Source organism: Odocoileus virginianus, chromosome 1 (genome assembly GCF_023699985.2).
Source record: "Odocoileus virginianus isolate 20LAN1187 ecotype Illinois chromosome 1, Ovbor_1.2, whole genome shotgun sequence".
Classification (NCBI taxonomy): Eukaryota; Metazoa; Chordata; class Mammalia; order Artiodactyla; family Cervidae; genus Odocoileus; species Odocoileus virginianus.
Window position 1 is genome coordinate 10,736,725 of NC_069674.1, and position 144,179 is coordinate 10,880,903.

At 38.6% G+C, this 144,179-nt stretch overlaps 1 long non-coding RNA gene across 7 annotated transcripts; it reads left to right on the forward strand.

Moving 5' to 3' along the window:
• Nucleotides 1-10,982: 10,982 nt before the first annotated feature.
• Nucleotides 10,983-118,890, forward strand: LOC139032842 (uncharacterized). 7 transcript variants are annotated; one of them, XR_011485477.1, is made up of 4 exons: nt 10,983-11,058; nt 11,345-11,974; nt 16,120-16,241; nt 33,029-38,124. It is a non-coding gene; the product is annotated as an uncharacterized lncRNA (long non-coding RNA). The 7 variants fall into 7 exon arrangements; XR_011485498.1 differs by lacking the exon at nt 10,983-11,058 and adding an exon at nt 118,794-118,890 and having other exon boundaries at nt 11,070-11,974; nt 33,029-33,128; XR_011485506.1 differs by lacking the exon at nt 10,983-11,058 and adding an exon at nt 109,686-110,073 and having other exon boundaries at nt 11,070-11,974; nt 33,029-33,128.
• The last annotated feature ends 25,289 nt before the right edge of the window (nt 118,891-144,179 follow it).

The window sequence follows — 144,179 nt, forward strand, 5'->3', positions numbered from 1 at the left end:
GAAATTAAAGTATAAGATTTTTTACCTAAGTTTATTAATCAAACAAATTCATTTTATTTTTTTATATACAAAGTTGATGATATATGATTGCTAAGATTCTTGTTTTGCAAAGTTTATTTTGGTATACAAGCATAAAAAATGGACCAATTGTAAATTTTGCATTGTTTTTAACACTTATAAATTAACAGTAATTCTTAAATTTATACTTTGTTATATATAAATTATAAGAAATCATCACCATCTCCTATATGCACTATTGAAATTATATCTACCATTCAACCTTCAGTCAAAAGAAAATTTTCTTTGAAGATTTTACATAGCACCTCTATATTGTATCATCACAATCTTTATGTCTCTTGTATTTGAACTTCTTTATCAATGTCTGGAAGGGAATTAAAACTTCTCAGATTTCTGTGTTCCTATAAAAGTCACACCTTCTCTAGACTCTTCACATGCTGTGAGAATTAGGTCTGCATCCATTTGTTCAGTGTTCAGAGATCAGAAAGAATAAAACTTCTCTTTAACAGCCTGGAGTAGGTCCCTAAATTAAGCTTCCAAGGTGTTGGGACATCTCAGGAACTATCTCCCGAGGCATTTATATTTCAAAAAGTCTGAAACCTAGACCCTGGAGACATGCTAGGCCATAAAAGTCTTAGGTACCCATGGTTTATCTGGGAAAGATATATTTACCTTAAAAGTGGTTAGGGTGAGAACCCAGGATTCTTTCCCTCTCTTCTCTAAAGAACAAGAGAGTTTTTTCACCTTCCAGGAGGGAAGGAGGGTGCCTATCTAAGAGTCCACTGTTAACCCTTTGTTCTCTGTTCCTCACCCCTCTCCGCCTGCCCCAGTGCCTGATCAAGCGGCAGGGCGTGGAGCAGGGGCAGAGGCTTTTGTTTCCTCATTGCTCAGTGGCGCAGTCGTGTCTGAGTTTTGCGACCCCAAGGACTATAACCCACCAGGCTCCTCTGGCCATGGGGTTTCCCAGGCAAGAATACTGGAGTGTGTTGCCATTTCCTTCTCCAGGGGATCTTCCTGACCCAGGGATGGATCGAACCCACATTTCCTGCATGGCAGGCGGATTCTTTACAATGAGCCACCTAGGAAGCCCCACTTTTTGTTTACCATGTGTAATTAATAAGGAATCTGTCTTTGATTGTGTATGCATTCAGGATAAAATTAATAAAGGCAAATCTTAAGTATATTAAAACAATTTTTTTCATTTTTGGATTCAGACATCTTCTGATCTGGTAACTAAATGTGGACATATATTTGTTTTCTAATCACCATTTCTTTATAACATATAGTGTATTGGACATAGAAGAATGCAAATGTTTGTCACAGGTAAGTATTTGTTCAGTGAATAAGAAGAAGAAATGAACCTCTCTTATCCAAGTTGGATGTGAGGAGATGCTCCAAAGAGTGTTGAGACTGAACCTTGAACTTTGTGAGTGTGATGTTATATGATCCTAGATGATATTTTGCTGTGTAATGTATGGATATGGGCTTCCCTTGTAGCTCAGTTGGTAAAGAATCTGCCTGCAGTGCAGGAGACCCGGGTTCAATTCCTGGGTTGGGGAGAGTCCCTGGAGAAGGAAATGGCAGCCCACTCCAGTATCCTTGCCTGGAGAATCCCATGGACAGAGGAGCCTGGCGGGCTGCAGTCCATGGGGTTGCAAGAGTCGGACACGACTGAGCGACTAAACCATCACCACCACCAATGTATGGATGTGATGGGTGAGTGAACATGAGGTTGCGATGTTGTATGCAGTGTAATGTAGCATCACCTGACCCTGTTCTCCTGAGTGTGTGTGTGGCTAGAATAGCCCTGAGGAGGTACTTTCAGAGAAAGCCATTCTGCCCAAGTGTGAGCCTAGCATTTTCCAGTCTCGTTCTAAAGAAAATAATATTCTCCTAACATCACCCCTTTCTCCTTACTATTAAAGGTAAGGTTTTACAACAAACATTCTATACAGAAAATGCAAGCCTTTAACTGGGAAAACATCTGTTCCTTATATGAGTTGTTTACTCCTCAGTCAAGTATTTAAGTGTTTTTAAATGCACTGAAATTTTATTTCGTCTTTTAAAGCATTATAGTTTTTGGCTTTGTGCTTCCCTGGGGGTCAGACGGTAAAGAATCTTCCTGCAACGCAGAAGACCCGGGCTCAAGATCCCCTGAAGAGGGGAACAGCAACCCACTCCAGTATTTTTGCCTGAAGAATTCTATGGACTGAGGAGCCTGGAAGGCTATATTGGGTGGCAAAGAGTCGGACATGACTGAGCCACTAATACTTTTCATAGATAATGGTTGAAAGGGTTTTGTTGTATTCTTTTCTGCTTTATCTTTCTTTGGTATTGGTGATTTCAAACAAGAAGGGACAAAGAGTGACCAGGCAGGGAGACCCACCTGTGTGAAAGCTCTGAGCAAGAGGAGTGGTTTGGCCATACTCAGAAAGAGGGAGGGTGAAGCAGATATTACAAGGCTCAAAAGCTAATTGGAGTCACAGAGCTGGTGGGCTTTGTCACTCAGTCGTGTCCGACTCTTTGTGACCCCATGGGCTGTAGCCCACCAGGCTCCTCTGTCCATGGGGATTATCCAGGCAAGAATACCAAAGTGGGTTGCCATGCCCTCCTCCGGGGGAATCTTCCCAACCCAGGGACAGAACCCAGGTCTCCCACATTGCAGGCAGATTCTTTATCATCTAAGCCATCAGCGAAGCCCAGAGAGCTGATAGGTCATGTTAATTAAGGCCGATATAGGAGGAAAGCAGATGATATCACTTAGTACTCAAAAAAAAAGGAAAAAAACCTTTTTATTTGGAAATAATTTCAAACTTAAAAATCGCAAGAAACATACAAGAATGGTACCCTTTACTCAGATTTCACCATTCATTAACATTTTGTCACACTGGTGACACCATTTGACTGTAAACTGCAATATATATTCCTATCCCCCTAAATTCCTCATGGAATTTCCCAAGAACAAAAGGACTCTCTTGTGCAATTATAGTATAGTATCAAATTCTGGGAATAGTGAGGGTTACAACACCAGAGACCGTATTTTAATTTTTAGCCAATTAACACATTGTAGGCTAATTTATTTTCTATTCCTTCTATAATAAGTCACCACAAATTGAGTGGCTTAAAACAATACACACACTTTTTTTTTTTTTAATAATTCTGTAGGTCACAAATTTGTTACAGGTTTCACTGGAGCACAGAGAGCCACAGAGCACTGGCAGACAGAGCTCCTTCCCAGAGACTCCAGGAGAAAATTCTTACCTTGCTCGCTTGGGTTTTGCAGAATCCTTGGTGTTGCAGGGCCAAGGTCCCTGTTTCCTGGCTGATTGAAGGATGACAGTCATTCCCAGGTTCCAGAGACCACTGCCATTTTTTGGCTTGTGACCCTCTTCCTCCATCTTCAAGACCAGCAGCAGTGGGTCAGGAACTGCTGTATCTCCCTCTTTAACCACTGGGAGGTTCTTCACTTTTCAGGACTCATGTAATGCAGCTGAACCCATGCTGACAACCCAGTACAAACTCTCCTGAAGATCTGTAACCTTAATCCCAGCTGGGAAGTCTCTTAGCCTTGTAAAGTGACATAGTCACAGGTCTGGGAGTGGGGTGAAGACATTAAAGGGGTGAGAGGGGAGCACTAGTCTGCCTGCAACACAGGGCAGTTGTTCTGCCATGCGGCAACCCTGCCTGTCCTCACGCAGTCCTATATTATGGCAAGGCTTGACCACTGTCTCACCTGAGTCCTGGTGACATCCTAGACTCCTCCTGGAGCAAGGGGAGGTACTCAGGCTTGAGAGGAGCTGCCGCGGAGCTGTGTCTCGTCTCTCTCCGTAGTTTCATTTGAGCCCAAGACTTTCTTCTCCCCCACCTCCTATGACACAGCTGCAGGCCTCTGAGGAATCTGCTTAACTCCTCAGTCTACCTAACAACTGGCCACCTCTTACTGGGCCCTCCAGTCAGCATCATCTTGTGAGATGAGAGACAGGGTCTGACCCCACGATGACCTCATGTATGCAGTGTCAGGAATGAACTGCCTGGATCCATTTGGGCTTGTTGTCTCCTGACTGGCCGCATCCTGGCAGCATTGCAGGTCACCCTGACAGGGTCAGGGGTGAACCTCTTGACCTCAGTAGACACTGTGCTGCTGTGTTGGGTCTACTTGGCCACCGGACATCCAAAAATATCCTGCATAGTATTGTTTTTTTCCTATCTAGGGCCCAATCCAGGATCAAGCATTGTATCAATTTTATTTATCATGTCTCCTTGATCTCATTTAATCTGAAATATTTCCTCCATATTTCCTCTCTTCTTTCCCCTTAACATTGACATTTTTGGACAGTATTTCTTTCCTTTGAGTTTAATGTTTCCTCATGATTAAGCCAGTTTATGCATGTATGGCTTGAGCTCTGAATAACTGATGTGTCTCCTCATTGTATCACATCAGGATACAAATAATGTCAATGTAAGCTTTATCAGGGGCTTCCCTGGTGGCTCAGCAGTGAAGAATCCAGCTTCAATGCAGGATATGCAGGTTTGATCCCAGAAAAAAACTCTGGAGAAGGAAACGGTGACCCACTCCAATAATCTTGCCTGGAGAATCCCGTGGATGGAGGAGTCTGACGGGCTACAGTCCATTGGGGTTGCAAAAATCAGACACAATTTAGCAACTAAACCAAAACAACCTTTATTAGAGATGCTAACTGTGATCACTAGGTTCAAGTAGTAACCGTTAGTCTCCTCCACTGAGTTACTGTTTTTCTTTATGTAATAATAAGTTTCTTGATTCTATGCAAATATGCTGCTTCTCTTCAAAATTTCCACCCACTAGTTTTAAAACCTGTTGAAAAGTCTTGTCCCAGTTATAACTGTGACAGTTGCAAAAACAGCAATTTTCTAGCTTCATCATTGTTATTTAGCATTCTACTACAAGGAAGAGTTGTTCCTTCCTAATTAGTTAGGTTCTTAGTTACATTCAGGTATAGCAGAAATCATGAAATGCTTGTCTGAGACTGTTTCATTCAGTTTAGAGTAGTGCATTATCATTTTATTCTACTTTGTGCTTGAGATTTGTGGGGGAAATTTCAACAGCTTTAGTGTTTAGGTTTTCATTTTCTCTTCTTACTGCAACTCTGTATGGATGCGATAGGCTTTTTCTTGTTCCACTTTATTTTCTAGACAAAATTTCCTGATCAAAAGTATTGCCTTTTACTAAGGGGAAAGGCAACTTCATTCTTGGGCAACATGATGAGCAATAGAGGCAAGTTGGTTTTTCATGTGGTTCTCTAGTGTTTCGTCGGTATCCCTGATATTCTCTTTGAACTTCTCTTTCCCACATGTTTATAAAGAATGTCTCCACCCTCTTTTATTTTTTTTTTGCCACACTTCAGAGCATGCGGGATCTTAGTTCTCTGACCAGGGGTGGAACACGTCCTTCCTACAGTGGAAACGTGGATCCTTAACCACTGTACCGCCAGGGAAGGGCTCCCACCCTTCCTATTTACCTTCTCCTGAGGCTCCATGGTGGGCTTCCCTGGTGGCTCAGAGGGTAAAGCATCTGCCTGTAACATGGGAGACCTGGGTTCTGATCCCTGGGTCAGGAAGATCCCTTGGAGAAGGAAATGGCAACCCACTCCAGCATGAGGCTCTGTGGTAAAGCATCTGCCTGCCAATGCAGGATACTTAGGTTCCATCCCTGAGCCAGGAAGATCCCCTGGAGAAGGAAATAACAACGCACTCTAGTATTCTTTGGCTGGGAAATCCCATGGCCAGAGGAGCCTGGCGGGCTACAGTCCATGGGGTCACAAAGAGCTGGACACAACTGAGTGACTAAACAAAGAAACTTGGAAATACTGCTTTTCTGAAGCAGCCCACTCAGGTCCACACACTCTCGAGACCCTTGCTTGTAACCAGTGCGGTGCCTAGTATTTGAACACCCAGCGTGGGGCTTTTCAGGGCTGACTTTGACTGTGCTTGGTCCCCGTCCTTAGCTTCTCAGTCTTCTATTTGCAGCCATTCACCTCATCCTCTCATATTCCCCATGCCTGCAGGCTGGTCATGGCGTCAGGGGCTCCAATGATACTTCTGCTGTTATTTATACAATGGATTTTTTTGTCTGTACCTTCATGTTACTGAATGGCTTTTAGGTGATGCTGGGCTGCACTCCATAAGCCCTGAACTTGCCCAGCTTCAGGACTAAAGAATGAGCTCAGAGTCAGCAACAGAGACATCAGTGGTTAATGGTTGAGGGGATTTACAGGTCTGAAGAAGATCCTGGAGCAACTTCCCATCCTATGCGACTGGCGGTGGGAGATGGCAGGGCAGGACATGACAGCGATCTTCGCTCCTGGGGAGGAGGGGAAATAACTAGTTATAGGGGAGTTAATATCAGGTGGGCCCATTAATTATCAGGGAAACCAGCAGAGGGACACCTGCTCACCGCCCCTTTGCTAAGAAAATCACTATTGGGGCAAGTATGCAGGAAGGTCAGTCTTGTGAGTTGGGTGGAGCTGAAGCAGGCACTGGTCTGACGAGATATAGAGAGAGCAAGAAAACAACCATACTGAATGGCCTGCATACCAGAGACTGTGCAGAAAATTTGGATGTGGATGGCCAGTTAACTTAGGGACAACCATAAATTCACATAAGAACTTTAAGTAGGCAGTTGACATGACTCAATTTGCATTTTGAAAAGATCTTCTCTGAAGAGAATAGATTTATAAGAGTCAAGAATGGATTCAAGAGATGGTTATGTTAGTCCACATTGTTATGTTTTGATCAGAGGTTCTGGAAGTGAATATGGAGAGAAATATACAGAATCAAGAAATGATTAGAAGTTTTCATTGAAAACATTTGATGATTAGATGTAAGACACTAGCTTCCTAGCAAAGGCCCCATGCATGCTCTTACCTCAAAGCTTTATCATGTTACCCTCCCACTGCCCAGAATGAACATTAGTGTATACAGTAGATAGAATAACCGCACACACAACCCCCCCCACACACACACACAAAGATAATCACATCCTAGATTGCAAAAGCTGTGAATACCTGATATAGAAAAAGGTATTTTGCAAATATAATTAAGTGTCTTCAACTGGAGAGATTACTGTGACTTACTCAGGTGGACCCAATATAGTCAGGCATCCTGGTAAGAGAGGCAGGAAGTGTTATGCTAGAAAAAGAGAAGAAAGCATGAACTGAGGAACGTGGCTAATGTCTAAAAGTGGAAAAGGCAAGGAGCAAAGTGTCCCTCAGCCTCCAGAGGGAATAAACTTCAAACCTACATCTTGATTTTAGCCCAAGAAGAGCCAGTTTGGACTTCCAACTCTAGAACTATAAGATATTTCTATTGCTTTGAGCTACTAGTGAAAGTGAAAGTGAAGTCGCTCAGTCGTGTCCTACTCCTTGTGACCCCACAGACTGTAGCCTACCAGGCTCCTCCATCCATGGGATTTTCCAGGCAAGAGTACTGGAGTGGGTTGCCATAGCTACTAAGGTTTTGGTAATTTGTCACAGCAGCCATACGAATCTATTAATCAATTCAGTTCAGTCACTCAGTCGCGTCTGACTCTGCAACCCCACAGACTGCGGCACAGCAGGCTTCCCTGTCCATCACCAACTCCCGGAGCTTGCTCAAACTCATGTGCATTAAGTCAGTGATGCCATGCAATCATCTCATCCTCTGTTGTCCCTTTCTCCTCTTGCCTTCAATCTTTCCCAGGATCAGGGTCTTTTCCAATGAGTCAGTCAGGTATTAATTAGGTATTAATACCTAATATCAAGTATTAATATTAGTGTACAAACAGTATTAATAGTACAATTAGTATTTATTAATATTATTTTAACAATTAATATTAATATTAGTACAAATAGTATTAATAATAGTGTACAAATCTTACAAGCAAACCACTTCACTTTCTCTAGAACTCTGCTCAACTCTTACTTCATGAGAGAAATTTTTCCTAACCCTAGCATCTAAAATACTCCTCTCACCCTCCAGCCCCTAAGCTGGCTTTCTGTTAATGCCTATTATTCATCTGTAGGTTTAGGGGTTCGATTCGGTTTGCTTTTGGGGTTTTACTCTTTTGCATATAAGAACACATTTGCTTTCGATCATCACTGCTTTTTTTTTCAGCCTCCTAAAACAGTGCCCGGCATGTGTTAGTACATATTTCTTGAATAAACATGAAATTCTTAAACTGTTGAAGGGTAATGCTATTTTCTAATATAAGTAAATGCCATTTTCTAATACAAATAACACTGGATAAAGAGAGTATTTAGGGGAATGTGGCTTCCCTGGTGGCTCAGACGGTAAAGTGTCTGCCTACAATGTGGGAGACCCGGGTTCAATCCCTGGCTTGGGAAAATCCCCTGGAGAAGGAAATGGCAACCCACTCCAGTACTCTTGCCTGGAAAACTCCATGGACTGAGGAGCCTGGTAGGCCACAGTCCGTGAGGTCACAAAGAGTCGGACACGACTGAGCAACTTCACTTTAGGGGAAAATAGGTTTTGTTTAGGATATGATGAGTCTGAGATGCTTGTGAGACACTGTAATTCCAAAGGGCTGTTTGTCCTGGACATATAAACACGGTGACTTTAATCATACATCTGGTAACTGAGATCACAAAGGTAGAGGAGCTCTTCTAGAAACTGCGTGTGGTTCCTTACTGGCATCATCACTGGGTTGCCCCATTTACACGTGAAACTTCTCAAAAATAGCTCATTTTTTCCCATCACCTCCACGTACGGATTTTCCCTTGATATCTCAATCTTAGTTAATGGTACTACCTATCAGTCATCCAAATGGAAACTTTGACTCTTCCATACTTTAATATAGAATTATTGAGATTGGGACAAGAGCCCTTATGAAACAGAGTCAAGAGAATCAATCAATTAAGCAAGTTCTATTGATTCTATTTCATATGTATCTTAGAACTCCATCTATTATTTTGTATTCTTACTGTCCCTGCCCTGGTTCATATGTCTTCTCTTTTTTGACTTATTTTAACAATTTTCTAACCAGTCTCCTAGCTTCAACCCTCTTCTCCAATTTATCTTCCTCTCTATCACAAAGCCAAAATTTAAATCTGTCATTTCCTGACAATAAAAGAACTCCCTAATATTACTATACAAGATTTGTCACAATCCACTTCTAACCTCCCATGCAATATTTATTTTAAATCTCTTATTTCTGCCCTCACCTGACACCAACCCCAAAATATTGCTTCAATTCCCACCTTGTGAGCATGGCACACTTCTTGATGATTCTGTGCTTTTGCAAATGTCCTTGTTACTTCTCCATCCATCCAGGTCCAACTTATCCTTCAAAATCCACCTCAAAATTTAACTCTTTATTGAAACTTTCTTTCTCCCTTTTTAACCAATATAGGTTTCTCTTTCCTCTCTAATCCCACAGCCTAGTGCATATTTATCTACTAAGAATTCTCACACTCTTCTGAAATAGTTTATTTGGGTGCTTGCTGTTGTTCAGTTGTTAAGTTGTATCTGACTCTTTGCGACCCTGTGGCCTACAGCATGCCAGGTTTCCCTGTCCTTCACTATTTAGGTGCTTACATGCATGCTTTACTATAGTTTCACCACTGCAAACTTTTTGTTTCTTATTATATTTTTCTTTGGACTCATGTGTCTGGCATAGTGCCTGGCCTATATTATGTACTAAAAACGTGATGAATGAATAAAGTCAAGCTCACTAAATAATAGCCTGGGAAATAATAACATAAGGGAGCTCTGAAAGTGTTTCCTAAAGAGCTCCCAATACCAATGGATATATATTAATTTTTTAAATTTTTATTTTGTATTGGAGTATAGCTGATTTATAACTTGTGTTATTTCAGGTGTACAGCAAAGGGAATTGGTTACACGTCTACATATAACCCTTCTTTTTCAGATTCTGTTCCCATATAGGTCATTACAGAATATTGAGTAGAATTCTCTGTGCTATACATTAGGTCCGTCTTGATTATTTTGTATATATGTTAATCCGAAGCTCCTAATTTATCCCCCCTCTGATCTTTCCCCTTTGGGAACCCTGTTTGTTTTTGTGGTTTTATTTACTGTTTTATTACCTCTTTTATGTTATTGAGAGGCATAATACTGTGAATACTGGTTAAAGATCCTTGGCAATATTTGCAATAATTCAAAATGGGAGCTAAGTATTTCAGGGTAAGGCAATTACAGGTGAAGTCAATGTCCAGATCATGGCCATGGTCACGAGAGACAGAAAGAGAATAAAACGGGGAAAAACAAGAAAAACCCTAAAGATCATTAAAGTCTTTGTTGAACACCCATTGTGCCTCACCTCCCATCTTATGCTTCCACCATGTGCACCAGCCATCAATAGTGCCATCCTTCTTAGGGTGGGTTATCAAATAGCACTTTGTTCTCAATTGCACTGCACTCTTACTCTGCTCCGGAGTCTAGAGTCTGCTGCTTGGGAAGCCTGCATGAATGACTCCAAGAGCAAGTTCGATTCCATGGAGTCGGGGTGGCTGTGCCAACCATTCTGTGTGCTGATTTGCCAGTAGATAACCTTGAGACTTATTATACAAGGACGGTCTAGCCTCAACTGCCCACAGTAGGAACACGGACAAAACGCACCCTATACTGGCTTTCCCACCTTCTCTGGCTACTCTTCCCAGTCCCCCACTCTGTTCCCTGAAAAGACTCTCCCTGAATAAACTACCTGCCTTGTCATAGTTTAAGCTTTCTGACAGAAACTGTGATGAAGGAAACGCATCTCAGAATCGACCCTAAAAAGCAGACTCTTGAGAGGAAATTCTTGACCTGGTCAGACGGTAGACCACCAGGCAGCGGTTACCGCCGTTACAGTGAGACCACCCGGGGGTTGCTGGGTGCTGGGATGGGCCCCTCCCACTAGTGAGCAACCGTTAGAGGTCCTGCTCAGCCATTGGTTAGTGCTGCAGTGGGCCCCTCCCCCAAGCAAGCAACTGTCACTGAGCAACCGTTAGGGCGGCATTCCACTACAGCCCGAAGCAGAGTGGTGGTCCTTAGGAGGAGACTGAGGTAAGAAGGCCCACCTGGCCTTCTGGGAGGTGGCGGCCTTTAGCTCACCTGACTGGGGTCACTGAGGGGGGACTGGGGGGCCACGGGGAACAGCTCGCGGCAGTGTCCTGCCAGGCTCCACAGTCCTCGCCAGGGCCACCCACTGGCCCAGCCCAGACCTGAAGGCAGCAAAGAACCCCTCCCCCATCCCTGCCTCTGCGACCTGATGGCAGCGGCAGTCTGCATAGAAGCACTGTGGGGACCCAGCCCTGAGAGAGCTGCCAGCTGAAATCTGCCTTCCCTTCAGCCAGGGTTTGGACCTCAGAGGGTGAAAGTTGTGCCTGGAGACCCTGCCCTTTCCTGTCAGAACAAAGGATAACATTTGTTAGACAGGGATTTACAGAAACATTGTTATCTGACCATGACTTGACCTCAAGAACACAGGATCTGACAGCAAGACTTTGCAACAACTCACCATGCTCCTCCGTCACCTAGAGGGCTGTGCCCAGAGCTTTTGTGGAGTTTGAAGTTTTTAAGGCATGAGTCACTCATCTCCTTGCAGAGCCCTCAATAAACCTTTCTCTGTTCCAAACTCCGACATTTTGGCATTGTTTGGCTTCACTGTGCATCGGGCCCATAGGCTTGTGTTTTGGCAGCAGTCATGAGGAAGACTCCCTCAGGATTCACCAAGGACATTGAGTGCCAGTCCAACTATGTTTCTAAGATGACTCCTTAAAGTCAGGACACAACACTAACCTATAGCAAATGTTGTAGAGATGTCAGAACTGCCTTAAGAAAGTTACTGATGGAAAGCCCCGGAGTATAAGAACGTTAAAATGAATTTATTACAATAAGATTGGAGAACCTGCCATCTGACCACACTTTGCAGGAGGGCCCAGAGAACAAACACTTAACCAACACAGTGAAGGATGCTCAGGTACAGATGGCTTGTTCGTTTTGTTGGTTTGATGATCGCTGTCCTAGAACTAAGATATGTAGAATCAGCAGGAATGATGGGATTCTGGAATGGCAGAAACTAGGTGGAAATCCCTAACCTGACACATGTGGTTACTGTAATGGATAGCAAGATTTATGTTGACAGCCAAGGTGCCTTGATCCACAAAGATTTATGACCAAGGATAATAGACCATGGTGTTCCTAGGGATTAAAAATGTGGGAAACCAATTATTTGTCTTATTTAAGAAAAAAAATGAGAATTGTTAATGTAAGTTACTACACTGGTAAGTTTTGATCTCTCGTTACTAAATCTGAGTGAGTTCACAGATCCAGAACCCATTAATAAACAAGAAGACAATGTTCCTTTAAGGAAGGAACTTGTAATATTCTTACAGGTATATAAAGTATACACATCAATCTTGCCCTAATCTTCCCCTAAAGTGGCCTTCAGCTATCTCCAGGATAACTGAGAAGGGGGATACCCAAACATTTTTGTGACTTATTGGATACAATGCCTAATCTGACAGTGATACCTGGGAATCCCAAAGGCCATCATGTTGCCTGTTAGGGTTAGGACTTATGGAAGCCAGAAGATAAATTAAACCCTGGCCCAAGAAGATATCACAGTGGGTTAAAGGGTCCCCATTTTTTAATGTGTAATTAGAATGGATATACTTAGGATCTGGCCAAACTCAGACCATACAGTAAAGAACCATTAACGGAGAAAGAACTAAAGAAAAGACCCTGAGGTATACCATATGTTTGGTATTCAACCTGTTGAAATGTGTTATTTTCATGGAAGTATTTAAAGAAAATCCTGCTTTACACAGATATATAATTGGAAAAGGCAGAAATATTTTTATATACTTTTCAAATAATTGTGGTGCCTGTCCTTTGATACTACACCAAAATTCAATAGTTAGTGGCTATTTAAACATTAGTTGCAATTTGGATTCTGAAATCATCTCAACAAACTTTTCATACTTAGACACTTAAAAGTCCATTTGTCTCTATTGCACTTCAAATGGATCTTTTTATCCATCCTTGATTTTATAACATCTTCCAATTACCGACACATTTCATTAGGCAATATTAAAAAATCGCATTCATTACTCTTACCACCCATCTCCCAAGAAAGTTCTTTCAGCATTGAGAAGCTGTCACAGGGCAGTTTAACATTTTCCAGAATTCTAATTGCTGATAGAGACATGAATTTTTTCATTGGCAAAAAATTCTGTCAGTTATTTTTCTTAGAGTTGCAGGCTCCCTTCATTCTTTTTTGAGACGATGATTGCCAGATCTCCATGTCTGAAAAACCACAGTTGTTCTTTCAAGCAAAAGTGATATTCTGTGGAAAAGAGAGTAGAGTAACTCAGTCCCACAGTACTTTTCCTAGACACAATCTTCATACTTTGATATGCAGCAGAAGTACTTCATGCATACATCCCATTTCATCACACAGAATATGGAAAATACTCATTAAATATTAAAACAAATAACACCTTATAGAAAATAACCATATTTTCAAAACAGTGAGAAGAATGACACTGCTTGCAAGATCAAAAATGGGTATGTTTTCTATTTCATCAGGACATTTAAAATTCTGAGTGTCTGGTGGTAGGGAAGACTATCATGTAGAAGAGTGAATACAGGATGGGTCCACTGCTTTCGTCTGTGCTAAAGCACTAGAAGAATTACCAGCCATTGATTTCTGCATCACTGGTATAAATATCAACAGAATGAAAGGGAAAATAACACTTTATATTATTATGAAAATTTGTATCGGGGGACCAAGAGTCCAAGAGACCAGCAGGAATCTATAAACCATACTTGGAGAACCACCATCTTAAATCCAGTGAAGGCTGAGGCTCCAGGTAGAAATAGAGTTAATGAGAGCCAAAATGTGGTCTAGTTATAACACTTGTCAAGAATCCCACATGTGCAAGCAAAGGAGATTTCGGTTCAGTTCAATTCAGTTCAGTCACTCAGTCGTGTCCAACTCTTTGCGACCCCATGAATCGCAGCACGCCAGGCCTCCCTGTCTATCACCAACTCCCGAAGTTTACTCAAACTCATGTGCATCGAGTCGGTGATGCCATCCAGCCATCTCATCCTCTGTCGTCCCCTTCTCCTCCTGCCCCCAATCCCTCCCAGCATCAGAGTCTTTTCCAATGAGTCAACTCTTCACATGAGGTGGCTAAAGTATAAGGAGATTTAGTCTCCAGCATTTCTTTCCACTATAATAGAAAGAGCCCCAGGTCCTAGGAGGCAAAGAGGGCAAAATTACCTTTGAGAAGAATCCAATCACAGCTCTTTCTTTAGTCTTCAACTCAGATTATCAGAGCCTATGGAAATTCACAGTACAGTCCTTCATATCTGCTGAGAGTTGATTCCACACTCCCCACAAATATTAAACTTCACAAATGCTCACGTCCTTTAAATAAAATGGCATGGTATTTGCATATAACCTATGCACCTTGTCTCGTGTACTTAAAACAATCTCTAGATTATTCAAAATACCTAATATAATGTAAATGCTATGTAAGTGGTTGTTAAAATGGTATAAATGCTATGTAAATAGTCTCAGGAGCAGGATGAATTCAAATTTTGCTTTTGGGAATTTTCTGAAATCTTTTTGTGAATACTTTTTATCTGCGGTTGGTTAAATCCAAAGATGAGAAACCTGCAGATACAGAGGGTGACTGTGTACATTTTCCCCAGCCTCTTCCTATCCTTCTTAAGGCAAGGAACAATTATGTAAATAGACAGTCAAGAGCAACTCAACTGTCAGAGTTCCCAACAGTTGATATTCAAGATAAGATATAACAGGAGTCTGGGTAATGGCTCTTTCTTCCCCCAACAGGCTTGCAATTTCCTTGGCAAGGAAATGGATCATTTGAGTTTCTAAAACACCTCCACAGTCCCTAACACACTGCTGGCTCTGTAATAAGCCTTAACTAAAAACCTGAATTCACTGATTTATCAATATAATAAGAAGCTGAGTTAATGTGTGGGAGGGGAGGGTGATGGAGGGGAGAGTAATTGAACAAAGATGCCCCAGGAAGAGATGCTTCATGTGAACTCCCACACAACAAAGATAGGCCCTAATGATAAAATTCTCCTCGTGGCTTTTCCTTAATCGTTTACTTGAAGAGTGAATATTTTTAATGTAGTTTCATAGGCACCCCATACAGTTTGTCCTGTTCCGTAAACAGCACTCTGGCTGCTCTTTTTTAGCTTGGCCTCACTCTGAGCCTTACAACCAACTGATGCTCCAACACAGTGCAGAGAGGAGGGGGATGACAGCACCTCCCAGGCACCTGGGCAAGGGCAGAGAGTTGGGAAGCTGTTGGAAGGACTGTGGTGAAGGATTCGAAGAAAGAGTCTAGTGCTTCTCATGTTGTATATACAGCAAGGCCTGGAAATCTGTTTCTTAAACATTAAGTGCTTCTGTAGTGCCTCTCTCAAAGCACCGTTTTGTAACTGTGACATTTAAGACACATTTCAAACTTGAGAATATACTCAGCAGTTTGATGCAGGGGAGTGTATGCTGGCATTGAACACGTTGCTCCAAACCTGGTGCCAAATACAAGTCAGACATTCTTCAGCTGAGCCTCTTGCCTCTGCAGACCACCGTGATAGATTCTACAGCCCCAAGAAACTAAATAACTTGTTCAACATAACCCTCTGCGTAGGCTACCTAGAAGAACACCAGCTTGTCATCATACATGTGTATATGTGTACATATATCTGCATACACAAATGTTCACACATGTGTGTGTATATATATATAGACCTCCACACGTATATATTTACACATACACATACATGTTTGGGGCTTCCCCAATGGCTTATTGGTAAAGAATTTGCCTGCCAATGTATGAGACGTGGGTTCCATCCCGAGGTCGGGAAGATCCCCTGAAACAGGAAATGGCAACCCATTCCACTATTCTTGCTTGAAAAATCACATGGACAGAGGCGCCTGGAAGGCTGCAGTCCAAAGAGTCACAATATGACTGAGCAACTGAGCATGTACACACATATATAATATATACACTGTATACATTTTCCAGATATTTATTTATATAAAATCCTCTGATATTTTCTTGTTTGTTTTCTTTTCAGAAAGTAGAAATCCCATTGCCAGGCTTCATCACTGACAAAACAAACTCTTGTTGAAATAAAGTTTTAGGTATAATGAAAATGCTCTCAGCTTTCTGAAATTCCCTCTGCTCAACTGCTCATAGGTGAGTAAAAGTTCTTTGACAGCAGCAAATGTTTTATTTACAAATGTACATGTCTAAAAATATAGAGTTGAGACTTATTTTTAATTCCTTTGTACAAAAGAAGTATGGTTGCTGAAAATGATTATTCTGTGTTGGGGGAGAGCAGAACTGAGAAGGATTTGGAACTTTTTTTTTCCCCTTGATTTCTGTTTTTATTTATGTATTTAGGCTGCACTAAGCTGCACACAGGATCTAAGTTCCCCGACCAGGGATTGAACCCACCCATGCCCCCTGCAGTGGAAGCGTGGAGTCTTAACCACTGGACTACCAGGGAATTCCCAGTACTGGGATCTTGAGGGCACGGGGTGGCATAAAAACAGTGTAAAGCAGAATAGACTATCCCCAAGGGGACAGAGGAGTTTAACAAAAAGGAGAGGTCAGAACTGCTGAAGAACAGCTGCATGCATTTCACAATTTTGTTGGGCTAATTTAGAAAATGTAGGCTCTCTGAAATAGACAGCACTATACAATACAGCCTTATTAAATAACTTTCCTGATGTGTATTTGCCTTCTGCAAATTGCTTGTTGTTCAGAACTGTCCTAAAGACATAGTTATATAGTTTTTTCTCTTTGTTCAGTATTTTCAGAAAAAAATATACTTTTAGTTATTGACAGTTTGATTTCTTTACACACACTAAATATTTAGATTTTGGTCACTCTTCTACAACAAATTCTGCAAATGAACTGAAAAATCCTAATTCCCTGGTCGTGCCGCCAGAAAGGGCATCTGTTTGTTTGTTTGTGTTGAAAAACCATCATTTCTTCCCTCCCTCCTTCTCCCCCATCTTTCCATCAAATCTCAGTCCCTATCTTTATAAGTAACTGCTGCTAAAGACCAGGAGCCATTAAGAAAAAAACACAGAATAAGAAAGCAGTCATAAAACTGCTATAGGGCGTGTTCTCTCTCTGCCTCAACAAACATCTCAGTGTGTATATGGAGATGCACCCAGGGAATTCAGTTATAAAATCTTGGCCCAACTCTGTTTCCAGGGATTTTACTATTCTACCTTCTCTTCTGTCTTCATCTCTTCTCCTCACTTTTCCCTCTTTCCACATCGCAGATGACTTGTGTCTCTGTCTGGCTCTTTGTGGTTCTCTTAATCTCTCATCAAAAGCTCCACTTGTTCAGCTGGAAACTTTTCTTTTTAAAACTTTTTATTTTATATTGGAGTATTTAAAAGCAGAGACATCCCTTTGTCGACAAAGGTCCATATAGTCAAAGCTATGGTTTTCCAGTAGCCATGTACAGATGTGAGAGTTGGACCATAAAGAAGGCTGATCGCTGAAGAACTGATGATTTTGAACTGTTGTGCTGGAGAAGACTGCCGAGAGTCCCTTGGACTGCCGGGAGATCAAATCAGTCAATCCTAAAGGAAATCAAACCTGAATATTCATTAGAAGAACTAATGCAAAAGCTGAAGCTCCAATACTTTGGCCACCTGATGCGAAGAACTGACTCATTGGAAAAGACCCTGATGCTGGGGAAGATTGAAAGCAGGAGGAGAAGGGGATGACAGAGGAGGAGATGGTTGGACGACATCACTAACTCAGTGGACATGAGTGTGAGCAAACCCCAGGAGATAATGAGGAACCAAGAAAGCCTGGCGTGCTACTGTCCAGGGGGTCACAGAGTCAGACATGACTGAGCGACTAAACAACAACAAATAGCTGATTAACAACAAATAGCTGATAGTTTCAGGTGAACGGCGAAGGGACTCATCCATACATACACATGTATCCATTCTCCCCCAAACTCCCCTTCCATCCAGGCTGCCACGTAACACTGAGGAGAGTTCCGTGTGCTAAACAGTAGGTCCATGTGCTATACAGTTATCCATTTTAAATATAGCAGTGTGCACACATCCATCCGAAATTCAGCTGCAAACTTTTAACCCACATGTCTGGAACTGAATTCTATCTTAAGGATACTGCTGGAGTTTTGAGATCAACTCCAAAATGGTACAATACTAGAAAAAGAGACATGAGTGAGCACAAACACATTCTAGGAGTGTTCTTTGTGTTATTTTAATTTTTTTTCCCATGGCATGAACTAAGAAATAGAATGCATATAGAGAATATTAAAAATGGATCATTTCTTTGCATTAAAATTGGTACTTAATGACCCATTAAATATAAAATCCATCAATAGTTATTACAAATTCAGCCTTTCTGAGTCTGGCAAGACTCCAGGAGGTCCCACGTCTCTTCTGGGTGACACCACCCAGAGCCTGCCACCCTGTCTGCCTGGGTTGGGTTGGGGGCCTTGCCATCTGTGATCTGACATTCACAGCCCAATGGCTCACAGCATATGTGTGCAAATCACCCTTCTGTTACTATACACTGAAACTTTTAAAGGTTGGTAACTTTATAAACCCTTGTACAGTTACTCCATTTTGAAGAATCATTCTGGTGGTAATATGTCCAAGTGATTTATTTTCTACTTCATTTAAAATACTCTCACATTTTTTCTCCCTTAACTTTTTGTTTTTCCACTTTCATATTTTTAGCTCTTAATTCTTCTTTATCTTCAATCCCATCTCAAATAACAGTTAAGCTTTCCATCTCATTGCTTTTTATCATTTTGCTTAAATTTTTTTGCTACTTCTGGACTAATGTTTTTAGGATTTGGTTTTAGCCTTTTTTTTTTAATTGAATCTATTTTGTCTGAAATCTAAAAGTTTAGCTTTCATGCTGAACTTTCTTATTCTCAATTCTGCTGTGTTTAAGAGAAAATGAGTTAATATCATACTCGCCTGTGTTTAACTTTTCTTCTGTTAACATTTTACGTTCTTATAGATTTTTATAACTTAGTTTCCCAACTGCTCCTCTCCTCTCATTTTTTTCTTTATCTTTTCATAATATATGGTAAGAACCTTGATCCACTTGTGTGTAAATTACATAATGAGTCTAAATCATCAAAAAATAGGGGAAGGTGAAGGTTTTACTTTGATAGTTGTCCTTATCCTTACTTCTCTGGCTTTTCCAAACACAGTTCCTAGAATCCACAGTGAGTGAGTGTGTGTGTGTGTGTGTGTGCTTAGTTGTGTCCAACTCTGTGCAACCACATGGACTGGAGCCTGCCAGACCCCTCTGTCCTTGGGATTCTCCAGGCAAGAATACTGTGGGTTGCCATTTCTTCCTCCAAGGAATCTTCCCGACCCAGGGATCAAACTCACATCTCTTGCATCTACTGCATTGCAGGCAGATTGTTTACCACTGTGCCACCTGTGGAACTTCAGACTCCATACCTCGTAATAATAAAAGTTAAAAAACAGACTTAAGACATACACTCTAACCTATATGTTAACCCTTAAAATTTTTTAGTTCTTACCAGGTAGGCTTTTCTTCATAAAAATCTCTAACTGTCCAAGCCTTATGCAGAAAAAGGGGTGTCTTGACATTTTCATCTCTGCATGTCCTATACACATGTACCAAGAGACTGGGGATTCTGCCAACTCAAAATTCAAGCAAGACTCTCAAGTCATTCCCCCTGCCCTGAAACCTAAAGAGACCAGGTAATAATAAACCTGGAGGTTACTTATGATTAGTTATACAGCAGCAGAGGAACCAGAGACAAATTCTAGTTACACTTGTAAGCTCAATAAATGTTTTTGATTGTGTCAATTCCCTTCTCACCACAGTTTTCCCTGAGTCAAAACCCAGTGATTTTTTTCACTCCTTAGGTGAGTAAAGGTGAAGCTTCCAAAGAAAATTTTATCTGTATTCTGGGAGATGAGTCTCATTTTTGTTGTGAATTATATTAGACAGTCCCAGGATGGAAAACATATCAGAACCTAGAGAGCAGAGAGAAACATTTTACTTTAGGCCTTGCTTTTTGGCTCTTTCTAGGAAAATTCTGAGATCAAAACTGGGTGGGTGAAGGTGTTCATTCTAAAGGACCATTGGATATTCTTCTGGGAAGAATAGAATTCCTGAAAGACAAATAATGTACCAGAATCTGGACAATAATCAAATTATTGCTGATTTTCTGCACTTTGTCTCTCTGTTTTGAACCTACTCTGGAGTCTTGCTTTACCACTGAATTGATTTGAATTTCTATAATGACCAATGGCATGAAACATCTTTGCATGTGCTTCTTGGCCGTTTGTGTATCTTCTTTAATGAAGTCTGTTCAGATATTTTGTATGTTTTTAATTGGGTTTTTGTTATTACTGGTACTAAGTCACTTCAGTCATGTCTGACTCTTTGCAACCCTGTGGACTGTAGCCTGCCAGACTCCTACTGACTTATAAGAGTTTTTAATACATTCTTAACACAAGTGATTTGCTAGATAAATATTTTGAAATTATATTTTCCAATCTGTGGCTTTTCAGTTTCTTAAAAATCCAGAAAGGCTATATAATTTGGCCAGGATCGCACAACAACCCAGCCTGATTGGAATTTCACCATTATTTCTAATAAGCAGTAATAGAGGCAGCGTTACCTCTGCAGGAACTTCACTGAATACTTAGGAAACACCGCAGATAGAGAGTTTGCTGTAGGGGACAGGAATCTGTAATCACTGTGTTGCCTCTTAAGAAGAAACCCCTTGGCAATTTTCCTTGTGGGAAGACTACCAAGTTCAAGTATTAATAGTTATCTCTTTGTTTTTTAAATAGTTTATAATGTAATGAATAAATCTTAATCTTGCTCTTTTTTAAAAAAAAAATCCCTCAATGTGCTGAAATACTCTGTTTTGTAAATAAAGGTAAGCTTTAATGGGATGCAAAAAAATAGCTTTACAAAAATTTCAGCGACTAGTTTCTATGAATAGTAGTAAACATAAGCACAAAATTTTGCTGAATTAACAGAACCTGTCATTCAAAACTATAACAATGACCTCAAAGTTATTCTCATTTCCACAGGAATATACATTCTAATAGAACATTCCCAATCCATGAAGAATATTGATGTATTTGTGCTGACCCATTTATATTGCTCCACTTCATTTCCCCCAAAGTAACTGTCAGGGCATAGAAGGGGATACAAAGTGACCTACACATGGATTCAATCTACACCTTTGGCCTAATGCTTCTAACCAACTTACTGGATTTTTTTTCCCTCTAAAAACAAAACTTGTTCAAATGTTTCCTGATGATCTGAAAAAACTTCTACTTATATTCACAGTAACTAATTTATTTAACACAATTCCAAAATCCCTAAGAAGAATCATATTTCCTAAATAATTCAGTTTAAAGGACTTTGGATCCTATTATTTATCAAGAAGTTGTCACATTACAAAAAGAGATTTTTATGATACATGCATAGTTTCTCAACTGAGACAAATGCATAGTCTCTCAATTTTACAGATACAAGTTGCTCTCTAAGTTCCTTCAATACTTTCCAATTTTATAAAGCTTTATTTAAAAATCTTTTAAAAAAATCATGTGGGGGTAGGTTTCCTAACCCAAGAACTGATCAAGGAATTCTCTGAACTGTGAGCATTGATGGTTGGCTGGTCATTTCTTTTTATTCACAATATCTGCTTGGTTCCAGCAGCTTACATGCAAAGGACAGGACACTGCAAATTTTAAAAGGGCAACTCACTACTTCCTTCTGCCAAATTTGCAGACTTATGAAATTTGTTATACAATCTATCTAAACTGCATGCTACTGTTCTCCTTGATAAGTAGCATACTTCTCAAGCATATGGGTCATTAGGACTACATGTAGACTTTGGACACAGCTATTACTCAAATGACCCCAATTCTACCTTTTAATTATAAGTATTCATTTTTCTCAAAAATATATATGCCTGTATTTTAAGTATTTTCATAATGTTGTTATATAAAACAATAATTTCCCTCATCAATTCCATTTCCCCATTTCCTTTTCTACATAAGCAGCCACAATTTTTTTTTTTTGTATTCATGTTTTGTTTTTTAATCTTGGTATTGGGAACATAGTTTGCTACATTATTTTTATATGTTATTCTTTATACTATGTCTTTCGGTGAAATATTTCATAACAGATTTTTTAAACAAACATACTAAAAGGTATACATGGAAGGATAATATTTGACAGTTCTATCATGACTATCTTCTACCTGCCTGATAAACAGAGGCCGTTACATTGATGAACATTAAGGCAGACTCTTGGTGAGAGAATGTGAAATGGAGAATCTAATCGTTCATCTTCCCTAGGGTATCATGTACCACTATCTTCATGGACCTGGCTTCCTTTACTTTTAGTAGCTATACTTTCTCACAAAGTGCTATAAGATACCTGTGGCTTTGAAGCCATTTGAAATTGTAACAATCTGATACTCTCATCTTGTAGATAAATAGTTTGAGACCCACAGATGTGAGTTTATTAGCTCAAGTCACAATACTAGATGAGGTACAGCTGGAATCCAAACCCAGGCCTTTCTGCTATACTGTAGTAACTTCTATACATTTGCCCTCCAAAATTTAGCTCCCCTCATCCATCTAGCATCTTCATTCATTTTCTTACCACTCTTCTTTTTTTTTTTTATTGAAGTTTACTTGATTTGGGGCTTCCCAAGTGGCACTTGTGGTAAAGAACCTGCCTGCCAGTGCAGGAGACATAAGAGACACTGGCTCCTTCCTAGGATGAGGAAGAGCCCCTGGAGGAGGGCATGGCAACCCACTCCAGTGTTCTTGCCTGGTGAATCCCATGGACAGAGGACCCTGACAGGCCACAGTCCATAGGGTCGCACAGAGTCACAGGTGACTAAGGCAATTTAGCATGCATGCGTCCTGATTTACAATATTATATTTGTTTCAGGTGTACAAAGTAATGATTCAGTATTTTACAAGCTTGTATTTCATTAGATGTGTTATTATTAGATATTCAGTAATTTTACAGGTTTATATTCCATACCCTCTGCTATATAATGTATTCTTGTTGCTTATTTATTTTGTACCTTGAAATTTGTATCTCTTAATCCCATATCCCGAACCTCCCTCTGTCCCTTCCCTCTCCCCACTGGGAACCACTGGTTTGTTTTCCGTGTCTGCAAGTCTGTTTATTTCGCTACACAGTTTGGTCATATTAAGAAGTGTTTGTCTTTCTCTACGACTTATTTCACTAAGCATACTATTCTCTAGGTCCATCCGCATTGCTGTACGTGAAAGAATTTCATTCTCTTTTTTAACGGCTGAGGAATATTGTAGGGTCAGGGCTGAGCTGGTTCCGTTCCCTTTAAGGCTGTGTTTGCCCGTCTCCCTGCACCAGGCCCTTTGCCCCAGAGGGCAGGCGTGCTGGAGCAAGTGTTGCCCGCGGGCTCTCAGCTCGTGCCGGCCACAGACGGAGGCTCTGGGGCACGGCCTGGGTGGGCACCGCAGCTCCACTCAGACGCAGCCTCAGGCGCAAGCCGCCTTCTCCCTCATCACCAGTAGCTGCTGCAGCCTCACCTATCTCTGCCCAGGACCCAGGGCCTCTGATTCTTTTCCCTGATCATGCCCCCCCCAGATCCGGGCCGTGCTGTGATGGGGAGCGGGTGGGCTGGAGCATTCGCTTGGCTCCCGGGCACAGCAAGGTGATCACCAAGAGTCCAGCAGGTCCTGGAGCAGACCTGTCTCTGCGCTGCCTCGTCTCAAGAGTGGAGTCCAGGCTTCCCACAGCCCTTCTGTGAGTTTCAGGGGTCCTCCAACCAGCCAAGGTGGCTGGTCTCCCGCCCATAGTTTCCCAGGACCGGGTGCCCAATCAGCGGGGCATACTGGTCACTCCCCAGGCCAGGTGTCTACCCACATAACCCCCCTTTTCCTCTGAGACCTCTCCCAGGGACCCAGACCCCGCTCCAATCACTTTTCTTCCTCCTGCCTGATGGTGTGTCTTTCTCTCAGCCTTGGTGGTACAGGAGTACTTCTGCCAGCTTCCAGTTCGCTTTCAATGAGAATTGTTCCACATATAGATGTATTTTTGATGGGTTTGTGGGATGAGATGAGCTCCACCTCCTCTTAGTCCAGCTATCTTGATCTGAACGTCCTCACATTCGATTATTTTCAAACTGTCATTTAAAAAAACAAAAACCACTTTAACATCATTAAATAACATGCTTACTAATCTTGAGTCAGTTTTAGTTTTTGCAAAAGAATACCCATTACAAAAGATGAAGCTTCATTTCCTCCCTACCCCTCTGCACTTGCCTCTTCCTCAACTTCCTGCTGCTGCTGCGTTGCTTCAGTAGTGTCCAACTCTGTGCAGCTCCATAGACGGCAGCCTACCAGGCTCCGCTGTCCCTGGGATTCTCCAGGCAAGAGCACTGAAGTGGGTTGCCATTTCCTCCAGCAATGAATGAAAGTGAAAAGTGAAAGTGAAGTTGCTTAGTTGTGTTCGACTCTTTTCCACCACATGGACTGTAGCCCACCAGGCTCCTCCGTCCATGGGATTCTCCAGGCAAGAGTACTGGAGTGGGTTGCCATTGCCTTCTGCATCCTCATCTTCCTAGCTTCCCAGTATAGTTATAATTTAAAATAGATCATTATTCAACATTTACATTTATAGGACTGTGTGAACACTGTTCTCCACTGAGCTATGCCATAAACCATGATTGCTTGAGTTTACTACACAACTCTTTGTTTTTCCTGGAGTTAATTGTACAATTGCTCAATTTTCTAGGTAATTATCTATCACTAATTTACCCCTTAACTTTCTGCCAATCCTGTATCTCCCCTTGAATATATGAATATAGTAGTCTGTCCATTTCATCTTCTTTAACAAGTGTATCCTAGAGTTATCTGAGGTGTTTTCATATGGATGCTTGCAAAACCTTCATCCCCTCCTGGAGATTTCTTTGTCTCCCATCTATATTGGCTTTCCTATTTTTTTCAAACCTCTATACTGTCTTCATTCTTGGGTTACTTCCTTATTTTGGGAGAGGACATTTTTTGTGTCTTCCAAGATAGTATGGATTGAAAGTATATTTTTGAAAACTTAAATTTTACTTTTTCATACTCAACTGATAATTTGACAGAATACAGAATTATGTGTGTGCTCAGTCCGTCTGTCCTGTCCAACTCTTTGTGAGCCTTTGGACTGCAGCCCACCAGGCTCCTTGGTCCATGGGATTTTCCCAACAAGAATACTGGAATAGGTTGTCATTTCTTTCTCTAGGGGATCTTCCTGACCCAGGGATCAAACCTGACCCAGGTCTCCTGCATTGCAGGCAGATTCTTTTCTGCTGAGCCACCAGGGAATTATAGATTAGAAATCATTATAATTATATATTAGAAATCATTTCTCTAAGAATTTTGTTTTCCGATTTCCAGTGTCATAGAGAACCCATAAGCTTCCTGATCCTATGTTTGTGATTTTCATTTTTAACTTTTCTTGGGCAGCATTATTACCCAATAGGAATTTCTGGTGATGCATAAATATTAACCACATATGTAATTTTAAAAGTTTTAGTAGCCCCATTAAAACATTTTTTAAAAACAGATGAAATTTAATATTTTATTTAATCAAATATATCCAGAACATTACCATCTTAACAAATAATAATATAAAAACATAATGTATTTCACAGACTTTTTTTTTAGTTTTCTAAATCTGCAAAATCTGCACTGGTAACATATCTCAGTTTGGACTAGTCAGGCACTCAATTGCCACATGTGGGTAGTGACTACTTACTAGACAGTGGAATGCAAGAAGCATTTAGGATATTTTCTTTGCTTCTGCTATTCCAATACATCTTACTGATTTGCCTTGGTAAGGGCCAAACTGTGCCCATTTTTCTAGGCACTCATTGGGCCTCTTTCTTGGCAACTCGTGTGTATCAATTCTGGAAAAATTCTTTTAATTATTGCCTTCATAATTCTTCTTTCCTTCCATTTCCTGTGTTGTCTCTTTCTAAAATTTCTGTTATTCAGATAATGTATCTATGGCCCTGGTCCTCTAACTTATTTCCATTTCTTAGTTCTGCTTTCTGGGAAATTTATTTTTCAACACTTTCTGTTGCGTTACTATTCTTTTCTGCTAGCACACATTTAATTTTGAGAAGCTCTTTGTTTCCTGCATGACCATTTTTAACTGTATCTGTTCTTATCTTGTGATATGATGATAGTTCTCTAAGAATGTTCATGATGATATTTTTTAAATCATCTCCTTTCTGTATAATCTGTTGCCTCAAAAATTTCTTTTTTCCCTCCTTCCCTTGTTTAGTCTCTATTTTTTGTTTATGTAAGAGGCTTACCTCAGTTATTCAGCAGTGCTCAATGGTCTGTTCTTACTTAAGAGTAAGAAATGAAGAGTTGGTTCACTTAGTATATAGGTTAAGTCGCTCAAGCATTAACTTTATTGTTGGGAGGGCAGACAGAACCATTTTATTGAAGAACTAGGGATGTTGATAACTTTAGAACTTTCTACTTGAAATGGTAAGGCTCTCCAAAGAAGGTTCTTCTCTTCTCCTGTTCAAAGAATAAAAGACTGACTATTCAATCCTAGGAGGCAAGTAAGCAACTGGGACTAGAGATTATCCGCTTCATATTGCCTATATTCACTTAATCAATGTTCAATATATCCATTTTATATATATTATATATATATGGATAATATATCCATTTTCAGTTGCAGCTGGTGTTCCCCGTTTAAAAAACCCTGTATTTCACCTCACTAAAGAAAAATAAATCTTTAAAAAAAAAAGAAAAAGAATATACATCTTCAGTATTCTGAGGGAGTAAGGGAAGCTGTGTTATTTTTGCACTCTTTAGAAAAGTTCTTTTATTGTGTTATAGTTTGGCATGGTTCCATAAACATATTGGGAAATGCTAAATAAAAGAACAATGTTGTTAGTTCCAACAATGTTGTTACTTTTCCACCACTGTGTAAAAGTTTGGAATTTGGAAAAATAATGGGGACCAGAATTGTTTTCAAAAATTTTTCTCCATGAAAGTACACTGTCTCCAGCTTCCTTCGTCTAATCAGGTAGGAACAACCTAGCCAACCACAACTAGCTTGTGTGTGTGAAGTGTGTACTGCCTCTGAACTTTAAGTCTGGCAGGTTTAAACCTCACAAAACTGACTCTCTCCTACCCCACTCTTAATGCCCACCTACATGAAGGATGTGGCCTAGGAAATACTGCCACCAGGCGGTAAGTCTTGGTATCACTTCTGATGTCTCTGCATATTGCATGTTGCGAAGGAGATACAATGTTTATCCATTCATGTTTCTATTCATGTTATTTATGAAAAGAAATGTTTTATTGAAGAGTCTAAATATTTAAATATGTCATAGTAAGGGGTACAACTCCCATTTAAGTGAGCATTTTTTTTGAAAAGTAATTTCTAAGAGGAACATGACATCGTTCTTACTAATCTTTGTTATCAAAAACTGCTTAACATAACCCTATTTTTTATTCTTGCATTATATAGAATAATTTTTCTAACAGTTTTTAAATTCTAAGTTTCGAAGCAAAATTGGTTTTAAATATTTACATATGACTTTTTATTTTTCAAGTACTTTGGCCTCACAAACCTGAACGATTCTTTGAACATATCTCAACTTCCCTTGGTATTTTCTTTCTTCTGGCTACTGTGCTCCTCTCATGAGGTAGTGATATCCAGGTAATTTTCCTATGCCTCATTAGAACAAGAGAGACCATGCCTGGAACCAAAATCTGTTATCAGTCAAAAGCCATTGTGAGAATGAATGAATCTCTACTCAGCAATTTACGTGAGCAACCTATTAATACACACCGCTTAGATGGATTTAGATGGATCAAAAGGACATCATGCTGAGTGCAAAATGCTGCACCCCAAAGGTTATATCCTGTATGATTCCATTTATATGACATTCCCCAAAGATGGATGATGAGGAAGGAGAGATGGGTGTGACTAAGCGGTAGGTCTTCTGTAGTGATGGAGCAGTTTTATATCTTGATTGCAGTGGTACTTACATGCGTCTAAATATATGACAAAATGATATAAAACTATATACATACAGTGTACCACTTTCAGTTTCCTGGTTTTAATATTGTACTATAACTACGTAAGAGGGAACCATTGGGGAACTGACTAAAGGTACCAGAAACACTTTGTACTGTTCTTGTAATATAAAGATGAATTTATAGCAATTTCAAAATAAAAACATAGCTGAAAGAATAAAGAAATAAAATTTTAGTAATTAAAACTTAAATTCTAGACATGAAAGATTCCTTTGAAATGTGCCATCAGTTTTGGGAAAATTACATTCTATTGTATCTAGAAATGATGAGAAGCAATAAAACTGTAAGATTCCAGGTAGGAACAAATAGTTTTTATTTCACTCCATCATATTCCCCATTACCATAGTGCAATTTATTTATACAATTTGAGAACCTATGTTCCAGAATATCTATATTTAATTTGGTTTCATGAGTTCTAATTTCTAAATTTGTGCTTCTCTTTGGTTTATTTTCTTCCTGCTAAAATGGTGAGGTTTTTCAATGATTTAAACTTGAATGCTTGTACTCAATAATATGGCATCTTAGAATTTTTCATTTTTTTATTTATTACTCATCATACAGTTTTATTACTTCTTGAAAGATTGTTTTCTTTCTTATATTGTTTTGGGATAAAGACTGCTCAAAAATGGCAGCAAGAAGTCATTCAGAATAATAACAACATGTTATGGAGAAGTTTGGAAACTATTTCATGAAGGAAAGTCATTCTGAAGTTTTAATGATGCCCCATCAATCATTATAATTATGTTATTGTTTGAACCTGTACCACCAGAAAACAATGCATGATATTTTCCCAAATCATATTTTAATGAATAACAGCTTGATATTTATTGCATTGTTATTCTGGTAGCTTTTATTTAAACTTGAACCACATCAATTGTATGTCTAATTGATAACTAAAAGCATCCCCCAGCCTAAAACTTTGACTGTATTCTATTTATAAACTGATTTTTAAACATGAAACTTTCCTCATAGTAACACTATTACTTCTACTGTGAGTTCACTCACATCATAAGCCACAAAGTCAGATTTAAGCACATAGGTTGTTGTTTTACAACCAGAACTGTCATGGACCTAGCCACTATCATTAAGGTCGTCTGTTGATGTTTCAAAAATCAAAGAAACGTACATTTCTTTCGCTAAGATGCATTCAAACCAGCAAATTCTCTCTCATATTTTCTCATGTTCTGTCCTCAGACTTTCAAATAGGTTCCAGTCTTGCTCACATTTTGCCCAATGCTGGCCTGTGCTGACCTCTAAGGAAGGTGAGGCTTGCAGTCAGAAGCCCTGGATCTGTGCAAGGTCACAAGGCAAGGCCAGAGGTTGACCTGCACCCAGTTCTTCCTTGCCAGTTATCAAATCAGTGGTTCAGTTCAAAATGCAAATGTCAGTAGCTGTTCTGTAATAAATGATGGAATCCCTTGGAACATTTCTCCTTTAGATTTAGCAGTGTTTCCAGGAGCTGGGAGGGACATTGTCAAGGGAAGGGGCCCTTCTGCAATCTCTGGCTGCAGCTTGGCATTGCCATGGTGTAGATGTCAGGACGTGGGACAGAGCTATGCCTGAGATGCCATTCCAGAGCCTGGACCACCTTGCAACCTCCACCTAGTATGAGCTTACCATAGAAACCTGTACCCCTCAAAAGCTTCCCACCAGCAAGAGCACTCCAGAAGTCTCACACTGGAGCATCCCTCTGGAGCACCTCCATCTCATGCACTTTTTGTACCTGGGAGGTCCTACCGAGCCTCTGGAATCCCACCTCTCTGCGTCCAGGCTGCCACCACTTGCTTATCACCTGCTCCCTGCCAGCACTCTAGAGGTTGGCACTTTCTAAGCTCATGCTGGGAAGCTGTGAACTTCCCTACTATCCTAGGATGGAGAAGGGGACAAACAATGGGGAAAATGAAGAAGACTCTAAGCCTAAAGAAGAGGTTAATTCCAAAAGTAGGGTGGTGCTGACGTATATGTACATAAGTTATTCCATACTTTCTGCTCAAGAACAAAGGAATTGCTTTTAACTAGGAGAAGGAGACCCAAACAGGGAGACAGAATGGCTGAGATGCGAGAGCTCCACTGGACTGCCTGGTTGGCCTCTAGATGGCTTGTCCAGCAGCCAGTGAAGAGGCAGTAGTTACTGTGTCTAGGGGAGGGAAGATGGAAAGTCTTCCAGGAAGCAGTGATGCCTCTCTGGTCTCCGGAGAGTGTTCTTGAACTGACTAGAGCAATATTTATCTGTAAATTATAGACATCTGGAGTGCATGTATATTTGAGGGAAAAGAAGCTGTATTTGATCAAACCTGTTAGATTCCTTTAGCATTATTTATACAGTAATTCTTCAGGAATACATGAACTGTGAACTTCCAGATGTTCAAGCTGGAAGGCAGAGGAACCAGAGATCAAATTGCCAACATCTGTTGGATCATCAAAAAAGCAAGAGAGTTCCAGAAAAGACACCTATTTCTGTTTCATTGACTATGCCAAAGCCTTTGACTGTGTGGATCACAAAAAACTGGAAAATTCTTCAAGAGATGGGAATACCAGACCACCTAACCTGCCTCTTGAGAAATCTGTATGCAGATCAGGAAGCAACAATTAGAACAGGACATGGAACAACAGACTGGTTCCAAATAGGGAAAGGAGTAATCAAGGCTGTATATTGTCACCCTGCTTATTTAACTTATATGCAGAGTACATCATGAGAAACACTGGGTTGGAGGAAGCACAAGCTGGAATCAAGATTGCCAGGAGAAATATCAATAACCTCAGATATGCAGATGACACCACCCTTATGGCAGAAAGTGAAAAAGAACTAAAGAGCCTCTTGATGAAAGTGAAAGAGGAGAATGAAAAAGTTGGTTTAAAGCTCAACATTCAGAAAACTAAGATCATGGCATCCAGTCCCATCACTTCATGGAAAATAGATGAGGAAAAAGTGGCTGACTTTATTTTTGGGGGCTCCAAAATCACTGCAGATGGTGATTGCAACCATGAAATGAAAAGATGCTTACTCCTTGGAAGGAAAGTTATGACCAACCTAGATAGCATATTGAAAAGCAGAAACATTACTTTGCCAACAAAGTTCCATCTAGTCAAGGCTATGGTTTTTCCAGTAGTCATATATGGATGTTAAAGTTGGACTATAAAGAAAGCTGAGCATTGAAGAATTGATGCTTTTGAACTGTGGTGTTGGAAGACTCTTGAGAGTCCCTTGGACTGCAAGGAGATCCAACCAGTCCATCCTAAAGGACATCAGTCCTGGGTGTTCATTGGAAGGACTGATGCTGAAGCTGAAACTTGATACTTCAGCCACCTGATGTGAAGAACTGACTCCTTAGAAAAGACCCTGATGCTGGGAAAGATTGAGGGCAGGAGGAGAAAGGGATGACAGAAGATGAGATGGTTGAATGACATCACCGACTTAATGGACGTGAGTTTGAGTAAATTCTGGGAGTTGGTGATGGACAGGGAGGCCTGGTGTGCTGCAGTCCATGGGGTCACAAAGAGTTAGACATGACTGAGTAACTGAACTGAACTGAACTGATACAGTAATTCCAATCCCTAGGTAAATCCAAAATTTTCTTTTTGTAGTATCTCTTTCAGCCTCAGTGAAGAAAAAGAACCTCTGATATATTTCAGAGATTAAACAAAATCCCAATTAGACCACTATTTAGTCAATGATTCCTTTTTTAAAGAAATATCCAAAATACCAATTGTGTGAAGAACAAAGGGCCTGTTTAAGAACTCCTCAGTTTCCCACTACTAAGGGTGTCCACATAGAAGCTAGACAACAACTAATCTGAAATTTATAGAAAGGATGCAAACCCCAGAGTTCTTGTCAGCCCATGTGGCCCATGATTCTAAAAGTTGGGGGGAATTTAGACATTAAAAAAACAAAATGACAGATGTACAGAACAGACTTTTGGACTCTGAGGGAGAAGGCGAAGGTGGGATGTTTCGAAAGAACAGCATCGAAACATGTATACTATCAAGGGTGAAACAGATCACCAGCCCAGGTTGGATGCATGAGACAAGTGCTCGAGGCTGGTGCACTGGGAAGACCCAGAGGGATCGAGTGGAGAGGGAGTTGGGTCGGTGGGGGCGGATAGGGATGGGGAACACGTGTATATCCATGGCTGATTCATGTCAATGTATGGCAAAAACCACTACAATGTTGTAAAGTAATTAGCCTCCAACTAATAAAAATAAATGGAAAAAAAAGAATAAAGTAATTACATGCAAAAAAAAAACAAAATGAAAAAAATAAAATAAAATAAAATGTTGTTCATTGAGTATATTTTAACCTATAATTGAAATTTACTATTTATTCAGCAAAGATGTATAATAGGTTAATTTTTTCCCTAAGAGTAAGCCTAAGTCCTTTAATCAAAATATAATTCATGTACATGGAGTAGACACTCAGAAAACATTAGGTGATCTGAGAAGGCAATGCACCAAAAATTTTAAAGCAAAGAGGGATACCTACCCCTGAATTTTGACATTGGCCTCTAAATACTGTTCTGTGTTGTACCTAACAGGATGAAGTTTTAGGATAGGACACAGAAACATGAATTAAACTCTGAAGAAAATTTTCTTGAAGAATTTAAAGAAAATTTATTTAAGAATTTTAAAATAGCAGTCAATGTATACAATAGACTACAAAAATTAAATATCTTACATCCAAAATACTATTAAGTTTAACACTTTATTTCTTAACAATTTCATTACCTCTTTTAAGACAAATGGCTAAAAGTTAAGCCTTATATAAGTTCAAAGAATTGGATACCAACTAATCATAAATCATTTATGTTGTAACTTTATTTTCTATTACATCAACATATTTTTCAGAGTTCACTGATGACCCACTTTAGAGTTTATGAAGCACAGCACCAGCATATGCTTAGAACTTAAGATTACTGCAAGAGAAGATGTGATCACAGTTTCAGAGGTGAGTTGTAATCCATTTTCTTTTGTAATATTTATCCTTCTTTTGCTACTGGCTATAACTTCCTGTTCTCCCAAAGTCTTTGGCAATGACATTTTATCCCTTCATCTCTTCAAGTGTGGCAAGTTTGTATTCAACTCTACATGAAATTAAAATGTGTCACCCTTCTCCTACAGGCATCTTCTATTGCTTTTATAAATGTGTACATTTCTGTCATGACTAGGTGGGCACTAGTTCATCCTTGAATAGATGGTATTGATTCACTAAACCCTAAAGATTTTTGACCTTTTTAAAAAGTGATTCCCACTGCACAAGATATTTTACAAAGTGACAAGGACTTTTGTGCATTGAGATTAAATCAGTACCACTTAAATTGAGCATATTTCCTAGGGAGATGGTTGACTACATGGCATTCAAAAATTGTGTTATTTTAAATAAGGGGTATTTTGAACAGTTTCAGTTGTGCTTTTTCTGAAATGGGAAATAGTGCAAAAAAAATAAAACTCCATGCCATTAACTGAATCTAAAATCAGCAAAGGGATTAATAAGTTGATATTGATATAAATTAGCTGTGAAGCTAAAGAACGCCTTTGGGTATGAAAGAAGGATTAAACCAGAAAGTAATTAGGCAACGAATGATCCAAATTCCTATGTAGAATTGAAACTTGAAAGTCTGTGTGGCTGAGAGTCAAGCAGACCTGAGTTCTATTCCTCCCTCTGTTCCCTGGTGAGATTTACCTGGCTTCCAAGTGTGCCCTGTCTCCTCAAATAAAAAACGTGGGTTCAATTAGATGATGGAGAGGGTCTTCTCTCCATCTGACCATCTGTGATTAACCAGGTCCACGTGTCATTCAGTAATAACCTCTGGTGCAAGCAAATTAATTTCAACAAAACTTTTACACTCATTAATTCAAGAAATATAAACCAAGTATTATGTTAAAACTGTTGTAATAGACATTTGAAATGCAAAGTTTGAGAAAGGAAATTTGAGTTTAACGTATCTGTACATCATCCTGGTGGAGGTGTCTGAAGACCTATGGAAATGCAGTTACAGAATTTAAGAGAAAGTTTGAATCTTTCCAACCTTTGGATTTGTGAGTGACCAGCATGTATTAACACATCTCTTTTGCATTCCAAATGCTTTAAACAATATGAATAGTTAGTAGTATGGTAAGCATCAAGGGTCACATTTAGTGAAGTAACTCAAAGACCAAGGTCTCTTAAAGCTACAGAACCTGGTAGCATACAGCATTACTGTTAATTCTTCTTTCTCAAGTACAAATGCCCTTTATTTTCCACCTTCCTATATTTTCCATACCTATCTTTATGTCTCTCATTTAAAAATGCCTTACATTTATTCAAATGACTTTTCAAGAGTGTATGTATTTCAAACAGAAACTGTTATTTTAGTAACTACAGGTGTTATCTGACGACAGTTGAATGTCAGGCATCCGTGATAAGCTCTTGGAGGGCTATTTCTGTGAGAGGGGTATGACCAAGGCCTTAAAATTATATCATTCAGGTGAACATAAACTATGTCACTGTGAAGAACATTCTTGAGTTTGCATTTGCAAGCCATAGTAAATCATGCCATTCTTGTGATCAACCTGGTACCCTCCTACTTACTTCCACTTTTAACACTGACATGCACAGTCAAATCACATTGAAAAGGTCTAAATTAGGAAAAAGGAAAACTGTCTCTATTTGCAGATAATGTGATAGTATATGTAAAAAGTCCTAAAGACTCCAGACACAAAATGTTAAAACCAATAAACAAATTCAGTAAAGTTGAAAGATACAAAATCAATATACAAAAATAAGTTGCACTTTTGTATACTGTTAATGAACCATCTAAAAAAGAAATAGAAAAACAATCCCATTTACAACAGTATTGTAAAAAAATAAAATACTTAGGAATAAACTTAACCAAGGAGGTGAAATGTCTGTATACTGAAAACTGTATGACACTGATAAAAGAACTTGAAAAACACCCAAATAAATGGAAAGATATTCCATGTCCCAGGATCAGAAAAAGTAAACATTTTAAATATCTATATTTCCCAAAACTATAGATTCAATTCAATCTCTACAAAAAATTTAATAACCTTGTTCCTAGAAATAGAAAAACAATCCTAAAATCCATCCATAACCATAAAAGTCCCAATAGCCAAAGAAATCTTCAGAAAGCACAAAGGTAGTATCATTATATTGCCTGATTTCAAACTATATTATGAAACTGTAATAGTTAAAACAGCATGATATTGGCATTAAAAACAGACATAGACAAAAATGGACTTGGGCAAAATAAATCAATGGGATAAAATCAAGAGCCCATATATAAACCCACACAAATACAATCAAGTAATATTTAACAAGGAAGCCAAGGATACTCAATGGGAAAAGGATGGTGTCTTCAATAAATGATATTGAAAGGGTGGGGGCATTTGGGATTGACATGTACACACTGCTGTATTTAAAATGAATAACCAACAAGGACCTACTATATAGCACAGGAAACTGTGCTCAATATTATGCAACAACCTAAGTGGGAAAACAATCTGACAAAGAATAGATATGTATATATGTATAACTGAATCACTTTGCTCTACACCTAAAACTATCACAACATTGTTAACCAACTATATTCCAATAGTTTTTTTAAACTTTTAAAAAAGGGGCAGAAGAACTGGACATTTTTCCAAAGAAGACATACAACTTGCCAGTAGGTACCTGAAAGGTGCCCAACATCATCATGATCTGAGAAATGCAAATCAAAACCACAGTGAGGAATGCCCCCACACCTATGAGGATGGTTTTATCAAAACCAAAAAAGAAAAAAGAAAAGCAGGTTTTAGCGAGGTTGGAAAGGAAAGGGAACCCTCATTCATTGTTACTAGGAAAGTAAATTGTTTTAGCCATTATAGAAAATAGTATAGAAATTCTTCAAAAAATTAAAAATACAATTGCCATATGATCCAATAGTCGTACTTCTGTGTATAATTGAAATCTCACTATCTGTAAGAAATATTGGCACACATGTTCCTTGCAACATTATTCTCAGTAGCCAAGATGTGGAAACCTAAGTGTACATTGACAGATGAATAAAGAAATGAGGAAAATGTGATTTAAACATAACTGAGTATTATTAAACTGTAAATAGGAAGGAAATCCTGCCATTTGCAGAAACATACATGAACCCTGATGGCATCATGCATCTAGTCAAGGCTATGGTTTTTCCAGGAGTTATGTATGGATGTTAGAGTTGGACTATAAAGAAAGCTGAAGGCCAAAGAATTGATGCTTTTGAACTGTGGTGTTGGAGAAGACTCTTGAGAGTCCCTTGGACTGCAAGGAGATCCAACCAGTCCATCCTGAAGGAGATCAGTCCTGAGTGTTCCTTGGAGGGACTGATGCTGAAGCTGAAACTCCAATACTTTGGCCACCTGATGTGAAGAACTGACTCCTTAGAAAAGACCCTGATGCTGGGAAAGATTGAGGGCAGGAGGAGAAGGGGATGGCAGAGGATGAGATGGTTGGATGGCATCACTGACTCAATGGACATGAGTTTGGGTAAACTCTGGGAGTTGGTGATGGACAGGGAGGCCTGGCGTGCTGTGGTCCATGGAGTCACAAAGAGCTGGACATGACTGAGCGACTGAACTGAACTGAACTGAGAGGAAGACAAATACTGTATGAAACCCATACAGATTTTTGTGGAATCTTCAAAAGCCAAACTCATAGAAATAGAGATCATCTTGGTGGCTGCCAGAGTCTGGGGGTGGGGGAATGGGGAGATATTAGGCAAAAATGTGCAAACTTCCAAGTTTAAGATGAATAAGTTCTGCAGATCTAATGTATAAAATGATGACTATAGTCAATAATGCTGTATTTTATTTTTGAAAGTTACTGAGAGAGTAGATCTCAAACATTCCCACCAAGAATAAAGGGCATTTTTGTCAGATGATGGATGTGTTAACTGACTTCATTGCTGTTATCATTTCACAATATATACATTTATCAAATCATCACATTGTACACCTTAAACTTACACAATATTATATGTCAATTATATCTCAATAAAACTGGAGAAAGAAAGGACTAATTTAATTGACTTTCATTACACTAAAACTTTCAGTGACTTCTGGTATACACTAATTGCCATACAACCCCTTCTGAAAACTGTGTAAAATAATCTCATCTAACATTAAATGTAAAATAATACTATGTTTTGATTGGACCAAAGAAATCAGAAAATATATTTTAATTGATTCACATGAAGATTTCTTTGAAGATCTTGATTTGGAGAATATTGCATAAAATAAACAGACCAAGTTAAGAAACTGGTACTATGAATGGAAAGCAATAATTCAAGAGTCATAATCAGAAAAAAACCTCTATTTGATTAAAATGCCAGAGGGAAGTTTCCCTTAAACTGTACTAGTAAATAGAAATGCATATAATAAAAGAAGGAAATAAAAGAAGATAAGGAAGTAATTATATCATAAAGAATATTTTATTCCTAAAATGTTATTTATTTCTCATTTTAATGACTTCTAGTTTGACACAGAGATATGTTTATATGAGAGTGTTTTGTTTCTTGAATTTATATCAATTTGCAATTTTGTACCTTCTGCTATTTGCTCTTATTGTATATAATAAACAGGAGAATTCTACATATATGAATTTCTCTTTATAGAAACATGCTCTCAATAGATTATTTTTCCTTTTATTACTTAAAGCCTTTGGATTGCTTAATGGTCAATGTATATTTTAAAAAACACCAAGTGCAAGTTTATCTTTGACCTAATATTTGATTTGCCGATTAAATGACTCACATTTAAGAACACTGGGCTTTTGTGCTTCGGTTAACCTTGAATATTGAAGGTCATTCCATAGCATTTGGAACACCAAAGGTAAAGCTACAACTTTACTTGTAGCCTCTTCTCCATGGAGGTCGAAGTCCTCATGTATAAACAGGTTACTAAAAGCTGAAACTCTAAGAGTTGACTCATTGGAAAAGACCCTGATGCTGGGAGGGATTGGGGGCAGGAGGAGAAGGGGATGACAGAGGATGAGATGGCTGGATGGCATCACCGACTCGATGGGCATGAGTTTGAGTAAACTCTGGGAGATTGTGATGGACAGGGAGGCCTGGCACGCTGGGATTCATGGGGTCGCAAAGAATCCAACAGGACTGAGCGACTGAACTGAACTGAACTGAAAGAAACTTTATGAAAATAGTTAAAATGTAACTCAATATGAGCTGAGGCTTTCAGACAATGGAATATTCATCCTCAGATGGAGAGAGGCTTTGTTACTGACGTGTAGGAGATGATCTCCCTAATGAAAATAACTAACACACTTGGACATTAAATCCCTTAAAAGAAATAGAAAACTGTTGCCTGATTTCCTCACTGAGGGTGAGAACTGAACCTATCTGGCTGAAATCTTTCTCATCACTGTCCATTCTTAGTTACAAGTATCCATTATTTATTTGTAAGTGTAATTCTTCTCTTTAGCTTCACTTGAATGTCTAATGATATCAGCCTTGTTTTCTTGTTCATTGCACATTTGTGTGTGTGTGTTGTTTCCACCATCTTTACCAGATTACAAGCCTTTAAAACAAAGTAAAATTTTTCTGTTAAACTGAGATTTCTTTGCTTTGTAATTTCCATTAACAAGTAGGATACAACAAAGCAGTCTTCCATAAATTGTATTGTTTCCTTGTCCCCTTTTATCACAGCCCCTCATCAGATCTGAGAACCTACCAAAAGGTGATACAAGAGATAACCCTCACTGAAAAAAAAAATGCCAAAGTTGATAACACTGCATTTTTACTCTTGACTTTCCACAACAAATCCAGCATCTTCTCTCCCCTAAAAATCTAATAAATTGATATAACACTTGGTAAACATGTGCTATGCTCAGTTGCTCAGTCATGTCCCCTTTGTGGCCCCGTGGACTATAGCCCACCAGGCTCCTCTGTCCATGGGATTTCCCAGGCAAGAATACTGTGTGGGTTGCCATTTCTTTCTCCAGGGGATCTTCCCAACCCAGAGATTGAACCTGTGTGTAACCTGCTCTCCTTGAAAAAAATTCAAGAGACAAACAACCTGTGTAAAAAAAAATAAACAGCAAAATGTCACTTTTTATGGATTGTTAGATATGTCACTTAATTTCTTTGGGCCCTATTTTTCTTATCTCTAAAATGGAGAAAATAAAGCAACCACAGTGGTTTTTGTAAGACTTAAATAAGAGAAAATAATCAGTCACAAACCGAATTAACCAAGTGATTCTCTACTGGCTGTGCATCAGAATCTTTAGGAAAGCTTTAAAATTCATAGACTCTGTTTTCAGAGAAAATGATTAAATAGATATAGCTTGAAGCCCAAGAATCTGTATTCTAAACTCTTGGAAGTTCTGGTGTGTTAACCAATTAGCTTAATAAAATTTCTTCTATTGTTATTTAGGTTCCAAGTTTCCATTTATTCGTTGTAACTGTTTTCAGTTGTTCTTAGAAGTGAATCAGTCCGATTGTCTGTTTAGGCTAATTCACCCCCAAAGCTTTCACTTTCTAATATTCTTTTCACTTTCTCTTTCTGCCCCGTAAGCACTTGGAAGCTTTGGGTAACATTATGGCATTGGCTGTTGAGGTTGAGTATGCAGTAACCTTTGTGGCTTTGCAGTTGGCTTGAAAGCCTTGACCTGAATTGAACATTCCTAGGAATTTTGTGTCAAGATTAATCAAAACCCTGTTCTACTGACAATCTTGGTATATCCAACACTTTTATCAAATCTGTGCCATGAGTTATTGAGGGTGATATCATAATTTTTAAATTTTATTTCTCTTCTTAGAAAATAACTAACAAATTTAAATACCATGTTTTAAACCTCTCCTTTACTCCTGACAAACCTTTAAACTGTAGAACTTAAGGAAGTGGAAATGTATCAGTTACATCAGGTATGGTTGCATATAACAAGAGCCCCGAGAAAAGAGCAGCCTAAGTAATACAGATTATTTCTTCCTTGTGTGAAAGACATCCAGAGATAAACACTGCAGAGTTAAACACGGCAGCTGCCTTGTAATAAAGAGCAGAGTCCTTGAAATTCTGTCATACCATTCCATGGGTGGTTTTTACTTATAAAATTATCACATGAGATCGTTGGAGCTACAGTATTTGTATAAGCACTTTTGTTATCTGAAAAGATAGAAGGAGAAAGCAGGAGAAATGTTTCTTCCAGATGAGCCAGTTCCCTTTAGGTAGCCTTAAGGAAGTCATTCATAGCAGTTGGACAGAATTGGAAGGCCCTGATGGTGAGGGAAAGGTTGGGCAGAGTGGCCACCCAGCTGGGCCTATTGCATTGCAGAGCAAGACTGGAATTGTTCAGTAAGGATAAAGGGATAGCAAATATTACACAGAGCAAACAGCAGTCAGACACAGCTCATTATCAATAAAATACTGTTAATGATCCCATCACTATAAGGTTCCCAACCCAGCTATTCAATTTATTCTCTGTTATGTGATGCCTAGTCATTTCACTTGTGTCCGACTCTCTGTGACCCCATGGACTGCAGCCCGCCAGGCTCCTCTGTCCCTGGGATTCTCCAGGCAAGAGTACTGGAGTGGGCTGCCATGCCCTTCTCCATCAGCCATGTGATACCTGGCCATTAAAACTGGTGCCATGGAGAGGGGAGTTGGTAAATACTGACAGGAACTTTACCAGTTCTCATCTCAGAAACTGTTGCAAATACAACCAAGGAGACATAATATGTCTCAATTGTCTCATATTATGTCTCAAACAATTGCTATTATTTTCTGACAACTTCCCGTGTGTCAAGTGAATTACATACATTGCTTTATTGAAACCCTACAACAAAACTGAGATGCTGTCATCCTGATTTTACAGATAAGCTAACATTTAGAGAGATAAGAGCCTAAGGCTGTGCTCTTGCCCCCCAAGGCTGCACTGCTGTTGCTGGAAACAACTGATGTGCGGCTTGTGTCAGGGCTCAGAGTCACTCTGAGGCTGAAAGATACACACAAGCTTGTCACTGAAAAACACCAATGAATGCCTACTGGTTTGAGGATTTCTCTTTGGAAGCTGGGCATGTGGGAAAGCATCATATGGTCACCACTTTCCAGGGCACCATATTCAGCAGCATGCTCTTCAACTGGATGTCAAATGTCATTTGATTTTTTTTTTTTTTGAAAGATGCTACAGTAAAATAGGTTTGAGAAGGGTTGGATTAAATCAAATGGACTTGTCTTCAGTGTACAAAAACTCAGAGCTTTAAATATGCTAACATTCTTTCTCCATTTCCTCATTTTATACCTTTTACTCTTTGTCCAAAGATACATAAGGGAGTAAAGATAGGTAGAATTTCCACTTCTTAATATTCTACCCTTTTTTTTTCCATTTTGCCAAAGCATTTTCCCTTTCTTCACCTTCTCTTGTCTTTTCCTGGCCTCCATCCCCAATTCTGTCTAGTTTTCTTTCTATCTTTTGTTTTTACCATAACAAAATGATGTGATACTCATTTTTCTGTTACTTAACTTTTCCTATTATGGGCATCCTTTCAGATCAATAAATATTGATCAAACTTATTTTATGATAGCTATGTAATATCCCATAGAATTGCTAACAACATTTGAAATACTTAGAAATTAAGTGTCAATTATTATATCTCAATAAAGCTGGGGGAAGAAAAGAATTGTTATGGCCTCGACATTGATGGGTTAGAATGATCTTCTGCAAACAAAAGCAAAAATCAAAAACAGAAAAGAAAACTGGTTAATTATAATTGATTCTCAAATATGCTGAGCAGTTTTCTAGCTACTTCCATATAAATGGATATTGTTTCCAGTTTTCTGTCACCACAAAAATAATGCAATAAATATTATAGGGTACACATATTCACATATTAGTGCTTTCATTTATATAATGACTACCAGAAATGGGATTGCTATATAAAAGGATGTGTGTGTGTCTGTGTCTGTGTGTCTGTGTGATACACACATGTGTATGTCATATATATATATATATATATATATACCCTTTTATATAGCAATCACATCTCTGATAGTCTTTATATAAATAAATATATATATACATGCACACACATACATGCATACATACATACACAGATACATAATGGTGTGTGTGTGTGTGTGTATCACATAAGGGTGTGTGTGTATATATATATATATATATATATATATATACACACACATATTTCTTACTAATTTTAATTGTTACAACATGACAACCCATAACTACTACTAGTACTATGTAAGCACCTTTGCCCGTGTTTTTGACAGCAGTAATTTTTATCTCTATTTTTTTGACAATCTAAAAGGGAGAAAGTAGAATCTATATTTTTTAATTTACATTTGCTACAGTGGAAGTTAAGCCTTTCTTCACTAATCTTTTTACTGGATTTTATGAGGATTTCCTCATAGCTGTCTATTTATTGCCTCTTTTTAATTGAATGACTTCTATTTTTCTTATTAGTACATAGGAGGTCTTTGTAAATTCTGTATATTAACCTTTATCTGGCATAATACTATAAACATTTCCCCAACACTATTGTTTTTAATTTAACTTTACTTATAATTTCTTTGGATTTACCCACATTTCAATCATTATGTAGTCAAACACACCTCTCATTGTAAAGTTTTTTGCTTTTTCTGCTTGCTTGAATCACTCTATGATTTTTAAATGTTTGTCTTTGTTTTCCTCCAAACTTTTTGCTTTAATGTTTGTTATTATCTATGCTACATTTCCCTTTCTCCATAATGTGATGAGAAATCTATACTTGTACTTTTCCAAATGGAGAGTCATTTTTGCCAGCAATACATTAAATGAATCACCCTCTTCCAGACAGAATTAAAACACCATGTTTGGTCATGTATATCCTTTCTGTATATACTGGATATATTTATGGATATTGCTTTTACCTCCTGGCCTATTTATCTATTTCTTTGCTCTCATTATACTTATTTCAGAGAATTTTGGGACATATGGTAGGCCTTTAAGTATTTGACTGTTTCATAATTTTGGGTGCTATTATCCAATATGTATTTGTCCATTTGAATTTTAGATTTGGTATCCCATTTCAAGAACAAACAAAATAATATGAGGAGGCAATTTGTTAAATGTATATATTTAGGAATCAAAAAATTGATTTTTTACATCCTGCAACTTGGTATGCTTTGAACTTTGTTCAGATCTCCTTACATCCCTTAGTATAATGTGTAGATTCCTATACAGTAATACTGAATTATCTTTTTAAGTTTATCCCACAGCATTGCATAGTTTTGTCACTGTTTTATTTTTTCATTTTCAATACAAACAAATCATTTCCAATGTAGATAAAGCCTAATGAATTTTATAAGGTTATTTTTATCCAGTTAGCTTACCATCTTTTCATATTAATATTTACTGATTTATATCTGAGTGTGTATCCATAATAAGTCAAAAGACAAAACAACTTAGAAAAATAATTTGTAGCAAAATGACAGGTATAGATATATTTCTTAATATATAAAAGACTTATAAACAAATAAAACCAAAAAAAAGCAACAGGAAATATTATAAAGAACATGAAAAAGTAAACACAGAGAAAAATAAATAGCCTATACACATTTGAAAAGATGTGAAAAATCTTAACTTTATAGAAATGCAAATTAAAATAAGTTACTATCAGATTGGTTAACATTTTACACTTTCCAATTGCATAGCATTAAAGATGGCAATAAAATTGTGATATCCTCACTGGCATTCTTAATGATAAAATGGTTCCAAATAGGAAAAGGAGTATGTCAAGGCTGTATATTGTCACCCTGCTTATTTAACTTATATGCAGATTACATCATGAGAAACGCTGGGCTGGAGGAAGCACAAGCTGGAATCAAGATTGCCAGGAGAAATATCAATAACCTCAGATATGCAGATGACACCACCCTTATGGCAGAAAGTGAAGAACAACTAAAGGGCCTCTTGATGAAAGTGAAAGAGGAGAGTGAAAAACTTGGTTTAAAGCTCAACATTCAGAAAACTAAGATCATGGCATCCAGTCCCATCACTTCATGGAAAATAGATGGGGAAACAGTGGAAATGGTGGCTGACTTTATTTTCCAAAATCACTGCAGATGGTGATTGCAACCATGAAATTGAAAGATGCTTACTCCTTGGAAATAAAGTTATGACCAACCTAGACAGCATATTAAAAAGCAGAGACATTACTTTGTCAACAAATGTCCATTTAGTCAAAGCTATGGTTTTTCCAGTGGTCATGTATGGATGTGAGAGTTGGACTATAAACAAAACTGAGTGCTGAAGAATTGATGATTTTGAACTGTGGTGTTGGAGAAGACTCTTGAGAGTCCCCTGGACTGCAAGGATATCCAACCAGTCCATCCTAAAGGAGATCAATCCTGGGTGTTCATTGGTAGGACTGATGTTGAAACTGAAACTCCAGTACTTTGGCCACCTGATGCAAAGAACTGACTCATTGGAAAAGACCCTGATGCTGGGAGGGGTTGGGGGCAGGAGGAGAAAGGGATGACAGAGGATGAGATGGTTGGATGGCATCACTGACTCAATGGACATGGGTTTGGGTGGACTCCGGGAGTTGCTGATGGACAGGGAGGCTTGGCATGCTGCAGTTCATGGGGTCATGAAGAGTCAGACACGACTGAGTGAACTGAACTGAACTGAACTGAACTGATGCTGGCTATCTGGTTGCCAATCAGTTTGATTACAGCTTGACCATTCCAACAAATTAAATTCTTCAAGACTTTGCTGACTCTTAGGACACCAAATCAGTCACAGGGAAATCCAGTTCCACCACTAGATATTATGTATCTTTGTAAACTTTGAGTTCAGTTCAGTTGGATGGTATCACCAACGTGAGGGACATGAGTTTGAGTAAGCTCCAGGAGTTGGTGATGGACAAGGAAGCCTGGTGTGCTGCAGTCCAAGTCCATGGGGTCGCAAAGAATCAGACACGACTGAGCGACTAAACTGATGAACTTAACCTATAGAGGATAACTTTGGCAGCTGATTCATCCTATTCATCTATTGAGTTGGCCAAAATTCAAAGTTAATTTGGATGACTCTCAGTTTTCTTAACTGAACAAAATTCATTTTGCCCTCCATTCATTCCCATGATTCCAAGTTTACCTTGCCATCTCCAAACTCCTCTGAATCCTTTAATCCTATCAGTTCAGTTCAGTTGCTTGGTCCTGTCAGACTCTGTGACGCCATGGACTACACCATGCCAGGCTTCCCTGTCCATCATCAACTCTCAGAGCTTGCTTAAACTTATGTTCATTGAGTCGGTGAAGACATCCAACCATCTCATCCTCTGTTGTTCCCTTCTTCTCCTGCCTTCAATCTTTCCCAGCATCAGGGTCTTTTCCAATGAGTCAGTTCTTCACATTAGGTGGCCAAATATTGGGTTTCAGCTTCAGCATCAGTCTTTCCAATGAATATTCAGGACTGATTTCCTTTAGGATGGACTGGTTTGATCTCCTTGCAGTTCCAAGAGACTCTCAAGAGTCTTCTCCAACACCACAGTTCAGAAGCATCAATTCTTTGGCACTCAGCTTTCTTTATAGTCCAACTCTCACATCCATACCTGACTACTGGAAAAACCATAGCTTTGACTAGACAGATCTTTGTTGGCAATGTAATGTCTGCATTTTAATATGCTGTCTGGATTGGTCATAGCTTTCTTGGAAGAAGTGTTTTAATCCTATACCAGCCCCATTATCACAACTTCTGATCCTTTCAGAGCTCGGATCACCTTACTTTCCCTTCATGTGTTCTGGGAGTCATTGACATGTCCAGTGCATCAACTCTCCATTTTTCCCCCAATCAGCATCTCTCCATTGTATTCCATTCTTTCTCTTTTAGCCTATATCCCATAAAGTTCTACAGAATTTTTGTTTTCCAAGGATCTCAAATTCCTGTAATCAAGTCTTTCCACAGTACTATTTCTAAATCTACAGGACACAAAAATAGAATCAACCCAGTAATATTCCTTCTCTGCCCCAATACTTGGCTGCTGACCTTCGTTGAATAAGAACTCAAAACTAGGCAGATTAGTTTTGTTCTAAAAGTATGGATTATAGCCTCAGGTAGCCCCTCCAAGTTCCCCCATGAAGACTATTTGGAACCTCATATATTCAACTCTCCTTTTTGCATCCTTTGAGAAGCATCAAGCTTCCCATATCAGAGATGTGAAGACTGTCAGGCACAACCACCTTAATTTTCTGCTGTTCCCTCCCACCCTCATGATATGTTCACCCTCTGGCCGATAAAGTATTTTCTCATTTCCCCTACTGTACTCTGTGTCACATCACTTTTGATTCTTTGAAAACCTCATAATATCATTGTCCCCTTCCACTCCAAGGAAAAATTATATAGTATATAAACATAGCCAATATCTCTCATCTTAGAAACTAGATTATAGTTTCATACAAATCCCTTTAGTACCTTGTTAATGCCACATCACAAAATATTATTCAGCTATAAAGAGGAGTAAAGTACTGATACATGCTACAACATGGATAAATCTTAAAAACTTTGTGCTACGTGAAAGAAGCCAGACACAAAAGATGCCACATATTGTACAATTCAGTTTCTCTGAAATTTCAAGAATAGGCAAATCCATTGAGACAAAATGGCTGCCAAGGGCTTTAGGTAGGGAGAAGTGGAAAGTGACTACTAATTGGTATGATTTTTTTGTGGTGAAAGTGAAAAAGGGCTTCCCTGGGGGCTCAGATGGCAAAGAATCCCCCTGCTATGCAGGAGACCCAAGTTCCATCCCTAAGATAGGACGATCCCCTGGAGAAGAATATTCACTCTAGTATTCTTGCCTGGAGAATTCCATGGACAGAAGATCCTGGCAGGCTACAGTTCAGGGCTATGACTTTTTGGCAGTGCAGAGGAGGAATAACTATGATCTAGAATCCATAATTTTGTGAATATATTCTATACCATTGAATGGCACACTTTAAAAGAATTAATTTTGTTGCTATAAAATTCACAATTCATGCTTGTGAATTGTAACTCAATAATGCTTTTATTTTCAAAGAGAGTCATTACTCACAGATGTAGAGAATTAACAGTGGTTACGAGACAGGAGATGGAAGATGGGAGGGGTAATGCAGGGGTAGGGGTTGAGAAGGTGCAAGCTGTTAGCTGAAAATTAAGCTTCAAGGACATATTTTACAATATGTAAAATAGCCATGTTTTATACTAACTATATAAAACACATAGCCAATATTTTATACTAACTATAAATGTGGGTTTCCCTGGTGACTAAGTGATAAAGAATCTGCCTGCCAATGCAGGAGGCTGGGGTTCATTCCTGGGTCGGGAGGATCCCCTGGAGAAGGAAATGGCAACCCACTGCAGTATTCTTGCCTGGGACATCCCATGGACAGAGGAGCACCGGGGGGTACGGTCCATGGGGTCATAAAAGAGTTGGACACAACTTAGCCACTAAAACTCCAACATAAATGGAACATAGCTTTTAAAAATTATGAATCACTGTATTGTACACCTGTAACTTCTGTAATATTGTATAGCAACTACAATTAAAAAATAAAAGGATAAGATAGATAGGAGAAAAGAAGTCATTAGAACTCCTAATGCGAATATCTTCAGACCAGCTGAGTAAATGGAATATTATTGTTTCCATCTGCAAGAAACAGACTCTTGGCCAACCTGTAATAGAATTTGCAGTAGAAAACATGAATCAGTCAATAATTATCTAATGAAAAGTGAATTCAAGCAATAATAAAATGTAAAAGGATTAAAACCAATTCATTTTGTATGTTAAAATTTGTAGAAAAATATTTTATATATCAAAATTAAAACAGATATACCATATACTAAAAGAGCTTTAAGAAAAGATTATAATCAGTCATCTACATAATTTTATTGGAGTATAGTTGTTTTAAATGTGTTTCTGCTCTACAGCGGAATGAATCAGCTATACATATATAATACATATATTTCTTTTTTTGGATTTCAGTAAAAATATTTTGTTTTTTAAACAATTATTTTAGATGCAAGATAATTTTAAACAATAGGACCTAAATAATGTGAAATGTCTAATAAAGTCCCCAGGATATTACATTGGACTTTTTGTAAAATAACAATATTTTATGAACCTAAATAAAAAGATAGTTTCTAGAAGATAAAAATGATAATTAACCCAAAGAAATGAACCTGTTTTATTGGCATTTATTTGCATATTTGTGCACTTTAGAAACCTTTGAACACCACTGTAAACCAAGCACTCTTCTGGATTATGTTAATTACTAATTATGCTTGTATAGTTCATTATAGCTTCAAGAAGAAAAAAATAATGAAGCATTCATGCATGCCTCTTTCACAATGCAGCCTCTCCTCACACAGGAGATAGATTGCTATTTGTTCTTTTAGACTTGGAAAATGAGGACCACTTGTCCAATAAAATGGACATCAAAACTTAAAGGAATACGAGGTTGTATTCCAGTGAATCGATTTGCCCTTATGAAGGACTGTAATGGAAAAAGTTTTTAATATTTTACTCAAGTCCAAATGTCTTGAAAAAGTTTTTTTGAATTATAGTATTCTCAGCTCTGCCAGTAGGTTGAAATGAAGAGTTACCTTTTTAATCAGTAAAGCTTATAAAGTATTCATTCTCATAACCTCTCTGTTCAACACTTCCCTTTCCCACATCTGTTCAACATGGGATTTAAAATAGAATTATTTTCAGTTTACAAGATTTTTTCCTCCCTCAAGACTTTTTCAGCCTATAACTCTCAGTTCTCTTTCTTAGGCAAAGATTGCCTTTTCTTTTTGTCTGTTATAGATGGAATAGCAGCGTGTCTTAACCCAAGCCAATCAAATGTTCTGTTCTTCTGTGCAGGAGGCCTGTTTTCCTCAGGGGTTGCTGCAGTCATGCTAGAGCCTAGGAAGTAGGTGGTTTTGTGGGATAGAAGGAATCATTTGACCATCAAGAACTGAATCTGTACCCAAATTTCACCTGAAGTTTTCCCCATATAGAAACCATATTTTAATCCACAAAAAAATTTAGACCTCAAAGACTCACTGACTCAACAAAACAAAAAAAAAATTATAAATTAAACTGTGAACACATTTATTTGTAATAAGAAAAGTCTCTGTCCCCTCAGATCAGTCATCCTAGTTTGTTCTCTTTGCCCAGAATAGAAAGAAAATGTTAAAAAAAATACATAAAACTAACCAGTGAATAAAAACACAGGAAAATAAGGAAGATTATTTTAATTTAGTGTTCTTATCATGACAGTGATACTTGTCTTCCGAGCAAGACAGAATAACAAGGATCAGACTTACCTTTCCTTCCTGCGTATTTCCTACATGTCCTTCAAAGCTGCATTGGAATACGACCTTCCCAAAGCCTCCTTACCCAATATTCTTCCTGCCCATCTTGGAGTATTTATTTTTATCATACATTACTTTACCATTTTTCCATTCATTTGTCTTTTCTACCTAAGTTATGAGGTCTCTGAAGGTAAAGACACTATCATTTATGTAAATGTGATAAGGCATGTAGTTGGCTCTTAATATTAAATAAAGAGAGGAAGGGAAAGTTTGAAGGAAAGAAGGATGGGAGGAAAGAAGGGAAGAAGAAAAGAAACTACGTGCAATAATGCTAAAAAATAATCATACTCAATAGTTGTACTTTGTCTAGATTCCATCATAATTATTTCCTTTCTTTTGACACTTACATAGCTTTAAAAATTATCAACTTTCCTAACAATGATTTTTTTTAATATTTATTTATTTTTAATTGATTGATGATTGCTTTACAATATTGGTTTAATTTCTGTCATGTATCAACATGAATTAACCATAGGTGGACACATGTCCCCTCTCTCTTGAATCTCCCTAACAATGAATTGAGTTTAGGCTAATTCTTGCTGAATTTAAAGAAGCACATAAATCAATCAACTACCTTTAAATCTCAGTTTAGAATGGGATGCTTCTGGAAAGATTTGCTAAGGACTGCTGATGTAATTTTTAATTCATGGATTTGTGTTTTTTTTAATTCAATTGTAAACAAAATTTCCTTTGGATTTTTTTTTATTTACTCACCTCCTCCTAGTAAATATCAACATATATGTGGATGAATTTCAAATGTATTGTGTCAAGTAAAATAAGTCATATCTAAAGGCTACATCTTGTGTGACACCATTTATCTGGCATCAGCTGGAGCCAGACAACCTAGAGAGCAAAGTCAAGTGGGCCTTAGGAAGCATTACTACAGACAAAGCTAGTGGAGGTGATGGAATTCAAGCTGAGCTATTCAAATCTTAAGAGATGATGCTATGAAAGTGTTACACTCAACACACCAGCAACTTTGGAAAACTCAGTAATGGCCACCTGGTCAGTTTTCACTCCAATCCCAAAGAAGGGCAATGCCAAAAAATGTTCAAACTACCGTACAATTGCACTCATTTCAGATGTTAGCAAGGTAATGCTCAGCACATGAAACAAGAACTTCCAGATGTAGAAGCTTGATTTAGAAAAGGCAGAGGAACCAGAGATCCAAACCAACATCCATAGGATCTTAGAAATGCAAGAGAATTCCAGAAAAATAGCTACTTCTGCTTCACTGACTATGCTAAAGCCTTTGACTCTGTGAATCACAACGAACTGTGGAAAATTCTTACAGAGATGGGAATACCAGACCACCTGACCTGCCTCCTGAGAAAACTGTATGCAGGTCAAGAAGCAACAGTTAGAAATGGACATGGAACAACAGACTGGTTCCAAATTGGGAAAGGAGTATGTCAAGGCTGTATATTGTCACTCTGGTTATTTAACTTATATGCAGAGTACATCATGCAAATTGCCAGGCTGGATGAAGCACAAGCTAGAATTGAGATTGCCAGGAAAAATATCAGTAACCTCAGACATGCTTATGACGCCACCCTAATGGCAGAAAGTGAAGAGGCGCTAAAGAGCCTCTTGATGAAAGTGAAAGAAGAATGAAAAAGCAGCTTAAAACTCAACATTCAAAAAACTAAGATCATGGCATCTGGTCCCAGCACTTCATCGCAAATAGATGGGGTAAAAATGGAAATAACAGACTTTATTTTCTTGGGCTACATAATCACTGCAGACAGTCACTGCAACCATGAAATTAAGACACTTGCTCTTTGGAAGAAAAACAATGACAAACCTAGACAGCGTTAAAAAGCAGACATGAATTTGAGCAAACTCCGGGAGATAGAGAAGGACGGGGAAGCCTGGCATGCTGCAGCCCATAGGGTCTCAAAGAGTAGGACACAACCAACTGAGCAAAAACAAATTTACACGGCATTCTGCAAAAGACAAAACTATAGGAAGGGAAACAGATCAGTGGTTGTAAAGTAAAGGAGATGGAAGGAGTTGGCCACAAATGGACGGTGTGAGGAATTGGGGGGATAATGAAGTGTTTTGTTTTATGACTGGGAAGGTGAGCACATGACTTCATGTATTTGCCAAAATCCATAGGACTGTATACCACAAACAGTATATTTTATAGGACCTAGATTTTAAATAACTTTCCAATAGCCTGTACAACACTTCAGTTAAAATATAAGTTCATCTCCATGCCCTATAAAGTTTTACATAGTATTTCCTCTGCCTCTGTCTCCAACTTCATCTCATAGTTCACTAAGCTGGAGCCACAGGATTCTTCGCAAACTGCATCCTTCCCCATTTCATGCTGTCACATTTGCATCGTATTCCCAGATCATCCTTTGTCTCAGGTCTTCATTTGGTTGGTTCCTTCTTATCCTGCACTTCTCAATTTTAATGTCAATTCTCAGATATCCTCCCTCAACATGCTATCTAAAGCAGATTTTTCATTTATTTCTCCTTCTCTTCACTACATACCTTGCTTACTTAAATCACACAATTAGAATCTGAAAGTATCTTCTTTGTTTAAGTATGTTTTCCTTATTTGTCATATGTATCTACCTCTGGAGTACAGGCTCCAAAAAAGGGGGGGTTCTTTACCTTTTTTTACAAATAGAGAATCCCTGGAGTATAATAGGTATTTGTATTTGTTAAATGAATGGCTGAATTTTAACACAATTTCGTTAAGTGTGAAGTGTTAGTCACTCATTCCTGACTGGACTGCAGCCTGCCAGGTTCCTCTGTTCATCGAATTCTCCAGGCAATAATATTGGAGTGAGTAGCCATTCCCCAACCCAGGGATTGAACTCGGATCTCCTGCGTTGCAGGCAGATTCGTTACTGTCTGAGCCACCTGGAAAGCCCCCAGTTGTGTTAAACCTTCTTGCAAGTGTCTCTTAGGCCACACTAGACTTTTATAAAAATGAAGAAGAAATAGCTTGTATGTAACTACAGCATTTCTAGAAAAGGGTAGACAATTAGTTAATTGATCAAATCACTTTTAAAAAAGGATATTGGCAAGAAAAAAATCTATGCAGTAGCCTAAAGGCACGGGGTTCCATTATAATTTTGTCTGAACATGGATTTATTCATTATTAGACTCTGGCAGTGGTTGCTTGAGAACAAATACATTCAGATGCAGATCACTTTTTATCTGAAAAAATAATAATAATATAAATATCATTGTGAGAAACATGAGAGCAGAAACTATTTTGTTTTCCCCATCTTGGTATTTCAGATGTTTAGCACAGGCTCATGTACATAATAATAGAATGATAAATGTTTGCTCTCTGCATCAAATAATTAGCACAATCTCTCTATAGACAAGCCTAATGTACAAAGGTAAGGCATAATATAAAGAAATCACGTTAAAAGAGATGGTTTCCAATGCCAGCTCTGCCACTAATTATTGATGTGACTTTAACCTTTCTGAACTTCAATATCTGTAGAATAAAGGAGCTGAGTTAGATGACTTCTTATGTCCTTTTCTAACCTCTTGGAATTTTTTTTCTATGTTATGTGCAGAAATTCATTTAAGATAGCATTTAGAGCTAGAAAGTTTTATCCCTGCAGAGTCAGTGTTTTCAAATGAAGCAAAATCTAAACTACTCCCAAAGAAAACCTATTTTTTCCTGAATTTAATGTGTTAAATCAAAATGTGTGTGAGAGAAAAACCAAGCAGCCCAACTCTAGAATTGAATAAACCTGAAAACAATAGAATTGAAGTTAGCTTATCTAATCGAACATATTAATAGTTTATCTTGAAGCAGCTCCTTGAGGCAAAGTAATTTTAATTAGTGGAGAATGAGTTAATAGATGAAAACTATTTTAGGAATTCCGAAAATGTTCTGAGCTTTTCCAAGACCTTTTGTATCCTGATGACAGATTTGCTTCTTCTTATTATTATTATATCTAATATTTCAAAATGTACAACTTTCTTTTTTCTTGTTATAATATGCCTCTCTGTCATAAATTTTGTGCTTGACAATTGTGTTAAGTTATTCTTTGACCTTCTCAACTGAAGAAAGAAAGACGAAGGTGATTATAAATTTTACCAAAGCGTGAGACAGGAGTGCAAGGAAAGCAAGGAAGAAGGGCATTAAAGATGACAGTAGCAGCATGTGTTCATGTTACAAGAAAGTAATGTTAACAAGGAATTAACTAAGCATTTGGCTATAAGAGGAAAATCAGTGGGATCAGAGGGATTACTAAAGACAAAGAAAAAAAAAATAAAGACAAAGAAAAAAGAAGGTAGTGTTACTGACCCAAACTTGGGTCCACTCACCCAGGCACAGTAAAGCCAGTCTACTGACACCAGGTTGCAGTGAAGTAAAGTGTGGTGTTTATTGCAGGTGCTGAACAAGGAGCCTAGCACAGCTAGTGCTGAAGAAACCCAAACCCCACAGTGGGCTTTAGCAAGACATCTTAAAGGCAAGGTGAGGGAGGGGCATCCCAGGGTGTGTGGTGAGCTTGTGCACAGTTCTCTGGTTGATTGTGAGATAACAGAATGGTGTCACGGAGACCAGCATTATCAATCCTTAGACTCCAGTAGATCTGGGGGTTGTGTGCTCATGGTCATCAGGTAGTTAATTTCTTCCCCTTTGGCGGGGCTTTTAGCATCAAACAACTCAGAAAGTGTGTATTAGACACTGTTATCTGAGTACTTCAGAGAGGAGCTAAAGCAGAGGACTTGGGGAGAGGGGTCTGTCGTGGGAAAGTCCCACAAGGGTCTTGCTCAGTTACAGAAGGAAGAAGACATTGAGTCAAACCCCAGCCACCATCAGTACAAGATACTATGGGTGGTTTCTGAGGGAATCAGAGGGGGATATAGATCTGTTTCAGGACAAGCGACTGGAAGCAATTCCCTCTTTCTTGTATATTAAACATTTTCACAGGATCCCTACAAAACTGAGCTTCCCATCTTCTTGTCTTCTTGTGCTGTTATTATGGTCTATTTGTCACCTTTTGGAATCATAATAGCCTGAACCATTGTATTATTCACTTTGATATCCCTGGAGAAAGGGAATGGCTACCCACTCCAGTATTCTTCCCTAGAGGATTCCGTGGACAGAGGAGCCTGGTGGGTTGCAGTCTGTGGGGTCGCAGAGAGTCGGACACAACAGGGCCTTCACTCACTCACTCACTTCGATATCATATATAGTCAACTACCAGAGTCATACAGCAATTTTGCTAACATTTGAAAAATTTAGCTTCTTGAATTTTCTTCCTGTAATGGATTGAAATTTTTAACTTCTTGAATTATCTCTTACAATTATGGCTATACCACTGGCTTAAAATTCAACATTCAAGAAATGAAGATCATGGCCTTGGTCCAATCACTTCATGGCAAATAGATGGGAAAAATGGAAACAGTGGCAGATGTTATTTTCTCGGGTTCCAAAACCACTGCAGATGGTGACTGCAGTCATGAAATTAAAAGATTCTTGCCCCTGGAAGAAAAGCTATGACAAACCTAGACAGTGTATTAAAAAGCAGAGGCAACACTTTGCCAACCAAGGTCCATATAGTTAAGACTACTATGACAGTAGTCATATACTGATGTGAGAGTTGAACCATATAGAAGGCTGAGTGCTGAAGAATTGATGCTTTTGAACTGTAGTGCTAGAGAAGACTCTTGAGAGTCCTTTGGACAGTAAGGAGATCCAACCAGTCCATCTTAAAGGAAATCAACCCTGAATAATTATTAAAACAGCTGATGCTGAAGCTCCAGTACTTTGGCCACCTGATGTGAAGAGCCAACTCATTGGAAAAGACCCTGATGCTGGGAAAGATTGAGGGAAGGAGGAGAAGGGGGCAACAGAATATGAAATGGTTGGATGGCATCACTGACTCAATGGACATGAGTTTGAGCAAACTCCAGGAGATAGTGAAGGACTGGAAAGCCTGGCATGCTGCAGTCCCTGGGGTTGCAAAGAGTCAGATAGGACAGAGTGACTGTAAACATCAAATACAACTGCAAGTCTATACTGAATTCTGGGGAAAAAGAGCCCTAAATAGTCCAAATGACAACCTCTGTTGACAGAGCAGCTTCTGATGATATGGAAATAATAGCCATAACCCAAATGTTGTGTAAGTCGGTTGGAAATTTATTTCAAATGAAAATAAAAACAGTTCTCCATGTCATGGTAAAAACCACAAGAAATCTAAATTTAGTCAGTTTAATTTCTCTTTTGAAGGGAGTCTAAGGTAAAGAAGGCTGAGAGCTGAAGAAATGATGCCTTTGAATTGTGGTGTTGGAGAAGACTCTTGAGAGTCCCTTGGACTGCAGAGATATCAAACAGTCAATCCCAAAGGAAACCAACCCTGAATATTCATTGAAAGGAGTGATACTGAAGCTGAAGCTCAAATACTTTGGCTACCTAATGAGAAGAACTGACTGTTGGAAAAGACCTGATGCTGGGAAAGATTGAAGGCAAGAGGGGAAGGGAGCAACAGAGGATGAGATGGTTGGGTGGCATCACTGACTCAATGGACATGAGTTTGAGCAAACTCTGAGAGAGTGAAGGACAGGGAAACCTGATATGCTGCAGTCCATGGGGTTGCAAAGAGTCAGACACAATTTAGTGACTGAGCAACAGCCAGATAATGTTCTTCCAAGTGTGGTCCACAGATCACTTGCATACAAATCACCTGGGAGTTTGTTAAATGCAGATTCCCGAAATCTACCTTGGGCTGCTGAATCAGAATCTTTGGAGATGAGCCTGATATTCTGAACTTCAACAAGCTTCCTGTAGTACATTTATGTTCTCTAAAATGTCAGCATCTCTAGTGTAATGCAGGATCCCGCTGTGTCAGAGCAGGCACCATGCCAGCACTTGGCATAGAGGAGTTTGCCAGCCACAAAGTAAGCTGTCCTTCCTCTCTCCCCTCAACCCCCTGCAGTGCTTCCAGGCTTCTCTTCCCTAGGACATAGATTAGATGCTTCCAAGTACATAAAAGCCCAAAGGTTAATGAGGCATCTCATTCATATTTCATGATTGCTGTTTGCCCTTCTCTACCTTTGGGACACACAATGGAAAAGTGCAATCAATAGAATAATATCAGAAGCACCAGACAATTAGAAGACACCAGAAATAATCCATAGTCTCCTACTGTTTTTAAAGCAAATGTCCTGAATTAAAAAATTATCAACAGAGATCATTATTTTCACCAGAAATTGTCAGTATGTGGGGGAAAAACAAAGCTAAATATATCAAATTCGAGGGATAAATAGCACCTACCAATTTCTTTTTTTCGGTATCCCATTCTCAACATGCCTGTTTTCATAATGCCTACCCTGTTCCTAGTTATCGAGGCCCTCATTCTATCACTTTGTTCTTTGTGCTTACAGACTATTTAGAGCTCTTTACTCTCAAGCTAATATGCTCACACATGGGACCTTGATAGAAAAGACAGGAGAAATTCAATATATCTGTGTTGAAAGCTAATACCTCTGACATTCACTTTTTAAACTCTCTAAGTCTTTGCTACAATTTAAAGTCCATGTATTGAGTAAAGTTTTTATCTAAAACCTTTTGGGAAAAGGTTTCTTTATTAATTACATATTGTTTGCTTTCCCTCTTCTCTGACACCATTTAGTTCTCCTATAAAGCCCTTTATTTTATATTTTTAAGTTGATTATAATAGCAATAGAAACTATTACTATGTATCTAAATCAGTACAAAAATTTTGAATGTGTTATTTTTAAATCTTAAAAAGGTATTTTCCAAAAATATATTCTTGGAGCCGAAGTTTTCTAAAAGGTTCTTTTCAAAAAAATAGGATTGGGGAATTAGATGATTTGGTAACTGCTTCAAACCGTTTCCTGGCTGAAGGATTCTCAAAACACATTCACATATTAAAACATCTGAGTATTAAAACATCTGAGGAAATCTACAGTGAAAATAAAACCTGCAAAGCTAGTCATCCTAAAGTTTCTTATGTTAACTTGATAGTGAAACTGTTTCTTTTTAGATTTAAGTGAAGTCACTTTGGAAAATGCTGTCTTAGATCAAATTTGTAAAACACTTATTATTTTTATTCAGTTCAGTTCAGTTGCTCAGTCGTGTCTGACTCTGCAACCCCATGGACTGCAGCACTCAGGCTTCCCTGGCTATCACCAACCCCTGGAGCTTACTCAAACTCATGTCCATAGAGTCACTGATACCAGCCAGCCACTTCATCCTCTGTCATCCCCTTCTCCTCCCACCTTCAATCTTTCCCAGCATCAGGGTCTTTTCCAATGAATCAGTTCTTTGCATGAGGTGGCCAATGTATTAGAGTTTCAGCTTCGGCATCAGTCCTTCCAATGAATATTAAGGACTGATTTTCTTTACAAATGACTGGCTTGATCTCCTTGCAGTCCAAGGGACTCTCAAGAGTCTCCTCCAACACCACAATTCAAAAGCATCAAATTTTTGGTGCTCAGCTTGCTTTGTGGTCGAACTCTCACATCCATACATAACTACAGGAAAAACCATAGCCTTGACTAGACAAACCTTTTTCGGCAAAGTAATGTTTCTGCTTTTTAATATCCTGTCTATGTTTGTCATAGCATTTCTTCCAAAGAGCAAGTGTCTTTTAATTTCATGACTGCAGTCACCATCTGCTGTGATTTTGGAGCCCAAGAAAATAACGTCTGTCTCTGCTTCCACTGTTTCCCCATCTATTTGCCATGAAGTGATGGGACTGGATGCCATGATCTTCATTTTTGAATGCTGAATTTTAAGCCAACTTTTTCACTCTCCTCTTTCACTTTCATCAAGAGACTCTTTAGTTCTTCACTTTCTACCATAGGGGTGGTGTCATCTGCATATCTGAGGTTACTGATATTTCTCCCAGCAATCTTGATTCCAGCTTGTGCTTCCTCCAGCCCAGCGTTTCTCATGATGTACTGTGCATATAAGTTAAATAATCAGGGTGACAATATACAGTCTGGACGTACTCCTTTTCCTATTTGGAAACCTATTTCCTGGTTTCCAATGGAACCAGTCCATTGTTCCATGTCCAGTTCTAACTGTTGCTTCTTGACCTGCATACAGATTTCTCAGGAGGCAGGTCAGGTGATCTGGTATTCCCATCTCTTCCAGAATCTTCCACAGTTTGCTGTGATCCATGCAATTAAAGGCTTTGGCATAGTCAATAAAGCATAAGTAATGTTTTTCTGAACCTCTCCTGCTTTTTCTATGATCCAAAGAATGTTGGCAATTTGATCTCTGGTTCCTCTGCCTTTTCTAAAACCAGCTCGAACATCTGGAAATTCTCCGTTCATGTACTGTTGAAGCCTGGCTTGGAGATTTTTGAGCATTATTTTGCTAGCGTATGAAATGAGTGCACTTGCAAGGTAGTTTTATCATTCTTTGGCATTGCCTTTCTTTGGGATTGGAATGAAAACTGACCTTTTCCAGCCCTGCGGCCACTGCTGAGTTTTCCAGATTTGCTAGCATATTGAGTGCAGCACTTTCACAGCATCATCTTTCAGGATTTGAAATAGCTCAACTGGAATTCCATCATCTCCACTAGCTTTGTTCACTGGCTTTGTTCTACTAGCTTTGTTATTGATGCTTCCTAAGGCCCACTTGACTTCATATTCCAGGATGTCTGGCTCTAGATGAGTGATCACACCATTGTGATTATCTGGGTCATTAAGTTCTTTTATGTATAGTTTTTCTGTGTATTCTTGTCAACTCTTCTTAATATCTTCTGCTTCTGTTAGGTCCATATCATTTCTGTCCTTTATTATGCCCATCTTTGCATGAAATATTCTGTTGGTATATACACTTTAAATAGTCTCACAGAGTCAGACACAACTTAGCATGCCCACAAGGCTAGGCAGTATAGTAAAACAATAAAATGTTTTGCCAAAAGGCATATAACAAATGAGTGGAATAACTGAAATTCAAACAAATCTGACCCAGAAATCCACTTTGTTTCCATTACTTCCACTGTGTTCTTTCTCTTTAATTTCCAAATCATTTCTAAAATTCTGTGACTTCAAAGAAAGAATCTTATCTCTACCAGTACATATTGTATAACTTGTCTACCAAGGGAAAATTCTCATTTATCAGTTTCCTATAATGCCCATGAGATAAATAGTTCAAAATAATTTTCATTGTTGACTGTTGTTTGTATAATAATGACAAAAAGTTCTGAAGTTTCAATTTATCAAGTAATTTTTAAAGAGTTGGAAACATTAAGATATAAAATAGCAAGAAAGCATACCTCAAAGCAGTAAAAAAAGAAAACAAAAACATAAAAACTTCCACAAAAGAGGAAGGAAAGAAGGAGGGAGGGAGGGAGGGAAAGAACAGGAAAGTCAAGCAAGTTTAGGATGAGTGAGATAGGAAGTATAAGATTTGGAGTTCATGAGCTCAAAGGACCCAGTAACTCACTACAATTTAAAAAAAAAAAAAAGACAATTGGGGTAAATATTTTTAAAAAGTAGGTTTTTCATATTTAAAGACCAGAGAATTAACTCTCTGTGAAGTGAACAGGTTTACTTTGGGCAACAAGCCCTATAGAAAGAATAGCCCCCAAAAAGATTTTTTTCCTATTATGAAATATTTTCAGTCATACAAAATATGTGTAGAAAGTAATACACTGAACTAGGTGTATTGAAAAAATAAGCAAAATATTACAAATATAAATGTTGCACCTTTCTCCTTTCTGTTGATAATCACTACCCTGAATCTGACGTATTCTTTCCTTTCATGTTTTTATACTTTGACTATAAAGTGGGTGGGGCTTCCCAGGTGACTCAGTGATAAAGAAATCTGCCAATGCAGGAGATGCAGGTTCTATCCCTGAGTTGGGAAGGTTCCCTGGAGTGGGAAACGGCAACCCATTCCCACATTCTCACCTGGAAAATCCCATGGACAGAAGAACCTGGCCAGCTACTGCCCATGGGGTTGCAAAAGAGACACGACTGAGCACACACACCACCACAAAGTGGATGCTCTTAAACTATACAGTGTTTTTTCAAACTATCCAAATTATGTATAAATTGTCTCATTTTTCACTGGCCTTCTACAACTTGTGTTCTTTGTTCAAAGTTGCTTTTTGAGATTTATACATATTGCTATACATACTTCTGGTTTATTCACTTTAACTGTTATTAGTAATAATCACTTATAAGAATGTATGACAATGTACCTATTCTCCTATTGTTGGATATTTTTGGTATTTTCAGCTTAATTGCAAACAGCATAGTAATAAATATTCTTTTATATATATATATATATATATCCTTCAATTCATGGGCAGGAATGATGTAATTCCTGGTTATAGGGTTATTTTCAGCCTTGCTAGATATTGCCAAATTATTCTTCAAACTCATTTACTGATTTGTACTTCTATCATATTCATAAGAGATTTTTTGTCACTCTAACATCCTCAACAATACATGGTAAGGTCCAACTTTATAATTTTAAAAATACTTTCTTTTTTAAAAAATATTATGTCAGTGAATTTTGTTTTGCTTTTTCCAGTATATTTTTCAGATAGCATCAGGTTAAAAGAGATGGAAAAGGAAATTTGGGATAAGAACAAAATAATGATAAAACTTTGAAAGACTTCTAAATATAAAAATGAGGAAATATTAAACCTTCACTTTAAGGACTTTAGCGTTAAGTAGAACTATGAATTCCCTTTTCAAATTCAAACCAAAAAGACTCTCCAAGATGAGGTTCTTTAATGCATAGGTGTGTTTTGTACATTGTACACACTTTCATGTCAATTACTAGTCTCTTATGACATTATATAATACAGATTAACTAAAAATAATAAAAGCAATTTATTCTTGAACTTTATTTTTTAAATATACAGTATAACAATATTTTGATATGTTTGAAGTTTTATTTGAGCATTTTTTGTTTATTCACTTTGAGTAGCTCTTTAAGAAACACATTCTTATTTTATCCTTACTTTTGTGTTCACAGTTATAAAACCCTTCTAATGGGCTATGCTCTAAAGAAGGTCAAGAATCAGTATTTCTTTTCACTGAACAATTTGAAGGCCTTAAATGTGAACTTTCTACTGAATGCCAGACTTCCTTCAAGATGTTTTCACTTGTGTGTTCCACAGGCTGATATTGATTTCCTTCTTCAGTGCAATATCTTTTCATGTAGTAATGCCTTAAGCAGAGCAGAGATTCATAAAGAATTTGAATTTTTATCTGTTGAATACTTATTTTCAAAACTTATATCACCCCCTTCCTTTGTATCAACCAAGCAGGGCTAAGTCATTTTCCCTCAGAACTGTGTTTCATAAAGTAGGTTCAGAATCTCAAATAATAAAGGGATTGCATGAACCATAGCAATAACTAGAGGTTATATTTCGAGAAAGGTGAGGGGAAACACCTCCCAACTTCCAAGTGGCATAGCTGGTGAAGAATCCACCTGCCAATGCCAAGAGACAGAGACTCAGGTTTGATCCCTGGGTTGGGAAGATTCCCTGGAGTAATTAATGGCAACCACTCCAATATTCTTGCCTGGAAAATTCCATGGACAGAGGAGCCCAGCAGTTTAGTCCATGGGGTCCCAAAGAGTCAGACATGACTGAGCTCACACACACACACACACACACACACACACACACACACGCGCGCCAACTCCCAAGTGGTTTTATGGGTAGAAGGAGTACAAACACTTCATTAATTTATACTCACATTTGCTTCATTTTATTTTTCCCACTCCAATTTTCACTTTATCCCTACTTCATCAATTTATTTTCATAAAGCTATCATGAATGTTTTAAATTGATGATGGCTGACATCATCCCATCATGTGAATTTCAAATGCTATTCCCTCAGAATCCAACCTAGCCTGCTGCAGGAAACAATTCTTTCTACTCTTTCCAAATTTTAGAGAAAACAAAATGGGTGTATATGTAAGAACTTATATTTCTAAGGCAAGAATGTTTCTCAAATTTCTGTTTTGGGCCAATTAATTCAGTCTATAGATGACCTTGCTTTCCTGTAACGCAGGCACTTTCTGTACTTAATTAAGGACACTGCTTTTATTTTTTCCTTTTCTTCAAAATACCACTGATGTAAGACAATTATTATAGTAAATAATTACTTCTCTGGATAAAAGAGAGCACTTTCTGGAGGTAGATTAGGCCAAAATAAGTACTTTCCTATTTTGTACTGTCTTGTAATTGCTTTCCTGAATATTCATTAGAAGGACTGATGTTGAAACTGAAGTTCCTTTAGCTACCTGATGTGAAGAGCCGACTCTTTAGAAAAGACCCTGATGCTGGGAAAGATTGAAGGTGGGAGGAGAAAGGGATGACAGAGGATGAGATGGTTGGATGGCATCACCGATTCAATGGACATGAGTTTGAGCACACTCCAGGCGTTGGTGATGGACAGGGAGGCCTGGCATGCTGCACTCCGTGGGGTGACAAGAGTTGGACGTGACTGAGCAACTGAACAACAACAAAATTCTTTCAAGCCTTTTCAAAATAAAGCCAGTATATGAATATGCAGTTAAAAATTTATCTCTGTTTATAATACTAATGTACAAATCTTTATAAATTAAAAAAAAAAAAAACATAATTCATAAAGACTTCCCTCCTAAATTGCTTTCTGGAAGGAAAACAGTATTGCTAAATATAAATATGTCACCATACTGGAAAGGCTTGAAAATCTGCAAATACAAAATATTGGTGGAATGTGGAGCTCCCAAGATTTGAGCTTTGCTACTGGGAGTGTGAGTGAGTACATATCCTTCAGAAACCGTTGCTGTTCGCTGTTCAGTCTCAGTCATGTCTGACTCTTTTCGACCCTGTGGACTGCAGCATGCCAGGCTTCTCTGTCCTTCACTATCTCCCAGAGTTTGTTCAAACTCATGACCATTGTGTCAGTGATGCCGTCTAACCATCTCATCCTGTTTTCCCCTTCTCCTCCTGCCCTCAATCTTTCCCAGCATCAGGGTCTTTTCCAGTGAGTCAGCTTTTCGCATCAGGTGACCAAAGCATCAGAGCTTCAACTTCAGCAACTGTCCTTCCAATGAATATTCAGGGTTGATTTCCTTTAGGATGGTCTGGTTTGATCTCTTTGTAGTCTAAGTGCTCTCAAGAGCCTTCTCCAGGACCACAGTTGGAAAGCATCAATTCTTCATCACTCAGCCTTCTTTATAGTCCATCTCTCACATCTGTACATGACTATTGGAAAATTAGAGTACCCAATAGTAACAAGCAGATCTAGTACCCAAATACTTGTCTCTAACACCATTTACCAAATAAAGGAACCAGGCTCCTTGGAGAAATGGCTGATTCTAGAGTTGGGACAGGAAATTAAATGCATAAAGTTCATTTTTAAAAATTAAGTTAGATTGTAAATTCAGCGCCTCAGTGTTACTAACCACACATTGAAAGTGCTCAGAAGCCCTATGTGGGTATTGACTGTGATGTGACGACGTGCAGACAGCACATTTCCATCAGCACAGCAAGTCTGGTTACACGGTGCTGCTGTGGAAAAACTATTTCAAGTGTGCACCAGTAAATATATACAGGGATCTTCAAAAGAGCATCGCTGCTGATTTTTAAAAATGATGAAAGCTAAACAAGGTCTGTCAACAGAGGAATGAATGAACTATGACATATCCACAAAGTAGATTCTTAAACTACAGTGAAAGTTAATGGACTATAGGTTTATACATCAACATGACTGAATCTTTAAAATGTGGAGTGGAGTGAAAGATGCAGATTTCAAAAGTCTCATTTATTGTGAATTCCATTTTAAAAATTCAGAAACTACAAAACCTATAAATGCATTGTTTTAAGAATATGTCTGTTGTAAAATTTTAAGGAGAAACGAGAATAGTAGCAAAATAGAGTTCAGTCCACTGGGATGGAGGAAAGTGGGGGGCTCTTATTGATAGAAATATTTGGAATTTCAGTGGTATTGATAAGTCTTTTGCTGAGTTTTTAGGTTACAATGGTGATGGCTGCAGATATGCTTGTTTTATTATTATGCTTCACAGTTTTCATGTTATTTCCAGTTTCAAATATATCTGCCAAAGTTTTTTCTGATTTCTTCTTTTATTACATATCTTTCCTCAATTATGAATTTCTCATCCCAGTGGTCAAGTTTTGCTCCACTAGAGCAGTTCAAGTTAAAACTTACTGGCTAGCATGGATTTTACTATTGTTTCTTGACCCTGTACATGGTTCTTGTGCTTCTAAATTTGCACTGCTACATTTGAGTTTGGATTTTTAGCCTAATTTAGCACTTCAACTCAAAATGAATATTAATATAGCTTCTCAATTCAGGGGATATTATCTTGCAAGTCAAATAAGCAAGGCCAGTTCAGACAATCTACTATTTAATTGTGTATCATCCAAATAGTAACTCTTCATATAATGGAGCATCATTACCTAAAAGAATCAATAGCCCTTAAAGTGCACAAAATGTTTCAGAAATCGCTTAGCAGATTTTATGAATATTCTACAAAATACTACTGATGCTATTTCATTCATATTTCAAAATCCTCTCCTTGATTTACTTAACTAAATCTCTACCCACTGTTTCCAATTCTTTATTAAATACTAATTTCCTTTTATATCCTGCTAGGCTTTCAAAAATAGTAATCAAATGGGAAAGCCTATTTAAAGTTTTTTTTTCAGTTATTTCCCATGCTGATTTTCTAAATTACTATATTTTTCATATTCACATTTTAAAACAAATTATGTATTTAACTAGCACAGATAGATATCCTGGTTATTTTTAATAATACATAGATTTTTGAATTATTTAACCTATTTTATTTTTAATTATACTGTTTAAAAGTGCTCTGCTATTTAGAAATTGAATATGAGGAAAAACCAAATCAAGTTAATAGAAAAATAAGCAGTCCTTCCCAATTAGCTAAGCATTTCTAACAGATGTAAATTAGAGAGAAAAGAAACTCCGTTGTCAAAAGGAGCAAGCATAGATTTCTACTGTAATCATTACTTCATTGTCTTTTTTGGTACAGACAAGCCTCATTACCACTTTCACAATATGAAGAAAATAAAAAGGTGAAAACGTACAATATTGTAAATAAGGGGTGAAAGTTAACTAAATCGGTAATAAATGTCCATCAGTAACAAGACCAATAGAACTGTATAGAAAAACACCCATGCGCCACGTGTGCTATGCCACCACCTCCCCCAAAAAACACAAGTAGAAATACCCCTCCTTATCATCCGCTTTGTCTATGCCTTGAAGCAACCAAAATTTTGTTCCAAGTCCTGCAAATATCTGAAGTGGCCTTAGATATACTTTCACCCACCAGTAACTCATTCCCTATTTTCAGTTAGAAACCCCAAATTCCAATCAATACATGTGTAGAGAGTGGAAGGAATTGGCAATGGCAGGAGGGAAACGGAAAGCTGTCATTTCTACAACGTGGAGAGGTGAGGAGCCAGCAATGATACAAACAGGAAGAACATGGTCAGCAGTGTTTATTGAAGATTGAACTTTCTATTTTTCTGCTCTCTTTATGAATTTTCTTAATTTTATTGGATTATAGTTGATTTACAATGTTGTGTTAGTTTCATGTGTATAGCAAGGCGATTCAGTTGTACATATATCCATCCTTTTTTATATTTTCTCATATAAATTATTGCTGAATATTGAGTAGCTATTATAGTCCTCCTAGATTATTTATTAATATTTTAAATATAGTAGTGTATGTATGTTAATCCAAAGCTCCAGATGTATGCTTCCCCGCTATGGTTCTCCTTTGGTAACCATAAATTTATTTTTTATATCTGTAAGTCTGTTTCTGCTTTGTAAATAGGTTCATTTGTATCATTTTTAAAATTAGATTCCACATATGAGTTATATAATATGATATTTGATTTCTCTGCCTGACAATTCTCTTAATATGATAATCTATAGGTCCATGCATGTTGTTGCAAATGGCATTATTTTGTTCTTTTTTGTGGCTGAGTAATATTTCATTGTTTATATATACCACATCTCTATCCATTCATCTGTTAATGCTTCCAGGTCCTGTAATGCTTCCAGGCTATTGTAAATAGCACTGCAATTAATTTAACTAAAAATAAAACTACCATACGATCCAATAATCCCACTCCTGGGTATATATCCGGAAAAACCATAATTACAAAAGATACATGCACCCCAATGGTTTGTTTATATTTTAAAGAGCCAGGTATTACAAATATAAACATCCATACTAGATAAAAGTGAGTACAAATCTGATAACTGAACTGCCTGTCCATTCATCCTCCTTACTGCTCACTAGCTGCCCCATCCTGACACCATACGAGCATTCACTTCGAGAAGTGAATCATTCTCTAGAGTAGATAAACAATTTTCTACTCTAATCTGTGTGGTAACCATGACTTTGATACTAAATTACTCCAGTGCATGGGTCACAGATGGCTGGACCATGGGCGAAAAATAACTGGGCTAACAAACTTGTTACCCAGTTAATGTAGACTTGGACAAAATTTCATATCAGTCAGGTTAGTTTCACCATAGAAGAGATGTTATTTGAGAACTAATGAGAGCTTTGTTTTAGACTCTACCATCTGCAATTTCAAAACAGAATGAATTGAAGGAGGATGGTCAGAAAGAGAAGAGGAGGGAGGGAAGAAAGAAGAGAAGGAGGAGAGATGGAAAGTGATCACAGAAGGAAAGATGAAATCTAGAGAAAGTGTCATTAGAATTTTATCCTTGGACCAATGGTTCTCAGTGCTCATTAGTTTCCAAGATACCATTCAGCATCTTCATATCAAGCTTTGTTTTGCTTTTACTTAAGGTACCCATATGAATTTCTGCTACTTAAAGCCAATATAGTTCTAGGAAATATGTGAAATTTGTGATAAGTAACCTGGAATGAGAATACTGCAGGAAAAGGAAAAAGAAAAGAGTGCACCCCATTGCCTGAGGTCATTGATGAAATATTAACCTCATGCTCTGAGAAAGAGCCACTAGGAAAATGAATTTTGCTTATCTGGTCTTATCATCTGGCCCTGTTTTTCAAGAATTTGAGCTGATAGACAGTAAATATATTGATAGCTGGTGAAAAGGCCTAGTAATATGCTTCCAGTGAGGTCTGTTCAGGTCATTAATGCCAGAAACCATCTCTGCTAAAAACCATCTCTTTCTAACCTCCATAACAGCTCTCAAAGCATGTTCTCACTGCTTTGAAATCATATCCATACTTAGATGTAGATGTTTCTGAAATCTCAATTTCTAGACCCAGTCTTATCCAGGTCACACCCATAGCCCCCTTTGTTTTCTCTCTCATACTAGAACTTTCCCAATCCATATCCAGCTTCTCGTGGGAGGGGAATCAGACAGAGATTGTCTGACATTTGGATTCAGCAGCAGAAATCAAGACTTCACCAATATGAGATTACATCTGAGGTGGGCCTAGATGAATGGCTTGAATTTATATGACCACGGAATGGAGGGAAGTTGATCCATGTAGATGTACTAAAAACAGTGACAGTTACAGAAGGATGAAGTTTGAGGAAGAGTTATGATCCAGTGTATGTGACAAGCTTTCTAATTCTTCAGTTAAATTGATTATTTTTGTTTGCTTGTCTGTTTTTATTTTTCTAACCTTAGAGACATTTCAAGGAACACAAATTAAGGGCCATAGAATAACTGAATATGTATTGTATTTTATATATGGATTCATCCATGTAGAGTTAGAAGAAAAGAAAATTGTTATTCCCCCAGTCATATATATGTGTATATATACCAGTTAATAATTTCTGATAAAATATTCACCCTTGTTTGCAATATTATGTTATTATAAATTCATGTAAAATTTATTGACAACTATCAGCTTAGCACTTTTTTGTATTAGTGACTCCAAACCTACAATTTTCTGCCTTGCACTTCTTTTTCCCTTCAAATTTGGTCTTTCCCTAGTGAATTGCTTTTCATTTATCTTGATTAAACCTCACTCTATCGATTCCTGTCCTTTCTCTAAATTCTCAGAAACCTGCTGTATATTAATTCTGTTTTCTGTGGTATTAGCTGTCCCTCCTGGCACTGGGTAACATTTAGGAAAGTTTTAAAATCCAGCAACATTGAATAACCTCTCTTTCAAATTTTGGATGCTATATTTAATTTGAATTATATGAGAAAACATGTGCATGCATATTTTACCTTAGGATGGAAAATTCTTTGTGTTCCAATAATTTGCTCTTGCTTCATTGGAGAAAATTATAACATTTAAGAATAATCTATTAAAAAGTGAAGTTTTACTATTAGCCATCCTTTACAATGGGACAAAATAAAAAGTTTATATCCTAAAATCAAGATATATGTAGTGTTTGGGAGTTGTGATAATATGCAGTATAAAATTAATGTTTAATTACTTTTGATTTTATTTTTATGTGCATTGAATATTAAACATTCATTCATTCATGTAATCCTCACAAGAATCCTGAGAATAAACAGTTAAGTAATACAGTATCATGCACTGAAGTGGGATTTGAACCCAGTTACTTCTGACTCTTTCCATTGTTATACCATGCTCTGTTTTTAATTCATTGATTCAACTTAAAAACTAATTTTTATAGTCTCCCATATTGCAATATACTGCTGGATACTGGAGACATAGTGATGAACAGACAAATTTTCAGGTCTCTCACATCTTAATATCTGTAAGGAAGACAAAACTCTTCAGTTCATCCATGTTCTTTTCTTTGCTGCACAGAAAATGAAGCTATCATACATGAGCTCCCAAAAATAACCTCCTCTCTTCCTCAGAATGTATTTGTTCCCTTTCCGTCTTTATTTCTCTCCATTCCAGTTCAGAGAAAGGAACATCCATTTTCTCCTCGCGGATCGACTGCTGACTGCCAAAACTGGTTCTGGTTCCCTGTACCCCCAACATTTCTGGAAACTTTTTCTATCCATTATCACAGTCCTCTCATCTTCAGTATTTCCTTCTCAACTGATCATTCCCTTTGGCCAAAAAATCTCCAAAATAGTTTTTTTTTTAATTTTTTCGTCTTGTACCTTCCTCAAGCTCTGCTTTCTCTCTGTCCTCAGCAATAGCTTTAACAGATTTTCTCTCTTCCATGCATCCTATTTACTCTTCAAAACAATATACAGTATGACTGTTGCCTCTCCATTGTTCCACTTGAAGAGAAAGGGAAGGATCAAATAGCCCAGTCCTTCGCTCCACAAGCACAGTCCGAGGAAAGTATTTTCCTCAGATTCCCAGAGTTGCCCCCAGTTAGGCTGTGGTCACCCATGGTGGACACTGCTCCCTGGCTGAATGCACTTCACTGGTCACCTCCCACTGCCTGACCTACATCATCTAAACATCATCCACCCAAGTCTTCGCCTCAGTGTCTGCTTCTGAGAGAACCTAAATTAAGAAGAAACATTTCAAGCCAAGTTCTGTCAATTCTCATTCTTTACTTTCTTCCCAAATATTCTCTTTCCTCCCCCAACCCCTTTCTGTAATTGCTGTGTTTTCAGCACTCATCTCCTGGTTCCTGTACTAACTCATCTCACTGACTCTACCACCTTCTCCCTCTAAACTATCGCTTATATGCTTTGAGTACGTTTTTTCTAAGATACAAAACTTCTTATGTCATTCCTTTGCTTAAAATATTTGATGTCTGCCTTCTTGTCCGTGAATGAAGTTAATGTCAGTGATATGGGATACTAAGACCTTCCTAAATTTGCACCAACCTACCTTTTTGGTCTTATATCCTGCCAAGCTCCCCGTGGCTTCCCATTAGTTAATTCAATTTATCATTGAATTAATGATACTTTCCCTAAACAAATACCATTTACTTTCATAATCTTTGCCTTTGCACACACAGTTTTTTCTTCATGGAGTGTCCTTTCCTCTTTTCCTCTTTCCCTCCCCTGAAAACTCATTTATTCTTCAAGAGCCCATTCAGATGCATCATCTCTAGAAATCATTCCTTATTTTTCCTGAGCAGGGCTCAATGTCTTACATGATGGTGCAGTACTTCATTCAGATCTCTATCATACCACTCATGATTTATTGAAATTAACATTTATGTATCTTTCTCCTTCACTAGACTCTGAGTTCTCCCATGTCAAGACCATAACTTACTGATCTTCTTAATTCTAAATACTGGCAATAATATCTAGCAATAGCAGCTGGATAAAGAAATGAATGACAGAAATTGAAATTAACTGACATGAAATGAAAGAAGCAAGTGGGACTGTTCTAGGCTTTTGCTTCCCAACCCTTGTATCGTCTTCCTCTCCACCACCATATATAAACCAAAATTACTGAAATACATTTAATTGTAAAACTTTTCACTAAAACTTTTTTACAAAACTTTTACTTCAGTATTAGACCAAGAAACCAAAAAAATGCTAGAATTCAAATGACTTGGGAATTAACAATGTATGTAAATTAGTTTCATTGCTAAAGTGAATTATTTCCAGTTTCAGTGTGAGGAGAGAATTAAAAACCAAGAAGCAATGAGTCTCTGAAGAAGTAGGGCTACTGGTAGGATGAATCCATTCCTTTGTACAAATGAACTGTGTCTGTATAAGAAGTTTTATATTATATTGGGTTGTCCAAAAAGTTGCTTTGAGTTATCCATAAGATGGTGCAGAAAATCTCAACAAACTTTTTGACCAACCCAATATATTTCCATAAATGTTCTGCTAAACTCATGTTCTTTCTTCTACTACCAAAATGTGTCTATTAATGTCTCATTTCCTTGGGCCCTTGTTCTGTACTTCCCAGGGTAATACCAGATAAGCTTAAACTACTGCTAAACCATGAGTGTGAACAAGTACACTTGTATGAGTATAGACCTGTAAGAGTATGGACTCTTCCATACCTGAGGAAGAGTATTTTCTTTAAGAATTTCTCAATCCTTTGTCAAAGTTTAAGCTTAAAACTCCAAGCATGAAAGTGAAAGTGTTAGTCGCTCAGCCGTGTCCGACCCTTTGAGACCCCATGGACTGTTGGCCCCCCCAGGCTCTTCTGTCCATGGGATTCTCCAGGTGAGAATACTGGAGTGGGTTGCCATTTCCTTCTCCAGGGGATCTTCCCAACCAGGGATCAAACCAGGACCCACATTGCAGGCAGATTCTTTACCATCTGAGCCACCAGGGAAGCCAGGCCTAGATACATGAATTTTAAAGTATTCTAGGTGATTCTGAAGCTCATTCAGGTTTGGAAACTCTAGCCTGGCAAATATGTAGCCTCTTTTGCATTTCATTTACATCAGTTAATTAAGTATTCACTGAGTGTTGATTACATGTTTAGCATAGGGGGATAATATATATGTATTATTTCATAGTATATGCAAACTCCCCCACCTTCCCACCCAGTGGCAACCCCGGTACCCCTAGCATCTTCCATGACTGGGCATTCATTGCCTCTAGGAGAGTTATTATGGGGAAACCAGTTTAAGAGCGTGGAAGTCTCCACAGAAGATGAAAATGATTTGAAGGAATGTGTTGTCTGACAAATATATTTCCTCTGCCTTTACCTTTGCCCACCCACCATTTCTCAGGTGATAAACTTCCTATACTGAGGGTGAGGAGGGAAAAGTGACAGATCACCCAGGTATGTTTAAATGTTCAAGAAAAGAAGGCTTGGAATAAAAGGAAGATCCAAAGTTATCTTCCTATTCTTAGCAACCCCCATCAGAAAAGCACACGTATGCACCCTCATAGTATTAGAATTGTTAGAGGGAAGGTGGTGGCGCGGCCAGAGACAGCCTTCAGGCTTTCCCTTGAGCTGCTTCATAGCAGCTGCTGCTAAGTCGCCTCAGTCATATTCTACTCTGTGTGATTCGATGGACTGTAGCCTTCAAACTCTTCTATCCATGAGATTCTCTAGGCAAGAGTACTGGAGTGAGTAGCTGTTCCCTCCTCCAGGGAATCTTCCCAACCCAGGGATCAAACCCAGGACTCATGTCTTCAGCATTGGCAGGTGGGTTCTATTTACCATTAGCACTGCTTGGGAAGCCCAGTTCTATGTAGAAAACAAAGCAAATTTTCTCAAGATCTAGAAAGGATCAAGGAATTATCAGATATTGAGCCAGACCCAAAAATGTGCTAAACTTTGGATGACAAAACTACAAACTATATGGTTCAATAAGATGGAACAAAATCTAGTCTGACTGATCCATGTTGATGTTTTTGCAGAAACCAGTAAAATTCTATAAAGCAATTATTCTTCTATTACAAATATATATATATTACAGGAAAAAAACTGGAAAAAAAAAAAAGCCAGTCTGAGTAGGTAATAACAAGTTATCAAACTCAGCAATCTCCCAAGACTATGGGCATCCTCAGGCATGGGTGGGGTATGGACCCTGAAGTGAGGACGTCTTGAATTGACTGAAAGCAAATGTCTGCCAAATAGAAAAATGAGGGCAAAAATAAAATAACTTCTATCTATAGAAATTGAAAAAATATGCCTCTTGCATAGTTGGATTTGTGGTCTAGTATTTATGCCAATGCTTTAACATTTACCTAAAGTTGTGGGAGACTCTAAAAACAGAGAAAATTGCAGTGTCCCTTCACTTAAAGGAACCTGTGGAGAGATGTAGGGAAGGAAAACAGGAGTTGGAGTCCATACACCCAGGGTGAATCCAGGTTCCTCCAAAAGCTAGGTGTTTACATTCACCAAGGCACACTTTCAACATTTATAAACTGAAGATGGTGTTTTAGAGTTAAATGAGGGATAGACATTAAAAGGGCCTTCCCTGGGGCTCAGCAGTAAAGAGTCCGCCTGCCCATGGAAGAGACGCAGGTTCGATCCCTGGCTCGAGATGATCCCCTGGAAAAGGAAATGGCAACCCACTCCAGTATTCTAGCTTAGGAAATTCCATGGACAGAAGAGCCTGGCAGGCTACAGACGGTGAGGTCGCGAAGAGTTGGACACAACTTAGCGACTAAACAACAAAACAACTGCAGTTAAAACCCTGAATACATGTTACAAGCTCAACAACTATTAGTCCCTTTATTTCTTCAGAGTTTTTCATCTTAATTTAGAGGCCGTATTTATATAAAAGAAAGCATAATCATGCCAAGGTCTAATGACTCAATCCTCTAACTTCTTATAAAACATGACATTGTGATTTGTGTCCCCAAGTGAATCTGTGGAAGAAGGTGATACTGTGCTGCAGGTGGGTGACAACTCCTTCCCTCCCACCCACATACTAGTTAAGTGGTTGCTCTGAAATTTCTTCCATGTGTGAATCAGAGTTTAAGCCAAATCACTCTACTTAACAATTAGCCACAAAGAGCTAATCTGTAAACTCAAGCTATTGTCCTAATTATAATTGCAGGGGAGAGCTTTTTATTTTTACTCACAGCGGTAAGGTTTTGTACAACCAAATTTGAACTGTAAAATCCATTTCAAGCACTCCCTCTTTACGTGCTGGTCTCTGCAGATGTAGGAAGTAAAAGTGAGGATTCTAATTTATGGTCAGTGTTATGATGCACAAGGTAACTGTAGCTTTCAGATAAGGAAAGTGGGGACTTGACACAGCAATTTAGAATTTTTATACTTAGTATCATTTTCTTGTTAATGGGTCCATTGGTAATCATAATCTTGGGCCATAAAAGTTGGTGTTAACTTCACTTTGCCATTCCCAAATTTTCACCTGATTTTTTCTCTTATTCAAACAATCATTGACAGTTATAGCTGAAGAGGTCTGCAGAGACCACAAAACCCAGGGAGAGTAAAGTGGCTATCTCTGGGCAGAAGTCTATCTACAGATGGTTTTATTGTCTCCCAACAAAATGCTTCTTTCTCCTTTTCATCTTTCTGGGTTTTTTTTTTTCTTTTCTTTTCTTTTCTTTTTTGTTATTGCTCATTTCTTTATTTCTTCTTTTTCGAAATCAAAGTGTGATCCAAAGTAGTGCCCAGACCTTAAGTGAATGTTTGTATACATATGTACTCTGTAAACCACACCCCAGTGAAGATACTGGAAATTTCCAGAGTTTTCTTATAGTCCTCTTGAAAGTGAATGGTAAAATGTTAGTCGCTCAGCTGTGTCCAGCTCACGGTGACCCCATGGACTGTAGCCCAGCTCCCTCATCCATGGAATTCTCCAGGCAAGAACACTGGAGTAGATTGCCATTTACTTCTCCAGTGGGTTTTCCTGACCCACAGATCAAACCCAGGTCTTCTGTGTTGCAGGCGGCTATTTTACCACCTGAGCCACCAGGGAAGTCTCAGTTCAGTATGTATTCAAAACGTCCCCCCTCCTCACTACCTACAGCCCCATCACAACCACAGCCACCAAACTCTGCCAGAGAATATGAGCCACCATTATAGCTCATGGGAAGGACTGCAGTGGTCTCCAAGAGACTTCTGCTTTTGCCCTTATTTCCCCACAAGCTAGTCTCAATACAGTATCAAAAGTAATCCAGTCAAAATGTAAATCTGATTATGCACCCTTCTGCTCAAAATCCTCCATTGATTTGCCAATGATTTTTTTTTAATCTATTTCCTGAAGCAAAAGAAGTAAAAGCAAAAATAAACAAATGGAACCTAATGAGACTTAAAAGCTTTTGCGCAGCAAAGACCTGGTTTGTGTTGTTCACTGCTTATTGCATACTTGAATGCTCAGTCATTCAGCTGAGTCCGACTCTTTGCGACCCCATGGACTCGTAGCCCACCAGGCTCTTCTGTCCTTAGGATCTTCCAGGCAAGAAGACTGGGGTGAGTTGCCATTTCCTTCTCCAGGAGATCTTCCCAACCAAGGGACTGAAACTAGGTCTCCCACACTGCAGCCAGATTCTTTACCATCTGAGCAGAGCCCAAAATAATCACTCTTCTGACCTCTATCCCCAAAGATTAGTTTTGATTGCTTTTAAATTATGCATAAATGGAGTCATATAGTATGTCGTCTTTTGTATGTATGAATACACCTGCTGTGAATAGTCTTGTGCATGCCTTTGGATGGACATAAGCACTCATTTCTAATGTGTATCTACCCTGGAATAAATTGATAGATCACAAATTATAAATAGTTCATAAATATACTTACAACTGCCATGCAGTTATGCAGTTTTCCAGAATGATTGAATTAATTTATAGGCTCACCAGCAAAATATGAATTCCAGCTGCTCCACATCTTTACCAATACTTGGTAAAGTGTTTTCAATAAATCTGAATTTGAATATACCTAGGATCTGTATGCATCTTCCTCAGGCCATTTAACTTCCCATTGTCTTATACCTAACCATCTCATACTCACAACTTAAGTCCATGGGCCTGAGAGGCTTTCAAACTAGTCAAATAACTTGAATCACTTCCAATTTCTCATGTATTAAATAAGTGAAAAGTAGTCCCAGGAAGTTTAACTAGCCAACTCAGCATCACATGCTGCTGCTGCTAAGTCACTTCAGTCGTGTCCGACTCTGTGCGACCCCATAGACGGCAGCCCATCAGGGTTCTCTGTCCCTGGGATTCTCCAGGCAAGAATACTGGACTGGGTTGCCATTTCCTTCTCCAATGCATGAAAGTGAAACGTGAAAGTGAAGTCGCTCAGTCCTGTCCGACTCTTCGCGACCCCGTGAACTGTAGCCTACCAGGCTCCTCCGTCCATGGGATTTTCCAGGCGAGAGCGCTGGGCAGCATCACATAGCTAGTAACAAATTTAGAATTGGGTCTCAGGCTGGACCCCTACACTAGCTCTCTTTCCACTACCTGGCACTGTCGCCCACCAATGAGCAACCCCTATTTTAACTCTTCTCTCTACTTGCTAAATCTCCTTCCAAACAACTTTGTAAAAGGGGATGCACCCTTCAGGGAAGTGCCTCACTTAGTGCCATATTTTTGGCTGTAATCACAACAGTTTTTGGCTTATTTTCTGGATCAATAAATGCAAAGTATCCTTTCCAATATATGTTACAAAAGACTGGGGAACAAAAGACTGCAATGGGAATCAACTGACCACCTGCTAGTTTTCACAAGCTTATTCAAGGATAAAGGATCCTATTAATCTTGAAAATAGTATCATTCTCATTCTGCCTTAAGGGCTATATTACCAGATTCAGAAAACCTTTGTGGAAAACTGTAGTGGTTTACTGGCAGGTATTTCCTCCTGGTCTCCATCTGCTTCACATAGGACAAACACCTGCTTAAAAGCAAGGAGCTGTTGCTGTTCAGTCGCTAAGTCATGTCTGACTCTTTGTGACCCCATGGACTGCAGCGCACCAGGACTTCGGGGTGTAAGCAAAGCTACGTGAGTAAATATAGTACGATTTGTATTAGACAAAATCTATTAAAGAAAGTTGAAGAGTAACCAAGGATACTGTGATGCTATCTATTGACTTTTCCTCAGTTTCCTCACAAATGAGAAGTTAGCTAAATTATTTGTAAGATCACCTCAAGCTTTGTAGTTCTATGAATAGATTAGCCATAAATATAATTTATATGATAGCAGGAAAACATAAAACAAACCCAGAGTTTATTTATGAATATCTGGGTTTGAGAAACAGACTTAATAATGTAAAATGGAGACAACTGCCACCTGATAAACTAGCATTTCCATTAATTGGTCATCAGCATGAGCTTGTCCTTATTATCCTTTGTCATCCATCATCGCTCATCTTCCTCTTCATGTGCCTTCCAACTGTATTTGATTAAACAAAGTTATACTTAATATTTGACAAAGAAATATTTTCTTTTCCTATAGAGTTACACTGTATCAAAGTAATATATCCCTTACTGTTTTATCTGAGGAAATATGGGATCAATTATTATGCTATACAAGAGCAAAAGTCTGAAAGTAATAAATAGATCTCTAATGAACAATATAAAATTGTATTTATGAGGTCTGAAATGAAATTAACATCAGTCATCTTTTCACTAAATGATCTGAAGCATATTTATTTCCTCAAAGGATCTGAAGCAATAGAATAAAAACTCAAGAACTTATGAGATTTCTCATACCTAAAAAATAAAATAAGTCTTGTGAAAAAAAACTAAATTAAAATTACCAGGGAGTGTCTTGATTTGTTTTGACAGATTGGTAACTCCAGAAACAAGATATTCTATACCTGACTTAGGAATCACCTTCTCCCCTTGTCATATGAGGATTCATGTTTTCTTTAATTAGAAATTGATCAGAAGCCTAATAAAGTTTGGTGAGTGATAGCACTAAAAATCCCTTTCACAAAAGGCTAAACTCTGTCTCCTCACAAATTTTCTCCCCTTGAATTCACTTCATGTCTCCAATCCATATCTGAAGAGAGGATGAGGTGAAATTAAACTAATTTTCCTTTGTAAAGTTTCTCACTAAATTTTTAATTACTAGGAGCAGTTCTGATGAGTAGGTCAGAGTAACTATAGAAAAATAAATAATCTTTTTGGATGTAGAGTAAAACAAAATAATTTGAAGGTTTACTTGAGGAAGTTCAGAGATTTTATACAGGTGGAGGAACCTCGGATTAGTGGAGAGAAATAATTTGGTTTATGCCAACAAGACCTTTAGTTTGTGATTCACTCAGACTAAAATCTTCAACCCTCCCCTGAATTGGGTCACATCTTCCTTGTAGTCAGGATTTATTGTTTATATATATATATATTGGTGTGTGTGTGTGTGTGTATATATATATATATATATATGAGATATATCCACATCCTAAAGCTCAAGATAAAGAGATGAAATACATGACTCCAGACCTATAGCTCCAAACATCTGAAACTCCTGATAATAGGTAGGCAAGAGATCTTACTATTCTTTACCAGGAGAATCAAACAAAAAATCCATGGAAAAACAGATGAAATGAAAAAGTCTAACCTGAAGGAAAGTAGGCAGAGCACAGCTAAACAATGCAAAAATAAGATATAGATACTTCTTGGCTAGTAGGATCTGCTTGGGTTCAGAAAGGGGCCCATCCAGCCCCTAGAGTCACCACTGGGTCACGGCTGCCACAGTGAGCAGCCGCAGAACAGAGAAACAGACGGGGGAAAGTGGGGTCATGGCTTGATGACAAAGCCAGTGAGAAGAGATAAGAAAGCAGTAATACGGTCATTGATAAGGGTAAAGAAGCTGAGTTAGACAAGACATACTTATCTAGGACTAGAGAGATCACAGTCAAAGAAGTAAGAACAACACAATACATCTGAGAAAAAATATCCTAGATGACATTTGAATTCTGTCTTTCCAAGGATTCTTATTGTTGCAAAGTTCAATGTGATAGTTCATCTGGAGATATGACAGAGATTCTTTTGGCAATTCTGATCTAGGTCACTGTTCATTAGTAGGAGGATCTTAGACCCAGAGGCTGTGGTTTTATTCTCATCTAACCAAATCTTCTCTAGATCCATACCGTTATCGCAGCCTAAACAGAGGGAAATAGAGAAGGAGAGCCAGACTGTCTTGCAGCTTTGATATGGAAAATTCCATGCTCTGGGGCTTTAAGGGATCCAGAGAACGTAAGGTAGCTCTGGAACCTGTAGAATAGGAGGAGTGGAGATGATGGGATTCCAGGGCAGCAGAGGCATGGAGGATGGAGGGGGTGATGGCACTCAGCCAGCAGAGGAAGGCGGGATCGGAGCTGGGAGCCAATGCCACCATCTCTGGAAGCATTCAGAGCTATCTAGAGAATAGACCAAAGATTTCTTCTAACTGGCGATAGAACTATGCAGCTGTAAGGCCCTCTCAGACAGTTGTGTGTGCTGGAAACTGCGCTGAATGAGCTGGAGAAAGAATGAGGAAAACATCTACATTGCAAAGTGGTAGCACAAGCTTGTATCATGAGCGCATATGCAATATGTTTGGAGACCCTGAGAAACAACGCAGAGCCAACGGCGTGACTTTATATACACGGAGGTCCTGTATTAGACTTGGGAATAGAAGCCAATGAAAATTAACCACACGCGGAGTAGCTGCAATATACAGTTACGGGAGTGTAAATTGGTAAAGTCATTCTACAAACATCTGGCAGTGCTTAGTGAAATAAAGTGTGGGTATATCTTATTATCCCTTAATATGAGAAAAATTCCTACACAGTCTTGAAAAAGAAAATGTTTATTACAACTGGGTTTGTAATAGCACAAATTTGAAAGCAGTCTAGACATTCATTGTTAGATTATTGGATAAAACACACACACAAAGTGTAGCAGACACATACCATGAAACACTGGGCAGCTATCAGAGCAAGAATATGTGTGAAAGTACATGGCTTGAGCTCAAAAACAGCTGAGAGAAAATGCAAATAGAATAACGCAATAGCTAACATATAGGTAACACATTACATGTCGGATACTATTTATTTCACACACTTTACATGTATTGGGCTTTCCTGGTGGCTCAGACAGAATCTGTCTGCAATGCAAGAGACCCGGGCTCAATCTCTGTGGGTCAGGAAGATCCCTTGGAGAAGGAAATGGCAATCCACTCCCACACTCTTGCCTGGAGAATTCCATGAACAGAGGAGGTTGGTGGGCTACAAACCATGGGGTCACAAACAGTCAGACATGGTTGAGTGACTAACACTTTCAGCTTTACATGTATTAGCCTATTTGTTTCATGCAAAAGCCTTACAAGGCCATGTATGAGGAACTTGAAGCACAGGGAGATTAAGTGACTTGTCTAAGATAAAATAGCTAATAAGTGGAAAACAATTAGAACCAAGCCATCTACCTTAAATTCATGCTTTTACCCACTACAGGATCTTTGTATCCTCTATCAATAAAAACTAGGAAGTACTTTGAGCTGAATGCACTATTGTAATTTAAAGACACTTATATCCCAACGTTAAAGTACAAATGCAACAAGGATACCTACATTTCCAAGAACGTGTACCAAAAAAAATGTATATTGAATATGCCTGTTTGGAGCAGAACAGGTGAGGGTGAGAGTGAAATGAAAGTGAAAGTCCCTCAGTCATGTCCGACTGTTTGCGACTCCATGGGCTTTACAGTCCATGGAATTCTCCAGGCCAGAACACTGGAGTGGGAAGACTTTCTCTTCTCCAAGGGATCTTCCCAACCCAGGAATTGAACCCAGGTCTCCCACATTGTAGGCAGATTCTTTACCAGCTGAGCTATCAGGAAGAGTGAAGAATAGGATCAAAAGAGGAAAATAAAATAAAATGAAATAAGCAACATAAAAGAGGAGTAAGACTAAAAACTGACAAGGAAAATAGGAGAATTAAGAGAGAGTTAAGAGAAAGCCAGTGTGCCCAGTGCTGAAAGTATGGGGCAGAAGAGTCCAGGCTGAGAGAGAAACAAGTGAAGCCTGAGACGAATGGTCGACCATGTAAATCGAGATGTACTCAGTAACTGAAGGAAGCATTATTACAGCACAGTCTTTTCCATGGTTGATAATTACTGTACAATATTCATTAAGTTACTTGTCCACTTATTCACCAAAGCAGAATATTTTTTAATTGAAGTGTAGTTAATATATGACATTGTAGAAGTTTTAGGTATACAACATAATGATTTGCCATTTATGCATATATTGTTAAATGATGATCACAAAAAATTATTTAACATCTATCATCACAAATAGGGAAAGTTTTTACTTTATGATGGGAACTTTTAAGATATCAACTTTCAAATATACAATGCAACATTATTAACTATTGTCACCATGCTGTACATTATATCCCATGAATTGTTTATTTTACAACAAAAGTTTGTACCTTTTGACTCACTTCATCCATTTTGCCCCTCCTTCACACACTTTCCCACCCCCTGCCACTGGCAACCACCAATATGTTCTCTTTATCTATGAGTTCAGTTTTTTTAGATCTCACATATGAGTGAGATCATACAGTATTTGTCTCCCTCTGACTTATTTCACTTACCATCATATCACAATCTGCTCAAGGTCCATCAGTGTTGATGCAAATGACAGAATTTCCATCCTTTTTACAGCTGAAGGACATTCCATTGCATGTATATAATCACATATATGTATATCATATTCTTTTTATCCATTCACCCAATGATAGACACTTAAATTTTTATTATTTTTTACTATGGTTTATTACAGAATATTGAATATAGTTCCCTGTGTTATACAATAGGGCCTTGTCATTTATCCATTCTATGTATAATAGTTTGCATTTGCTAATCCCAAACTCCCAATCCAATCCTCCCCCACCCCACAACCCCCTTGGCAACCACAAGTCTGTTCTCAATGGGTAAACACTTAATATTGTTTCTATGACCTTGGATTATAAATTATGCTGCTATGAACATGGAGGTGCAGATATCTTTGAGACAGTAATTTTTTTTTTCCTTCTGGTAAACACCCATAGGTGGAATTGCTGGATCATGGGGTAGTTCTATTTTTTGTTTTTTGAGAAACTTCCATACTGTTTTCCATAGTGGCTGTACCAATTTACATTCTTACCAATAGTGCACAAAGTTTCCTTTTTCTATTCATCCTTGCCAACACATTATTTCTTATCTTTTAATAACAACCATTCTAATAGGTGGGCTTCCCAGATGGCACTAGAATCTGCCTGCCAATGCAGGAGACACAAGAGATTTGGATTCAATCCCTGGGTCAGGAAGATCCCCTGGAGTAAATGGCAATTTCTCCTGGAGGAAATGGCAATCCACTCCAGTATTCTTGTCTGGAAAATTCCATGGACAGACAAGCCTGGTGGGCTACAGTCCATAGGGTCACAAAGAGTTGGAAATGACTGAGCAACTGAGCACACACATTCTAATAGGTGTGAGGTAATAACTCACTGTGATTTTTATTTGCATTTCCCTAATGACTACGCCAAAGCCTTTGACTGTGTGGATCACAATAAACTGTGGAAAATTCTGAAGGAGATGGGAATACCAGACCACCTGACCTGCCTCTTGAGAAACCCATATACAGGTCAGGAAGCAACAGTTAGAACTGGACGTGGGACAACAGACTGGTTCCAAATAGGAAAAGAAGTATGTCATGGCTGTATAATGTCACCCTGCTTATTCAACTTATATGCAGAGTACATCATGAGAAACGCTGGGCTGGAGGAAGCACAGCTGGAATCAAGATTGCCGGGAAAAATATCAATAACCTGAGATAAGCAGATGACACCACCCTTATAACAGAAACTGAAGAGGAACTAAAAAACCTCTTGATGAAAGTGAAGGAGGAGAGTGAAAAAGTTGGCTTATAGCTCAACATTTAGAAAACTAAGATCATGGCATCTGGTCCCATCACTTCATGGGAAATAGATGGAGAAACAGTGAAAACAGTGTCAGACTTTATTTTGGGGGGCTCCAAAATCACTGCAAATGGTGATTGCATCCATGAAATTAAAAGACGCTTACTCCTTGGAAGGAAAGTGATGACCAACCTAGATAGCATATTAAAAAGCAGAGACATTACTTTGTCAACAAAGGTCCATCTAGTCAAGGCTATGGTTTTTCCAGTGGTCATGTATGGATGTGAGAGTTGGACTGTGAAGAAGACTGAGCGCCAAAGAATTGATACTTTGAAAATGTGGTGTTGGAGAAGACTCTTGAGAGTCCCTTGGACTGCAAGGAGATCCAACCAGTCCATCCTAAAGGAGATCAGTCCTGGGTGTTCATTGGAAGGACTGATGCTGAAGCTGATATGAAGAGTTGACTCATTGGAAAAGACCCCAATGCTCAGAGGGATTGAGGGCAGGAGGAAAAGGGGACAGCAGAGGATGAGATGGCTGGATGGCATCACCAACCCCATGGACATTAGTTTGAGTAAACTCCAGGAGTTGGTGATGGACAGGGAGGCCTCACATGCTGCGTTTCTTGGGGTCACAAAGATTTGGACACGACTGAGCAATTGAACTGAACTGAATGAGTAGTAATGTTGAGCATCTTTTTGATACCTATCAGTCATTTGTATGTCTTCTTTGGAAAAATGTCCACTTAGTTCCTCTGCCCACTTTTTCATTAGATTGGGTTTTTTGCTATTAAATTATATGGAGCCTTCATATATTTTGGATATTGATTTCTTATCAGACATATGATTTGTAAATATTTTCTCCCATTCCAATGGTTGCCTTTTCTTTGCATTAATGGTGTCCTATGCTGTGCAGAAAATTTTGTACTTTGATGCAATCCTACTTGTTTATTTTTATTTTTGTTGCCTTTGCTTTTGGTGTCAAAAACTTCATGGCCAAAATCAGTGTCAAGGACCTTACCCACTATGTTTTCTTTTGGAGTTTTATGGTTTAAGGTCTACTTTACCACCAAAATTAGTCACAATAGTGCCTCTTATTCTACAACTGTGACCTACTTATTCTCTTTTTTCTTTATGTCAAGGATTAAATTATAGCTCTTCATCTCTTACGCAGTTTATACTGAATCTTTCTGACAGGAATAAGCACAACAAAGAACTTTTTACTTTAAATATTAAAGTATGCATTTAATATTTGTTAATGATTCTAAAGTATTGCAAATATTAAAAATTTCTTTAAAAATAGATCTGCAAAATTTTGCTCAAGAAAATTGGATATTATGTTTACACAGAAAATTGTAGACAGAAAACTGATAGTAGTAGAAATTTTAATTTCTAATATAAGACAAATGGATGAGCTAAACCCTTGTTGTAACATTTATGCAAACAATTGTTTTCAACTTAAACAATCTCATTAAAATAAATATAAAATGGAAAATTTTGAAATTGCTTATCCTTGCTATGTAGAAAAGTGATGAAGGGATTTAATTATAGTCAGCACCAGGAAGTTCTTTCTCAGTGAAAATCCATCCATGATGGTATAATAGTGATTTACCAGGAAATCCACTCTTCTTAAGATCACACCAGTGTATACAGCAGGTGCTCATATCCTCTTTACAAACAATAAGCTGACACCATACACCACAGCCAATTGGAGGTGAGGTAGGGCAGAAAAACCCATCCAAATATACTGTGTAGAGTGTATATACACTGGAAAATCCAATTAAATCTTTTGTTTCAGAGCAGCCACTGCTGGCAAAGGGAAGCAGAGACTGTGCAGAAAATGGTTTTTGATCTGAGCCTCAAAGGATGAATTAAAATTTTAAAGGGTAGAGACCATGGGTCATGGAGGTAGACATTCTAGCTAGTGGGTATAGCCTGAGAAAATTGATGTACTAGACAATATATAAGAACAGATTGATCAAAAAAAATCACAAGGTGTTGTTTTGGGCTTGACCATAGGGTTTAATGTCTTTGTTGTTGCTGTTGTTGTTGCTGTTCGGTTACTAAGTCATGTCTGACTCTTTGTAACCCCATGAATTGCAGCATGCCTGGCTACCCTGTCCTTCACTATCTTCATGAGTTTGCTCAAACTCATGTCCACTGAGACAGTGATGCAATCCAACCATCTCATCCTCTGTCGCCCCCTTCTCCTCTGTCCTTAATCTTTCCCAGCTTCAGGGTCTTTTCCAAATGAGGCTTTAATGTAGGGAAATAGTAATAGTAGAACATACAGCTGGAAAGTTAGGCTTGACCCAAACTTTGGGAAATCTTGAAGACCAGGCTGTATAGTTAAAACATTATTAGGTAAACCATTGAACTAGGGCAAGATTTTGTTTGTTTAATCAAAAACTTGATAAAAATCAAAAGAAATCTTCAAAATCCTGTAAGATTTAGGGAATGGTTACCTTCTCCCAACAAACAGAATATGCTTATGGCTTAGAATCCAGTCCAACTTTCTGAGTCGGCTCCAGTACAAAAGCTCCTCTGTCTCAGATGCTGCCATTCCAAAACTTGGGACTTTAGTTTGTGGCAGTTATGTCAAAACTCAGGGCTCTTCCCCTCTTCTGTTGAACCAGATCAGCTGTGGTTGTAGTGAAAAAAAGCCTGGACAGAGGACAGCATTCGCATCTCAGTTCAGCCACTCCAGAGTTTTGTAACCTGGTATACAGTTGAGCTACCTGTGAATACATCCTATTTTTGCATGGCAGAGGAGTAGGTGGACATGGAATACGTCTCTCTCCATGGATACATCAGGAATACACCTTCATACACAGAAGTGGTTGCAGAACACCAGCTGAGAGCAGATAGGAGTACCTGGCCAGCAGAAAAGAATATATAGACCCACACAAAGCTTGGTAGGATGAAGGAAGTAGGCGGAAAAAACAGGATTGTTAGTAGGACTGGACCTGCCCTCGGAGGGTGGCAGAACTGAAGCAGGGGTCTGATCCCCACATCGGGGAATTGTCTGAGTCAGAGGAGAAACATTTAAGGCTGAGAGTAAAACAACTGACCTGTGGCAGCCTAAATGGAATGAGAATCAGACAGTTCTTGCTGCAGATATACATACCTTAGACAGTGCAGTGACTGGGAGCTGGAGTTCAGGGATTGTGGAGCAATCCCAGGGCGAGGGCTGCTGTTGACTGTGGAGAAACGGATCGAGGGGATGTGAGGGAGGAGATTGTGGTGGGAAATGCCTGTAGAGGAGAGCCCGGCAGCCATGGAAGCAATGCGATACTGCTGAGTCATGCGTAGGGGGTGGAGCCATCACCATAGCCTCTCTTCCCACCACACAGCATTAGCAGCTGAACAATAGAGAGGCTGGCCCATCAAATGCCTGATGCACTGAACTACAGAGTAGGACCCCACCCAGGGTGCCCCTTTAAGTGCCTGACCCTCCGATCCACAGAGAAGGACCCCAGTCGGGGGGGGGGCTCGCTATGGCCTGAATGCATGGAGCTACCGAGAAAGACTGGCCAAAGAGGCCTTCTGATCAACAGCTACAAGAGGCTCGAAAAAAGACTCTGATAGGGCCATATGGTTCAGACGGTAAAGTGTCTGCCCGCAATGTGGGAGACCCGGGTTTGATCCCCGGGTTGGGAAGATCCTCTGGAGAAGGAAATGGCAATCCACTCCAGTACTCTAGCCTGGAAAATGCAATGGACAGAGTCGTAGTTGGACACGACTGAGCGACTTCACTACTTCTTCTGGGGCCATAACTCCTGCCGTGGGGGCAGTCTGTGTCCCTGCACACTTGGCGCCTCCAGGGTCCCCACAAGCCAAGCAGCTGCACCACCTTCACGCTCAACTCTCACTGGGGCAGAGCTGCCACAGGCAAAAAAAGTCTTATGCCTATGCGCACCGGTCACTTCAGTAGTGTTTGACTGTTTGTGACCCTGTAGACTGTGGCCTGCCAGGCTTCTCTGTCAGGGATGGGGGCTCTCCAGGCAAGAATGCTGGAGCGTGTTGGCCAATACTGGTCTCCATACCCTTCTAGAGCACTATATTTCCTGTTGCCCTCGCTGCCAACTCCCCTGAGTACCTGGTGCTGCCAGAACCCCTGCGACTCAGGCAGCTGCACCACCTCCACACCTGGCCTCACACGAGCAAACCCAAGACCTCCAGTGCAGCCTCAGGAGCAAACCCCAGTGGACAACCCATGGCCAGAGGTGGAAATAAAACCACAGTTGAAACCCAGGAGCAGTGTGACTAAGGAAGAAGACCCAAAACTCTCCCACCAGCTGTACAAGCTGCAGATTAAATCCACATGATCAACTAGGCAACTTCTGTGTCTGTGGAATATATAAAAGGTTATTGCGAGCTCCCACAAGAGAGAACGCACTAGATCTGATAGCTGTGGACATTGGAGGCAAGAACACAGAGGAGTAGCCGCAGATTAGAATCTGAGCTGCCCTCACAGCCAGTCCAGAGATCAGCAGTGTTACAGGGCATCCCAGGGAGGTGAAGTGGACAGACTCCCAGCGAGGGAAAGGACTCTGACATCAGTGACTCAAGAAAAACATTTATTTTTCTTATGTTTTGATTTGCTCTGTAGATTCTTTTGGATTCTTTTTTCTTTTTTTTTTTTTTTTCCATTTTTCCCTCCCTCTGTTGTAGTTGTTGATTTTATTGGTACTATGAGATCTAACTAAGCTTTTGAGCTTTCTTCATTTTGTTCTCAGTCACATTTTTTATTGTTGTTATAAACCTCTGCTTTTGCCATTTTGGGGAGGTTTGGGGGTTTTGTTTTTGTTTTTTTCTCTCTCTTATTTTAATTTTAATTTTAATTTTTAATTTTTTAAACCTATTATTATTTTTTCTACATTTATTTCTTTGTTTGCTTTTCCTACTGTTCTTTTCCCTATGCAGTTAATCTTTAATATATATAAATCCATCACCTCCACTAGCTTTGTTTGTAGTGATGCTTTCTAAGGCCCACTTGACTTCACATTCCAGAATGTCTGGCTCTAGGTGAGTGATCACACCATCGTGATTATCTGGGTCGTGAAGATCTTTTTTGTACAGTTCTTCTGTGTATTCTTGCCACCTCTTCTTAATATCTTCTGCTTCTGTCACGTCCATACCATTTCTGTCCTTTATTGAACTCATCTTTGCAAGAAATGTTCCCTTGGTATCTCTAATTTTCTTGAAGAGATCTCTAGTCTTTCTCTTTCTGTTGTTTTCCTCTGTTTCTTTGCATTGATCACTGAGGAAGGTTTTCTTATCTCTCCTTACTAGTCTTTGGAACTCTGCATTCAAATGAAAATAGCTTTCCTTTTTTCCTCTGCTTTTTGCTTCTCTTCTTTTCACAGCTATTTGTAAGCCCTCCTCAGACAACCACTTTGCCTTTTTGCATTTCTTTTCCATGGTGATGGTCATGATCCCTGTCTCCTGTACAATGTCATGAACCTCCATCCATAGTTCATCAAGCATTCAATGCAATCCCTATCAAATTACCAGTGGCATTTTTCACAGAGCTAGAACAAAAAATTTCACAATCCATATGGAAACACAAAAGACCCCAAATAGCCAAAGCAGTTTTGAGAAAGAAGAATGGAGCTGAAGGAATCAAACCTTCCTGACTTCAGATTATACTACAAAGCCACCGTCATCAAGACAGTATGGTAGTGGCACAAAAACAGAAATATAGACCAATAGAACAAGATAGAAAGCCAAGAAATAAACCCATGCACCTATGGATACCTTATTTTTGGCAAGGGAGGCAAGAATATACAACAGGGCAAAGACAGCCTCTTCAATAAATGGTGCTGGGAAAACTGGACAGCTACATGTAAAAGAAAGAAATTAGAACACTTCCTAAAACCACACACAAAGATAAACTCAAAATGGATTAAATACCTAGATGTAAAATGAGAAACTATAAAACTTTTAAAGAAAAACATAGGCAGAATACTCAATGACATAAGTCAAAGTAGGATCCTCTATGACCTACCTCCTAGAGTAAAGGAAATAAAAATGAAAGTAAACAAGTGGGACCTGATTAAGCTTTTGCACAGCAAAGGAAACTATAAGCAAGGTGAAAAGACAACCCTCAGAATGGGAGAAAGTAATAGCAAATAAAACAACTGACAAAGGATTAATTTCCAAAATATACAAGCAGCTCATACAACTCAATACCAGAAAAACAACCCAATCAAAAAGTGGGGAAAAGACTAAACAGAAATTTCTCCAAAGAAGACATACAAATGGCTAACAAACACATGAAAACATGCTCACTATTAGAGAAATGCAAATCAAAACCACAATGAGATATCACCTCACACCAGTCAGAATGGTCATCATCAAAAAGTCTACAAACAATAAATTCGGGAGAGGGTGTGGAGAAAAGGGAATGCTCTTGCACTGTTGGTGAGAATGTAAGCTGATACAGCCACTATGGAAGGTGGTATGGAGATTCCTTTAAAGACTAGGAATAAAACTACCACATGACCCAGCAATCCCACTCCTAGGCATATACCCTGAGGAAACCAGGGTTGAAAAATTCACATTGTTCATTGCACATTGTATCCCATTGTTCATTGCAGCACTATTTACAATAGCTAGTACATGGAAGCAACCTAGATGTACATTGACAGATGAATGGATAAAGAAGTTGTGAAACATATACACAATGGAATATTACGAAACCATAAAAAGGAACACATTTGAGTCAGTTCTGATGAGGTGGGTGAACCTAGAACCTATAATACAGAGTGAAGTGAGTCAGAAAGAGAAAGATACATATCGTATTCTAATGCACATATACAGAATCTAGAAAAATGGCTCTGAAGAATTCATTTACAGGGTAGCAATGGAGAAACAGACATTGAGAATAGACTTATGGACATGGGGAGAGGGGAGGAGAGGGTAAGATTTATGGAAAGAGTAACATGGAAACTTGCATTACCATATGTAAAATCAATTGCCAATGGGAATTTGCCATATGACACAAGAAACTCAAACAGGGGCTCTGTATCAACCTAGAGAGATGAGATGGGGAAGGAGATGGGAGGAAGTTCAAAAGGGAGGGGACATATGTATACCTATGGCTGATTCATGTTGAGGTTTGACAGAAAACAACAAAATTCTGTAAAGCAATTATCCTTCAATAAAAAAATAAATTTAAAAATCTAATTAATTAAAAAATGGAGAAAAGACAAAAATTATCTAATTCTCTTCTTTTCTTTTCAGTCTGCCTCTAATACTAAGCATGGAAGATTTAAAATCAGGGATCAGTAGTATAGAGGTTGAAATCAGAAGACTTATATTTCACAATTATGATTACCACTTACAAAGTTACTTTGACAAAATTACAGTATTTAATCTCCTTTAGCCTTAGTTTCTACATTTCAAAGCAAAATTTTTGTGAAGATTAAACAAGATAACATTAAGAAAGATGACATATAATAAGAGCCCAGTAAATAGGAAAATATAACAATAACATTAAGCATAAAGAAAATATTGACCAAAAAATAAAAGAAACCCTCTCTTAAGAAACTGGTTGATCTGGGAAACTAAGATAGGTTGATCTGCTAAGATTTACTTCATCTAATTAAGTGATTCCCAATATTGACTTCATAATGGGATCACTGAGATATTTTTAAAAACTGCCCATCCCCAAACCCCACCCAAACACAATAAATCAGAATGCCTGAATCACTTAGGGAAGGAAATGTGCTGGAACACTGAGCTTCTCAGACAGCTTGAGAGCTCTCAGATCTCAAGATCCAGACAGAATTTAAACTTTAGAAACCAAGCCTGGGGCTTCCCAGGTGACACTTGTGGTAAAGAACCTACCTACAGTGCAGGAGACAAAGAAGGCTGTGGTTCTATCCTTGGCTCAGGAAGACCCCTGGTAGAGGGCGAGGCAACCCACTCCACTATTCTTGCCTGAAGAATCCCATAGACAGAGGAGTCTGGCAGGCTCAGTCCACAGAGTTGCAAAGAGCTGGACATGACTGAAGGGACTTGGCAGGCAAGCAACTCAAATCTGGCTTAAAACTCAACATTCAAGAAATGAAGATGATGGCATCCAGTCCCATCACTTCAGGGCAGATAGATGGAGAAACAATGGAAATAGTGACAGACTTTATTTTCTTGGGTTCCAAAATCACTGCAACTGTTGACTGCACCCATGAAATAAAAAACGCTTGCTCCTTGGAAGAAAAGCTATGACCAACCTAGACAGCATATTAAAATGCAAAGACATTGCTTTGCTGACAAAGGCCCATCCAGTCAAAGCTATGGTTTTTCCAGTAGTCATTTATGGACGTGAGTGTTGGACCATAAAGAAAGCTGAGCACCAAAGAATTGATGTTTTTGAACTGTGGTATTGGAGAAAACTCTTGAGAGTCCCTTGGACTGCAAGGAGATCCAACCAGTCCATACTAAAGGATATCAGTCCTGAATATTCATTCAAAGGACTGATTCTGAAACTAAAGCTCCAATACTTTGGCCACCTGATGCAAAGAAGTGACTCATGTGAAAAGACCCTGATGCTGGGAAAGATTGAAGGCAGGAGGAGAAGGGGACGACAGAGGATGAGATGGTTGGATGACATCACTGACTCAATGGACATGAGTTTGAGCAAGCTCCAGGAGTTGGTGATGGACAGGGAAGCCTGCCATGCTGCAGTCCATGGGATCACAAAGGGTTGGACATGACTGAGCAACTCAACTCAACTCAACTGAACTCAGAGCTAATCAGGTCACTTCCTCCCATTTACAGCTGAAATTTCGCGGACCTGGACTAGTTTATAGGTATACTGATAATATCTTTAATACAGTGGGAAAAAAACCCTTCAGGAAAGCAATTATTTTCCCCCAATACCTGAGATTCTTACTATATATTCTTAGACAATTTCCACTTCAAATATTCTGATAAATATCCAAATCTGGAGCTTGGAATCTATTGTCATCTAGCTCAGACCAATAGGCAAAAAGCAGTCCCAAGTGACAGATGGCAAAATTAATATCAGCAAACCACACTGGATAGTTTGGTTACCTATGTTGGGTCATTAGTATGTGATCTGATAACAGGACATGAAATAATGGGAAAAAAAGCTTTAACACTTTTTTATTCTCAGTATAAAATTTAGGCATTTTTTTTCTCATTTGATAAAGACAATTTACACTTAGGAGGTTTTATTATTCTTAAAAATATTCTTTAAAATAGCACTTTTAGGAAACTGATTATTGTTTAATTTTGTCTTTGGCACTGGAAGTTTACACCTTTACTTGAAAATACAGTATAGATTTTTAACAAAGCAAGTTATATATTTATTATTTTAGTATGATTTGAAATTCTTTCTTTTATATGTTTTAAATAAAGTGAAATGTATGTGTGTTTTGTACATAGATATACTTGATAATGTTAGGAGGTTTTAAGATTTAAAGATTTTACATATTCATAATTATGGTATTACTATTTCATGCCAATAAAATTCTCATTAGTGATAATAAATAATATATAAGAACTTTGGAATTAGCATTCATATACTACCATACATGAAATAAACAACAAGGATCTATTATATAGCACAAGGAACTATATAGAATATCCTATAATAGTCTATAATGGAAAAGAACTTGAAAAAGAATAGGTATATAGTGGCTCAGAGGTTAAAGCATCTGTCTGCAGTGCAGGAGACCCGGGTTTGATCCCTGGGTGGGGAAGATCCCCTGGAGAAGGAAATGGCAACCCACTCCAGTATTCTTGCCTGGAGAATCCCATGGACGGAGAATCCTGGTAGGTACACGGGGTCGCAGAGTCGGAAACAGCTGAACAACTTCACTTTCACTTTCATAAACATAAACAAGTCACTTTGCTGTTCACCTGAAATTAACACGCTGTAAGTTAACTTTCCTTTGACAGAGAAAGTTTTCAAAAATACACTTTTGTAGTTATGAGATCCGAATAGCTAAACTAAAGGGGAAAAAAAGAAAAACTTTAACACTTCATATGACTATTTCCACTTCAGTTTTGAAAGTAAGCTAATTATAATAGCCTTATTTTAGTGACAGCTTTTGTATGCTGACATAACTTTCACTAAGCATGAGTCTTTCCCCTTCCTGTTATGAAAGAAAGAATTCTACATTTTTTCCAGTGAAATTGCCATCACTCAAAATATTGAACTTCAATATATCACTCTCTATATTTAGAAATGGCACATAGTACAAAATAACATTATCATTTGTCTTCAAAACAAATGATTTTTATTAGGAATTGATTTTCAAATCACCATTTGGAGATCTTAGACTCTGCCTCCTCTAGCATTCTATTAATTAAATTGACCTAACTAAATATATCACTATCATTCAGCAAAAACCCTGATGTCATGTCTTGACAAAGTTTCAAAACATAATACATTTGAAGAATGAAGCAGTTTGCAACATAAATAAAGAAATCTTTCACTAAAATATAGAAAAGTTAACATCCTTGAATTATTACAATGGAAGTTAGTAGAAAAGATTTTTAGGGAGTAGAAATGCCACTACTCAATTCTAGCCACAGATCTTTCGTCTCAGTAATAATGTGACTCTGGAGAGATTAGTTAAATTATCTGGGCTTCCACTTTCTCCTTCCATCTCTAAAATCCTTTCAAGCCTCAATATTCCTTAATTCTTTAATTTTATGTCCTGTCATGTTTATAATCAAAAGAACCAAAAGCTCATTACTACAATGTAAAAAGTGAATGAGTTTCTCTTTGGTAACATGCTGATCTTTAACATGAGAATTTGGGTCTGCTTCACACTTCTGTTTCTCTATTAAAATGAATAAACTTACTTCCTAGCTCAAATTACTGTTCTGTGATTTGGCACAAATTTAAGAAGAAGGTTAAGCTTCTAATATAAGAGGCTCCAAAATACAATGACCTAAATAATATAAAAGCTTCTTTATCATTCCACATATCATTCCAGCTGGTCTAGGGTTGGGGAGTGGGGTAGACTCTTCTCCATGAGGTCATTCTGGCATCCAGTTTCTTTCCTTCAGTAAATTGTAGTCAGCACAATAAAACATGAAGAAAGGAAATAAGAATAAGAGATATACAAATATTAATGAATGGTGGAGTGGTGAAGCCTATCACTTGTCCTATCACTGCTGAGAAGATATCACACTCAACAAATAAAGGACAAAGCCACTGTTTCCAAGAATTGGACAACAGACATGCAGGATGTGGTCCCTGAGAGCAATACAAAATGAGCTCTGCTTTCCAAGCTGTGACACAGAGAAATGAGACCCAAAGGGAATGCTGCTGTGTTGGGATGAGAAAACTGATTGGAGGCTGGGCTTTGAGGGAACTGGTCTTTATCGGCAGGGACTGGGGGTAGGACTAGCCCTGGACGTCTCTAGAGGGTTCCATTTTGTTCATAGCTGAATCCTACATGCTCCTACAAGTCTCCCTGAGGCCTGGTTGTGAGCTGCTCCTGGGAATGAGCAGGAGGCCCTGAGTTTGGTGGAGAAAATTATTTAAATTTACTAAATTATGCAAATGAATTATGAATACATGAAGATGTACACCATGTTTACCAGGAGAAGATATTAAATTTATTATCTTCCAAATAACTATAAATTCAACTTAATTCCAACCAAAAATTGCTGCTAAAATTCACATGGGAAAAAGTAAAAGTGTATGCAAACTCAAGACGGTCTTTAGAAATGAAAACAAAGAGAGCGACCATGCGTCAGAGAGAAGAAGTTGTTAAGTCACAGAAATCAAAAGACATAAAACAGAGATAGATGAGTTTGACTATGTCGCAACTCAAAACTTTTGTGGGGCTAAAGAAACTGTGGGCTTCCTTGTGACTCTGTGGTAAAGAATTCACCTGCCAGTGCAGGAGATGTGGGTTTGAACCCTGGGTTGGAAAGATCCCCTGGAGAAGCAAATGGCAACCCACTCCAATATCCTTGCCTGGGAAATCCCAGAGACAGAGGAACCTGTCAGGCTACAGTTCATGGGGTCAGAAAAGACTGGACTTGGCTTAGCAACTAAACAGCAACAAAGAAACTATCAACACTATTTAAGATCAGGGAAAGACCGGAAAAAATTATCTAGAATGTATAAGATATTCTTGGATATCAATAACAAAAAATACATTAATCTAATAGTAAAATTGAGGAAAATTAGAGAAAAGACAATTGACAGAAGAGGAAATACTAATGGAAAGTAAATATAAAAAGAGTTTGTTTGACCACAACAATAATCAAGCAAACCCACCTTCCCTCCATCAAGTCAAATATAAGCAAATCTGACAGTGTAAAGTGCTGATGAAGCTATGAAGGAAAGAAATTTCTCATCCACAGCAGATAGGAGTAAAAATAAGTAAAGTCCCTTCAGATGAGAATTAAGCAGAATCTAATAACACTGAAAATACTTATAAGCTGGAACCCCTGCTATTTAATTTCTGGATATATAACTTCTTCCTCCCCAACCTCCACAAAAATACTTTACATATGTGCACAAGGAGACATATTCAAGGAAGTTTGCTGCTGTGTATTTTTAATAGCCAACATAAAGAGGGGAAACTAATTGTACATAAAAGCAAGAATGAACAAATTGCAGTATCCTTATGATGAAATATTTATTAATTAAAAAGAATAAACTAGAACTATCTATCTATATTGTATATATGTATATATATATATCTGTATAAACACACATGGTTTGAGCTTAACATGATGGCAAATTATAAAAAGCAAATATGAATTATATATAGTATATGCATATATACAAATACACAAAACACAGTATATAGAACACGTGCATGTATGTGTTTGTTGTTAAGGAATGGAAGGGTAAACATCATCAAAGAATTTACTCCAAGGTTAGAATTGTGGATAGAGTAGCTTAATCTGTAACGTTTTATTTAAGGGAAAATTGCTAAAAGAGATTTGAGGTAAAATATTAAGGTGTATCAATGTTAGATGGAAAGAAGTAAGTGTATATTATTCTTTATCCTCTATTGTTCTTTTACATGCCTTAAACCTTTTAAAAAAATCAATGTTTGTTTAACTAGTGACATAAATTTGTGGCAGTGAAAAATAATTGAGGAAATCTTGGGCCACTGCAAGTATTATCACAAGTCACTTGGTAGATCTACTCAGATCACTGGTCACGTGGCTGGTCAGATACTGCATTAAAACATCTAGGTGTTGTTTCTATAGAAGAAGTAAATTAGAATGGCTTAAGCTTTAAAAAGAGACTTTTTGTTGTTTTACCTTAAATGACTCCCTTCAGAAATATTGTTGGCAACACATAAACTTGAAAGAATTCTTTGGTTCCCTATTATCAGGCAGTGAAGTTTTCCCCAAGAACGTTTTGAAACAAAAACCAGATACAAGGCCATGCTTGAATGGCACCATTAAACTGTTCAGTGCTTGGTCTGGCACTTACAGTAATGCTTAAAGCATTCCCGCAGCGCCCATCAAGACAGAGCTGAGATATTATGTCCATTCAAACAAATATCTTGCAATTTATACCTAATGAAATTTTCTCTAACATTGTTTCCTTCACTCCTCACTCGTTAATCAATTAAGAGGGAGGAGAATTAAGACACCAACTCTAGCATAATGTGAGAAAGTTTCCCAGCATTCCTGACCCGGGGAGTAAGCAAATGACACATGGTTTTTCAAATATGTGCAATATATCAGAAATGGAGAGAGGAAATTAATGTGAACTTGGGGAAAATATTACTACTAATATTGTTCAGTAGCAGACCCTGGGTATGTTTTTCTGTTTGATTTTGAAATTATTGGTTACTTTTATGGACCTTGTCAGTAGAATAATTCCAGTTTTATTACTATCCATATCCTGTGGTTTTATTTCCTAATAAAAATATGTGTAGTATTAGTGTTGTCCTGAAATGTAATTGATTTCTGAGAGGTATAATTCACTATCTGGGAAATGGTCTTTTGAATTTCTATAAAATAGTGCATGGATGAATGAGATACTGAGAAAGACTGCAATGCCAAAAAGTAATCATAGGGATAAAATATTTTTCATTATTTTGGTAATGGATAATTTTGAGTTTAATTTACTATTTTGTAAAGCTTTCATCGAAATCGCACATGTCAATAGAAACCTTCAAAAATTAGTCTTAAAGTCATGAGATTTTTCTCATTCCTAAATTACTGTATTATCAGTAATTCTAAACTGAAACCTCCCATTTCCCCCAGAAATGCTTGCAGATGTACTTGGGATGAAATCAGAAATCACAGGAAATTTAACTGAATGGGGCTTGAACTTGAGAATTCCTGATGGACCACAGGAACATCCTGAAATATCCCAAAGAGTTTAAGATAGTTACTGAGGGCTTGTGTGAAGGACACATCAATCATAGATATTAGGAGAGGCACATAGACCAACGATCGAACAAGGGAGGAAAGATGTTCTTAGCTCATACTGCAGCCTTCCTTACCACCAACAGGAAGATAAAGATGCTCCCCAGCTCCCCTCCGGCACCTGCCTACAAAAGCCAGCCCAGCCTTCAGTCAGGTTCATCAGTCCAGCAAGGCTATTGCGCTTTGCTTGAATTTCACTTCCCTGTGTCACGGTTTGGAAAGCAGCTGCTGCCAGAGAGCTCACTGTTTGCGCTTGCTTTCTTGCAAGAACCACACCCCGAACACCCGTTGTGAAATCCTTGAGAACGGTTGCTTGGTGGATTTTGTGCAGTGTTATAGTTGTTTACGGCAGCAGGGCAAGTGTGGTATTCATCCCGTCTCCACGGTCAGAGCTGGATGTCTGTCCTCTTCCTTGTTTTCTTTTTTCGTATCTCCTCTCACACTAGGGCCTGAGCTACCTGAGCGCTGGGATTGTATATTAACATTTACTTATGAGATAGACCGACAGCCCAGAGAAATGTATATTGAATGAGGCTTAAGGAAACAAAAATTTGAATGTTACTGATGAACAAAGGTTTTCCCAACTGGATATTTTTATGATGTCTTCTGAATAAAGATGATTCAGTTTGCAGTCTCTCTCTAGAATAAGGATATTGGATGCTAACAGTCTCCATACACAGATATATAATCCCTTATCCACCATTCTGAAAACCACTAAAACCCAAAACTTTTTGCAAATTTCAGCCAAAACTCATTTGGTAGCAAAACCGGACCTGAACTGGCATGAGTGGCCACTGGTGTCTCAAGGTCCCTCCCACAAACGTGCACCAGTACTGATTACTGGTTTTTTATCTTGCAATTTGGTTTAACTGATTGATAAAGATTTCAAAAAAAAAGTTAAAGTGTAGGTAACCTTGGAAGAAAAGAAAGTGTCTATCATTATCGGCAGTGCAGAAAACAGAGTTAATGGTGACTAAAACATCATAGCAGAGAATATAGCTTGGGAGCTGTCACTACACATGATGTAAAGAGAGACAAGCTGTTGAAGTTTTATGGTTGACAGTGATGACATGAGCCACTGAAAACGAGGAAATCATTTCAGAATTAAAAACTGGAGAGCTGAACTGTGCGTTGATTAAAGGGTTCTGAAAATAGCAAAAAAAAAAAAAAATGCAAGAGTGTCATTGGCCAGTTTGCTGGACAAGCAACCAATCTGAAACACAGATCATTTCTCATAATATGCTTATCAAAATTTTTGCCTAGAAAAACTGTTCTTCAAAAAATGTACTATTAATGAAATGTGACATTATTAAAATGCCCACATAATATTGACGTTTCTATCTTTAGCAGCTGTCATTTTCATGGGGAAATGCCAAACAGTACCATTCTGGGACTTTATTTAGAATTAGACTAGCCAGATCAGACACAACTAGCCTTCCAAAATGTTGTTTTTAATACATGTGAGTTAATGAAAATGATACAAAAAGATATCATAAAAAGTAAAAATAGAGTCAAGTCAAATAATATGTAAATTTAGACATGAATGTATTTACTATATATTTAAATAATTGTGTAATTGAAAGTGGGGATCTTTTTAAGACTGAGCAATTCCCACTTTTCTAACTTTCTTTTGGGGTCAGCCTATTTCACAGTTAACACAACTGGAGAAACATGGTGGAGCAAGAAGAGAAAGGAAAGGGTTACCATATTTTTAATAGTCTGTAATACGCTAAACTGGAATATCATCATAATGTTCTGGCTGATTTCTTTGAGGAAAGATTGGAGAAGAATTGCAGAAGTTTTGACTTATTCACCCACATGAAAATTGGTTCATATAACCCCTACTTTTTATTTATGCCACTATGTCTAATACTATTGGAGATCACAGCAAATAGAGCGTTCTAAAACTTTTTTTCCACACCATATTAGATTTTAAAGAACTTATCTGCTTTTCATTTATTTTTATATAATTCTGTTTGTATAGATAAAGCCATCAAATGATTTTTTTTTCACTTTCTTGAATGGAAAACCAATTTAATAACTCCTGACTTGACTCAGATTACTATTTGGAAATCTAGGAACTATTGATATATTTTTGATTTCCAGAGTATAAATGACAACTCTGAAAAACACACTTAATTTTGTGAATTCCTTTCTAAGTTTATAAAACCTTTCCTTTTATACTCAAGTGATTTAATGAAAAATATATAAATCAGTTTCCTTTTTCTCTAATAAAAAATATGTTGTTTACAACAACATAGAAAATATGTATTCAAACATAAACACAATTCAGTTGTTTAAATAAAATTCCACATGACTTTTTTTTAAAGCAGAATGCCTTCTCTATTCCCTGCGGAATAAAAGGAGATTGTAAAAGCTTTTAAGAAAACATGAAATACCTGTGATAAACCATAATGAAAAGACTATGAAAAAGAATATATATGTGTATAACTGACTCACTTTGCTCTACAGGAGAAATTAAACACAACTTATAAATCAACTATACCTCAATAAAATTTTTTTAAAAAAGAAAACATGATATGATCTTATCCTAAATGATAATAAAAAATATACAGATCATACCAACCTTGAGAAGTCACTGTACCTTACTAAATTAGCAAAGAAAATTCTAATTTTAAATTTACTTTGTTGAAAACTAATATAGTGTTACAGGCTTCGATACCTATCAATTATTTAAAATAATGATGGTGAAAATCATAGTCTCATGTAAGTTTACTTTATACTGTGAAATGAAAAGATCACAGTAACAAATATTATGTTCACTATAGTCTAAATGGTAAATCTTACACTCACAGAGAAATCGGAGAAGATGATAGAGGCTTACCTATAGGGAATACAGCATTACCTGTGAATTTTCTCTACATATTTTCAAAAACAGAAAAAAAAGGAAATTGCTTTTATGCTCTGGGGCCACAATATCCAATACAGAAGCCACTAGCCAGAGGTAGCTATTGAAAAGTGACTACTCCCAATCGAGATATGCTACAAATAAAAACTATACTCGGGGTTTCAAAGACTTGGTATAAAAAATGTAAAATATATGATGAGTAATTTATATTTTTATTACAAATTCGAATAAAATATTTGGCTATATTGAGTTAAACTATATTATTGAGTTATTTATGCTTGTACCTATACATTTTAAAATGAGACTACTAAGTTATTAAACATGATCCTGTGTTTAAAGAAGGCCCTTAGGCAGAGGATTGCATTCTTTTTTTTTCTTTAGATTTTTATTTTGTATTGGGGTATAGCCTATTAACAAATAATGTTGTGATAGTTTCAAGTGAACAGCTAAGGGACTCAGCCATACATGTACATGTACCCATTCTCCCCCAAACTCCACTCTCATCCAGCCTGCCACGCAACACTGAGCAGAGTTCCATGTGCTATACAGTAGATTTTTGTTGGTTATTCATTTTAAACATAAAATTGTGCATATGTCCATCCCAAACTCCCTAACTATCCCTTCCCCGTTCCTCTCCTGCCAACCCCAGCAACCATGAGTTCATTCTCTTAAGTCTGTGAGTCTCTTGTTGTTTTGTAAGTTCATTTGAATAATTTCTTTTTAGATTCCACATATAAGGGATGTCATATGATATTTTTTCCTTTTGTCTGACTTAATTCACTCAGTATGACAACCTCTGGATCCATCCATGTTGCTCAAATGGCATTATTTCATTATTTTTCATGGCTGAGTAAGAGCCCAATGTGTATATGGGCCACATCTTCTTTGTCCATTCCTCTGTTGACGGACATTTAGGCTGCTCCCATGTCTTGGCTAATGTAAACAGTCTGCAATGAACATTGCAGTGCAAGTATCTTGTTGGGTCATGTTTTGCTCCAGATACATGTCCAGGAGTGGGTTTTCAGGGTCATGTAGTAGCTCTAATTTTAGTTTTTTAAGGAACCTCCATACTGTTCTCCATAGTGACTGTGCAATTTACATTCCCACCAATAGTATAGGAGGGGTCCCTTCTCTCCACACCCTCTCCAGTATTTATTGTGTTTATGGATTTTTTGGTGATAGCCATTCTGACCAGTGTGAGGTGATATCTCATTGTAGATTTGATTTGCATTTCTCTAAAAATTAGTGATGTTGAGCTTCCTTCATGTGCCTCTTGGCCATCTGTATATTTTCTTTGGAGAAATGTCTATTTAGATCTTTTTTGACTGGGTTCTTTGTTTAGATGCTATTAAGCATCATGAGCTATTTGTAAATTTTGGAGACTAATTCCTTGTTGATCACATCATTTACAAATACTTTCTCCTAATCTGTGATTTGTCTTTTCGTTTTGTTTATTATTTCTTTTGCTGTGCAAAAGCTTTTGAGTTTAAGTAAGACCTATTTGTTGGCCACATCATTTGCAAATATTTTCTTCCAGTCTGTGATTTGTCTTTTCATTCTGTTTATTATTTCCTTTGCTGTGCAAAAGCTTTTGAGTTTAAGCAGGACCTATTTGTTTATTTTATTTCCATTATTCTGGGAGACAGATTGAAAGAGATATTGCTGTGATTTATGTCAGAGTGTTTGGTCTACATTTTCCTCTAGGAGTTTTATAGTGTCTGGTCTCAGAGAGTTGCGTTCTTAAGACAGGAATCCAACAATGATGCAGGTGACCTAGACAGGGGATGAAGAACATTCGAGCAGGGCACTGAGAACTTTACTGGGAGGTTAATGGGATCCACCGAAGTCAGTGAGACTGCTTTTGGTTGAAAGCAGCATAAAATTCAATTCTACTATATTAATTAAAACAGAATGGGTTTGTTCCTGAAACTCAATAGTGCACAGATATTTCAGGCACCTCTTTTTATTGAAATGTAGTTGAAGTACAACATTATGTTAGTTTCAGGTGCACTACATATTCATTTGACATTTACATACGTTATGAAATGATCACCATAGTAGTTACAGTAGCCATCTATCCTCATACAAATTTGTTACAATATTATTGATCCTATTCCTTATATTGTATTTTACATACCAGTGAATAGTTTACTTTATAACTGCAGGTTTGTCCCTCTTAATCCCCTGTACCTAGTTTGCTTCAGCTGCTACCATCCTCTCCCCTTTGGAAACCACCCATTTGTTCTCTGTATCTTTAGTTTGTTTTCATTGTGTTTTGTTTTTTAAACTCATGTGAGATGATATAATACTTGTCTTTCACTGTCCAATTTAGTTCACTTAGCCTAGTATCCTCTAGGTCCATCCATGTTTTTATAAATAGCAAGATTTCATTTTTAATGGCTAATATTCCATTAGATATATTATAATATTTATCATATTTTATTTATTTATTCATCAACCTATGGGTACAGGTTGCTTCCTTATCTTGGCTTTTATAAATAATACTGCAATAAACATTAGAGTCCTTATATCTTTTCAAATTAGTATGCACATCTGTCAGAGTGGCTATCATCAAAAAGACAACAAATAACAAGTGTTGGCAAGGATGGGGAGAAATGTAAATTGGTACAGGCATTATGGAAAAAAATTAAAAATAGAACTACCATAAAATTGAGCAAATTTACTCCTGGGTATATCTGAGGAAAATGAAGACATAAATTCAAAAAGATATATGCACCCCAATTTCACAGCAGCATTATTTACAATAGCCAAGATATGGAAGCAACTTAAGTGTCCATCAAGAGAAATAAAGAATCTGTGGTATACATACACACATACTCACACACACATACACACAATGGGATATTATTCAGCTATAAACAAAGAGTGAAGGTTTTTTGGGCCACTTACAACACCATCAGTGGATCTAGAGTTTGTTATGCTTAGTGAAATAAGTCAGAGGAAGCATGTTTTCACTTGTATGTGGAATCTAAAAGATAAAACAACCGAACAAATATAACCATATAGAAACAGGCATAGAGAACCAACTAGTGGCCACCTTAGTGGGGTAGGGGAATGGAGGTAAGGGCAAAATTGGTGAAGAAGACTAAGAGGTTCACACTACCAGATGTCAAACAAATAAATTGCAAGGATGTAATAAGGACGTGATATTCAACACAGGGAATACAGTCAATATTTTATCACTCTACGTGGAGTATCGTCTATAAAACAACTATAAAACTACACACCTGAAATAACATAATTTTGTAAGTAAACATGCTTCAACTAAAAAAAAGAAAAAGTCAGCAAAAAATTTAAACTGCTCTTCAGTAAGAAGGAAATCCAAACGGCCAATAAGCGTACAAAAGAGTAATCACCTAATTAGTCATTGGGAAAAATCAAATTAAAACTACAAAGAAATAAGACAGCAAAACCACCAGAGTGACTCAAACTTAAAATGACAGAAAACACTTAGTGTTTCTGAGCACACAGAGCTTTTGAAAACTCCTAGTGGGAGTATCAGTTGGCACAATCACTTTGGAAAATGGCTTGGGAGTTGGGAATGTCACGAAGGTTGAATATATACAGACTCCAAGGCCCAACAGATTTACCCTTAGTTATTCGGGAATAGTCAATGTTCACTTTTACTAAGTTTATCCTGAATGCACACATGAAGTATTCTGGATCAGAGACAGATATCTTCTTTATTACTTATTATCTCAGTAAATAAAAAGTGTGTTGCCTATTATATGCCTTTTGCGATAGGTCTCAGCTCTGGGACCACACAGTGAGAGCAGATAGATATTTTCAGTACACTAACAGCAGGATTTTCCATAGGCCAAGGAAGAGGAAAGGAAGGATTTTATCTCCTCTTCTGAAAGTATCTCCTCCTGACACTTCGTTTATAAATAAAATCTCTCCAGGAGAGCATTAGCCACATAACTTTTAGTTTTTGAGACCTAGAGTTGTGGGCCTCATTGGTCTCTGAAATGTGAATACCCACGTAGATAAGGCCCCCGGCTCTGGGTTGAGGCTTACCCAGGTGCCCATCCCTTTGGTTTGGGGAACGTGAGAGAAGTTCCATTATCCTTTTGGATCAGAGCAATTAACTCCTTCGTTAGGCAAACAAATGACTATAGATCTAATCTTTACGGCATGTGAACATATTTCTAAGAGAAGCAAAAGCAATGCCTCTAACCTCGTAGCACATTTGTGTCCACAGCTAAAACTATTTACATGAACCCTGAAAAATCCAGGAATGTTTTATTTCCCTACAATTATGTACCCAACATAAATGTGTGTACTCATGTATACCAGTTATGTTCAAGAATGTTCATAGCAGCATTGTTGTCTTTCCTTTCCACTTCCTTTCTGATTATCTTTCTAATTGAAATATAATTGACTTTCAGACTCACAGACTTAGAGAACCAACTTACGGTTACCAGGGGGAAGGGTAGGAGGGAGGGATATACTGGGAATTTGAGACTGACACATACATGTTTCTATATTTAAAATAGATAACCAACAAGGACCTACTTAGAGCACAGGAAACTCTGCTCAATATTCTGTAATAACCTAACTGGAAAAGAATTTGAAATAGAATAGATACATCTATATGTATAACTGAAGCACTTTGCTATACACCTGAAACTAACTCAACAAATATGCTACAAAGTTAGAGACATTTGCCTTTATATTGGAGTCTAGTTTTTAATCAACTAATATAAAGTTTTTCAATGTACTTGTTTTCTTTTTTGATAAATTTATTTATTCAATTATTTTTGGCCACACTGATCTTCATTGCTGCAGGGGCTTTTCTCTAGTTGCAGCAAGCAGGAGCAACCCTCTAACTGCAGCCTGCAGGCTTCTCATTGCGGTGGCTTCTCTTCTGGCAGAGCTTGGGCCTTAGGGCACACGGGCTTCAGTAGTTGTAGCACGGAGGCTCAGTAGTCGCGGCTCTTAGGCGCTAGAGCGCAGGCTCAACAGTTGTGACAAGGGCTTAGCTGCTCCCAGGCACGTGGGATCCTTCCCAGATAAGGGATCAAACCCATGTCTCCTGCCTTGGCAGACAGATTCTTTACCACTGAGCCATCAGGGAAGCCCCAAAGTTCTTTTAAATGAAAAAGTTTTAAAAAGAAATACAATTGATGTAAAACATCCTGTACATTTAGCATGTTTGTGCCTGCTGCATGCTAAGCAGCTTCAGTCGTGTCCGACTCTGCGCGATCCTGGAACTGTAGCCCGCCAGGCTCCTCTGCCCATGAGATTCTGCAGGCAAGATACAGGAGTGAGCTGCCATGCAGGGGCGTGAATCGAACCACCTCTCTAACATCAAACCTGCACTGGCAGGCGGATTCTTTACCACTAGTGCCACCTGGGAAGCCCCAGCTTTAGGGTGTACAACATGTTCATTTGATATATTTATGTATTACAACATGATCATCACCATCGTCTTAGCTAGCACCTCTGTCACTTCACATAGTTATAATTTACCTTTCCCTTAGCTTTACTGAGATATAATTGACATGTAACACTGTGTGAGTTTAAATTATACAATGTTCATTTGCTAGATTTATATTTTGCAAATGATTGCCACCATTGTGTTAGTTAACACCTCTATCACATCACATAATTAGCATTATTCTTAGGACTTCAAACCTGGAATCCATCCAAATGTTATCAACAGTAGAATAGATAATTATCTATTACAGCATATTCATGCAATAGAATTCAACACAGCCATGAGAATGTATCCACCTCCATGACACGCTGGAATACGGGTGATTCCACACACAGCTTTAAGCGGAAAAAAAAAAAAAGCCAGACAGAAAGGAATATCTACTCTGATTCCATTGAAATGAAAATGTAAGTCAATAAAACTAAACTATGATGTTAGAACTTGGGATAATGCTTACTCTGGCAAGGGAAAGGGGGACAGTGAGTGGGAGGCAGGCAAATCAGGGTGTCTGAGTCAGTCTACCTTGACCTGGATAGTGGTCACACAGGTGTGCTTATTTTGCAGAAAATGAGGTTCTATTCAATTATGATCTGCATACTTTAGTGTACATATTTTATATTCAAAATTTATTTTTTAACCTTTATTTTTATTTCATTTATTTGGCTGTGCCAGATTTTAGTTGCAGCACACAGGATCTTTAGTTGTGGCATGTAAACTCTGAGTTATGGCATATGGGTTCTAGTTCCCTGACCAGGGATGAAACCCAGGCCTGTCACACTGAGAGTGAGTCTTTATCACTGGACCAACAGGGAAGTCCCCCGAAAATTTTTTTTTTTTAAAGCAGGAAATTTTTCATAAGGGTTCCTGAAAATCTGACAGAAAAGGTCAGCAAAATTTCTGGCTTCTGAGAACACTAACAGAAAACTAGACAGCAACATTACGCAAGCATTCATCTTTCCCCACCTTTCCTTTGTGCTTCTCTCCTCCTCCATCCCATTCTTTACTTTCTTTCAAGTCTGCTTGGCAAAGGAAAAGAGATGAAACCCTGAGAGTAGTTAATAGTGTGGTTAATACTGCGCATTCCTAAAGGATTTTCTTAATGGAAAATACATAGGATATGAGGTTCTCTTGTTTGTATTATTCCCAATAGGAATTAGAACAGAGCTGATATTTTTAGCCTGTCTGTATAGGCAGGGAAGACATTTATTCTAATGGATGTTATCTATTCCACACCTCTTATTAGATAGTTTAAATATGACCTCCAGCTTAGGTTTTTTGTTTTTTTTTTAATAAGCAGAGGGAACGACTTTCATTTCAAAGCAAATAGACACTAATTATAAATTTAAATTTAAAATTTTCTGTAATAGAAAAATTCTGATCACTGAGAGGATAAAATAAAGCAAGCTGACAGCTTTCTACGCCAAAGGGACTACAGGTGATAGCTAGTAAATTGAGAGATATCTCTCATGTTCCAAAGCAATTTTCTAAAGCCAGAATCATTCCTTCACACACCTGCAGAAGATTCAGAAGCCCATGGGGAAGTAAACATTTATTTCAAAAATAAACTTTAAAGTTTGGAAATAAAAACAGACAAGCTGTTTTCTTTTATAAGAAAACATGGCTCTACAGGATCAGAGGTACTGTAATCAGAATTTCAAAGAGCAGAAATAACAGGTGACAACTTACGCAGAGACTCTCAAACCTAGTGAACTGCAGTACAAGTGTAATTCACATCCATTAAACCTCATATAAGCGGAGAGGATTAGACATAAAGAGACCAAATTCCAGCTCCAGTTTTGCCACTGACTTATATGCATTTTCTTCTCTAAAACCAGAACAAGTGCTCATGGTCTATCAAAAGAAACAAAAGATCAAGGTGAAATTTCTGCCAAAGCAAGCTTACAAATTGTATTTGCTATTATTATTAACATTTCATGGGGCCTCGTCCCTAATCTCTTTCTCACTTTCCTTAAGTCTCCTCTCCCATTTAAATTTTCCTCCCTTCCTTTCCACCTATTTTCCTTATTTTTACCTTTTTTTTCTCTTTCAGCCTTCTCTATCACTTTTTTTAACTGTCTTTAGTGTGGTATTTTAAATAACAATATAAGTATGTATTATACGTATGTGGTATTTCAACTAACCATATATATATATATATATATAACTTGTCTTTCTCCCTAAAACATCAACGAAATTGCTACTTTTACTTGTACGCAACACAAAAATTAATTTAGTTTCAATGAGTTACTGGTTTAGTAAAGAAAAAATTTTAAGTTTTCTTAACCTGGTCCAAGAAAATCATCCTTGGATTTATTGAAAATAAAATAGTCTGTTACCAAACAATATTTCAGGGTCACAAGGAACCAACCTACTAGTGATTTTCCTTTCAGGGACTTTGAACCAAGCACCACCTCATTTCTTTCGGCTGCCCTGTATCTTACCCTTGGGTGAGTATGTATCTGGCATGCCTCCCTTACCAGCCCACTTTCTGAATGTTAAATGAGATCCTAGGATCTCTGATCAATGTTCATTAATCAATAGACACTTTCTCCGCATTCACAATATGTACAGCATATGTTTGATCTTTGTAAAACCAGAATAAAAAGAGAAGTGGTTTTTAAATTCAGGTACCTTGCTTCATATTTATACTCTTTCCTGGTATAAATATGATCTGATAAGTAAGAATACATGCATTATTTACTCAGCAAGCAGAGAACTTTTTGCTTGATGCCATTACACTGGTGAGAACACCAACAAAATTAGGGGCAGATTCCTATCACCAAGGAATGTATCATCTGAAAGGGAAGAAAGATAAGTAAAAAAATAATTATAATGCATTTGTTCCTTCTCAGCTGCTCACAGTAGCAGATGAGAAGCAAATGGGACCAGGATGGATTAATTCTGCCTGAGTGAGTTAAGACTCCAAGATGGATGGAGCATCCGGCTGAGGTCCAGGAAGCTCAGCAGGTGAATGAGAGACGAAATCACGCGTGAAACATGGCTTTGTCTTTGTCGGCTTCTCTTCCTTCACCAGGCCCTCAAACGCTGGTATTCTTCAGAGTTATCCACAAGATCCTCCTTACTTCTCTGCGTACCTTTAGAGAGATTTCAACCACTTTAGGACTTTATGGGAGGGCTCCCAAATTTGCATCTTCAGCTTCTGAACTATGCATTTATCTCTTTTCCAGTTATCTACATTTAAAAGGCCCAGAACCAGTTCATTTTCACCAAGCCCAAACTGAATTTAACCTTTCTTGCTGTTTGTCATGAGTCATGAGGCATCAGCCCCCTAACTGGTCTTCTCTGATCCACTCTCAGTAGTGTGTGTGTGTGTGTGTGTGTGTGTGTGTGTGTGTGTGTTCATACTCAGTTGCTTAGTCACTCAGTTGCGTCCAACTCTGCGACCCATGGGCTGTACTTGGAACTGAATGATGTCACTAAAATTCACATTTAGTCTTGAAATTTTCCTCTTTAAACCTTTCAAAGTTTTTCCACTGTTCTTAGAAAATGTTCAACATATTTTTTTACAAGAGGCTAGATTATCTAGTCATTGTTTTCACACCCCCAGCCATCTTTATTGCTGTCCTAACCCTTCATTGTACACCCCCAGCAATACTGAGTTTCTGCAAGTTCATCAAATTGCTGCTCTGTGTTCTCTACTTTGAACACTCTCTTCTCCTATACTTTGTCCTGGATAAGACCTTTTCAGGACTTCCCTGGTTGTCTGGTGGCTAAGACTCCATGTTCCTAATGCAACAGGCCCAGGTTCAATCCCTGGTCAGGGAACAAAACCCCACATGCGGCAACTAAGAGTTCACATGCCACAACAAAAGATTCTGCATGCTGCAACTAAAAAGATCACTCAAGCTGCAACTGAAAAAAAAAAAAGTGCTGGCCAGAACTGCATCCTTTATGGCCCCCTTGCAGATTTGACATGAATTGCGCTGTTTCCTCATCTGGTTATACTCTCTCGACTGCAAGATTCATGAAAGAGTGAATATGGTCATCTTGAATAGTATTCTGTCCTTTGGCACATAAGAACTCCACATGCAAGAAGAGAGATGAGCCAGTGAAAATGAGAAAGAAAAAGAAGAAGAAAGAGTGCTCAGTGTTTGTAAATCACAAGAAGAAAAGCTAACCTCCACAGACGGTACATATCTTGGACTCCCAGACAGAGAGCAAAGGCGAAAAACTGGCTAGCTGATGTAGAGCTAATTTTTAAAGCTTATATCTAAGTTAATGACTAGCTTAGACACTGCCAACTTGATATTGAAATCTAATTCTCCTTTCTTTTTCACTTTCTTAAACAGAAGGATTGCAATCACCTAAGAGATCGCCTAAAGCTTCTTTACTGTTGAACCCTTCTGAGAAGTCTTATTTCCAGCTTGTCAGCTTACACTGAACTGTTGGAGAACTGGGACCACCAACCAGAAGTAACACTATATATTGAGATATCACTTTCACACACACGCCTCTCAAAAAGGGATAATTCATTATGGAATCCTAATATGTAACCAGTGAATTGAAATAACTGTACAAGTTTGACTAAGACATTTGTTCAATTAAGTTAATTTTTGCATCACAACTGATTGAAACCAATGTACCTACCTAAGCAAACAGAATAAAAGTGAGGCAGGAAAGGAACTTCATTATTTGTTAAGAGAGCAACTTATTAGTTAAACAAGTACTTGATATATGTTACTGGACTTGCTCAGGTAAGTCTTAGAAAAGTGATTGAATCTTTTATTCAATTCTTCCATTATTAGTAATCGGCTGATATATCAATATAAGTACCAAGCAGGTTTATAATAGCTTCTAAAAGGCTTACCTAAAACTTAATTGCTTCTTCCACAAATGGCTTTACTCAAATATGCATTGTTCCGGGGTATGGAAGGAAGCAGTCATAGAATTGTTTCCAAAACTGAGTTGTTTAAATTTCTAAAATTTGCTAATATGATAAATTGAATGCATTCTCTAATGTTCTGCGATTGTTCAAGAGATCAATTTTATATATTTATATGGATGGACTTTTCATAAGTCAATAACTGAGAAAGTGATGAATGTTCAATAATTATGTGCAAATATATTTTTCAACATTTAGCCAGAAAAAACAAACAATTTGGCCCGTAGGTATTAGAAAGGATCCAATGAGATGAAAGGACATGTTATCATTTCATCGTGGTGGAGAGACTCCCTCTGAGCCTGGATGAAGTGTAGTTGAATACAAGATGCTCTGGGCAGAATCGAATCCCAGGGTCTGGAGAGCAGCAGAGACCTTGGCAGAGCATCTTCTGTGGACCCTGTCCGTCCCAGGCACAGTGAGGAGCTAGGAGAGCCATGAGTGAGGACATCCGCAGCTACCAAGGCACTGCTCTCTGAAGGAACTCCTCTTTCTTTCTAGAGAATCTATAGCACAGATAGGCTGATTTTGATTGAAAATTCACACACAGAGAGTCTTAAATCACAATGATAATTCATTGCCTTATTTCACTGAAGAGCCCAAGACAGTTGGGCTTTGGATAAGACTCAGGGGCTTAAAAATGTGAATAGGACCCAATTTTTTTTCTCAATATTTTTTTACTCTGCCTATTTAATATAGATTCCTCTTTTGTTAGGCTCTCCTCATAAGACCCCAAAGTAACTTCCACACTTCACAGAACTACATGATCCCAGGTTTCGAGTCCAAGAAAGTCCACTGCTTGGAGAGTTCAAATAAGAATCCTGGCTTTGAGTCTCATTTGGACCTTTCTGGCCAGACTTGAGACCAAATGTCTTAACCAACCATAAGGACAAGGAGATGGGATATGTTGATTGGTTTAGGGGAGGTGGATTATAACTAGGATTTGACAGTGAGTTCCCTCTCCTTTAACTCAAGCAGCTGAGAAATGTGAAGTCTTGTTTGGAAAGAAACTAAAAAGGCTACGTTCTGGATATCCAAAAAATTTCCGATTTCATATCAGTTCAGTTCTGCCAAACACTTACTGTGTATTTAGAATACGCAGCCCTGTGCTAGGGGATGGGCTTGGGGAAGATTTGGAATGAGATATGGGGAATGTGTAAGATGCAAATTTGGGAGCCCTCCCTAAAGTCCTAATCCTTTATCATATATAAAGATGACTGTTGCATGGTTCCTGACTTCAGGAACATTTTCCCTCTGTCTGGAGAGACAAACAATAATTTCCTTGGCAAAGTATGTTAGGGGCATTGACAAACATGTGTCCTTGATACATACACAGTGGAGGTAACCACAGGACAGCTTGGCAATAAACCTTGGTCCCTTTCCTGCTTTCATGTTCCTGGTTCCCACAACCTCTGTAGTAAGGTACCTCTATATGATGTATTTTTGGCAAAGCAGAAAGCTTCTAAATAGATTACTGTGAAATTGTTATACAGAGATGGAGAAAGAAGCAAAATTTTCCATTTTAATATTTTAAAGGTTTTATGAAAACATTGATTGCCAAAGATAACAGTAGTCATTTATTTAAATCATATTCTATGTTTTCTTTCATAGTTTTCTTTAGATTTAATTTAAACAGCTGTCATTCCTTCTCCAGCATCATGTCTTATCGGTCTCCCTCCTGCTGACAGTGTTTTTAAAATGACAAAATGACATTAAAAATACAATCAAGATAGCTATTTTTCATCATTCTTTGATTAGAATTGTGTATTGACTATGAAGAATAGCCTTTTCCCTCAGCATGAGAAAAGATGTTAGAATCTATCATCAAGATTCACAGTTTCTCTTAAATACCGTGTTGTGCTTGTGTTTTATAGTTACATTTTCTGTGACTAGAGCTTTACCTAAGCACCAGGTTTCTCTCAGGAATTACCAAAAATTTTGTAGTACTCTGTTAAGATTTTTTAAAACAGAATATGTGTTATAAGAAACCTAGTAAAGTAGTCTCCAGCATTAGAAGGGACACAGGCTTTCTTCCTGCCCCTCGTGGCTGCTCAGGACAGAATGAGACACCACAGGTACTGGGGAAACCATTTCAAATAGGAAAATAGAGATGAAATAAACCCCTGAGGATGACTGGGGTAAACATCCTAAGAACCCCTTCTAAAGAAGGGCAGGAAGGCCCACGGTGGGCTAACGGGGATTTCAGGCGTCCCTGGAGGTTCTGTGGTAAAGAACCTGCCTGCCATGCAGGAGGCAGGGTTTGATCCCTGGGTCAGGAAGGACCCCCTGGAGAAGGGAATGGCAACCCAATCCAGTATTCTTGCCTGGAGAATCCCATGGACAGAGGAGCCTGGCAGGCTATAGTCCGTGGGGTCACAAAAGAGTCAGACACGACTGAGCAACTAAGAAAGAGCTACAAGCTTATCAGCCTCTGGGAGGAGAACAAGTCAAGAACAAGAGAGCCCAGAGGAGGGGGCTGGTGGGGAACAGGAGGGTGTGCACGGGGAAGGGAGGGGCATCTCCATCACACGGGCGTGCCGTTGAGGAGGGTGGAATAAGACTTTACCTCTCTGCTTCAGAACCTGCAGCCAAGCATGCGTGTCATTTTGTTGGTTGATGCCAAGAGCCAATAAAACCCTACAAGCTTAATTCTGAGGCCTTGGAATTTACCTAAGGTGTTCTGTCTACAGGACGACTCCTGCTAATGGAAGACCAGCAGTGACAATATAGAAATTAAAACATACAGTCCTCTTTCATCCTCCTAATTAACTCTGAGACCTAGATTATAGAGTGACACTTTCTTGTTTCCCAGTTGCTTTGTCTGAGCCCACAGTCAGTTGTGATTGGGCCACTGCCTTTTCTTTTGAGTCCACAGTGAAAAGTACTTGGTATTTCATCTTAGAAGGGATGCCAATTTTATATGACCCCTTTCACATCTAAGTTCCTGGAGATGTCAAAATATCCGTGATGATGTGTAAAGAAATTGTTCCTGTGCTTTTGTGACATCTTGCTAAGGCTAAAGCTTACGTATCTCACATGGACTCTTTCTCCCTTATTTTGCCCTAAGAATGAACTTCATCTGTCATTGCTTCTCAAATCTCTAACTTTTTGAAGTCCCACTATCCTATATCCAGAGAATTTAATTCTAAGCTTTGACAGGCTAGGCAGCTGGATAGATAATTTGGAATTAACTGTATTAGTGGCCAATAACTATTCAATATGATTTTTATAGGCTTCCCTGGTGGCTCAGATGGTAAAGAATCTGCCTGCAATGCGGGAGACCCAGGTTCAGTCCCTGAGTTGGAAAGATCCCCTGGAGAAGGGAAAGGCTACCCACTCCAGTGTTCTTGCCTGGAGAATTCCATGGACAGAGGAGCCTGGTGGGCTACAGGCCATGGGTCACAAAGAGTCAGACACAACTGAGCAAATAACACTTTAGAGCAAAAAAGAAAAACAGAAAAAATATATATTGTATATATCATATAAAAAGGAAAACATGTAGTTTATATTTTATATAATATACATGTTTTAAACAGAGATTCTTAGTATTTTAACAAAATATCATCAGAGGATTACAGAAGAGTAGCCTTTTGGTATCCCTCACAGAAATAATGGCTGCCTACCTTATGCACAAAATCCCTCCTGCCTGCCAATTCTACCAGAATCTCTTGTGTTTTTCACTTGTGCTTAAGTATTTGCATGTTCATTTTACACGTGTGCCTATTTGATGTCTGTTCATTGGTCTGCCTGCCTATTTAAATCTATGTACTTCAGTGATGCTTTAATTCCTTAAACTGTAGGTTGCCAGAGGAAACAGGGTCTGCCTAATTCCCCTTAATATAGCATCATATTAAGGTAAATGCACTTAATAAGGGCTTTTATTTCAAGAAAAATTACATGCAATATTATGTCACAGAGTTATTTCTTCATGCTGTGTTTTGGAGGATTCTACTGTTCACCTTCCCTTACAATTAACTTTAAAAAAATCTCTCTTCACACCATCCTCAGTATAGAGGACAAGAGACAGCAGTCCTTTAGGTGTGAAAAAAAATGGCAGTTACGGTCTCCTCATCTCTGGATGTAGCCCTGGTCACAGAACCCTGAGCTCCATTTCCTCAGGATGCAATGCAGATCACGTTGTTTTATAAGACACGCATTTCCCCTGAGGATTTAAGATGGCAGCTTTCTCCTCAAGCCACCAACCTTCACATCTCTGTATGTCAAAAATGCTTCTCTCTTTTTTTAAGCTCTTATTTTACAAATGAGGGAATTAAGATCCTCAGAGGTTAAATGGCTTGCTCATGGGGACACAGCTAATTAGCAGACCTGCAGACATCATTCATCAACCTTAAAAATGTCCTTTTAGTATGTTGTCAAGTATAACCTATTACCCTTAAGAAAGCTCCTTTCCTAAGAGCTAGGAGTTTCGTCAATACTATCCACCTTCCTTTATAATTAACTTTTGTTTTATCCCTCTTAATAGAGTCCATAAAATAGAGGACAAGCAGCAGTAGGTATTTGTAACCTACTACAGTCTCTGTATATTATTAAACCAAATTTAAAACAATGTAACTTACTTAAAATAAGAAGCAACCAAGGTCTCATCAACATAATAAAGTCTGAGCTATTTTATTTTATGTTCTTTCCCAAACTTCCTTTTTATTTATTAATATATATATTTTAGAAGGCTGTGTGTGCCTGCTTAGTCACTCAATTATGTCTGACTCTTTTCAACCCCATTGATTATAGCCCACCAGTTTCCTCTGTCCATGGAATTTTCCAATCAAGAATACTGGAGTGGGTAGCTAGCTATTCCCTTCTCCAGAGGGTTTTCACAACCCAGGGTTTAAACCCAGGTCTCTTGCATTGCAGGCAGATTTCTTAACATCTGAGCCACCACGGAAGTCCTTAGAAGGCTGTAGTAAGTAGTATTTGTTAAATACATGTTTATGTGTATTATTCTATTTTTTCCTTAACATTATCTCGTTCATTTTTCTTTTTTATAAAAGTATAGAAAAATATATACAAAAATAACTGCATAATCATGATGTATACTCAGTCACTGAGTCATGTCTGACTCTTTGCAACCCACAGACTGTAGCCTCCAGACTCCTCTGTCCATGAGACTTTTGCAGGCAAGAATATTGGAGTGGGCTGCCACTTCCTCCTCCAGGGGATCTTCCTGACCCAGGGATCCAACCTGCATCTGTTGTGTTTCCTGTATTGGCAAGTGGATTCTTTACCACTAGCACAACCTGGGAGGCTCCATAATCATGCTACAAGAGGATAATTACCTTAGCCTTTTCCCTACTTTGGGGCACTGAGGACAGTTCCAATTTTTCACTGTTATGAGTAGCGCATAAGAGAACACATTTGTGGGACTTACCTGGTGGTCCAATGGTTATGATTCCACACTTCCAAGGCAGTGGATGCAGGTTCGATCTCTAGTCTGGGAACTATTAATAAGTAAGATCCCACATGCTGCATGACATGGCCAAAAACAATCTTAAATTTAAAAAAAAAAAACACACTTCTACAACTAGAAGCCCAGCAATCTTTACCCAGGAAACCATGCTTGGGACAAATGTCTTCTTGCCAAATGAAAACTCTGGTTCAGACTTACCCTTTGTGAAGCAGGTCATGCAAATATTGAGCTTTGTTTTGACACAGCATACATTTGCTTTGTCAAGATGGGGACGGCAACGGAATGAACTTGTCTTTGAGATGTTTAAATGTTTTCCTTGGATAGTAGACCTTTTTTTTTTTTTTTTACTGAACTGTAAACTCTATGGGTAAATATTTTTCTTCATTTAGAATAGGAATAGAAGTCAATCCGGATTGACTGGTTTGACCCCCTTGCTGCCCAAGGGACTCTCAAGAGTCTTCTCCAGCACCACAATTCAAAAGCATCAATTCCTCAGTGCTCAGCCTTCTTTATGGTCCAAATCTCACATCTCTTCATGACTGCTGGAAAAACCATAGCTTTGACTATACCAGCCTTTGTAGGCAAAGATGTCTCTGTTTTTAATACACTATCTAGGTTTGTCATATGTCATACCATGTCATGTATCACATTGAAACTGAGCAAAAGTGAGAGGATACAATTGTACCCAGTTGTTTTATTTAAACAGTTTTATTGAGATATAATCCACATACTGGACTCATTTAAAGTGTACAATTCAATGACTTTTAGTATATTCACAAATATACATAACCCTCTCACAGTAGCACATTTTTATCAACTCATAAAGAAAGTTTATACTCTTTAGCTATGACCCCTTCCAAACTTCTCTCTCCCTAACCCAAAGCAACAACTAATCTGCTTTCTGTCTCTGTAGCTTTTCCTATCTGGACTTTCATACAAAGGGACTCATATAACCTGAGGATCATAGTATCTAACTTCCTTGACTTAGCATAATGTCTTCAAGGTTTATCCAAGTTGTAGTATGTGTCAGTACTTCTTTCCTCTTCATAGCTGAATAATGTTATATTGTTTGGATGTACCATATTCTGTTTATTCATTAATCAATTGATGGTCATTTGGGCTGCTTCAGTCTTACAGCTATTGTGAACAAGGTTATGATAGACATCTATCTATGTGTGTGTTTGTGTGTGTGTATGTTTTTATGTCTCTTGACTATATACCTAGGAATGGAACTGCTGTATCATATGATAATTATCTTTAATCATTTGAGGAACTGCTGAACCTTCAAAGCAGCTGCACCATTTTACCCTTCTGCCTTCATTGAATGAAGATTTTGGTTCCTCCACATATTCATCAGTAGTTGTTTTATCTGACTTTCTTGTTTTGGCCACCCTAGTGGATATTTTTAACACCCTGATGGGTGTTATGGTCACCTAGAGGTGCCAGAACTATATTTACATGATCGTGGAAGACTATATGTCATTGTCTCTCAACTCCTTGGAAAAAAGCAGATCTGACCAATCACAGAAAAAGCTCGAGCCAAAGAAAAAGTCAAGGGCAAGGCAGCTAAAAACATAAATAAATTATATCAGACACATGGGCTTACATTTAAAGACTGTTTATGCAATCCACATGTCTACACATCCTTTCAGTTTAACATGAAACTTTTGGAAATTCCTTTCATTAGCTGGTTTCAGTTGCAAAATGGTAGTTAGTCATCAAATATGCCCCCTTAACTCCACCCCATCTTCATTTCCTTCTCTTTTATCCAAAGTTACTTGTGAATGTGAAAAAGTTAATTCTCTGAAGTCTCATACTACTCAGCTTTCACGATTATGAGGCATTTATTTTTTCAATACAAAAATTTTTTACTGAGCATCTCCTATATCCAGACTCTAGTTATGGAAACTGTTGAAGCTCCAGTTGTGAACAAAACGAGATAAAATCCTTACCGCCTTAGGACTTACCATATAATGATAAAGAAGTTATCAATCAATCACATAAATAAGTCATAAATCTACACCTGTTCTAAGTGCCACAAGGTACTTAATTCAGAGGTTTTCGAAAATGGTGAGTGCAGAGGAAGTTGGGAAGTGGATTGGTAGAGAAACTTTCTTTGCTGGGAATGTGTGTAACAGTGAGATGTTGAATTTATGGCAGCACATTAAGAGTTCCATTCTATCTCAACTTTTCTGTCAGACCAGACCATACTAAAATATAGCTTCTGGTGAAGCTTCTGGGAGTTCAGAAAACAAAAATATAATGTATTTTTCCTTATAGGAAACAAAAATAATTTTCCTAAAATTTTTTAAATAATAATTATTTTACTGTTACTAAAGTTTGTATCCTGTTAAACATGTCTATTGTGCCTGTTAGCCTCTCTACTAAGCTACATCAAACATTGAAATATGTTTAGATGGACTTGATTATATGAAATCTATTTTTTATATTTTTCTTTATTTCTTTTTATTTCAAATTCAACTTATTTTTACAGGCATTTGTTGTACCATTTCTTTTATTATTTAAGATGTTTATGTCACATAATCTATAGCCCTTTTTTGACCATTTGTGGTTTGCTCTCTTACTTTATCTACAAGTAGATTTAAAGTTTGTTTTAATAAAAGCAAAACAATTTCTCAGCCATTTCTAATCTGTTTCAATCTAAGAAACAGATTTGATCTTTCAAAAATTTATATCAAAGTTTAACTTGACCTTTAATTTATATGCCTATAATTTATTGTTTGAACATGATTATTTGGAAGAGTAGGCTTCCAAATGAGTGAAGTTTACCTGGATTTTACTTGATTTAAGTACTTCTTAATATATGATATTGTACAACTGATACAAGCTCTGAGGTCAGATCTGAGCTTGAATCCAGACTCTATTACCTTTGGTGTGATCTTGAACAAGCTATTGAATCCCTCTGAACCTCAGTTCTTTCATCCCCCTAAAATTTAAAAATGTAACACCTTTGCAAGATTTTTGACATTAAATAATAGAATTTGTATAAAACATTTTATGCATTTAGTAAAAAATATCATAAAAAGGTAACCTGTTAAATAATTATTTTGTTTTGTATTTCCACCACTTTAGATTAATCTGGGATGCAAGAAAGCTTATTTTATCCCTCCCAGGAGACTTACCAGGCAATTTTTGTTTTTAAGCACAAAGCCTTCTTGACCAACGAGAAAGGTAAGCAGTCTCTTTTGTGTTACTTGGATCTGAAGTCTGGCTTCTTAAGAAATCAAACACCAGCTGATTAGCCATCAAGTTCTATTGATGGAGAAATGTGTTTGATGAAATGTTAAGGTTTTGTTTTATTTTATTAAAGGAAAAAATATGAAAAGATAAAGGCAGCTTGTCCATGGGTGGAAGCCTGGAATCTGAAGAAGGAGAATTCTAGGAATTTAGAGGGTAGAGCCTGGAGCCTGCTCAGATGGAGATGGGAGGATTTCAGAATGGTGGTGGGGTGCCACTGATTAAGGGGAGCTTCTTAGGGAGCCTTTTGGAGGCCCTCGGTCTATGCTTAGTAAACAAAATCTGCTTATCTTCTGGGTATGGAGTGTGTTAGTGGCACCAAGAAATAGTTACAGAGTGATGGTGGGTGACCAGTTCACTTCCAGTTCACAGTAGGACTGAAAGCAACCTCAGCAGTGTGGTAGTCACAGCCCAAAAGACCAAAGCTCCTCCCTTCCAGTAAATTAGAAAAGTGATGGAGCACTTTAAAGACCTGTGAATTCTTGAAAAATTCCAAGGAAAAGGAAAAATCACCACTAGAAATACCATCGAGGTTAGACTTTGAGCCACATTATTTTTTTTCTATTATAGAGTGAGAAAGTGAAACATCTTGCACTTTTTGTGATTAAATAAAAAAGAAGGGGGGATATTTTAACTGAAGTATAATTTGCTTACAATATATTAGTTTCAGATGTATAACACAGTAATTCATTATTTTTATACATTGAGAGATGATCAACCACAGTAAGTCTAGTTGCATCTGTCATCATACAAAGTTACTACAATATTATTGAATATGTTCCCTATGCTGCAATTACATCTCCATGATTTATTTATTTACGACTGGAAGTTTGCACCTCTATGTCTCCATCTATTTCACCCCTCTGCCACCGCCTCTTTCGTTTGGCAACCACCAGTTTGTTCTCTGTAACTGTGAGTCTGTTTCTGTTTAATGTTTTGGAAATTTATTTTGGTTTTTAGACCCTATATATAAGTGAAATTAGATGGTATTCGCTTTACTCTGCTTGACTTATTTCACTCAGCGTGATGCCCTCTAAGTTCACCCATATATATGGCACATTTTTTTAATTCACTCATTTATCAATTGCTTAGGTTGCCTCTGTATCTTGACTATTTTTTAAAAAATTGTAATGAACATTGGGGGTTCATATATCTTTTCAAATTGGTGTTTCCATTTTCTGCAAATAAATAACCAGAAGTGGAACTACTGGAATATATGGTAGTTCTATTTTTAATATTTTGAGGAACAGTCATACTATTTTCCCTAGAGGTGGTACCAATTTACATGCTCACCAACAGCGCACAAGGGTTTCCTTTTCTCCACATCCCCAGCAAAACTTTGTTAGCTCTTGTCTTTTTTATAATAGTAATTCTAAATGTGTGTGGTCCTTTGTCCATTTTTAATTGACTTTTTATATTGAGTTATATGAGTTTTTCATATATTTCGGATACTACTCCCTTATCAAATATTGTTGTTGTTGTTCAGTCACTTAGTCGCGTCCTACTATTTGCAACCCCATGGACTGCAGCACTCCAGGCTTCTCTGTCCTTCACTATCTCCCAGAGTTTGCTCAAACTCCTGTCCATTGAGTGGGTGATACCATCCAACCATCTCATCCTCTGTCGTCCCCTTCTCCTCCTACCTTCAATCTTTCCCAACATCAGGGTCTTTTCCAATGAGTTGCCTCTTTGCATCAGGTGGTCAAGGTAGTGGAGTTTCAGCTTCAGCATCAGTCCTTCCAGTGAACATTCAGGGTTGATTTCCTTTAGGATTGACTGATTTGATCTCCTTGCTGTTCAAGGGACTTTCAAGAGTCCTCTCCAACACCACAGTCCGAAACCATCAATTCTTCAGTACTCAGCCTTCTTTATGGTCCAACTCTCACATCTGTACATGACTACTGGAGAAACTAGCTTTGACTATAAGGACTTTTGTTGTCAAAGTGATGTCTCTGCATTTTAATACACTGTCTAGGTTTGTCATAGCTTTCCTTCCAAGGAACAAGCAACCTTTAATTTCATGGCTGCAGTCACCATCCGCAGTGATTTTGGAGCCTAAGAAAATAAAGCCTATTACTGTTTCCATTTTTACCCCATCTATTTGCCTTGAAGTGATGGGACCGGATGCCATGATCTTAGTTTTTGAATGTTGAATTTTAAGACGGGGTTTTCACTCTCCTCTTTCACCCTTTTGAGAGGATTTTTAGTTCCTCTTCACTTTCTGCCTTTAAAGTGGTATCATCTGCCTATCTGAGGTTGTTGATATTTCTCCGTGTGACCTTGATTCCAGCTGTAGAGTTAGTTAATAGATTTCATTCATGTTTTTCTAAGTGCCCTTTAAGCTACTATTTTTTTGCTGACCCCAGAGTAGGTCAGCCTATGCATGGGCCCCTCCTTACTTCAGGTCACTCTGCTGGGGACAGGGTTCTTGTCGATATGTCTCCCTCTCTCTTACTCACCTCTGTGTGGTCCTTTATCATTGGTTGTACAGAAGTTCTTCAATCAGCTCTCAGGTCTCCTTCAGGAGGAACTGCTCTATTTGTAGGTGTAGATTCGGTGTCTCTGTGGGAGGAGATGAGTTCAGGGTCTTCCTATGCCAAAATTAAAACCCCCAAAAAATGACATTGTTTATTCTCTAAGTAATGCAAAGCAACTTATAGCTATTGCACATATCTGAAAAAAAGAACAACCATTAACCATTTGATAATTAGAAAATGCCTATACATTATTTTGGCAACATCACTGCCACTGCCAATGCATATATGTTATTGTTATTATTTCATATTTGTGAGTCCTTTTTTCAAATAAAATCCTGTGCTCTAGAAAGCAGGCATAAACCATAGGAGGCCTGATTCTCCTCTGATCTCTTCTTCAATCCTTCTCTTTTCCTTCTTCCTATATCTGTCTCTGCTTGTTTCTCTGTCCCTCCTTTGCATTTTCAATTCTTCTTTCTCTTTTCTTTCCTTTTCTCCAGATTCTGGCTCTTCCTCAATTTCTCCTCTTACCTTTTTATCTCTTATGTTATCGTTTACAATTACCCACCGCCCCATTCCCTATTATACCTCTGTTTCCCACTCATCTTCCTTCTTGCCACCCCTGCCATTAACCTCATTCCACTTCCTTGCCTTGCATTTGTTTTTCAGAATAGACTTTTCTTTAAATAGAGACAGTGATCTAGATCTATTTCCCTAACTTGTCCACAAGGTAAATCTAATCACTCAGACCATTGTAAGTGGGAAGTATCAAATGTAAGCACTTGAGTATCTTATTTTCTGGACAATGATTCTGAAATCTGCATATGTCTCTGAAGAAAACTTCTTGTTTGAATTAAAAGTGTCAATAACATCTACAAAATCCTTTTTTAATAGTTTATCTTTCAGGTTAAAAAAAAGACATGGTCACTGGTAACAGAATGTGTTCTTTGGTGCTAAGCTTGAAAAGCTGAAAGGAGGCACATATTCAGATAAAATGTCTTGTGAAGCAAAAGCAAAATACCTCAGTGTAATAAGATTATGTATTAAAATAGCTGAAGTAGAAAAAAGTATATGTAATATTCCGCCTACCTAAGTAATTATGACTTACCATTTCTTTTACTGCTTTAGCTTCAAGGCCTGACCTTGTTTACCCTTGGAACTTCTGTTCTAGAAGCAGAAAGAGCATTGTGTGGGCTGAGGACAGGCAGCAGGGCTCCTGACTCTTACAATGGTGTTGATTTGAATAAAAGGGCACAGCATTTCCTTTTGCTCTTTTAAGGAGTGGTAGTATTTTTCTGAGAGTCTAATCAACCAAAACAGTAGAGTCAGTTAATGCCCATGCAGTGTACTTTTTACCTTGGGACCTTTTCATCAAATCCCTAATAGGAACTTATGAAGCATTTTCTAACAAATAAAATGAGTCCCTGTGAACAGAAGGTTCCTAATGAAGAGGGATAATGCAAGCAGAGAAGAAAAATATGAGAGAAGAAAGCTTGTGCTTTCCTGTAACTGTTGTTTACTTTTAAGGCAAGGAGTGTTATTATGACAACCTCATGATTCAAGGTAAGAGGATGCAGTCTCTTCTGTTGTAAAATTTGAAGAGAAGGACTTTCTGACATTCAAAATATTACTCATCTTTGCCTTCTCTGATATTCCGCAATTAGACAGTCATTCCTTTGGATAAACTGATCTCCTGTGAGCTGAACAGAATTGATAAATCAGTAAAACATACCTGAGGACAATTTCCCAAAGAACTGATTCTGCATCAGCACTGTCCAATAAAAATCTAATTTGAGTCCTACACAGTTTTAACTTCTCTAGGAACTACATTAAGAAAGTAAAATAAAGCAAACAGGTAAAATTATTTTAGTAATATATTTTGTCTAATCCAAGGCAGCCAAAATATTATCATTCAAACATGTAATAAACATGAAACATATTAAAGAACCATTTTACTTTTTTGTGCCTGACACAAAAGGGTAAATATTACATGAGTCAACATACATGAGGTACCTAAAATAGTGAAATTCATAGAGACAGAAAGTAGAATAGTAGTGGCCAGGGACTTAAAAGGAGGAATAGGTAGTCATTTTTTAATAGGTAAAAAGTTAGTTTGGGGTTATAAAAATTGTCTGCAAAAGATGGTGGTTATAGTTGCATAAGATTGAGAATTACTTAATGCTACTCATCATATTACTTAATGCTCCTGGGCTTCCCCAGTGGCCCAGCAGTAAAGAAGCCACCTGCAATGCAGGCGATGTGGAAGAGATGGGTTCGATCTCTGGGTCAGGAAGATCCCCTGGAGTAGAAAATCACAACCCACTCCAATATTCTTGCCTGGGAAATCCCTTGGACAGAGGAGCCTGGAGGGCTATAGTTTGTGGGGTCACAAAAAGCTGACATAACTGAGCATGCACACACATGTATGCTGCTACTCCCCCCCATATCCATATCCACTAAACATGTACTTTAAATGGTAAATTTTATGTTGCATATATTTTACCACAATGAAAAAAGAAAGAAAATATGCTGCTATGAACTCTCTGTTAATATTCAGCCTTTGTGCTTTGAATTTATTTCCTTTACTTTGGGAAGAATAGCATTTCTCCATATTGCTTCATGAGCATAGTTTAGGAAGTATCATTATATTGTTAATTACAGAATTACACCTTATCTGCTATATGGTTGAATGGTAGGTGGTTAATGCAAGAATAAGTGGGTTTAGCTTTCACTTGCAATTAGAAGTGCTAAAACCAGCTGAGTCTCATTCGGAAACAACAGCTAAAAACTGGATTCCTATTACAGAAATGGGTATGCGTGAAAAGGGGAAAAACAACTCAATGCAGTTAAATTTTTGTTATTTTTAAAATATAGCACATGAAATTCTGGCTTCTGATGAGGCATAAAAACGCTTTATTAGTAGTAAATGAACAAAAGGAATTGTCGTGGAGGAGGAAATGGCAACCCACTCCAGTATTCTTGCCTGGAGAATCCCATGGACAGAGGGCTACAGTCCACGGGGTCGCAAAGAGTCAGACACAACTGAGCAACTTAACTTTCACTAACTTTCAACCACACCTAACACACTATCATATAAACCCTGATCCACTTTAAAAAAAAAAAAAAAAAGGAATTGTCAGTTTTTTCTGTAATGACTCCCACCAGTGTGGCACACAGCCTATCAAGATGTTTGGACATCAAAAGTGGGAAAGGGGGAGCATTTTTCTAACTTAAAAGTCAATTAATTGGTAGATATTACTGAGTTTTAGAATAATCTAATCTTGAAATTCAAAGGTGAAAGAATCCTTATGTTTAAGAGCAAGAGACTAAATTCCTAACTTCTCTATGACTGCATGCTTTTAGCCCTTAAAAAGACAGTAGAAGTGATAATGGCTAGTCCATGTATAGCTGTTGGCAATGCCTGTGTTCAAATTCCAACACCAGCATAATTAAGTGTAAAGTGTTAAGAAGTTGTTTAGATTCTTTGAACCTCTGTTTACTCACCTATAAAATGGGAAATATTTACTTTTCGGAATTGCCATGAGGATTCAAGATAATTTACATGCAGTATCTGACACTGATAAGTGAACACATTTTTATTTTTCTTTTAGAAGTTAGATGAAGGCTTATTCAACCTCTGGACCTAGTATAACCAATAATAATATAACTATCACTTTATAAAAAATTTTATTGGAGTGTATTTGATTTACAATGTTGTATTAGTTTCAGTATGGCCATAACATTGTCTACTGATGGAACATTAATTTTAAGTATATACATGAAATTATATCCAATAAAAAATAAAAAATTCAAAAGAAAAAATAAGGATATACATGAATTGCTCTGCTAAAGAGTTAAGACAGTTTCAAAAGAGAATTACAGTAGGAAGAAAAAGGTACACATTCAGAGAAAAAGGTTACAGCTCTTTGCCTTCTTGTAAATCTAAAGTGAAGAAAGTGAAAGTGTTAGTCGCTCAGTCATGTCCGACTTTTTGCAAACCCCTGGACAGTAGGCTGTCAGACTCCTCTGTCCGTGGAATTCTCCAGGCAAGAATCCTGGAGTGAGTAGCCATTCCCTTCTCCCTGGAATCTTCCCAACCCAGGGATCGAACCCATGTCTCCTGCTTTGCGGGCAGATTCTCTACTGTTTGAGCTGCCAGGGAAGCCCCAACTCTAAAGTAAGGTTAGTTAAAATGTAAATGATCTGATCCAAAATGTCCATCTTCCACCACCCTCAGGATTATGTCTCATTTACCAAGTAGTCCCTTAAATTTTTAAATTTGAATTTCCAATTCAGTTCCTTTGGGGAAACCACTACCTCATCCTATAGAAAGAAAGCTCTTCTTACAGACCATTCTTCCCTTGACCCAATACCATGTCCCAGTATAGATCAACAGGCCTGGGGTCTCATCAGAAGGCTTCGGCCAGATGGACAATAACCCCCATTATCTTTATACAGGTGGAGTGAGAATGGCCTCAAACACTGTTGGAAAGCAGGTTTCAGATCCTCTGATTTGAGCTTCTTTTCTATATTCTTGCCAATGTGAACTCTAGGTCTCCCAATTCTTTAATTTTTATCAAGTTGTCCTTAAAGTCGGCACACCTATGTAAAACTCTCATTAATCATTTTCAGACTACATAGTCACTGTAAGCTGAGTTATTATGTCCCAAAATTAATATGTTAAAGCCTAAACTCCAATATGTATTTGAAATAAGGAACTTACACAAAGTCTAAGGTTATACAAAGTCATAAGAATGGAACCCTAAATCTTATGAAATTAATATCCTTCTAGGAAAAGACACCATGGAGTTCATTCTTTGTGCCTTGTTGCCCTCTGCCAGCCAGGAAAGGGGCTCTCACCAGAGACATATCAACGTGCACCTTAATGTAGGACTTTCCAGCATCCAGAATGTTAAGAAATTAAATTTCTATTAGGTAAGCCACCTGGTCTGTGGTATTTTGCTGTGATAGCCCAAGTCAACCAATACAATAGTTTAATCCCATATTAAGAAAGAAAATACTTTCTCAATTGGTATGGGATTGCCATATCCTTTGAGCCAAATGGTCCTATTTATTCTGGAGAAGAACTATTTAGTTTTCTTTTGCTTGAGATTTGTTTTTAACTGTGCTTCAATACTTTGGCCACCTAGCGAGAAGAACTGACTCATTGGAAAGGACCCTGATGCTGGGAAAGATTGAAGGCAGGAGGAGAAGGGGACGACAGAGGATGAGATGGCTGGATGGCATCACCGACTCGATGGACATGAGTTTGAGCAAGCTTCGAGAGTTGGTAATGGACAGGGAAGCCTGGCATGCTGCAGTCCACGGGGTCACAGATAGTCAGACATAACTGCGTGACTGAACTGGCTGTGCTGAACTAGTAGCCTATTTGAATTATTTTAAAAGAACACAGGGCTTCCCTGGTGGCTAAGTGATAAAGAATCTGCCTGTCAATGGAGGAGATGCAGGTTCAATCCCTGATCTGGGAAGAGCCCACATGCTGTAGTGCAACGAAGACCGTGTGCCATTACTACTGACTGTGCCCAAGAGCCCACGCTCTGCAACAAGAGAAGCCACCACAATGAGAGCCCTGCACACCGCAACGAGAGGAGCCCCTGCTTGCTGCAATTCGAGAACAGCCCACATAGCAATGAAGAACCAGCGCAGCCAAAAATAAGTAAATACAAAGATTATTTTTAAAGAACACAAACATTAGTTTTAATGGCTATTTTCTAGCTCTGAAGAGGAACCTTCTGATAAGAAGGGTTGGGTCAAGGTGTTGCCACTAATTCCCTATGCCACGCTAATACGAATATCTTACAAACCTATGTAGCTGCTTCCCACTCACAAAGAGTTCTCCCTTAAATTTTTACAAACCTAGAGACATAGAGAATTTTCTTAATTTCAAAGATGATAAATATGAGGCGAAGAACAATTGAACATTTGCCAAACAACAACCAAAGAGAAAGTCTATGGTACAAAAACTAAAACCAGCCCTCTTTTGGAATCAATAGAATGGGAAAGACTAGAGATCTCTTCAAGAAAATTAGAGATACCAAGGGAGATTTTCATACAAAGATGGGCACAGTAAAGGACAGAAATGGTATGGGCGTAACAGAAGCAGAAGATATTAAGAAGAGGTGGCAAGAATATACAGAAGGACTATACAAAAGAAATCTTCATGACCCAGAAAATCACGATGGTGTGATCACTCACCTAGAGCCAGATATCCTGGAATGTGTAGTCAAGTGGGCCTTAAGAAGCATCACTATGAACAAAGCTAGTGTAGGTATGGGATTCCAGCTAAGCTATTTAAAATCCTAAAAAAAGATGCTGTGAAAGTATGCCAGCAAATTTGGAAAACTCAGCAATGGCCACAGGACTGGAAAAGGTCAGTTTTCATTCCAATCCCAAAGAAAGGCAATGACAAAGAATGCTCAAACTACCACAAAATTGCACTCATCTCACACACTAGCAAAGTAATGCTCAAAATTCTCCAAGCCAGGCTTCAACAGCACCTGCATGGACAACTTCCAGATGTTCAAGTTGGATTTAGAAATGGCAGAGGAACCAGAGATCAAATTGCCAACATCTGTCAGATCATCGAGAAAGTAAGAGAGTTCCAAAAATCATCTACTTTTGCTTTATTGACTACAGCAAAGCCTTTGACTCTGTGGATCACAACAAACTGTGGAAAATTCTTCAAGAGATGGGAATACCAGACCACCTGACCTGCCTCCTGAGAAATGTGTGTATGCAGGTCAAGAAGCAACAGTTAGAACTGCACATGAAACAACAGACTGTTTCCAAATCGGGAAAGGAGTATATCAAGGCTGTCTATTATCACCCTGCTTATTTAACTTCTATTCAGAGTACATCATACAAAATGCCAGGCTGGATGAAGCACAAGCTGGAATCAAGATTGCCAGGAAAAATATCGATAACCTCATATACGCAGATGACACGACCCTTGTGGCAGAAAGTGAAGAACTAATGAGCCTCTTGATGAAAGTGAAAAAGGAAAGTGAAAAAGTTGGCTTAAGCTCAAAATTCAGAAAGCTAAGATCATAGCATTTGGTCCCATTACTTCATGGAAAATAGATGAAACAGTGACAGACTTTATTTTGGGGGGCTCCAAAATCACTGCAGATGGTGACTGCAGCCATGAAACAGTGACAGACTTTATTTTTGGGGACTCCAAAATCACTGCAGATGGTGACTGCAGCCATGAAATTAAAAGACGCTTGCTCCTTTGAAGAAAAGTTATGACCAACCTAAATAGTTTAGTAAAAAGCAGAGACATTACTTTGCCAACAAAGGTCCATCTATGGTTTTTCCAGTGGCCATGTATGGATGTGAGAGTTGGACTATACAGAGAGCTGAGCACAGAATTGATGCTTTTGAACTGTGGTGTTGGAGAAGACACTTGAGAGTCCATTGAACTGCAAGGAGATTCAACCAGTCCATCCTAAAGGAAATCAGTCCTTAATATTCATTGGAAGGATTCATTGGAAGGATTGATGTTGAAGCTGAAACTCCAACACTTTGGCCACCTGTTGTGAAGAACTGACTTGTCTGAAAAGACCCTGGTGCTGGGAAAGATTAAAGGCAGGAAGAGAAGGGAATGACAGAGGATGAGATGGTTGGATGGCATCACCAACTTGATGGACATGAGTTTGAGTAAACTCTGGGAGTTGGTGATGGACAGGGAGGCCTGGCATGCTGCAGTCCATGGAATTGCAAAGGGTTGGACATGACTGAGTGACTGAATTGAACTAAACTGAACATTTTTCCACATGCAGTATTTTTTTCTCTCAGTTTTATTCATTTAGTTTTAGTAATCTTATCCTTTTCTTAGTTTAAAGTCCAAGAGTTCACCGTGTCTGTCTGATCAGTTTTGAAAGCATCTTATTCAGATGCCTACGTAAAGCAATTCAAGAGACATTTATTGAGCATCTACTCTGTGCAAAGCACTGCCTTAAGCATTCTCTCCAGGCTTTTAGGAATTCACGCTTTGATGATAACCTGTAATAAAATTGCATTGTCTTTAAAAATATGTTTTTACAGACATGTAATAATTGACTCTTGAATAAGTAAGATTCAGAAATCACAGTGGATCACTATGATACTGCTTTTTAGCATACTCCTCCAGTATTGTTGGCTCATTAACTCCACCCAACTATATTGGTAGCAAATCCTTTGCTGTCTGGTTCTTATCTTACGTGAGACATCCTTGATCACAGTTAACCGTATACATGGTTCAAGCTTTGCCACGAGTGTTTTTTCTGGGGTTTTGGATTTTGACATTCAGAGAGTCAAAATAAGTCTCCACTTGCAACTGAAGACTTGAAAGTTGACTCTGGAGCTCTCCATTTCCATGTGTCCCACCAACTGGAGCAAGGTGGTTTACAAAGTGAGATAAGGCCAACAGACACAAAGGAGCAGAGAGGGTAGAGGTCTGCTTACCTTCAGGTCCTAGTGCTAGCAGTTCCTGAGATCTCTTAGAAAAGTTGTCCTGCCCTTTTGGACATTTCCAAAAGCTAACATTTAGAGGGACCTTTAAGTGTATTTTTTTTTGTTTCTGATGTTTTGGGTTTGGGGGGAGGGAATTGAGATTTTTGTTTTGGTTTGGTTTGCTTAAGCTAAGTTGGATTTGTGGTGTGCAATTAAAACCCACTCTCTCCCCAAACTTTTTCTCTCAATCTATTTATCTGTCAATCTAGCTAAGATTTTTGCCCTCTGTCTGAGGTTTTTCTTCCCAGCCAAGTAGTTTTAAATTCTACACTGTAGATTTATGTATCTTTTGTATTTTCCATTGCTCTAAGCACAGTACATCAAAACTGAGACTGCATATTTGATAGTCATCAACCTACAAGTGTTAACTGAATTATGGGTTCAGTCACGAGTATGAATTCTTTTACCAAGGGACAAAAGATTTTGGTAATCCATGGTTAGGATGCTATAACAGAGTAAGAAAGAATGATTGAAAAAGTAGATCAAGTTGAATCCTTCAAAAAATCTCTCCTCTCTCTACCAAATTTATTCCCTTGTTCCTGTCTCCTTCCCATATTTTATTTGACTGACTCTTCCCCATTCTTCAAGCCTCAGTTAAGATCTTATTCCCTTAGGAAAGCCTTTTTCAGACCCTCAGATTTGGTATATAATTTCCTATAGTAAATTTTCTTTGCACTCCATATTTCCATTTTTATGGCACTTATTATACCATTTTTTATTTGTTAATGTTTGCATTTCCCTCAAAGAAGAAGCTCCTTAAAGGACCTCTTCTTTCTTTTTCTCTGCTGCGTTTGTGATGCCAACCAGTATATAGAAGACATCTAATAGATCCTATGTTTATTAATTGACTAAAAATATACTGCCATGGAAACCAACAAAGGAAACCATTTCAAAAAACAGGAAATGGATTCATTAATATTCTTATTCACTATTTAATCATACATTTAATAATTTTTGTGTGTGTTAGTCTCTCAGTTGTGTCCAACTCTATGTAGCCACATGAATCATCTCCCACCAGGCTCCTCTGTCCATGGAATTCTCCAGGCAAGAATACTGAAGTGGGTTGCCATGCCCTCCTCCAGAGAATCTTTCTGACCCAGGGATCGAACCCACGTCTCTTATGTCTCATGCACTGCCAGGCAGATTCTTTACCACTAGCGCCACCTGGGAAGATGGGAAGTAAAAAGTTACCACCCCCTGGGAATATAGTTAGAGTCATTCCCATAAATTCTTTTAAGCAAATGGGATCATTTCTTGGTAAACATATAGCTAAGTGAAGTAGTTAACAAATACTGTAGAGAAGTTGAAAACAATCAGACATATAAGACATATGTTACATATGTGCTTAGCACTGAATTAGTAAATAAAAGATTTGTAATGTCTTTTGAATCATTTGATATGTTTAAGCCTTGCTTTCTTTAAAAAAGTATATACTTAATTCTTGTGCTGTGATAAGTCTATATATAACCCCATAGATCTTTTTAAAAGATTGTAGACCAGAATACCATGTTTTATTTAAAATATATGTTCAAATGCTTCAAAATATTTATTTAATTAATTTACCCATAAATACTAATCACACCCTGTTTACTCAATGTGGTACTAAATACTGAAAACAACTCTAATTTTGAGATTTAAAAAGCTGCTAACTATATAAAGTAGTGTACCAGAAAGAAGATAATAAATATTGCATTATTCTCTGCTATTTATATGTGTATTCCACCCACTCTAGTGAATAATGAAGAGGCTGTTAAAAGTTCCGTAAAAGATAAAACACTAGTGATCCTGAACCCCAATTTAATTAGGCTTGGCCAGGATTTATTATGAGTGTAGAGAGACCATCGAGAAGTTTAAAGAAATGAAGCTCAGTAGAGATTATCTATGCAGTGTGCATATATATTTATAACTCCACTGGGCTCTTTTAACTCAGCAAATAACCTTATTTTTCTGTTGCCCAAATAACTTTCTCTTTTAGAAAAAAATAAATTTCCTTGAACAATAGAAGCACTTATTGTTAAAAGTAAGAACTGGCTTTATCATTCGTCAAAGAGGCTATAAATCAAGTGTTTCTTACTTTATATTTGAAACCTATGACTAGCAATCTGGTGGCCTGAAGAGCTTGCCTTGATGAAATGGTCATGCTGTTGTTGCATTTTAATCACTGAAGGCACAAGTTCTGGGTTGTCAGGACTCCACTAACTTGTGAAATTGTGATTATTCCTTTTGGGGACAATGTCACTGGGCCTTATCTCATGGTATGATAGAGTGATTAAGTTGTACTCTGGGAATACAGCTGATTACTCAGTTAAGAAACTGGCTTTTCTCAGATGTGCACAACCATGCCCCTGGGACAAAGCGTCACTTCCTGTGCGTCAGCCCACCTTATTCTTACAAATGGCCATGCAAAAGAGAGAAGGTTTACTAACATGATACTACACGTGCCTAGTTATTCCATTGAGTGAGATTGTTGACCTTTAAATGTTGTATGTTGTGTTGGTATATATTTTCCATCCTTTCTCTAGAGAAAATTAACATGAATCAACATGCTACACAAATGTAAGGTGAGAATGGAGGAGCTCCAGGAAGTTTGGATGCAATTAATACCTGATGTTGGGAAAGATAGAAGGCAAAAGGAGAAGGGGGCAACAGAGGATGAGATGGTTGGATGGCATCACTGACTCAATAGACATGAGTCTGAGATAGTGAAGGACAGGGGAGCCTGACGCGCTGCTGTCCTTGGGGTCACAAAGACTCAGACATGATTAGCAACTGAACAGCAACAGCAAAATAGACTTTTGGCTTTATAATTCTAATACAATCCATTGTCATCTCAAAAGTGTCTTTCAGTATTATATCAAAAACCTGGAACATTATGTTCTTGAATGTTTATAGTTACTTTACAGATCTAAGGGAACTCGTGTTTTGTTTTGTTTTTTTAACTCTGCTTGAACTCTTAACTAACCTATTTTTTCCCACCCTCCTCTCTTGCCGTTGCTTGGGTGGTATTTATACAGCTGTTCTCATCCCTGAGCTGCTGAATAAGGGCCTGATTATTTCAAACAACTTTTGTAATTAGCTTTCAAGAAGTAAATTGCTCTGTTATGTACAGTATCTGTGATTATGAAAAACTGTTCTTTTTTATAACATTTCAATGTGGGTTTTAACTGGCAAGCCCCAGTATCTTAGTGAGCATTCTGTGGACTTACTCCATATATTGAAAAAAACAGAATATTTGACAATCCATAGAACAAGTACCGTTCTTTGAGCCCATTTTTGTTTGTAAAGAATCTATTAAATCAAAAAAACCTTAAAATGCAATATTGTAGTTTTCCCTGGGGGTACTTCTGTGACTCAGAAGTGGGAGTGATAACTTAGCAAGCCAGTAATTCAGGCAGATAACTCTCACAAGTTCTACCGTGTTCTGCTATTTATTTAGGCACTCACTCAACAAATATTTAGGCAAACATTTAGGATCCCTTAGAAATATTGTCAGGTATCCACCAGAGAAATGCTCCCCAACACTGCTCTCAGATGGAAGAGGATGTCAGGGGAGATTGTCCCGTGGAGCAGTGCTTGGAGAGGTAAGGCTGCCCAATCAAGAACCCACTGCCCTACCAGAGACAGGCCACAGATGCTAGATGTAGTGACCACATGTGCCGTTTTCCATTCTCTTATTTCAAAAAGGGGTATATTTTTAGTAGTCATTCCTTTTCTCCTGTATCCTGCTTCCTGGATGTGTGTGGGGTGACTAAATGTAGTTTAGGAATAAGTTGCTATATGATTAGGAAATATACCTGCACATGTCCAAGAAGAATGCATCACCCAGGAATCCAGGACCAGTAACTGGATGAGACTCTTAGGAGAGGGTGAATGCATTTATGAGTATATATATATATAGCCTTATTTGAACTCATTTTTGGAGCATATACACACGCTTATGGAACATATTTGAAACTGTGAATATAAGTATGTATTATGAATGTTGGCAGTTATAGGGTTCTGCCTTCAATCCCAGTGTGTGTGTATAGGTGGGGGAGTGGTTCCCACACCATCAAGTAATTCTCAGACACCAGTTGGGTTCCTGAAACTCCACTCACTTCTGATACTGTCTAGCATCAGATTCCACAGATGACTTCTCTAATGGCTCAGCGAGTAAAGAATCAGCCTACAATTCAGGAAACGCAAGTTCGATCCCTGGGTCAAGAAGATCCCCTGGAGGAGGAAAATGGCAACCCACGCCAGTATTCTTATCTGGAAAATCCCATGGACAGAGGAGCCTGGTGGGCTACAGTCCATGGGGTCGCAAAGAGTCAGACATGACAGCAACTAAGCACGCCCACAAGACTGCCCCCTCCCCAATTACACATGCCAGTCCCAGGTCACCCATGCTTTGGACTGACCAGCTATAGACAAGAGATTCCAATGACCCCTTCCTCAGGTTAGATTGATTTGCTAGAGTGGCTCACAGAGCTAGGAGAAACATTTTTACTTAAGAGATTACCAGTTTACTATAAAAGGATATAACTCAGGGCAATCTAGATGGAGGAGATGCACAGGGCAAGGCTTGGGGAAAGGGCTCTGAGTTCCCACACCCTCTCCACATGCACAATCCTGTCACCTCCCTATGTTCACCCACCTGGAAGTTCACCGAACCCTGTCCTTCAGTTTTCATGAAGGCTCCATTACACGGGGTGATGGAGTAAGTCATTGACCATTGGCATGAATGCTAAGTCACTTCAGTCATTCCTGACTCTTTGTAACCCCATGAACTGTAGCCCACCAGGTTCCTCTGTCCATGTGATTTTCCAGGCAAGAATACTGGAGTGTGTTGCCCTGCCCTCCTCCAGGGGATCTTCCTGACCCAGGGATCAAACCTGACTCTCTTAAATCTCCTGCATTGGCAAGTAGGTTCTTTACCACTAGCCCCACCTGGAAACCTCCTTCCCCTCCCTAGAAACCAGAGGTTGGGGGGCTACTGAAAGTTCCAACCCTCTATTCAGGATAGCTTCTCCTGGCCACCAGCCCCCACCCTGGAATTGGATCCAAAAGTAATCTCATTAGCATAAAAGTTGTGATGGAAAGGACCTTGTTCTGAATAACAAGACACCCATTTCATCTTTATGGCTCTGAAGTGATTCCAGGAACTGAGGACAAGAGACCAAATATTATAACAAAAGATGCTCCCAGTGGTCTTGGCAGTAAGGAAATTTCAAAGCTGTGAGCCAGGAACTGCAGATGTGGACAAAGACCAAATATATCTGAGAAATACCTTTTGGTCATCTGAATGGCCATATTATTTTTTACAAGTCACAACATTTTAGGAATCGAGAGGTGAAATCTGACAGACATCCATTGATTCTTCCTGTTCTTCATTTCTTCTTTATTCTGTTATAAAGCCTCATCTTCCCTATCTGATAATGACAACTAGAACTTCCAATTGCATGCCATAGGAGTGGAAATGAATGGCAAATTCTTGTTCAGAGATGGATACTGGACTGAAGCGACCTCCTCAGATCCCCTACAAGGAGTGATCTGCATGCTGGGAGATTGGAGATGGGCTCCAAGTGCTGGAGGACTTTTCTGTAGCTCAAACGGTAAAGAATCTGCCTGTGATGCAGGAGACCAGGGTTCGATCCCTGGGTCGGGGAGATCCTCTGGAAAAGGGAGTGGTGATCCACTCCAGTATTCTTGCCTGGGGAATTCCATGGACAGAGAAGCCTGGTGGGCTATAGTTCCTGGGGTCGCAAAGAGTTGGACATGACTGAACGACTAACACACACACACACACACACACACACACACACACACATACACATTGAGTGCTGGAGCCTTGGGGATCCAAGCAGGGTCTCCTGCAGAGGAGTTTGACACGGAAGAAGTAAGGTTGCTAGTTAAGCCTCATATGCTAATGTCGGCTGAAAAGAAAAACATAATGTGAGAGTTGTGAGTAAAATTTTATTTGGAGCAAAATAAGCACTATGGCCTAGCCTAGAAGACAGCATTTCAGATAGCTCTGAGAACCTGCTCCAAAGAAGCAGGGGAGAAGGTCAGTATATATGTGATTTTGGTGAAAAGGGGTACATACAATCAAGCAGATATTATGCAGAAGTTTGCTGCTCATCTCATGAAGGTTGCTGCTAGTCATAAGAGGCAGATGTCTCTGTTAGTGATTTTAGTGCTTTTCTAGATACGAGGAGATGCAACAATTGGGTTCATAAAAAATCTTCTCCTGAAAATATCTATCTTAAGTCCTGTTCTGCCAATTTCTCCCAGAGCATGGAGTGTCTCATTCTTGACCTCCACCCTGAAGGCCTTTGATGGGGTGTTGAAGGTTAGCAGTTCACAGCAGCTTGTGGCTTAACCCTTGGAGAGGCAGATGGCAAAGGCCATGTTTTAGTTGACACTCATGACGAAGTTATAGCATATAAGCAGGAAGCAGAACAAGAAGCATTCATTACAGATGAAGCTCCCTACAGTGGACGGTCAACACCAGCCAGATGATATCTGGAGACCCAGCAGCATCACGAACGTGGACTGAGAAGCCTTGTTTGAGCTTGTCTCTAAGACCCTGTGGCTCCTGTACAACTCTGAGAAGAGATTGCACGTCTGCAAAACGGACTTTGTTGGACCTGTTAGGGGAGTGTCATCTCCTCAGTTCTGTCTCATCACAACAAAGATTTGAAGCGACGGACGTTAAAGCCCTCGGCATGTCACAGCTCTCGGACAGTCCATGTTATAGTTCTTGGACAGATCAGTTTTATTAGAAAACAAAGGAAAATACATCCCTGCGGTGTGAGGGTATGCTGACCCAAAAGACATGAAGAGAAGAGAGAGAGAGAGAACGAGCGTGCGTGTGCAGGAGAGAGAGACCCCCAGCCCTTTGGCTCTTCTTTTTATATGTTGTTTCCTCCCCTGGGCCTGCCCTATGTAAATTAGGCTAGCCAGGAGTGTTGTTTGTTCTACCTGAGGTCCTCACTCCAGTCCTCAGACTTTCCTGTGTTCTATTTTTGCGGACTTTTCCCTTCCTTGTCTTCTAACCACCGCCATTCTGGACTCCTTTTTCCTGTTCTAACTACCTAACATTCCCCCGTCAAGAAAGGGGAGGCTCAATTCTTTGGGAACAGGGCATCAAGGACTTTCTGGCTACTTCCTGCTGAACTGGGACAGCGAGGGGCATTGGGTCTCCCCCTCTTGCTAGTCTCAGGTCTCAGAGTCCTTATAGCAGTGTCCATCTAAGGGTGAGTGATATTTTCCATGGTCGGCTGTAGTTTTACATATCTTTGTTGAACTGGCACTGCATGTTGTACCTTGTTGACCTGGGCAGAGACAAAACAGGTTAGACAATTGATAATACATGGAGCAATCGTAAGCAGCATCAATATGGTATAACAAGGACTAGTAGGGGCATTAGCCAACTCCAAATTTCCATCACCAGGATGGCTCAAATTCCTCCTTGTTCAGGGATCAGAAGTTCTATCTCCTGTCTGTTTTGGAGTACAACCCCTGCCAAGCTGTGTTGGCTCTTTAGAGCTGTCCTGAGAAATCTTATCCCCAGAAACTAGATTTGGGGTGTGTTCATTAGAATGGTACTCATTTGTAGTTCTGAATAGGCATCTGAGATCTCCCAGGGGCTCACAGGTATATTGAATATCCTCTTCTGTTTTCTTCCATGGAGTCATGTCATGGTACCTTGACTGCTATGGGGGTAGAAAGTATTACAAGGTAGGGGCCCTTCCATGTGGGCTGGAGTGAGCCTTTGGGGGCCCATCTTTCCAGACTTTAATTAGGACTTGAGTCCCTGGAGCATATAGTGGGGACTCCTTAGAATCTTTTGGATCCTGGTTCACAACCCACAAGCATATATCCTGTTGGAATTGACCAATGGCCATGGTATAAGACTGGAGGGTCTGAGCCTCTGGCTCTAGGAAGAGGTCATTGACATAAACAAAAGGTCTCCCATATAGCATCACATAAGTTATAAGACCAACCTGTTCCTTGGGGGCAATATGGGTGCAGAGGAAAGCTATTGGTAAAGCCTCCTCCCATCCCAGGGAGGTCTTCTGGATTATCTTTTTTATTACTGATTTTAAGAGTTACTGGCTCTTCCTACTTTTCCTGAAGACTGAGGCCTCCAGGCACAAAGAAGATAATAAGTAATACCCAATGCTTTAGAGACCGCTTGGATGACCTTAGAAGTAAATGATGTCCCATTGTCACTTTGTAATGACCTGAGCAGACCAAATCTCAGAATGATTTCATGGAGCAGTTTTTCTACCACCTCCTCAGCCTTCTCAGTCCGGGTGGGGAAACCTTCAATCCATCCTGTGAATGTATCTATCATGACTGATAGGTATTTATACCCTGGAGAAACTGGCATCTGGGTGAAGTTCACCTGCCAGTCCTCTCCTGGATAGGTCCCCCAAGTACTAGGCTTCCTTCTATTTCCATGGGTAGACTTCCTAAGGGATGAGTCTTTCTGAAGCTTATCCTACCCAGTGCTGTTGCAACCTGAGAGTCAGGAGTCCCCAGGTCAGGTTGCAGATCCCCCGGCAGGCTGAGGCATGACAGCCTCCCAATTCCTGAGAATTGGGTCCCTGGGCAGGTCGAGGTGTGACGATCTCCTGGGACCCTTGGACTGGCGGATTCCCAAGGATGTTGAGGCATGACAACCTTTCGAGGAACAGATCCCTAGGCAGGTCAAGGCAGGTTGACCTCCTGGGACCCCCGGAATGGAGTTGGGCACCTCCAAGTTCTCCAGCATGACCAGTGCCAGGTAGAATCACAGGGTTGTAATTTTAACTCATTGCTAGTTTGTTCACCACAGATGGGAATAGATACCCTGATGTAAAGCAATCCAAGCCTGTGCCCTGAGACTGGGAAACAGTGAAACAGTCATAAGCCTTATCCTCTGACTGCTCTAAGGGATTGTAAGTCACTGATTTCCTCCCCTAGTCCTCCATAAGACAGGTTAGGGTGTCTTCAATGGTAAACATTTTGTTGTCATAGACCCACTTTAGGTAATAACAGAAGTAATGACAAAGGAGTGGGTTATCTGGCCCTGTTAGGGGCATTAAGAGTATTTTAATAATAGACTGGGTTGAGCAATGTTGCCCACAAGGGGGCAGGGTCCTGGTTGTAGGAATAATTGGCTTAAGAACAAATTGGTAAGAGGCAACAGACCAGATGTTCTATAAAACTGGAGTGGAGATTTGATCCTGGGTTTTGTTTGTATAGTCATAAGGGATTTGATTTAGGTCATACCTGAATGGTCTAGTGGTTTTCCCTACTTTCAATTTAAGTCTGAATTTGGCAATAAGGAGTTCATAATCTGAGCCACAGTCAGCTCCTGGTCTTGTTTTTGCTGTCCGTATAGAGTTTCTCTGTCTTTGGCTGCAAAGAATATAATCAATCTGATTTCGGTGTTGACCATCTGGTGATGTCCATGTGTGGAGTCTTCTCTTGTGTTGTTGGAAGAGGGTGTTTGCTATGACCAGTGCATTCTCTTGGCAGAACTCTATTAGCCTTTGCCCTGCTTCATTCTGTACTCCAAGGCCAAATTTGCCTGTTACTCCAGGTGTTTCTTGACTTCCTACTTTTGCATTCCAGTCCACTATAATGAAAAGGACATCTTTTTGGGGTATTAGTTCTAAAAGATCTTGTAGGTCTTCATAGAACCGTTCAACTTCAGTTTCTTCAGCATTACTGGTTGGGGCATAGACTTGGATTACCATGTTATTGAATGGTTTGCCTTGGAAACGAACAGAGATCATTCTGTCATTTTTGAGATCACATCCAAGTACTGCATTTCAGACTCTTCTGTTGACCATGGTGGCTACTCCATTTCTTCTAAGGGATTCCTGCCCACAGTAGTAATATAATGGTCATCAGAGTTAAATTCACCCATTCCTGTCCATTTTAATTCGCATATTCCTAGAATGTCGACCTTCACTCTTGCCGTCTCCCGTTTGACCACTTCCAATTTGCCTTGATTCATGGATTTAACATTCCAGGTTCCTATGCAATATTGCTCTTTACAGCATCAGACCTTGCTTCTATCACCAGTCGCATCCACAACTGGCTATTGTTCTTGCTTTGGCTCCATCCCTTCATTCTTTCTGGAGTTATTTCTCCACTGATCTCCAGTAATATATTGGGCACCTACAGACCTGGGAGTTCCTCTTTCAGTATCTTATCATTTTGTCTTTTCACATTGTTCATGGGGTTCTCAAGGCAAGAATACTGAAGTGGTTTGCCAGTCCCTTCTCCAGTGGATCACGTTCTGTCAGACCTCTCCACCATGACCCATCTGTCTTGAGTGGCCCCACATGGCATGGCTTAATTTCATTGAGTTAGACAAGGCTGTGGTCCAATACTTTGCCAAGAAAGGTCCGTCTAGTCAAGGCTATGGTTTTTCCAGTGGTCATGTATGGATGTGAGAGTTGGACTGTGAAGAAAACTGAGAGCCGAGAAATTGATGCTTTTGAACTGTGGTGCTGGAGAAGACTCTTGAGAGTCTCTTGGACTGCAAGGAGATCCAACCAGTCCATCCTAAAGGAGATCAGTCCTGGGTGTTCATTGGAAGGACTGATGCTGAAGCTGAAACTCCAATACTGTGGCCACCTCATGTGAAGCGTTGACTCATTGGGAAAGACCCTGATGCTGGGAGGGATTGGGAGCAGGAGAAGGGGACGACAGAGGATGAGATGGCTGGATGGCATCACCGACTTGATGGGCATAAGTTTGAGTAAACTCCGGGAGTTGGTGACGAACAGGGAGGCCTGGCATGCTGCAATTCATGAGGTCACAAAGTATCAGACAGGACTGAGTGACTGAACTGAACTATGTTCGTAACCTTAGATGGGTGTTCAGGGTTTGGGCCCAAATGGCCTGCAGGGCTAATTCCCAAAGTGAAACATTATCCCTGGGAGCCCAATTGCCTTTGAAGGGATGCCACCAACAGATGGACTTCTAGCAGACATTGTGTGCCTGTCGCCTGCCCTAGCGGGTCCACTGAGAGATACTGATGTTGCACACGTTGTAGGAAACATGGAAGATGAAGGCCTGGATATCTAGAGGGATTGGATATTATACAGTATTCCCTTCCCAAGGGTCAGCTATATTCCAGTTGTCACTCCAGAAGACTAGAGGCAACATTGTGGGCCTGGACAACAACATTGTGGGACTCAGGAAAAGAGCATGAAACAGGAGGGAAGGGGGCAGGGCACAACTTTTGAAAGAATGACAGAGCACCAGGGCATAACATAAACCGATTAAAATCAGTTGGGTCCAAGATGACAAGTCAAATTCAAGTAAACCTTAATCCCCAATCTGGGAGCTAAATGACACACCCAGAGGGGGCAGGACAGCTCCAGGGCACTGTCAAAAGGAGTGGGTGGTTCCCCAGGGGTGGGGATGATCTTCCCACTCATTAACATATGAATTCACCCAGCTTGCAAAACCTAGCCAGGCCGCATTCCTTGGCCAGAGCCCTTGCCTTCTGCGATGGCTCACACCCTGCAGGGTGTACTATTCTCTGAAGCCTGACAAATCCACCTTTTACCTATTGCTGTGTCTCTCACTGAATTTTTGCAATGAGACCTCAGAGCCTGAGCTTCACTAGGTCCTGAAGCCAGGCATCCCAGGTTTTGGCTGGGCTCGAGTCCCAGGAGAGAGAGGCTGAAGGATTGGAGGAAAACGCAGTGGGAAAAATGCCCTTCATTGCCTGCTGGAAAATCTGCTAAATACCTGACCTGTGCTCACAGTTTTTATTGGCCTGATCCTTGGCACAAAGAAGATTAAGGACAGAAGACCCCCCACCGGCTTGGGTAACAGCTACTGGGGCTCAGCAGATGAGTGCCTTTGGGACATACTGAGGAGTAACCTCTCCAGAGTCCCTCAGTTGTGCCCACTGCCGCTCACCTGTTCACGGGGGGTTGGAGGAAATAAGAAACAAGAGATTGTAAAGGAATTAAGATTTCATTAGGCATATGTCCCTCCAGCCATAGGAGCGAGGACCTCCTACCTTAACTGGAGGTCTTCTGGAATGAGACAACTGCGTGAGCTTTCTGCGGAGTTCGTTTTTCACTGTCCCGGCTTCCAGCGCGCTGGGCTTCTTGTCACTTCCGCTGGGCTTCTTGTCACTTCCGCTGTGCTGGGTTTTCTTCGTGTTTTGCTTCTACTGTGGGAGTTTTCACCGAGTTGGGCTCCTGCTGTGCTTGGCTGAGCCAAGGTTGTTTCCGACAGGTTAAATTCAAGTTACTTAAACCCTAACTCCTGATGTTAGGGGAGTGTCATCTCCTCAGTTCTGTCTCATCACAACGAAGATTTGAAGCGACTGACGTTAAAGCCCTTGGCGTGTCACAGCTCTCGGACAGGCCATGTTATATATAGTTCTTGGACAGACCAGTTTTATTTAGAAAATAAAGGAAAACACACCCTTGAGGCATGAGGGCATGCTGACCCGAAAGACGTGAAGAGAAGAGAGACAGAGAGAAACGAGTGTGCATGCACAGGAGAGTGCGACCCCTGGCCCTTTGACTCCTCTTTTTATACGTTTTTTCCTTCCCCTGGGCCTGCCCTATGTAAATTGGGCTAGCCAGGAGTGCCTTTTGTTCCACCTGAGGTCCTCACTCCAGTCCTCGGACTTTCCCTTTGTTCTATTTTCACAGGCTTTTCCCTTCCTTGTCTTTTAGCCACCACCATTCTGGACTCCTTTTTCCTATTCTAACTACCTAACAGACCTGTATCTTAAGGTCTACATCCCAAATTAGGATTTTCATGGAGGTAGTTTATTTTGGTGGCGATTCCAGGAAGCAAAGTGAAGAAGTGGAGAGTAAAACAGGAAAACAAAGACAGGTATGGCAAAGAGCACATTTCTGCTATGGGCCACCAGGCCTCATCTTACTAGGCCCCTCTGAGAGACTGCGCAGAAACAACAAAGAGCAAGGAGTCTGGATGTCTATCCATCAACTATTCTCCCTCTTTTTTGAGGGTCACTCTTGAGCATTATCTTCCACTGGGCACCAACTTGCCCACAATGCTCTTCATGTAACCAGAGAATGCTCTCAGACACAGAAAGCTGAAACTAGCTTCAAGTACCTTTCGAGGTGAACCCAGGGGTCACATGCAGGACACCAAGAGAGTCTGCTGCAATTTGTCCCCAAAATTGGTGAGTAGAGTTCTAATTATGTTGTTTATTTGACTTAGAAAAATAAAGATTCTAATCAAAATGACAAAATAACCCAATTCCTGGAAACCACCTTCCTCTACCCCAACTCCAAATGCAAATAGATGCAATTGAAAATATTTAGTTTAAAAATGGTCTGTTAGACCCAATCTCAAAAACAGGAAAAATTATCTCCAAGTGACATAAACATTAAGAACAACTCCTGGAACTTCCCTGGTGGTCCAGTGGGTAAGACTGCACACTCAATGCAGGGGGTCCAGGTTCCATCTCTGGTCATGGAACTAGATCCCACATACTATAACTGAAATTTCCCATGCCAAAACTAAAGATTCCACATGCCACAACTAAGACTCAGTACAGCCAAATAAATAAGTAAGTAATTTTTTATAAATGAACAGCTACAGCAGAGATCTGGAGTTCCATGGCCCATGGGAATAAACAAATCTGTGACTTAGGGTTAGGATTGTCAAACCAGACTAAGGGTTATTGCTTTAAAAATGAACCAGACTTTCTAGAAGTGAAAAATATAGCCATTGAAAGAAAAATGAAGAAATATGTCTTTTTATTTCAAGTATTCTAAAGCAATGAAAACCTGTTACAAATACACAAAACTGATATCATATCAATACAATGCAGTATGGGAGCTCTACTTTTAAAATTCTAAGAGAAAAAAACTATCAAACAATTGAGTATATATTGATTGTATATCTGGCTAAATTGTTAATTGATAGGATGGAAGAATAAAGATTAATTTAGATTTGTAAGGAACTTAAATTTTACTTCTCACATATCCATTCTTTGAAAAATGCCTGAAGATGTACTCCAGCAAAACGAAGGAGAAAACAAAGAAAGAGAAGATACAGCCTCCCAATGGCAGCAATTAAAGGGTGATCTGAGATCATAGCCATGCCTCCCATCTAGGGAGCAAACAGCTCATACTGGCACAGGAGACAAGGCACCAATATCAACAGAAAAGGGGAAACAATATTTAATAGGTAGTGTGACTGGAAAGAAAGGGTGTTCCAGAGAGAATGTGGGAAAATTCAG